Source organism: Podarcis tiliguerta (genome assembly GCF_965153285.1).
Source record: "Podarcis tiliguerta genome assembly, chromosome: 8".
In the NCBI taxonomy this organism is placed as follows: domain Eukaryota; kingdom Metazoa; phylum Chordata; class Lepidosauria; order Squamata; family Lacertidae; genus Podarcis; species Podarcis tiliguerta.
The window spans coordinates 65,989,911-66,105,707 of record NC_139541.1 but is presented as its reverse complement, the minus strand read 5'-3'; the positions used below and the strand labels follow the sequence as shown (position 1 = coordinate 66,105,707).

The following is a 115,797-nucleotide window of genomic DNA, read 5'->3' as shown; positions in this document are numbered from 1 at the left end:
CTTAACCACAACATTATGCAACCCTACATAAAGCAATATTTATCACAGCCAGGGCTGAAGAACCTGGCAGGTCCCACTACAAACACCTGCCACGCCCGTTTGCATTCCCCCCTCTTGCTGAGGACTCTAAGCAGCATTGACATTTTAATGCTTCCCAATGCCCCAGAGCAAGGAATTTTGGGAAAGTCAAAGGGTGGCTAGACCCAGCCCCTCATATCTGATCAGGGCCCTGCCAGCTCAGCCAAATAGGTCTTTCTTGATCCACAGAAGGCGGATGTCCACCAGAAGATACTTCAAGCCTACAGCTGGACATGACCACAGCTACCACCACCAATGGCCTAGGCTTGGGGAAATGGTGATGATCATAATGGCCAACTGCTGGCCAATAATTCCCCTGGTAAGCCATGTGGTTCCTACTCATCTTACATGGCGCATCATATCAAAAGGCAGCCCAACAGCCCTCCATCTCCCATGACAACATGTCTCCTCATGCAGCAATGACCAATGCCAACAGACACTACTAATGTCCAAATCCTTCACACTCAAATGACATCACAATGTTGGCAGTTGTTGCAAGCTTTGCACAGAGAATCACAATAAATACCAGCACATACTCCACCAGTGGTCATTCCACAGTGCAACTGTCAAAAGGGAGGGAGGGACAGACAGTTCCTCTTTGAGAACCTGGCTTGGTGCCTCCCTCCCAGAAGAGACACCAACCTTGGTGACAGCTGCCCAAGACAGTGGCTGAAAGGGGATGAACAAGAAGCCTGGCCCTCTCCATGAACCTGTCTGGGAACAACCACCACTGGGCTCTTCCCCACTAGAACATGTGCCATCAGTTATTGTTCCTCCTCGTGGCTATCCAAGGGGGATGAGACAAGAGATAGGTCTTCTCCATGAGGCTGTCCAGGAGCATCCAATTCAGAACTCCTTTGAGCAAGACTGGATCCCAACAGTGGTCATTCCTCCACGCAGATGTCAGAAGGGGATGGACAGACAGGTGGGTCCCCTCCATGAGTCTGTCTGGGAGCAACAACCATTGGACTCCTGCCCTATACAGACAATTCCACCAGTGGAATTGCCATTGAGGTCCTCCTACAGAGCACAAACTCCATCGGTTGCCACTGCACATGGAAGCCACCAGAAAGGAAGCGGGAGATACCCAGGCCCTCTCCACGAACCTGTTTGGGAGCAACCACCATTGGGCTATTCATCTCCAGAATCCATTACACAGTGCAATCATCAGACTGGGAGTGATAAGTTGCCTGACCCGCTGCATGAGTCTGCCTTGGACAAACAGGCATTGGGTTCTTCATTCAAAGCTCAGTCTCCATCAGTGGCTGTTGAACATGGAAGCTGTCAGAAGGTGAAGAGGAAGTATCCGGGTCCTCTCCACGAACCTGTCTGGGAGCAAACAGATGAAGGGTCCTCTTTCCTAGCGCAAGTTCCATTAGCAGCCACTCCACAAGGCAGTAAGGAGGAGAGACGGCTGGACCCTCTCCATAATCCCACCTTGCCCCAGCAGCCATTGCATCACTCCGTCCCAGAACATACTCGATCAGTGGCCGTTGCCCCTAGCACCTGTCAAAAGGGAGGAAAGACACACCTAGGCCCACTTCATGAGACTGTCTGGGAGGAGATACCATTGGGAGTCACTCCCTTATGGCAGAGTCCACTGGTGATCATTCCACCTGACAATTATCAGAAGGGGGTGGAGAAGCAGGCAGATGTTCTCCATAAGCCAAGCTCTTCCCGATCACAGAAGACTCCATCAGTGGCCACTGCACCCAACAACGGTCAGAAAGAGAAGGGGAGAAACTTCAACCCTCTCCAGGCACCTGTCTGGTTCCGACTAAACAGAAACCCAACCCCTCTTCATGAGCCTGTCTGGGATTAACTGCCATTGGGGTCCTCCTTCCAAGAATCAGCGGCCATTTTGGAAGTGTCCAGAATAGGAGGAAGAGACAACTGGACCTTCTCCATGAACTTTGCTGGGACCAAGTTCTGTGGGGTTCTTTTCTCCTACAGCCAATTCCATCTGTGAACATTCCATTTGGTCCTTTGAAAATATGAACATACCTGAGCTCTGTGTTGTCTTGTTTACTCCACCATGCCCCATACGTTAGATTTTTATAAGACCAGCAGTTTAAAAGTTTATCATTCTGTTAAGTGCCTTACAACATGTAGTAGAATTTTGAATGCAACAAGAGACATAAATAATGTGACCAAAGCAAAGCATCAGCAGTATCCCTGGTGCCCTCCCAAGAGAGGAGGGCATTGGTGGATACTGATAGTCTTTAGAATCCTGGTGGTCTCCTTCACTGCAAACCTCTTGGATACCATCTGCAGCATCAAGTCTCCAGAGGTAACCAAAATCTTCCCCCAAAGCAATCCCTGAAGTTTAGTGGTAGAGTTCATACTTTGCTTGCAAAAGGTCCCATATTCAGTCTCCAACATTTGCAGGTAGGAAAGAGAGAGATACTGCTAGCCTCACCACATATGAAGAAATGCTTCTTAAAATTGTTAAGGAATATTGGGAAATGATTTATAATGAAACGAAGAAGATGTTTAAAATAACCTTTGTTAAGAAACCAGAAGCTTTCCTACTAGGCATTATAGGAGTGGATTTACGAAGATCACAAAAGAATTTGTTTATGTACGCAACTATGGCCATACGAAGATTATTAGCACAACATTGGAAAGAAGAAAGTGTCCCAGCTAAAGAAGATTGGCAAGTTAAATTAACGGAATATGCTGAAATGGCAAAATTGACAATGAAATTAAGAGGAAGAGATGACAACGAATTTAAGGAAGAATGGAAGGACTTTATTGCATACATACAGAAGCAATGTAGACAGTTAATAAATTAGCAGGGTTTTAAGATTACTTGTAATTTTATTATGAATGGACAATAAGTAATTCAAATGGTTAAAATTTTACAATTGACATGTACTACATTGATATACAATGGAACCAAGGAAGGGAATAGTGGGAAGTCAAACTGTTTTGCTTTGATTTTTTGTTTGTTTTTGTTTTACTTTATTTTTGTTATTGCTGGAAAATTAATAAAATGTTATGGTGCAGGGGGAAAGAGAGTGTTGCTCCAAGCTCAGACTGTGTCACTTTCACAAGCCACTCTTGAGTTCCTATACCAATAATTTAGGAACTTTCAGCAATGTAACTAAGCCAAGTTTTACTGCCAAGTTTTACTTTACATTTCTGAATGCTGTATGGAAAAGCACATGAACCAGACCTTTGAACAGTTTGTAAGTAAAACAAATTTAAACATAAGAGAGAGAGAGAGAGAGAGAGAGAAGAGACTGCTAGTTGCTGCAGACAATTTTGCAAGGAGATAGTATCTCTTCTGTAAGGGACGCGGGTGGCGCTGTGGGTAAAACCTCAGTGCCTAGGACTTGCCGATCGCATGGTCGGCGGTTCGAATCCCCGCGGCGGGGTGCGCTCCCGTCGTTCGGTCCCAGTGCCTGCCAACCTAGCAGTTCGAAAGTACCTCCGGGTGCAAGTAGATAAATAGGGACCGCTTACCAGTGGGAAGGTAAACGGCATACAGTGTGCTGCGCTGGCTCGCCAGATGCACCTTGTCACGCTGGCCACGTGACCCAGAAGTGTCTGCGGACAGCGCTGGCTCCCGGCCTATAGAGTGAGATGAATGCACAACCCTAGAGTTTGGCAAGACTGGCCCGTACGGGCAGGGGTACCTTTACCTTTAGTATCTCTTCTGTACTTCCTTATCAGGGATGTTGCAATGCTCTTAAAGGACTTGGACAGGTTTGTGACACAAATGTCCATATATTGATTTATATGTATATATGCCTTTGACAAAATCAAGATAGCAGGCTCCTAGGGCCCCACTAGCACTTCACATTGCAGTGTGACAAACTGCCTGGTAAGGGAAATATATATTCTAATAATTTATTGAACTCTTCCCCTTCCCATTTTTATTCCCACAACTACCCCGTGAGGTAGGTTAGTTAGGCAGAGCAACATTGACTGGCCCAAGATCACCCAGTGAGTTTCATAGCTGAGTCGGGATTCAAACTGGCCCTGCATGGGCACTGGCATCAGGCAATGTCATCACTTACATATATCCTGGAGCATCTCCTGCATGCAAAATGTGTCTATGTGACTCTGTCCCAGCCAACATGGCCAACAGTGGGGAGTGAAGGGAGTTGTGGTCCAATGGCAACTGGGTGGCCACAGGTTCTCCTGCCCTGCTTGAAAGGTAATCACCAGCACTTAGCCAAATTATGCCTCCTCCATAGTGTTGTAAATGATCAGTTAAGGGGTCTGGGCTCCATCTGTAACATGAGGACTGCTCCCCAGCAAATGTAGATAGGATTGCAGCCTTGCCTGTTGGCTAACTGACTTTGAACCAATGCAGTGAGTAATTTAAACAAGTTCCACCTGTGGACTAGATGACCCTTGGGGTCTCTTCTGACTCTGCAATTCTTTGATCCTAAGGCCCTCAGAGAAGGAGGTCTGAGGATCCCAAAGAGACAGTTCTGAGCACAAAATAATGCACGGTTTAACAAAAAAGGCAAGTACTCTTTGCTAGAAGGAAATGTCATCTTTAATATTTTATTCTTCATCAAGTCTTGGCAACGTGGGATCTTCTCATTCATTGTAGTGTCTTCCTGCAGGGGCCGGCCCTACCATTTGGCAGAGTGCCTTAGGCAACAGATGCCAACTCTCCTGAATTCTGGGCTGCTGCTCTCCTCTGTTGGAGGAGCTGCTTGTGCCACGTGAGCCATCCTGTACTGGCTAAACTAGCTTATTGCTCTCAGATCTGTTGGAGGACACTATCCTTTTGCCATGCCTTTTGTATGTTTCAGTTACCAGTCCTTGCAGTCCATTCATGATAGGAAACATTTGGTTGTCTCATTTTTTAGCCTGTCTGGAAAACTCCAGTGAACCTGTAACCCTCAAAATGTTGCTAGACTACAGCTCCCATCATCATGCCTGCTGCAGCTGTTGGTTGTTGGGAGTCCCACACAATCTGGAGTCCCCGTTTTGACAGCATTTGGGATACAGTTTTGCTCGCCTCAACTCATATTGCAGAGTTGGAAAAAGGTTCAGGAAAGGGCAACCGAGATGATCAAAGGGAGTGGAGTGGAATTTTGGAAAAATCAGGGCAGGCAAAAGGAAACTTCTTCATGCAGCCCATAGTTAAATTACAGAGCTTGCTCCCGCAGAAGGGCAGTGATGGTCACCACTTTGGAGACCAATTTGGACTTTAGAATATCATCAGAAAAATCCATGGGAGGTAAGATTAGGTTACCAGATTTTTTTCAATGAATCTGGGGACACCTTTCAACTTCAGTGGATTTTGAATGGGGACTGATTTGTAAATCTGGGGACTGTCCCCGGGAAACGGGGACGTCTGGCAACCTTAAGGTAAGACTATCAGTGGCTACTAGCCCTGCCGGCTATGTTCTCCCTTCCATGGTCGGAGGCATTAATGCTTCTTAATACCAGTTTCTGGAAATCACAGAGGGGAGGGGCTGCCCTTGTCACCGGGTCCTCCTTGGGGGCTTCCAGCAGGCTTCTGGTTGGATGCTGGACTAGACGGGCCTTTGTCCTGACCCAGAGGGTCTGCTTACGTTCTTATGGCATATTGCAAACTAGTTTCTCGCCCTTGTGTTAGCGGTGTCCTTTCAAGGAGGTTTACAAACAAGGGGGGGGGGGGCGGGGAGCAAACTCGCCCCCACCTCCTGTAGCCTAAACGTGCGGAACACCACCACCTCCTCCTCCTTGCACATTGTTCACAACGAGCTCGATCCTTTTCCTTTCCAAACCCCTCCCCCTTCCCCCCTAACCTGCCTCCAAGTAAAGCGCGCTGGGAGTTGTGTGCGTCGGGGGGGCACATCCTGGCCACTAGCCGCTGACCCAGTCCTCCGCTAGAGGGCGCCACAGCCCCTCTCCCTCCTCCTCCTCCTTGTCCCCGCAGCCATTGAGCGAATGGACTGGGCTCCGGAGCGCACGTTTCCTGCAAGGGGGAAGAAGCCGCGGCGGAGCACGCTCTGATCGTTGCAGTCCGGCGCCGGCGGGGTGCGAGTGGGCTGGAGCCGGGGAGGCGTCGCCGTGGGCCCGGCGGACTGGCGAGCCCCGCAGCCCTGGCCTCCGCCCTCCTCCTGCCGCCTCCTCCTCGCAGCATCTCTCCAGCCCAGGAGAAGCAGCAGCAGCGTCGCCGCCGGCGCGCTCCTTGCCTTTCCTGCATCCTCGGGCTCGCTGCCGCCCTCCTCCACCTCCTCCGCCTCCTCCCCTGCCTCGTTGCTGTGGGTTTCTGGTTGCATCGGGAACAAAGGAAAGGCTTCCCCCCCTCGCCCTCCCTCCCTCCTTCTTCCCTCCCTCCCCCCTCCTTTCCTCCCGTCCCTCTGGACTCCCGACGGGCGTAGCAGCCGCAGCAGCCGCCGTGGGCGCCCCGATCGCCCCTTCCCAGCATGAAGGAGATGCCTCGGCTGCTGCCGTCGAGGCCCCGCCGACAGGGAGGGCTCCTGCTGCCGCTCTTGCTGCTCCTGCTCCTGGACGGCCACGTCGCCCGGGTAAGTGACATCTCTGACGCCCCCTCGACGGCACCCGGCCCTGCTTCCTTCCCTACAGGACGCGCACCCCCCTCCCATCAATGCTTCCAGGTTTACGTCGCTGCCTTCTCCCTCCTCCCCGCGGCTCGACGCCTTGCCTCTATCCTGGGCCTGCCGTGCCAAGTTCCCTTGACAGGGGGCTTCTTCGCCTTTCTGCCTCCACCCCCCAGCCTTTCCTCCCGGGGGATCCTTAGGCGCAATCCGCACGCCCCGCCCCACCCTTCCTGGCTGCCCCTCGGTGGGGGAGAGGAAGGAGCAGCTGCGGGTTTTTGCATTCGTGGGGAAACAAGTGGCTCCCTGGGTGGGCGTGTTGGCTCAAGGAGGCGGCCTCCCTCTCTCCGCTTGGGTCGCGTCTTGTGCGCTTTCTCCCCCCACTTCCTCGCTTAGCTCGACCTTTAGGCAGTTTTGGCTCAGCCACGAGTCCTCTCGCCCGGTGGGGCTTCCTTCCAGGTAAAACGTGCGCCTTGCTGCCAGAGCGCAGGCGAGTTTCTTTGGCATTTAAGGCCCAGTCGATTGTGTTCAGCGGGGCATATTTCTCTGGAAAAGCACGCCTTTAGCACCGCAGCCTTGCTTGAAAGTAAGAGCAGCGGCGCTTTACTCCTAGGTAAACGCGCGTAAGGACTGCAGCCTTATAGTGTCTCTCTCCCCCTTTCTTGGATTTATTTTATGAATGGGGCCTCCAGTGCCTTCTCTCTGGGAGAAATGTTGGTGTTTCAGCCTTGTTTGGGAATAAGCCCCCTTAGTCCATGGAAGGGGGGCGGGGTCAGCCTCCCACATAACTGGCCAGGAACGCAGCTGGAGTTGCAAAGGGCTTTGTTGGGGGGTGGGGAAAGAGGTGGGACCCCCGTCTCCCGTTAATCTTCTCGGTGATTGCAAAGCTTCCCTCGGAGGAATCGTTCAGCCACGTCAGATGGTGGTAATAAATAAAGGCACTTCTCGCTCTTCCTGGTCCCAGATTTCCATTCTTGGGGGGGCTTCCAGGCACTTGGGGCGGGGTGGGTGAAAGCCATATCTAGATGTCATTTGAAGGTCAGCTGGGAAGTAGGGTTACAAATAAAGAGGGCATTCTCTTTTTCGTTGTTGCTCCTTCTGCATGCTTTATTTTGGGTGGGATTTTTCCATAGGGTGGGTGAAGGTTTATCGCCCCCCTCGCCCCTCTTCTCTCTGGTCTGACTTGCTGGAACTGCAGTGAAATGTTGGGAGGAGGCCGGTTTCTGTGGGAGTTGCTGTCCCTGCCTTTCCTCACTAAGCTGATTCCCTGCCATTCTGTTCTCTGTGTGGGAGGGAGTCTGGCTGGCTAGTCCTATTTGTGTGTGTGTGTGTGCGCTCGCGTGTGCCAAGGGATGTGCCCCTGTGGACAGCATATCAATGCCCCGGACCAGTTCTCTTGCCATTGCTTTCCCCCTCAATTGTCAAGCCTCCTGCCTGAAGAAAATGCTGGCTGTCATTCCAGCAAATGATGGAGATGATGCTTGCTGATTGCCTAAAAGGGAAGGAGCGGGGTGAGGTTGACCCATTGAGATTCTCTGCACGCAGTTTGGCCTCTGTGGCGCTCAAGCTCTTGCTAGTTTCTCTTTACCCGCAGGGCCTTGTCATTATTGCCTGTGGCACAAGCCGGGTCCCTTGCGTGGATGGGGGGGAAGGTTGCTTAAGGCAGCCTGCCTACAACCTGGCCACCCTCTTGTGAGGACTACAGCTCCCATCATCCCTGACCACTGGCCGTGCCAGCTGTGGTTGAAGGGAGTCAGAGTCCCAACAGCACCAGCTGGGGGAAAGTTTAAGGCAGCTTACATACCTTGTTTCCTCCAAGTTACCATGTAATATGGAATATTATAGGGGAAAGGTTATATTGCCAAGAGGGTTGAGGAGCTAACAGTTTCTCGGTTTGTAGGATGGTTGGTGTTTTTCCTGTCCTGCCCCCTGCCACTCATAGAATCATACAATTGTAGAGTTGGAAGGGACCTCAGGAGTCATCTAGTCCAACCCCCCTGCAATGCAGGAATCTCTACTAAAGCATCCATGACAGATGGCCATCCAACCTCTGCTTGGAAACTTCCAAGGAAGGCGAGTCCACAACCTCCCAAGGGAGACTCTTCCATTGTCAAACAGCTCTTACTCTGGGGATCAGTGAAGATGATGCCTGGAATTTCCATGTGCTGCAGGCTTGGTAGGAGTAGGTAATGGTCCAAAATAAGACATTAATGCTCTAGAGACAAAGGCAATGGCGCATCTTCATAGGTACACAAGAAGAGCCTGCTGGATCAGGCCAGTGGCCCACCTGGTCCAGCATCCTGTTCTCATACTGCCCTTGGGAAACCTGCAAGTGAAATTTGAACACAAGAGCACTCTCCCCTTCTGTGGTTTGCAACAACTGGTGTTCAGAAGGAGGACTGCCTCCAACAGTGGAGAAAGAACATAGATATCATAGCTAATAGCCTTCAGCAGACTTCTCCTCCATGAATTTGTCTAATCCTCTCTGAAGGCATCTAGGTTGGTGACCTTCTGTGGGAAGGAGTTCCATTTTATGCACTGAACAGAGAAATTCATTTCTTCTATCTGTCCTGGGTCTTCCAATATTCAGCTTCCTTGGATGGCCCACAAGGGAAGAGACATGTGCACCATATATCTGAAGCACATTTAAGGAGCGTCCTTCCCATCACTCAAAGAGAATCCTGCAAACTGTACTGCTCACAGAGCTACAATTCCTAGCACCCTTAAACTACAGTTCCCAAGTGTGATTTAAATGCATGGTGTGTACACAGCCCATAACTCTGGCTGAGCGCATACTTCATATGAACAAGGTCCCTGGTGGAATCCCTGACACCGCTAGCTGCAAGGAGCAGGTAGCAGGTGTTGGAAATGACCCTTTACCTGAGACCCTGGAGAGTCACTGCCTATCAGAGGAGGGATTACTGAGATTGATGGACACATAGGTTGAAGATAACTTCCTGTGCACTTCTGCTTTGCCCCTGTGCCATGCCATCTGTTTTGGGCCAAGGTGGAGGGTCAGTGCCCTTTGTGGATGGCATCATGTTGAACACTTGAGTTTAGCTAGATGCTTCAAAAAGTAAGGGGGATCTCTAGCGGCAGACGCCCATGTGTCTCATCCCTAATGTCTACTTGAGCACTGCTGTTTAAAAGCCTGATTTATGCATTGTATTAAAATGTCGATGAGGTCACTCTGCAAAGCACTCTTATTTCCTTTAGCAAAAGTCAATGATGGGAAATGCCTAGATCATTTGTTTAAAAAAAGGAAAAAGAAAAGAAAAGGTCACTCTCCATATTTGGCTGCTGCATTTTCTGTGTGCCAGAACAAACATATGAACATAAGGAAAGTCTGCTGGATCAGGCCCATCTAGACCAGCATTCTGTTCCCACAGTGGCCAACCAGAAGCCTGTGGGAAACTCTCAGGAAGGACCTTGAGCACAAGACCACTCCTGTGGTTTCCAGCAAGTAGTATTCAGAGCAAAGCCATCATGGCTAGAAGCCATCGGTAGCCCTCTACTCTATGATTTTGTCCAATCCTCTTTTAAAACCATCTTGGTTGGTGGCCATCACTGCCTCCTGTGGCAATGAGTTCCACAGTTTAACTATGTGTTGTGTAAAGAAGTGCTTTCCTTTAATCGGTCCTGAATCTTCCAGTTGCTTTGCCATTGATTGGGGCCATTCCCAATTCACGAGAGAGTCCGTGCATCTTTCTGTCTTTCCCAAATCCAGTTCCTGGGTTGGGGTGGAGGCCATGTCTCTCCCATGCATTGTTAATCCCTAAACTATATCCAGGGTCCTGTTCCCTTTTTGTTCTCTAATGCCACCTTCCCAGGCCTGCTGCCTTCCAGCTTGTATCACCCCTGACCTTTAGCCATCCTGTCTGGGGCTGATGGGAGTTATGGTCCCAGCAGCTTTTGGAGGGTGGCAGGTTAAGGAAGGTGGGTTCTATAATGATGATAATAATAAATTTTTATTTATACTCAACCCTTCTCTGTTCAAAAACCAGGCTCAGGTTGGCTAACATCAAATTTAAAACACTTAATTGTAAAAGCAGCATAAAACAGTATTAAAACATGAATAACAATAAAATTCAAAGTTCAGAAATCAATTTAGGGGAAATCCATCTAATAAGCATTAGATAATCCCCAGGGCTAGCTGGCTGAATTGGTCCTACTTGGGCCAGCGAGGAGGCCAGGGGAGAATTAGCTGTGGGGTCTCAGAGCAGGTAATCTTCATAAAAGGGGAGGGGGAGGGAAGAGAATGGAAATAAAAGATCAGGCTGAATTCAAATTAAAGGCCAGGCAGAATAGCTCTGTCTTACAGGCCCGATGGAAGGAGGTTAAATCCTGAAGGGCCCTAGTCTCATGGGACAGAGCATTCCACCAGGTCGGAGCCATCACTGAAAAGGCCCTGGCCCTGGTGGAGGATAATCTGACTTCCTTAGGGCCTGGGACCTCTAAACTATGTTTATTCATGGGACTTAAGGTCCTCTGCGGGGCATACCAGGAGAGGCGGTCCCATAAATACGAGGGCCCTAGCATGATTGCTGCAGTGTAGGGATTGGGAACCTGTGGACCTCCATATTTTGTTGGACTCCCAACTCCCATCATCCCTCACCCTGCTGTCTGAGGCTGTTGGGAGCTGGAGTTCAACATTTGGAAAGCCGTAACCTCTCCCTCACAGCTGTAGTGAGACAAAGAAATAGTCGGCTTCCAATATTCTGTCATAAATCCATATGTTACCTGCCAGTAACTGAAATAATAAGCAGATGAGGTACTTCCTTTGGGTGAAGGCAACGATTCTGGGCTTGATGTTCTAGCCCCAGAGGCTTGTGGGAAAGCATCTTTCGTGAAGAACTGTCCATTCACAGGAAAGGAAAAGTCCCCAAACTCAGACTTGTCGACACTATGAAGTCTGCGCATGGCTTCAGAAAGAAGTAATGTACTCTAGGAACGGCTGCAATAGCTGTGGGGCCCCAGATAATGTGGCTTTCTGAGCCTGGATGACAGGAAAGCAGGGAGTTACTGGGAACAAAATCAGCCGAGCAGCTGGAAATACATAAAATATTTTTAGAGCAGAAATAACTTGTTTACCTCAGTGGTGGGACCAGTGTCTAAAAATTCCGCTGGATACACAATCCACTTCAGTCAAGTGCAGTTTAAAAACAAAAACTCAGATATCGATAGGGTTTAACTTGCCCTGTTTGTTGACTGTCGATTACCTCCCAAATCCGCCCCCAAAATCCACTTGCTCCTTTGGATATTTGCCCAAACACCCACAAATTAAAGCTTGTAATAATCTATTGATTGGAAGGGAGGGGGAGGGAATCTGTCTTGCAGTCACTTCCAAAAGCTTCTAACAAATGTCTCCACACACACCCTTCCTCACCCTGTGTGCATGAGAACAAAACATTGTAGGTGGCATAGAGAAGCAATGAGAAACATTGAGCAGCTGGAGACTGATACCAAGGGAGTCCAGCTTGAGTTAATGGGAAGACCGCTCTCCCCCCGCCCCCCACAGGGGCCGGCAGCTGTGAAGGGACTTGGTGCTGGCAAAGAGGTGGCTTTTCAAGCAATGCTGACAGCTGTGGAAAGTGGCTGGAGTTGTTTTATTCCTACCAGAGGGATGGAGATAAATTGTCTGCTGCACTGGGGTGGGGGGAAATGGGTGAATTTTGTTTTCTTTCAGATTCTCATTTTTCTCAGTCTTAAATTCAGTTCTGCACAATTCCAAATCACTTGGTGATTTATTTATTTTTTAAAGTCCTTGTGAAAATTCACCAGTATTTCAGGGCAAATTTCACCAAATAAGATACATTTCCCTGAATATAATGTCCATTTGTATGTCATTTTCATGGATATATGCAATAATAATAATAATATTAATAATAATAATTTATTTATTTATACATACATACACCGCCCATCTGGCTGGGCAGCTTAATAATTTATTTATTTATACATACATACATACACCGCCCATCTGGCTGGGCAGCTCCCAACAGAATATTAAAAACATGATAAAACATCAAACATTAAAAACTTCCCTAAACAGGCCTGCCTTCAGATGTCTTCTAAATGTCAGATAGTTGTTTACTATTTCCTTGACATCTGGTGGGAGGGTGTTCCACAGGGTGGGCACCACTACCGAGAAGGCCTTCTGTCTGGTTCCCTGTAACCTCACTTCTCACAGTGAGGGAACCGCCAGAAGGCCCTCGGTGATGGATCTCAGTGTTTGGGCTGAATGATGGGAGTGGAGACGCTCCTTCCTATACTGGGCTGAGGCTGTTTAGGGCTTTTAAGGTCAGCACTAGCACTCTGAATTGTGCTCAGAAACATACTGGGAGCCAATGTATGTCTTTATGCACACTCTACCTTTATGTACACTCTGTGTTTTTCTGGACACATTACTTGGCTGAAGAACTGCACGGCAGAATTTGGAGAACTGTTACTTTCAAGAACGGGCTATATTTTTTTTTGGTTTGCATATTGCTTTGGTTCAGGTGAAGATAAAGGAGACTGGTTTTTCTATGTGACTCAAAGTTCTCCTTAAGAGCAATTGGTGTGTTTGTGGAGGGAGTGGGGGAGGAAGGGAATGAGAGCGCCAAGTTAAACTGTGGAACTCTCTCCCTCAGGATGCAGTCATGGCCCCCAGCCTGGAGGCCTTAAAATAGGATTAGACAAATTCATGGAGAAGAAAACTATTGATGGCTATGAGCCATTATGGCTCGGCTCGGCTGTTTCTATGGATGGAGGAATGCTATTGAATACCCGTTGCTGAAGAGGAGAGTGCTTGGGTCTTGTTTGCAGGTTTCCTACAGGCAGTCAGGTTGGTCACTGTAAGAACAGGATGCTGGACTAGATGGGTCATTGGCCTCCTCTTACATCCTTTTAGAGATGCTGAAACCAGTTTGCCTTGAACAGCACATCCTGTACTCTTGGGGAGGTTTTCTCATGCCCTGACAGTTCTGTAACTCTGGGCTGGTGGGATGCCAAAGTATCTCCTTTGGTTGTTGTCAGGGAACTGCCATCGGAGCGGGAGGCAGAGAGGAGGCTCCCGGACGATGGTGGAGAGGGTCCTAGTAGGAGGAGGGATAGCCCATCCGCTGGGGAAGGTAATCAGCGTAATACCAGTGGGAAAGGGGAGGAGATGGAGGAATCGGAGAGGTGGCTCCAGGACTCTTCGCAGGAGACCAGCGGAGAGGGCACGAGCGCTCCGTTGCCCACACCCACCTTGCGCAGGAAACTTTCGCGCAGGCAACGGGGGAGGAGACTGGGCGTCAAACAGCTTCTATGTTGGAAGCGGTTTAAGAAACGCCCACTGACGGATTCTGCCAGTGACTGAGGCAGCCACGGATCTTGAGGCTGTCCTGACAGAAAGGGTTCAACCATGCAACCTAGCCAGGAGTAAAGGCAACTTACGCACGAGCAACCCCTAGAACCATTACAGTTGTGCTCCACTGCTTCAAGCTATGGCTCATTTTCTCATTGGGGAAGAGAAAAGTGTGTGTGTGTGTAGACACTGTAGTCATTAGTAAAAGAGTGAAGAACACTGGGGGAGTTCTGAGGCTTCCAGAATACAAATAAATAAATAAATAAATAAATAAATTATAAAATAAAATGACCGGGGGGGGGGGGAAATTGTGTCCAAAACAGCCCAATGAGGACTGAGGGGGCAGCTCACACCCGATAAATATGGACTTTTAAACAGGCCTAACATTGTCTGGTATTTTGTCATAGACATCCAATTGAAAAATAAATCTAAAACCAAATGGGCTACTCAATTATTTTTTTTAATGATCATCTCAAACGAGATAAGATGTAACTTTTAAAATTTTCCTAATGAGGCTGGTAAGCCAGATATCGAATCTGCAATTAGATGTGTAATTTTATTTTCAGGAGCAAATCTCTGTTTTATATGTGGCATTTCTCTTATAATAGATATCTAACTAGCTCTTGTTCGCTTCCTTCTTGTGCTAGTATTTAACGTACTGAGCAAAATATTGTATTTCTCCATCCAACCATGGGCAATGTTGTTAAGCTAATAGCAGGGGTTAAGCATTTTGCCTGGAGGTAAGTCGAAAACAAATTAAGTCTAGCTGCATACATTTTAAGCTGGAGTTGATTACTACCCCGCTTTCTGTCTGAGGTACATCAGGACTGGCTTCCTTGAGGCCAGGAATTTACTTCCTTCTCTAGTCTGCTGGGTTCCAAAAATTAGCTGGGTGCAAGCAGTGACTTGGAGCCTGATCTTCATTGTCAGGAGAATCAAGTAGATCAGTTCTTGCTGGACTGGACTGCTTTAGATCATGGCACAATCTTTTACCCATGGTTAATAGATTTTGAGTGGGCTGTGCTCTCTCATTTTCTGCAGCAGTAAGGTTTTCACTCTGTTACCTTTTAAGCCTTAGAGTTCAGGACTGTATCTTCTCAGTACTACTCATCATTACCATGTCAACTTGTGTTGAAACGTCTTTTCCATTTTTTATTAAGGGGGGCTGCAATAGGCAGATGTGGCTCTGTCTGCATTTGGCCATCACACTAAACCATGGTTTAGTGTTACAGGGGAAAAAACCATACATCCTCTCAGGTTTGCACATTCCTCCCTCTCTTCTCTTCTGGAGCAGTTGCAAATAGGAAATTGAAAGCCTCCTCTTCCATTTTAGAGCAACCATAGCTTAGTACATTGTCTGTTCTCTAAACTGGGTTTAATCTTAACTGTGGTTAGAGAAAACAAGTCAGGTTCATAACCCATGTTTTGAAACTGGCTTGTTTCTGCTAGCCACTAGTTAGCTACACTTCACCCTGGTTGGCACAATATGGCAAGCTGCAGTTAATCAAAAACAACAGCAAAAGCTTCCAAACTTCTCCTTGTGCTTTTGCTGATGTTCTGTTTTGCCAATGTTCTGTAATTCAGGCTGGCATCCAATTCTTGGGGGTATGTGTCTTTGAACATGTTTGTTTCTAAGTAAAAAACACCTACAGTTAAGGTGTGGGTGCCTAGGAATAGACAGGGGCTCGGTTGGGTCAGATCAAGGGCCCATCCGGCCCAGTCTCTTGTTTCAAACAGCGGCCAGCTAGATGGAGAGTTCAAAAGTGCTGTCTGCCCTTGGTTGGCACCCATCTGTCTCGGGAGACGATGGAGGTGAGGTCAAGCTGTTAGAAGGTTACAGTGTCTGTTGTGGCTGTAGAGACTGATATGGGAGAGAGATGGTTTGCTGCAGCTGGGGCAGATGAAGGCATCCAGTTGTGCTGCTGCAGATGCACCATGGCGTTTCTCCACTGTACGTTCCTCCCAGGGGTCATTCCTCCTCTGGTCATTGCTGTGGATACACAACCTGACTGTCCGTCTTCAGGCACTGCGGTCATCTGCAAGGGATGTTCACAAAGAGCTTTCGTGTTATGTTTGCAGACATCTTTGTAGCACAGAGTTGGTTCGCCAATGGGCCTGGTGCCTGAAGCCAGCTCCCCGTAGAGCATGTCTACCAGCCCCTAGTCCTGCAGATAGTGTTGTGTTTGCATATCTTCTGAGTAAAAAATATTAAAAATCTGAGTCCCTGACTTATCCTAGTTTTGCAGCAGAAGGGGCAACTTCAGAAGTTTTTAATATTTGTGTGAGATGCTTGGAGTTAGCTTCTGAAGGAGAATCTCATTTGCACACATTCTGTTCTAGGCGATGGAGCTGCATGCCATTTTGAACAATAAAATGTTTGTTTTCCATTGTCTGCTGAGCCAATTGTGTGTGGGCTTCAGAGGCTGGACTTTAGGGCTGCTGAGGAGGCAGCCATAAAAAACTTTTCTGAGAAGTTTGATGAGCTTGCAGGAAATGAATCTGAGTGACAGTATGTTGAAGTGTATGTATATATGTATGTATATATGTATATATCTATGTATATAATGAGTCTCTTGGAGATATAAAATGTAACTTCACCACATCCCTAGCCCAACCTCTTGTTGCCGTTCCCACCCATCCAACAAGTGCCATAGCTCAGAATATAGGAATATTGAAAGCTGCCTATGAATCAAACCACTGGTCCATCTAGTTCAGTATTGCCTACTCGGACTGGCAGTGTACCTCCAGGATTTCAGACAAGGAACATGCCCAATCCTACATGGAGATCCATGGAATTGAACTTGGGAACTATATTGTACCAAAGTGTAGTTGAGCAGTTAAAAATGGGTTGGTCAACTATTGTCAAGTGCTAAAGATGACTTTTATTAAAACAATAAAAAGATACAGTCGTACCTTGGTTCTCGAACAGAATGCATTCTGTGAGTCTGTTTAACTCCCGGAACTGTTCGATAACCAAGGCGTGGCTTCCAATTGGCTGCAGAAGCTGTGCCAGAGGTTTGGCTTCTGGAAATCGTTTGAAAACCAGAACACTCACTTCTGGGTTTCGATCGTTCAGAAGCCAATTTGTTTGGGAACCAAGGTGTTTGAGATCCAAGGTACAGCTGTACTTTATTCATCAACAGGTTGATACTTACAAAACAACAACAACACCAAGTCAATGTATTCTTATTGTGGAACAAATTATGGGAAGGGCCTTATCTTAATGGCACCTTATTTGCATGCAGAAGGTCCCATTTTAATCTCTGGCATCTCTAGGTAGAGTTGGGAAAGATACCTGCCTAAATTCTAGAGAGCTGCTATCAGTGGTTCTCCAACTTTTTTCTGTGGGCCATACTTTCAGAAGAAAAATTTACTTGCACCATACTGATTTTTTTTATTGATAAGAAATACATAGGAAAACAAGAGGAAACGACTCCTAGCAGTTCTTGAGTTGTAACATAGAACACCACTACTTTGTAATATGATCATGGGACGTCCAGAAAGTATGAAAGAATGCAGCTATATAAGAACAGGAATCTTTCCCAAATACAATGATAAATGAGCCTCTTACACATGTTGTATGTATACAAACTCCATGAGAGGCATGAGCTTGCTTTTGCCGGGTAATCTCGTTTATATTAGGTCTAATTTGAGACAGGCAAACACTAGTCTCCCCATCGACTCAAAGAAGTCTTTCCCTTTTCTGATCTTTCATATTTGTAAGAGAACTGTTGGCTTAGACAATACTGAACTAGATGAGCTTCTGGTTTGATATGGTATAATGTGATAACATTAGGCAAGTTTTCCGTCAGTGAGTGATGTTTCCCATGAATGTGGATGTGTGCTTTTGCTTTGCTTTTGGTATTGGTCGCTGAAAACCTGGATCAAGCCCTCAGAGTAGGTGGAATGTTGCAGGAGTGAGGATACTTTGTGTGGATTAAATGTTGCATTGAAATGAATTCAAAGCTTTACTAGGGAATTGTTTTTATTTGAAGGCTTGCAAATGTTTTAAGATGTGGCAACTCAGTAGCATACACTTCTCCTTTACTTGTATTTATATTTTAAGGGGAAAAACTGAAGAAGACCATGAAAATGGTTAATGTGCTAATTTTAGCATGCCTGGAGAAATGTGTTCATAAATATATGGACTTTTTAGGGATACTTCCCTGAAAGGAGTTAATTACAGCTAAGATTTAATTGGCACTGTATCCCTTCTGATTTCTTAATTGGATTTGTATTGTGTTGATTCATTATTATTATTATTATGGTGATGGTGATTGTTATTATTGAACAATGCATTTTTTACCATGGAAAATTGTCTGCCAAAGAAATAAAGCATTGGAAATATTTTTTTCTGTGTCACCTCACCGGTTGGGTGAGAACTAATCTAGACCCCATGCATTTTAGGGGCCCTTTCGACAAAGAATCAAAACAATATTGATTTGATCCTGAAAGAAAATTACAATCAAGCTTTCTTAGTTTAGTGTTATCTGCCCAGAGGATGCGCATGAGGGAAGCCTCAGGATTTCGACTGCCTAGGGGCCTCCACAGGGTTTGGTCTGGCACTGAGAGCAAGGGATTCAAATGGTGTCCTCCCCTCAGTTCCAGCCAGCATGTCTAATGGCCATAGTCTATCTAAAACTTCATTATACCCCTCTAGGCACCAGTGAGAGGGATGTGAGTGGTGCTGTGGGTTAAACCACAGAGCCTAGGACTTGCCGATCAGAAGGTTGGCGGTTCGAATCCCCGCAACGGGGTGAGTTCCCATTGCTCGGTCCCAGCTGCTGCCAACCTAACAGTTCGCAAGCACATCAAAGTGCAAGTAGATAAATAGGTACCGCTCCGGCGGGAAGGTAAACAGACAGCATTTCCGTGTGCTGCTCTGGATCGCCAGAAGCAGCTTAGTCCTGCTGGCCACATGACCCGGAAGCTGTACGCCGGCTCCCTTGGCCAATAAAGCGCGATGAGTGCCACAACCCCAAAGTTGGCCACAACTGGACCTGATGGTCAGGGGTCCCTTTACCTTTACCTTTAGGCACCAGTGAGAGAAATGTTTGCATTTTTTTCATGGACCTTGGTTGTTGGGGACAGGAGAGGATTTAGTGGAGGAGGTTACTGGAGGGCAGAGGGCATGCAGGTTGTATTAGGTTGAAGAAATCCTGAGTTCAAGGAAGCACGGAGGCAAAGGAAGCAATCTGCCGCTAGTCCTCAGTGCTGGCTCTGCGCCATTCTGACCTACTGCAAACATGTATTAATTGTCTGCAAGAAAGCCCTGGTTGAGTTTCTGGGCTGCACTTCTTTGCACAGTTTGTAGAATAAAGCAAGCTTTTGTAGCCATTCAGGACGAGGAAGGGAAGTGGGGTTTGCAAGTTTCACTTCCTTTTTCTTTTTTAATGGAGAGACAGGCAGTGATTTAGTGAAACCCCCTTGAGAAGCCTCCCTCCACCAAGACTGTTGGTGGAGATTACACAGTGTGGCTGCTAATTACAGCTTATTTCACTATTCTGGTCAGACATAACCCTTTCTGTCTATCTGGAGCAAGCGTTTTCAGCAGGGGGCTGGGGGTTCTTAAGTTTCTCTTCATGCATCTGGTGGAGCGGACTGTAAATCCACAAAAGCTTGTTCCATACGAAATTTGTTGCTCTCTGGGTTTGCCACACAGGGTACTTGGTTGACTGGTAATACAGTGGTACCTTTGTTCTCGAACGGCTTAGTTGTCGAACAAATCAACTCTTGAACACCGCAAACCCGGAAGCAAGTGTTCCGGTTTGCGAACATTTTTCAGAAGCCGAACGTCCGACGCGGCTTCTGCTTGAGTGCAGGAAGCTCCTGCAGCCAATCAGAAGCTGAGCCTTGGTTTTCGGATGGTTTCGGGAGTCGAATGGACTCCTTGAATGGATTAAGCTCAAGAACCCAAGGTACCACTGTAGTCCTCTTTCAGTTCGAATCTTGCAGCTCGTGCTTCTTCACTTCATAGCTAGCAGGAGGAGCAAAAGAGGAAAGGCAGCAGTTCAGCGGTAGAACATGCAGAAGGTTTCAGGTTCAATCCTCAGCATTTCCAGGTATGGAATGTCACATGTCTGAAATTCTGGAGAGGCACTGCCGGTCAGAGTAGGCAATGCTGAAGTAGATGAAACAGTGTTCTGACTCAGTAGATGGCAGTTTCCTGTTCCTGAAAGCAGAACTCTCCATGAACCACCAGTTCTCAATCCTGACTGACTACAACAGGTTTCTGACTCCAGTTGTGCTGGCTACTTTTTAAAATTTGCTTACATTGGTCAGACACAAAGAGGTTGTTGCGGGACAATTTTGAGTGACAAGGGTGCAGATATTGCTTAATGCTTTGACCCACACAGACCCTCTGTGACAAAGACAGTTATCCATGTTCCACTTAATGCACTTGAATTACTGTCATGTGTTGCATACAGGGGCTGTCCTTGAAGACAATTCAGAAACTGTAGTTGGTTCAGCATATGGCAGCAAGCCTTGACTGAATGGGAAATGTCATGGCAGCTTTGAGATAATGACACTGGGTTCTGGTCGATTTCTAAGTACAACTGGAATGCTGGAATGGGCTTTTAATGGCTCCCCCAGGTTTCCATACTGTCTGGTCAAACAGTCCTTCGCTTACAGGGGGATATTATAATTGTTTACTAATAAGTAAAGGTAAAGGTCAAGGTACCCCTGCCCGTACGGGCCATTCTTGACAGACTCTAGGGTTGTGCGCCCATCTCACTCAAGAGGACGGGGGCCAGCGCTGTCCGGAGACACTTCCGGGTCACGTGGCCAGCATGACATCACTGCTCTGGCAAGCCAGAGCCGCACACGGAAACGCCGTTTACCTTCCCGCTAGAAGGTCCCTATTTATCTACTTGCACCCGGGAGTGCTTTCGAACTGCTAGGTTGGCAGGCGCTGGGACCGAACAACGGGAGCGCACCCCGCCGCAGGGATTCGAACCGCCGACCTTTCGATCGGCAAGCCCTAGGCGCTGAGGCTTTTACCCACAGCGCCACCCGCGTCCCACTAATAAGTATGTTCCATTAAATGGAATGCTTACTCTTAGGTTAGATTACTGCAGTGCATTATACGTAGTTGTGTCTCTGAAGACAGTTCAGAAACTTCAGCTAGTGCAGAATTCAGTGGCCAGGTTGCTCTCTGGAGTAAGATGGTTTGAACATATTACATAGATCCTGGTCTGACTGCACTGGCTACCAATTAGTTTTTGGGTCTAATTCCAAGTGCTGGTTTTGACCTATAAAGCCTTAAACGGCTCAGGACCACAATGGCTCAAGGACTGCTTCTCTCCATATGAATCTATCCGGACCCTGAGATCATCTTCTGAGGCCCTCTTTCGTATGCTTCTTCCTTGAGAGGTCCGGAGGGTGGCAACACGAGAACGGGCCTTCTCTGCAGTGACTCCCCATCTGTGCAATGCTCTCCCTGACGCCTTCATTATACACCTTTAGGCACCAGGCAAAAACATTCCTTTTTAACCAGGCCTTTGGCTGACCTAATCAACATCCTATGCCCTTTAAAATGTGGCTCTTTTTTGGGTGTGTGTGTGTTATTGGATTATTGTTTTTATTTTTATTTAATATATTGTGACCTTTTTTGTGAACCGCCCTGAGACGTCCAGGTATAGAGCGGTATTTAAATTTAATAATAATAATAATAATAATAATAATAATAATAGGATTGCTACTTTAGGCTGTAATCCTATAACCACTTATCTGGGAGTATGCTTTGATGAACTCAGGAGGCCTTAGTTTTGAGCAAACTTTCTTGGAGTTGCACTTTTAGTTTGGAAAAAAAAATAGGGGAAATTTCCAACCTTAGTGATCCCAGAGCTTGCAGGCTTGAATATATAAAACTCTTTGAGCCTTGTGTAAGTGAAGGTAGCAGTTTCTTTCAGCTGTGAAACATATGAGTCACCCTCCTAACCCGAACCTTGAATTCCTTTTTCATCTTGTCATGATCTATTTGTTCAAAAAACTTTTACCCACCTTTTCAATAGCCTAAATTTCTGAAGGGGCTACAACTCAAATATCACATTTTTTCCCCTGCTACAAAACAATGATTCAATAACTGATCTGCAGAAAGGACTTTATCATCTGAAAATAGAGACAATGTACGTATGTTTGAAACGCAAGAAAACCTTTAATAAAAACAATATTAAAAAAAGCAGTGGAACAGGTAAAATTAAAGCCACTTCTACACTCTTTTGCTGGAGGGATTCCGTTGCAAACCAGCAAACTTAGGCTGTCACAATTAATTAATTGCTTCATTAGTTTAAGAGCATTTCTAAACCTCTTAATATATTTTTTAAAAAAATTCTAAGTGAGATACACGATGTACACTATTAAAAACAATATCCATTAAGCCCCAAATACAACCTAAAGCCAATAAAACTATATAAAAGCATATAAAGTAAAACAGAAATTCAGGGGATTCATACACCATAAATCATGGTCTAATCTCATGAATCAATGAAGGCCTGGGCAAAAAGATAAATCTTTACAAGACCTGTGAAGCCACTGGAGGTTGCTGCTTCACATATGGCCGAAGGAAGACCATTCTACAGAAAAAGAGCAACAACAAAGAAGAAGAAGAAGAAGAAGAAGAAGAAGAAGAAGAAGAAGCCTGTTTTCAGGTCCACTGCCCTATGGGACCACTGCCCACTCTAGGGAGCGGTGCCCTGAGTAGAATTTCTGTATATGATCTAAATGATTGCATGGACCTGTATGTGGGCAGGCAGCCTTTTAAGTTAGGTTAGACTGTGGGCTCTTGTGAATCAAAGTCATTTTAGAAGAAGAAGAAGAAGAAGAAGAAGAAGAAGAAGAAGAAGAAGAAGAGGAGGAGTTTGGATTTGATATCCCGCCTTTCACTCCCCTTCAGGAGTCTCAAAGCGGCTAACATTCTCCTTTCCCTTCCTCCCCCACAACAAACACTCTGTGAGGTAAGTGGGGCTGAGAGACTTCAAAGAAGTGTGACTGGCCCAAGGTCACCCAGCAGCTGCATGTGGAGGAGCGGGGAAGCGAACCCAGTTCACCAGATTACGAGTCTACTGCTCCTAACCACTACACCACACTGGCTAGTGTGAGCTAATGTTTGATTGATGGGAAGTTGTATGCAAGCAAATCAGGATAGATGCCCAATCAACAGGTCGTCTGAAAGTGATAGCACATTTTAAAAAGACCTGGGTTAAAAAAAGGGTGGGGATTGCCTGGTGTCAAAACAGTAATTATATTTGGTTCATGCAGAGTATTTTTTTTTGATGGGGTGGAGAGTGTTCCATATACAAGGCTTCACATCTGAAAAGCATGTTTTTCCCATTTACAGCTAGCTTAATCTCTGAATAGGAATACCCAGAGAAGGGCCTCTGATGAGCTGAGCTGACAGCTCAGTTGGTTGGAGCATGGTGCTGATAATGCCAGGTTCAATCCTGTGAGAAGCGAAGTTACAGGGAACCAGGCAGAAGGGCCTTCTCAGTAGTGGCGCCCGCCCAGTGGAATGCCCTCCCATCAGATGTCAAAGAAATAAAGAACTATCTGACGTTTAGAAGACATCTGAAGGCAGCCCTGTTTAGGGGAGTTTTGAATGACTGATGTTTTAATGTACTTTTAATCTTTTGTTGGAAGCTGCCCAGAGTGGCTGGGAAAACCCAGTCAGATGGGCGGGGTATAAATATATTACTACAGTGGAACCTCATGTTACGGACAAGATCCGTTCTGGAGGCTCGTCCGTAACACGGAACTGACGCAAGCTGAAGCACCATGTGTGCACACACGCGCGGTGCGATTTAGTGCTTCTGCGCATGCGTGAGCGGTGAAATCTAGAAGTAACCCATTCTGGTACTTCTGGGTTGCCGCAGGACGCAACACAAAAACACGTAACCTGAAGCGGACACAACATGAGGTATGACTGCATTATTATTATTATTATTTCCCTGTAGATGATCCTCAAGGTCCCTTCTAACTCTAACCTTCTATGATCTTAATCACAGACCCTCCAAGTGCCCCTATTTTCCAGGGGCATCCCTGATTTAGAGAAGTCATCCCAGTTTCTGATTTGATCCCTGAAATATCCCGCTTTTCCTTAGGATGCCCCTATTTTCATTGGAGAAACGTTGGCGGGTATGGAGTTATCCAACCCCTGAGCCGTCTGAAGGCAATCCTGTATATAGGGAAGTTTTTTTAAATTTTTTAAAATGTTTTATTATGTTTCTATATATTTTGGAAGCTGCCCAGAGAGCTGGGGCAACCCCAGTAAGATGTGTGGGGTATAAATAGTACGATTATCATTATGGAATGGGATGTCTGTATTTTCATTGGAGAAATGTTGGAGGGTATGGAATCATCAGGGAGGTTTCTGGCCTTGAGTGCTTTTTGCAAGGCTGAAAGGTGTTCGTGAACTCTGATAACGCCACTCGCTTGTCTTTCTTGGTGGATAAAGAGGGGTGTGTGAGCATGTGTAGAAACGAGTATTGTATACAAAGGTTGTATAGTTGGGGAACTGTTTAGGGGTTTTTGTTGTGTTTGTCATAGTTTTTTGTACCTTTATTTTAGATCTTAAATATATGATCTATGTGGAAATGGTCCAATATGCTTGTGTACTTTTTCTGTTGATTGTTTACGACTACTTTTGTTATACAGTGGTACCTCGGGTTACATACGCTTCAGGTTACAGACTCCGCTAGCCCAGAAATAGTACCTCAGATTAAGAACTTTGCTTCAGGATGAGAACAGAAATCATGCAGCGGTGGTGCGGCGGCAGCAGGATCCCCTATTAGCTAATGTGGTACCTCAGGTTAAGAACAGTTTCAGGTTAAGAATGGACCTCCACAACCAATTAAGTTCTTAACCCAAGATACCACTGTATTTGCAATTGTGCAGTTTTTTCAAGTTGTGAGCCACCTTGAGCATGGTTTCAACTACAGAAAGGCAGCATGGCAATAAAATTATGCATGCATGCATATGTATATAAAATTTACATTTCTTGCTCCTCTCACTTTTCGCTCTGGACCTGCCCACCATTGTTGTGCAGCCCCTGAAATGTTGCTCAGAAGGGATTGTGACCCTTGGGAAGAAAATGGTTCCCCACCCCTCCTGATTTAAACCGGCAAAATCTTGGGGGAGTTGCAGCCTTTCCCACCAGGAAACAAAGTGAAAAATGGTCCATTAAAAAAAATGCTTATGGAAGCATAAGCCTGGCATCGCATACTGAGGATTAAATGGCCCATTTTTAAACAAAGAGGGAGATGAGAATGTCTCCTGCCACTCCCCCCTTTCAATAAACAATAAAAAATATGCACACACACCAGACAATTTAAAGCATCTGGGAACATGGTGCTGCTTTCAAATGCTGGCAATTAAATCTGGATCCAAACAAACAAGAGATGCTGAATGCCTCTCTCCCTTGGCACGCTCTTTCTCCTAAATAAAAAATATTAAGGACCGAAATGGTTTCTGGTAACATGACGGCAAAGGATCATAGATATTTATTTTAAAAATTACGTTGCCAGCAGTATCTCCTACGCACATCTGCGTTCCATGTAGCCTACTAGATTCTGGCACCTTCTCCTTCCCCCACCCCTGAAAGAGGGTGACATTGAATTGCAAATGACTTCTTGACAGGCTTTGCTCTCCTTTTGCTCCACATCGGAAGGAATTTAGAGCATTGGGCAACACAGATCACACCCTTTGGTGAAGCTAAGCAGGTCTTGGCAGTGCCAGAATGAGTGGCTGCAAGAAATGACCTGTGTTCAGTGATGGGGAGAGGGGAGGGAGATGCATATAAGAAAAAAACTGAATAAATATTCCATACCTGGTTGGCGCTGAGCTGTGGCAGGGCCTTTTCAGGGTGGCTCCCCAGTTATGGAATGCCCTCCCTGGTGAGATGCACCCGTTCCCATCATTATTAACTTTCAGGAAGAATGTGAAAACATTCCTGTTTGCGTTGGGTGGCTGAAAAATACTGTTCCTGGCAACCCCGCCATCAATGGGTAGAAGAATGTTTCTCACTGCAGCTGCTTTTAGATGTTTCCAATCACAATTCATTTTGGAATGTTTCAACTGCTTTAGAAAGTTTTTCCTTCATTTTAAAATTCTGCCTGCTGCCTGGGGCTTCTTTGGGAGGAAGGGTGGGATATAAATCAGGTAAATAATAATAATAGTAATAGTAATAATAGTAGTAGTAGTAATAATAATAATAATAATAATAATAATAAAATGTACTGTGTCAGAACACTGGTCCATTTAGCTCTGTGCTGCTGATGCTGACATCCAGCGTCTTTCCAGGTCTGAGACAGAGATTTCCCCCCAGCCATCTCTGCGGATCGAACCTGAAACCTTTGCATGCCAAGCACATGTCATATCCAAGAAGCTTTCCTCCCTCCCATTGGCTCAGAATCTCTTGACACCTTTTCCAAACAGGGAAGGAGAGGCCACTGGAGGACGGATGCCAAGCGTGTTGCTCCATTATGGATGGGACTGTTCCTGCCTAGCGCTGAGCATGTTGATATTTCTGTTTTGTCTGGCTGCCAGTGCAGCGCGAGCTGAGTGTTCTTGTAATTTCCAAAAGCATTACTCTTTCTAAGCAGCTTTGCAAGCCCTCTCCTTAAATGGTTATTTAGAATTGAAATAATCCCACAGGCTTCAAAATGCAACTAGAAAGGAGAGGGGGGAAAGCAAAGCTGAACCCACACACGTGGCATGAATCGCTTCCTGACAAGAGTGTGCCTTTGCCCAGTCCTGCACATTTGTTTATAGCTTTTAAAATGCCAACTCCAGATACTCAAGGTGGCAAAGAAGCAACAGTGAAAGCAGTGTAAAGTGAAAATAATTCCTGTGACCAACATACCACAATACAGTGGTACAGTCGTACCTCAGGTTACAGACACTTCAGGTTACAGACTCCGCTAACCCAGAAATAGTACCTCGGGTTAAGAACTTTGCTTCAGGATGAGAACAGAAATCGTGCTCCGGCGGCGCGGCAGCAGCAGGAGGGCCCATTAGCTAAAGTGGTACCTCAGGTTAAGAATGGTTTCAGGTTAAGAACAGACCTCCAGAACGAATTAAGTTCTTAACCCGAGGTACCACTGTATCTCAGTTTTTCAGCATCTTGGAAGCCGAACGTTTTGGAAGCCGAACGCTGAAAACCCAGAAGTAATTGCTTCCGTTTTCGAATGTGCCTCGTTTTCTTTTTTCTCCATTGACTTTGCTGACTTCCCTTTGCACCTCAGTTGTTGAATGTTTCAGAAGTCGAATGGTCCTCCGGAACGAATTGCTTTAGGCAACAGAGGTAGCACTGTATACATTCAAATCAACACGTTAACAACTTCCAACCAACAGCTAACCTTACAGAACTTCTCGGGTGTTAAGACTGGCGGAAACAGACTCTCTTGGTAGTTCCAATACCCTCAGAAGTTCAGGCGGTGGTGGTCTAGGAGAGGGCTTTCTGGCCAGTCCCTAAGTTCCCTTCCCAGAAAGGTGTGTCTGGCACCTACAAAGTATAGATTTTGTTGCATCCTGCAAGGTTGAATTGTATTGTAGAGTTGGAAGGGACCTTGAGGGTTATCTAGTTAAACCCCTTGCAATGCAGGAATATGCAGCTGTCCTGTATGGGGATCAAACCTGCCACCTTGGCATTGTCAACACCACACTCTAACCAGCTGAGCTCTCCAGGCTGTAACCTCTGTGGGAAGGTTGCCCATCTCAGAGATGGAAAACTCTGATCCTACACCCCTCTGCCTTGCAGGAATCTTTGGGAGAAGACAAGGCTAAGGACTAAATCCTACACAAATGTGGAGTCCCTAAAATGGTTGGATGATGCCTTGTATCAGTGTCGGATTTACATATAAGCTAAACAAGCTGTAGCTTAGGGCCCCACTCTCTTGGGGGCCCCCAAAAAAATTTAAAGGAAAAAAACACCTGGATGTACATTTCCAAAATATAAGATAAAAAACAAATAAAATAAAACCTACATACAGCAACAATGTTCTAAATGGCTTTCGATACGTATTAGGTCCATAAGTTACCATATAGCATATATTCAACACAAAAAACAGTGACAATTTGTTGTTGACAAAGGACAGCTGGGCATATAAAGGGCCCCATTACCTTCAGTAGCTTACGGCCTCATCAAACCTAAATCCGGCCCTTCCTTGTACAGCTCCTTTTGGCAGTTCCTGCAGCCAAGCTTGTGCCAAACATACTGTTCTGCTTTCCTTTGGACTGCAGGATCAAGTCCAAGGGGTTGTGTGTGTGTGTGTGTGTGTGTGTGGTCATCTAGGCAGCCCAGGACCTTCACACACACACTGCCCAGGCTTGCGCCCCAGAGAGGTCAATGCAGTGTTTTCACCCCCCCCCCGAGGTCCACTCCATTGTCACCCTCAGAGGCACACTCCATTGTCTCTCAAGACAGGCGGATGCCGACAATGAAGAGGGATGTATAGAAACTGGGTAAAATGTTCACCTATTGCTACATCCACTTCCGCCTCTGCACCTGCAGCTCACCACCTGGAATGTGGCCCACAGAAGGGAATACGAGCCTGAAAAAGTTCTCCAGCCCTTGGTTTAAACTCTCCCTTCCACCCACCCACCCACCCACCACGCTTCGGTCTTGAACTTGCTTGGCACCCTCCCCCAGCAGACACCATTTCAATTTTAAAAGAACCATGCATGTTAATTGCTTGCCGTGCATGTTAATTGTCCACACACAATTAATGCCGTGTCTTGCTTGGCCCACCAGCACCTAGATATCAGCCTGTTCCTTTAGAGCTAAGACACTGAGCCGCTGCTGCCACCCCCCTCAAGCGAGGATCCCACTGGATAGATGCTTTTTTACGCTATGCTGGGCTGGAGGGAGTCCCATTCAGCGTGCTCAGCAGGAGGCGTGTCTGTCATTTCTCAGATCTTTGCCCAGGAGGCATAGTTTGTGCAGCCTTTTAAATCTGCAGATTGCCCATTATGAAACGTAATGCTTCCTGTCAGATGAGCCTTCGGGTAAATTTGATGGGGAAGGTCACCACTTTGCAACCTGGCTGCCCTTGGCTGGTGCAGTCCCCTTGGGGCATATTCCCCAGGAATGGTTATCTCTTTAATAGCTTACGGTCATAGCATGCTTACTCTCTAGGAGAAAATTTAATTAAACACATCAAATTAGTGTTTCCCTTGAACAAGCTAGCTGAATTTCCAGGAGGGTTGGTAGAGGATCCAGAAGTGAGGGCAAACCCCTCTTTAGCATATACAGCTGTTTGCACCATCCAAAAGCACATTCTTTCAATATGATTGTCTCCACTCATTTTGAACTAGCTATTTAGAACGTTAGTTATTTATTTTGATTTATTCTTCCACAGTTTCTCCCTAAGCACACCTGCAAAACTCCTACAAGCAACAGTGGCATCCTAGCTTTATTAGATACGGGCTTTCCGGAAGATTTTGCATAGGAAAATTTTCTGAAATCTGGTATTTGAAAACAAGGGCAATTTGCATAGGAAGTCCCCCCTCCCCTGTGAGCATCAGAATAATTTCTGATGCCCTAGAGCAGGCGTCAGCAGCCTTTTTCATCTGTGGGATGGTCCACCGTCCCTCAGACCATGTGGTGGGCTGGACTATATTTTGGAAAAAATAATAATGAATGAATTCCCATGCACTTCGTGCTTTTGAACTGCTAGGTTGGCAGGAGCAGGGACCGAGCAATGGGAGCTCACCCTGTCGTGGGGATTCGAACCGCCAACCTTCTGATCGGCAAGCCCTAGGCTCAGTGGTTTAACTCACAGCGGCACCTGCGTCCCACACCAATTATAGATGACTCTGAATTAACAGGTATGCAAACTGTTGGAAATAAAGTAATAAACATAATTATGACCTCACTCACTCTGAACAGATTCATCTACATGCAAAAGCCATATGACCTACAAGGCCAGATATTTTTAAAATAGTGCTTGCTTTAATTCATTTTGCAAACAGATTTGATTTAACTGCAGCAGCAACCAAATTCACATGCATCCACGTTCAGGAAAACTATGAATTGCAAAGCGGGGGAACTTAATTTATATCAGTGATTTAAATTGGCCTTTTGTGATTTTAAATCAATACGCCCTGCAGCAAGAAAAATAAACGGATAATTCAGTCTCTGTTGGAGCTTACCAATCACTGCTTGATAGCTTTTGGCTAGGTAAGCAAATGCTGGCAGAAAGTGGAGTCTCTTTAACTGCCATTACATCATCTGTCGGGTTCGCAACAAGTGAATGGAGACATCACTGCCTAGGTAGATTCTCTGATGTTTAGCCAAACCCTTTATTCTTAGACTGAAGTCAATTTCAGAGTTAGCTCAGTGTGCTAAACAGCAGACAACGTTTGCTACATCTTCCCCCTCTGAACATTTTTTAAAGCCAAGAGGTAACCAAACCTCACTTTTTATACCCCACTTTCCCCCCTGATGGGACTCCAGGAGGCTTACAGATAAAAACAACAGCCAAGATGGGTGTCTTCCAGATGTTGTTGGACTACAGCTCCCATCACCCTTCACCATCGGCTATCCTGAGGGGAACTGATGGGAGTTGCAGTCCACTAACATCTGGAGGGACATCACAGTGGTCATCTCTTGGATAGCCACCCCTGGGCTTAGATGGGTCAATAATCAGTTCCCTGTATCCCTCCGATAAATGCTTATCAATCCATGAAAGGATCAGCGAGACCAGCCTTTCTCAACCTTCAGTCCCCAGATGTTTTTGGCTTCCAACTCCCATCATCCCTAGCTAGCAAGGCCAGAGCTCAGGGATGATGGGAGTTGTAGTCCAACAACATCTGGGGACCCAAGGTTGAGAAACACTGAGCTAGACATATTGATTAATTGATGCTAAGTCAGAGACCTGAGGAGGTGCCCTGTTGGGAGAGGGGGGTGGGAAATCCTTCATTGGTTCCTTGTTGTGTTTGTGCCACTGACCGTACCTGGTTTCTGGGCTACCAAGTACTCCTTGCGTCCTTTTCCTTTATTCCTGTCATGTCTTCAGGTTCCTCCTTGCTAATGTGCAGTTGCATTTCTCGAAAGGTATGCGTCTCGTTCAGGCTCAAGGTGACCGGGAGGAGTGTTTTTGCACAGCTCTTCTCCTTCAAAGGACTTCCTTCAGGAATAGAAGGTGCCTTGAATTAGTGATGAGGAGGCTGTGAGAGCCTTTGGCGAGACGTGGAGTCAGAAGTGACGGCAGCCCTTGGACCCGTTTCTCTCCCCACCAAAATGCACTCGGGGCTGTAGCTCGGTTGGTAGAGCAACCTGTTTTGCACGCAGAAGGCCTCCGGTTCAGTCCCTGGCATCTCCAGGTGGAGACAGACGAGACCCCTGCTGTAAGCGACTACCAATCCGTGTAGACAATATTAAGTGAGATGAATCAGTGGGAGATGTTTCCTCCTTCACACTTGGATTTTCCTGGAAACCTTCCCTCAGAGTGAAATGCAGAAGGAGAGGACAATGCCCCTGAACATTTCTTTCTTTCTTTTTTTAAGATTCTCAAAAAGTTCACTGTAGTTGAAAACCAAGTAGGAGGGTGTTGAGTTTTGTTTAGTCAAAGATTTGCCTGTTCTTGGGTGGGTGGCGGGAAGCAAATTCCAGATGGCTGCTGTGCTCTTTCTCCTCCCCACCTTGTTCATTGCTGCAGCACTGAGCCAACAAGCTTTAAGTCTGTGATCATGGCCACTTGGGGACTGGTGGGAGATTGGACTCAAAGGGCTGACCGAGGGCAGCAGCTGCAAACTGCGCCTGATGCCAGCATCACACATTTCTGGGACCCAAAGCTTAGCTCAGCGGTGGAGCATCTGCCTGGCATACAGAGGCCCCAGGTTGAATATCCTGACCAAAGACCAGTGACTTCTTAAAATAAAAGACTATCTCGAACTTGCTGCTATGACGGCTAAAATAAGAAATACAGATAGAAAGATAGTGATAAGCGAATGGGAACAACTAGAGTTAAGAATAGAGGAGAAAAGAGGGGGGAATCCAATGAGTTGTGGCAAGCCAAAGAGGGTAAGATAAGATATCAAGGAAAGATAGGTTGGGAAGTCCATGAATAACCAGATAGGAGAAGATGAATGCATAAAAACAAGTGTAATAAAAAACTGCATTAAAAAAATGAATATCCAGCTTCTCTTGGTAGGGCTGGGACCCTGGGAAAGACCCCTGCCTCGAATCCGGGAGAGCTGCTGCCAGCCAATGTAGGTAGTATTGAGCTAGACGGACCGATGGCTTGACTAAGCACAACTAGCTGCGATAGTCACAGGTTTAATCTGCGAAATCTTCATTTTATAAAAGAGATCAGAGAACAGAGAAGACCGTCCTCTGCCCATGAACTTGTAGAGCTGCTGCCAGTCAGTGTACGCAGTACTAAGCTGAATGGAGCGGAGCCCTTTCCTGGTACAGAGCAGCTTCCTGTGTTTGTCTGCTTGCTTCTTCTTCCAAACTGCTTCAATCCAGAGCTTAAGGATCAGCCTGTCACTTTAACTCTTAAGAGAGATTAGCTGTAACCTCTTGGCAGGTCTCTAAAATTTGCTTACACGTGTCCTTCAGGGACTATTCGGCTGAGGATGAGCAAGCATATGCTTCCCCTTCCAGGAGTGATGCAATTACTTTATGGCAAAATACAGAAACGAAGGAGTATGTGTGTGTATCTGTGCAATAGACTTCCGCAATCTCCGCGGCGACTATTTATCTCCTTTTTCCTAGGTGTCTGGCTCAGTCTGTCTTCAATCCGGCACAGATGGAAGGGACCGCTTTCTTATCACATAAGCTGCAGCTAGCTCATTTTCCCCAATAAGAAAAAGAACACAGGTCATTTTCTGTTCGCTCTCTTGAATACGCCAGCTCTCTCTCCCTGCCTACTGCCTGCCACAACACAATCAGGTGGCTTAAGGTCAGGAGTCACTATTCCGTTTCATGGAAACAACTTGCCTTGAGCTGAGAGCTTTTGTACGGTTCTGCCCTGGTGCAAAGTGCAAGCCATGGTGTATTGTTTAGTCCCGGGCTTGATTTGAACTCCTTATCTGTTACCTGTAACTAATGTCATTGCCCAAGTTCACGATGTTCTGCCTTGCACTATTTAAAGCACTTTAAACAGGCATGGCTGCTTCCCCTCCCCCCAAGAATTATGGGAGCTGTGGTTTTTTTTAAAGGGTGCTGAGAACTGTTAGGAGACCCCTATCCCCCTTCCTCCCGAGCTACAATTCCCAGAGTGGTTTAATAGTCAATCTCCCTTCACACAGAACTCTGAGAATTATAGCTCTTGGAAGGAAATAAGGGGTCGCCTAACAACTCTCAGCGGGACGTGGGTGGCGCTATGGGTTAAACCACAGAGCCTAGGACTTGCCGGTCAGAAGGTAGGCGGTTCGAATCCCCACGATGGGGTGAGCTCCCATTGCTCGGTCCCATCTCCTGCCAACCTAGCAGTTTGAAAGCACATCAAAGTGCAAGTAGATAAATAGGTACCGCTCCGGCAGGAAGGGAAATGGCGTTTCCGTGCACTGCTCTGGTTCTCCAGAAGCTGCTTAGTCATGCTGGCCACATGACCCGGAAGCTATACGCTGGCTCCGTCGGCCAATAAAGCGAGATGAGCACTGCAACCCCAGAGTCGTCCTTGACTGGACCTAATGGTCAGGGGTCCCTTTACCTTTAACAACTCTTAGCAGCTTTAATAAACTGTAGCTCCCAGGATACTTTGGTGGAAGACACAACTGTTTAAAGTGGTATCATAGTACTTTAACTGCACAGTGAGAATGTGGCCTAGGAGTTCTCCTGCTTGGAACACAGTGGGCTGATGTTAGCACTCATGGGAAACTCCTGCAGTAAAATGTCTTGTAGCCACTGACTCCTTTTTGGTCCTCCTACCTGCTTGCTCTTGTGGAAGTGGGCTTCTCTGCAGGCAGCAGCTGGAAGATTTATGTAGTGTCAAATTTTCCATAATGCCCCGGAATTCCTGATGTACCAGCTCACTTCCCAGTGCCAGCCACTGCCTTAAGGCAAGTCCAGAGGGAGGATCACCCGGGGTTGAGGGCTGCTGCTGCTAAACTTTGAGCCCAGCCCTTCTTGGATTTATCACATTTGAAGTGCAGTTCCTCCAAGAATTCCCCCCCCCCCGGCTTAGAATGCAAAACAAGGTTCTGCACTTGAAGATAAAACTGGGGTGTGGTGAGGAGAGACATGTAAACCTGGAGTGGCTGAACTCCGGGTCAATGTTCTCTGTGGGTTTCTTGGCAGATCTTTGTTTGCCAACATCCAGATCTGAAACCCAACTTTATGAGCCAGCAGAGAACTCTTGGGAAACTGACAAACCTTTCCCAAGAAAGCCCTGGGAGCGCTCATAAATAATGAGCACTTTCTGAGCTGAGCCCAGAGGAAATTGCCCATTGCAACTTATTATATGGTTTTTGACAAGCTCAGGGAAAGTTATGCTGATTTTTTTTTGTTCATGTCATAGCAGTCACCTAATAGGGCTGTCTGGCAATGAGGGTGCACCAGCTCGTCTGCTTTCTTCTTCCATTGTCCACCTGTCATGTTTGGTGACAATCTTAACTTTCCACGTTGTACCATATTCCTGGAACGGAGGCCGCTCGTTCCTTCATCTCTGCTTGCCAACTTAGCTGCGGCCAGGGAGACGGTTCTTTGCTCTAGAATTCTTTGCTGCGTGTAGGGTTGTTAAGAATCCCACCTGCCCTGCCAAGTAGGGTTTTGGAAATTTGCAAAACTTTCAAGGGCACCACAGGACACCCATTTCACAGAAGAGAAACTGGCAATGCCAGAGATGCCAATAAGCAACAGTAAAGAAAACACAGCCTCCCCCCACAAAACAAAACACAGGCAAAAAAACAGGCACCCCCCCTCCATTTTAAAAATAAATAAAATTAGGAGTTGCAAGTATCCTTGGTTTGGTGCCAAGGTGAGTGTCTGTGGGCACAAGGTTGGTGACTCCGTTGGTGAAGGATTGACAGGTTTTTTTTGGGAGCTCTGTACTACATAGGGACTCGGGTGGCACTGTGGTCTAAACCACTGAGCCTAGGGCTTGCCGATCAGAAGGTCAGCAGCTTGAATCCCCACGACGGGGTGAGCTCTCGTTGCTCGGTCCCTGCTCCTGCGCACCAAGTAGTTCGAAAGCGCATCTAAGTAGAATAGAATAGAATAGAATAGAATAGAATAGAATCATAGAGTTGGAAGAGACCACAAGGGCCATCGAGTCCAACCTCCTGCCAAGCAGGAAACACCAAATGCAAGTAGATAAATAGGTACTGTTCCGGCGGGAAGGTAAACAACGTTTCCGTGCACTGCTCTGGTTTCACCAGAAGCGGCTTAGTCATGCTGGCCACATGACCAGGAAAAACCATCTGCAGACAAACGTTGGCTCCCTCGGCCAGTAAAGCGAGATGAGCACCCCAACCCCAGAGTCCCACACCCTTCTGAGTAATACCCTTCCCCACCCTCCCACTATATATAAGGGTCTGGTGACTTCTGTTTCAGTGTATCTGAAGAAGTGTGCATGTACACGAAAGCTCATACCAATGACAAACTTGGTTGGTCTCCAAGGTGCTACTGGAAGGAATTTTTTTATTTTGTTTCAACCCCGGAGTCCTTCGCAACTGGACTTAACTGTCAGGGGTCCTTTACCTTTCTTTACCTGTACTACGTGGAGCAGTGTGCTTGTGTGTGTGTTTGTTTGTTTGTTTGTGTGTCTGTCAGTACCGTCTTTTGAAATTTTTAGTCATTTTGATAATTAACAATGGTGTTAAAAGCTGCTGCCACCGCCCGCAAATTTGCTACAACTAGTGAATCATTCCCCACCCCAGATTTGCAACAGGGGGTGAGCGGGGGCCCTTTCGACCCAGCTTTAAGGCAAAAGTTCTCATACGAGAACCACTGATTCAGAAAGAATGCTTCTTCCCATTGGTCCAATTACGAGGGGGCGGGAGGCTCAGCCCCTTCCTTTAGTTTTTGCAGATGCTTTGGCACAAAGGGAGGGCGAAGCGATGTGGCAAAAGAGGAGATTGGCTAGCCAGAGAGGCAGATTCCTTGGCACGATGCCTTGGCATTTGGGGAGAAAGGAAGCAGACAATAGGTTTCCAGTTACTTCTCTATTACAGTCATTACAGTTCATCTTGGAGGCAAGCCAGGTGGGGGATTGGTTGAATTGTTGCCATATGTGGTTTTGTGTAGGTATATATCTTCGAGTGTGGTGCAGAGCATGGGCTCATATGTCAGCAGCTGGGGTGGAAACCGGGGCCAGTGTCTGGATGCGGCCCTGCAGGCCTCCCTGACTGGCCTTCCCGAGGCCACACCTTCACCAGCCTGCTCTGTGCTGCTCTCAACTAGTTTTGCATGGCTGGGAGACATCCCTGAACTGTGTGTGAGAATACCTTTTCCTTGCCTGGACGGAAGATGGGTCTCTCTCTCTCCCCCTCCCACCCTCCCCCTCCCTCCCCCTCCCTCTGGTGGAATTTTGAAGCCTTTGCCTTTTTTAAAGTCTAGAACATAGTCTAGGCAAACTAAGGCCTGGGGGCTGGATCCGGCCCAATTGCCTTCTAAATCCGGCCCATGGATTCAGCGTGTTTTTACATGAGTAGAATGTGTCCTTTTATTTAAAATGCATCTCTGGGTTATTTGTGGGGCATAGGAATTTGTTCATTATTTTTTTCAAAATATAGTCCGCCCCCCCCCCCCCAAGGTTTGAGGGACAGTAGACCGGCCTCCTGCTGAAAAAGTTTGCTCTGGTCTAGAATATACAAAGTAAGAGTCATATCTGCCTCACCCATCACTGGCACGCGCCCCCCCCCAGAAAGTTCCTCATGAGGAAATGCATCCCATGGCTGGTTTACAAGGAGGCGATTATCCCTTACAATGAAGCAGAGCCAGAGACTTAAAATTCACCAAAGTTGACACGCTGACACCAGTAGACCTAATTTAATTAACTTCATTCCAGTGGGCCTGTTCCAGCTGGATCTATCCCGGAAAGTGCAATAGAATTATATGGGTACCAATTTTCCTGTTATGTACTGAGAGTGAATGGAAGGGCAGTGAAAGAGATGGGCTGTGGACCTTTATTTCATTGGGTGCTTCATTCCCCCTGGTCCCCAAGTGGGTCATTCAAGAGCAAGGAAGTGGCATTTACTGGATGCAAAAAAAAAGAAGGTTTCAGACCTGGAGAGTAATGGTCAAAGGAAGTTTCTTTCCAACCTGGGGTAGGCAGAAAGTAGATAGGGATCTTCGGGTACACCACAGGACCAGATTTGCACTAGATCAGGAGGAGTGTTTTGTTCCCCAGTTGCTTTTAATGACAAAAATGCTTCCCTGCTCCCTGATCTTTAGTAAGGTAAAGGTAAAAGGACCCCTGACCATTAGGTCCAGTCGTGACCGACTCGGGTTGCGGCGCTCATCTCACTTTATTGGCCGAGGGAGCCGGCGTTTGTCCGCAGACAGCTTCCGGGTCATGTGGCCAGCATGACTAAGCCGCTTCTGGCGAACCAGAGCAGCGCACGGAAACGCCGTTTACCTTCCCGCTGGAGCGGTACCTATTTATCTACTTGCACTTTGTGCTTTCAAACTGCTAGGTTGGCAGGAGCAGGGACCGAACAACGGGAGTTCACCCCATCGCGGGGATTTGAACCGCTGACTTTCTGATCAGCAAGTCCCAGGCTCTGTGGTTTAACCCACAGCGCCACCCGTGTCCCTGATCTTTAGTAAGTCAAATGTAAATTTGTGCTTAAGGTGCTCATCCCAGTATGTGGTTTATGGGGTGCAGTAAGGCGCTGCCTCTGGGCTGCCATTTTGCATATGGCTCTGCCTCCCCTGGGTCCCACTATTTGGCACCTAGCTGTCAGTTCTACTTGTCCACCTAGATCAGTATTTGTCTACATTGACTGGCACCAGTTCTCCAGGGTTGTCTCCCAGCCCTCACTGGAGATCAAACAGGGAACCTTATATATCAGGGGTCAGCAAACTTTTCTCAGCAGGGGGCCGGTCCACTGTCCCTCAGACCTTGTGGGGGGCCGGACTATATTTTGAAAAAAATATATGAATGAATTCCTATGCCCCACAAATAACCCAGAGATGCATTTTAAATAAAAGGACACAGTCTACTCATGTAAAAACACGCTGATTCCTGGACCATCCGTGGGGGGGATTGAGAAGGCGATTGGGCCAGATCCAGCCCCCGGGCCTTAATTTGCCTACCCATGTTATATATGCACAGCAGACGCTCTACCTCTGAGCTATGGCCCTCCCTGCTAGTTAGTAACCTCAGGGTTTCTAATCCAAAACGAAGCCTATCCATCAAGCCTGACACTTGTCCACCCCTGCTCTACATCATTGTGGTTGGGGATGGTGCATTTCAGAGCTTCTCCAGGAAAGTGCCTGAAGCATCCTTAGCAGTGGAATACGGGTGGGTTTTTTTGTCTATTGGGAATCAAGGATGATTAAGATGTCATCTCTTTGTCAACGGAAGTAGACCTGCAAATTTGCTTCAGGACAGAATAGGCAGCAGCTCTCCCTGAACTGGTCCATTGTCAAGGGGAGCAAGTGTGTGCGTCTTTTGCCTCCAGCATCTCTGCACGATCACACGTGGTAACATTTAGCCAAATTTGGGACAAGGTACATTTGATGAAATCCACAAAATGACTGGACAAAGAGTAGTTAAATGCCCAGAATTGGCTTTGTTAATTTATGTGTGTGTGTGTGTGTGTGTGTGTGTGTGTGTGTGTAAAATGCAGATGTGCATTATAAGCTGCCAGCTGGGTATCTATTATTTGCAGCAAGACTTATTGTAACTGGGTATTGGAAAGTTATGGAAGGAGCCTCTCCGATGAATTGGTTTAATAAGGTCTGGAAACTGGCAGTTGTTGAGAAACTCGCCCATAAACTTAGAATGGCACAAAGTATAAAATGAAATGACTCATTTACGGTAGAATGGTACAGTTTTATTATGCATACGGTGAAGAATGGATTTCACATAAGCATTTTTTATTGGTTTGACTATTTTTTTGCATTACCTTTTCTAGAATCTGGATATAGGTTGTGAGCTAGAACGGACTTCAGATTTGGGTGCAGACTTCACCTGCCAGGGAGGGTGGGTGGAGTATTTTTTTTTCCATTTCTGGATTTATTTAATTTTTTGTAATATATTAATCAAATCAGTTTCATTAAAATAATAACGAAGAACCCCTCCCCCAATGTGGTAACCTTTAAATAAGACACTGACATACAAAACCCCAAATGCATAGCATATTTGACTAGAGTTTACATTGAGAAACCAGCTGCCTGCATTTGCCCTATTGGATTTTGGATGCATTATTAGTCTGTGTTTGAATGTTATGTTCCTGTGGGGACATTGAAGACAGAGCTGGTACACTTGGTGGATAAGGAGTGAAGACACTCCCAGGCTGGGCACCGATTGCCTGTTTGGAACACAGCTGACTCATTCTTTTCCTTAATTCAGATTGAAGCTGGCCTTGGCGGAAATGCATCAAAATCATTTCATAAGAAACAAGAAGATAGATAATGTGGATTGTGGCTTATGTCATGTGTACACCTCTTGCCAAACCAGTGTTTGGGAGCACACGGGATGCAGAGCAAATGAGAGTTTTGTGAGCAGCCTCTCGTTCCACTTCTGTGCAATGGATTGGGGAGATGTATTGCCTGATGTTGCCTTTTGTGTGTCCATCTCAGATATTTCACTTTCCTAGCACAATCTTCCGAGCCAGATAATCAGGTGCAAAAGAAGGTTTGTCGGCGATTGAATCTCAGTCGGCTGAGCTCAGAAACAGATAAGCGGGACATGTGTTGCGTCCTTATGAGATTCCTGTGATGTCTTCATCTTGGCAGCTGTCTGTGTAAATAAAAGAATGGTTCTAACACAGATTTCACAAACAACCACCCGTTTTTGTATGTGTTCCAAGGACATGGCTTGTTGTTTTTTTCAACTCAGGGAAATGCTGAACAGCACGCGTAACATGGGAAGCAGGCATTTTGAATGGTAGTTTATGGGAACATCTGCCAGGTTTCAGTTAAGTGGTGTTTTCCTGTTCCCATGAAGAAATTGTGATTATGAAGATGGTTATACTTCTCAGTGATCTCTGTCTGTCTCTGTCTTGTCTGTCTGTCTCTCCCACCCATACTTACCATATAGTGGTCTTCTCCAAACTGATATACTCCAGATGTTTTTTGACTGCAACTCCCACCAGCCCCTGCCACTGTAGCCAATCATCAGTGTTGATGGGAGTTGTAGTTCAGCACATCTGGAAGACATCAGGTTAGAGAAGGCTGTCGTATGTAAAGGGAGCCTCCAGGCTCTCTTTCAGCACCCACCTCTGTCATCCAAAATCAGACTAATTTGTTCAACTACAGCATTGTCCACTCTGTCTGGCAGTACTTTCCAGCGTCTCAGGCCCAAGGTATTTCCTGTTGCCTGCTACCTGATCCTTTTAAGTTGGAAATGTCAGAAATCGAACCTGGAACCTTCTGCATGCAAACCATGTGGGAAACTGTTGGAAGCCATTCAGCTTGCTTAGAAAGGTTTGTGTGGGAATTAAAACAGAATAGGAGACCTCCAGATTCCTACCTGTGTCTGTCACTTTTTATCTCTGTGCTGACCTGTCATTCAGAGTTTCGAAAGCTATTTCTTAGGCTGCATCCTCTCTTACTTCTGCCTCTCTCTCTCATCCTTCTTTTTTGGACCATGAGTTCTGAGATCATCTTGGAACCTTCTCTCTCTGAGGACAAAGGGGCAGGTTAGTCAGCTAGGACTATAGAAGCCTTTCCTGTCCAAGAATGCATTTTCAGTAAGCAAAGGCTTTCTTATTTCATACTAAGTCTCTGTTTGCTGGGATAGCTTAGTGGGTAGAGCACAAGACTCTTGATCTTAGGGTTATAGGTTTGAGTCCTACGTTGGGCAAAACATTCCTGCCTTGCAGGTGGGTTGGACTCTGTTTACTGACAGAAACATGACGCTGGAAGTGATAGTCATTTGGAGTGATTTAGCAAGGCTTTCTCTGTGTTCTTGCAACTCCACGACTTGTTTGGCCCTTCCAGAGTGAGGCTGAGTGTTGGGAAATGCAGGACAGTCAGTTAAAAAGACTTTTTTCCTCACAGTGCCTAGTTCTACTGTGGAACTCTCTTCCACAGTACATGACAGTAGCCACCAACTTGGGCAGCTTTAAAAGGGGATTGGCTGGAAAACAGTCTCCTGTTGTCAGAGATGGGCCATCTTTAGAGCTGAGCCAGTGTCTTGCAGTGACTGTTTCTCAGACATGTCGATTCAGTGTTTTGCAAACTGTCCTGGCAAGTCAGGTTGGTCTGCAAGTACCGTTCTTTCCCAGGCTTTCCATTTTAACAGGCGATAATAGGATGGCTTATAGCTTGATCTTGCGGATCGATAAGAGAAAATGAGTTTTCATTCTTTCTTTCTTTTGCCTCCAGCTGCCTCCTTCAAGTCATATTGGAACCCAAGGGCAGCATTGCCGTTAAAACCTTGCCTGTTGTGATTCCCATTATGTAAAGTAGGAGGAAGGTCCATTTCCAGAGCTGTCCGTTGTTTCTCTTCGATGGCAGCCCTGTGTTATTTTTTAAAAAAACAGGAACCCACTAATTTAATGGCAGAATCATCAAGAGGATATGGTGAAGCCAGTTGAGATATGCCAGCTCCCTTTTAAAACCGCAATCCATCCATTCGTATCGACATCAGCATCCCATCTCAACATCTGTTCACAGCGTGGATTAAGAGTTATTTAGTTTTTCGGCCTTTCTATTCTTTTAAGTGTGCCCTGTTGCAAGCTCCAGGCAAAAGTGGGCTTTAGGAGTGTAATCTAGCTTTAAACATTTCATCCTGCATTGACGTAGGAAAACGGGATTTAAAGGGGAAATCTTGGCTAGATTCCTTTCAAAAAGCAAGAAAAAAGCAGCACTCCTGTTGGTGAAAAAAGTCTAGGGCTCCGGTAATGTAGTGGCAAATTCCGAAGGGCAAGGTCCCTTCGGGATAGTCGCAGCCACGGCTCCTCACAACCACACCCATCACAGCTATTCCCCTTCTGAGATTATACAGTAACCATACAATTAATATCAATAACAATAACCAAGGATACATTGCCATGATCAGTGCAGAACTTCATGTGTTATGCCTTTCAGTTAGATCTACTATTTTCTCTGCAGGTACATGGGCAAATGATTCTGAGTGCTCCCGTATATTCTCTCGGAATGAGTTAAGTTGTGCTTTCCTCAAAATTCCATTGTACGAAACAGAAATGGTGCAGTCTTTTCTTGAAACTGAAGAACCTTGTGTTCTCAGTGTTCCCTCAATACTTGCCTTTGGCGCATACAGTACAACTCCACCAACTTTCCACTTGCCTTCTCCAGAGTGACCCTAGGAGTCGACCCTCCATGGTGGATTCTTCTCCTTTCACTCAGATTGAATCCAATCAAGAGGCAAGAAGACCCCTTCTTAGGAGCTAAGAAGCTCCTCATTAATGCTGATTGGGTGGCTCTAAGACAGGGGTCAGCAAACTTTTTCAGCAGGGGGCTGGTCCACTGTCCCTCAGACCTTGTGGAGGGCCAGACTATATTTTGAAAAAAGATAAAGAACGAATTTCTTTGCTCCACAAATAACCCAGAGATGCATTTTAAATAAATGGACACATTCTACTCATGTAAAAACATGATGATTCCCAGACTGTCCACGGGCCGAATTTAGAAGGCAATTGGGCTGGATCTGGCCCCTGGGCCTTAGTTTGTCTACCCATGCTCTAAGATGTTGGAGACAGGGACCCTGCTGCAGAAATAGTCATGAGTCTTCAGCTCCCCACAGCCTTGGACCACCCTGGAGGGTTCTGACGCAAACTCCTCTTCTTCTGCACTGCAACGTTTTGTTGCAGATCTCACTTCTGCACTCTATTTCTCTATTTCTGGCATCTTCCTGTTCTCCTTCCAAACAAAAATAGCTGCTGTTGTTTTGACAAACTTTCCCCCCAAATTACATTTAACACTCCCACCCCTAACTGCAAATAATGAATTTGTCCTGGCTTTCTGTCTCTGCTTCCCATCAATCCCATTACAAACATTTTATTAAAGCTACCACAAACTTTGGGAAGAGGCAAGAGAATGAACTCTTTTTTTCCCCTTTTAAAGTGTGTTATTTAATAGCACACCTATTTTTCCTGGAGGGCTCTATGCGGAGGTTGCTGTCATGGGTCCCCAGTGCTGCCGCTGGTCCTGTGGTTGTTTTTCATGACCTTCTGCCCCTTTCCCTGCTGCATGACTTTGTGCACTTCTGACACCTTTCCCGCACAACCTCAGCAATTAAGAACCCCATTCTCCTCCAAAGGTGCGGCTGGGAGCGGGTGCAGAGGGGCAGTGAGAGGCAGCTGTGTGGTTTTGACTGTGCCAATAAGTACTTGACAGTGTTCGGCTAATTGAAGGAATGTTAGCAAGCCTTGCAACCTCCCCACGGTGCTGCCAGGGGTGTCTGGCCCTATGGCTATAATGAGCCCGCCACAGGAAACCTGCCCCAATTCCATCCAATAACGATTAATCTGAAGAAACCAAGGGGAGAGAGAAGAGTGGCGGTGAGGGAGGTGACTAGGAATCATTCGGCTTAGGGCAGGGGTTTGGAAGATCTTGCTTATAAGCAAAGCAAGAAATAAGCAAAGCAAGTACGTTTCCAAGCGCAATTCAAAGTGTTGGTGCTGATGTTTAAAGCCCTAAACGGCCTCGGCCCTGTGTACCTGAAGGAGCGTCTCCACCCCCATCATTCTGCCTGGACACTGAGGTCCAGTGCCGAGGGCCTTCTGGCGGTTCCCTCCCTGCGAGAAGCCAAGTTGCAGGAAACCTGGCAGAGGGCCTTCTCAGTAGTGGCACCTGCCCTGTGGAACGCCCTCCCATCAGATGTCAAGGAAATGAACAACTATCTGACTTTTAGAAGACATCTGAAGGCAACCCTGTTTAGGGAAGTTTTTAATGTTTAATAGACTTTTGTATTTTAATATTCTGTTGGAAGCTGCCCAGAGTGGCTGGTGAAACCCAGCCAGATGGGTGGGGTATAAATAATAAATTATTATTATTATTATTATTAGTAGTATCATCATCATCATCATCCTCATCATCAAAGCCTTGAATATCATGTGCTGGCTGGGCTTGTGCTTGTGAGACACTGTGAGGAAGAGGGCACAAAACCCTTGCCAACCGATTGCCATTCGAAAGTGGATAGGCCTGTCCTAAGGTTCTTTTAGATACAGAATTGTTTTGTGTTTTAAGAGTTCTGCACACATAGAGGACTGGATGTCACACCCACTGAATCCAATGGGTCTCAGTGGCAGGACATGGGGAAGCTACGGAATGCCGACACTGACTTGCAGCAGCTCTCTTTCAGAGGGGACTCTTTCCCAGACATAGTTGGAGGCGCCAGGGGTTTAACCTGGATCTTTCAGTGTGTAAAGCAAAGGCTTTACTGCTGAGCATCAGCCTTCCCCAGGACATAGAATATGTCCTGATGTCAGAGCTCCCAGGGAAGTTCATGCAGACCTGGTCCTAAATGCTCCAGGGCTTTGAAGATCAAATCCAGTACTTTAACCTGAGCCTAGAAAGAGCTCAGCACTGTGTCCAGTTCTGGATATTGCACATATAAACACCGTTAACTGGGAAACACTGGCCTGCAAGCACTCCAATTGGAGAACAGCCTTTACCAAAGGTTTTAAGGGCTTTGAAGACACTCGAACTCAGGACGAAAGGGAGAAATGTGCTAAGAGGAAGGCATGCTTGGCAAACCCACACCATGACCCACTTCTGTCTGGAAACCTAGGTCCCCACTGTGGAAGGACATGTGGATCTAGAATTGGCCTCCACAGTCACTTACGGACCCACTGTTAAAATCGTGTTTGTGGAAGACAATCTTACTCAACTACGAGTGATCACCAAAGAAGAAGAAGAAGAATGCACATTTACGAAGGATTTAGGTCTAGATAAATTGGAATAGGATCAAAAAATATCAAGCTAAGTTTGCTTTCCTGTTTTGTAGGGAATCTATCACATCCTTTGAAATGGACAAGTGAGAGAGGACTGTGAGGTTGTGTGTGTTAAAAGTACTCTAATGTGCAAAGGCAATAATAATAAATGCATTTATTTGCTGCTCCACACACTTTTGAATGTGGAGACTTGCTCAGGAGAGTGAGGTTCTTCATTCCTAACCCTTGATAAAGGTAAAGGTAAAGGTACCCCTGCCCGTACGGGCCAGTCTTGCCAGACTCTAGGGTTGTGCGCTCATCTCACTCTAAAGGCCGGGAGCCAGCGGTGTCCACAGACACTTCCGGGTCACGTGGCCAGTGTGACAAGCTGCATCTGGCGAGCCAGCGCAGCACACGGAACGCTGTTTACCTTCCCGCTGGTAAGCGGTCCCTATTTATCTACTTGCACCCAGAGGTGCTTTTGAACTGCTAGGTTGGCAGGCGCTGGGGCCGAATGACGGGAGCGCATCCCGCCGTGGGGATTCGAACCGCCGACCATGTGATCGGCAAGTCCTAGGCGCTGATGGTTTACCCACAGCGCCACCCGCATCCCAACCCTTGATTCTTGGTGCTAAATTCCAGCTACTGGGGAGCAATAAGGCGAGAGGGTTGATTGCCTCCATGTCCTGCTTCTGTTCATCTCAGAGGTGGTCTTGTTTGCCAAGGTGGGTAGATAAGATAGGTCTTTGATTTTAATGCAGCTGGGGCAGTTCTTATGTTTTCAAACTTCAAGTGGCAAATTCACCAACTAATGGGAAAAGACTCTTAGGTTAAAGTTCCAAACGTGAAGAGAATTAAAAGTGAAATGGCAGCTGCCTCTTTAGGAATCTTTTATTTATGTCTGTATTTATTTAGAGCATTTGCACCCTGTTCTTCAGCCAAAAAGACTCCCAGAGCAGTTTCATACAATCAATTAAGCAAGAAAGTGCCTTCCCACAGGCTCACAATCTGAAAAATCTACTGTCAGTATATGTTCTGAGCCTTATTCCCCACCCCGCCTTCCCTCAAATAGCCTTGGAAAATTCAGAATATGTGTATAATCAGAAGTTAGGATAAACATGAGTGCCGTTGACATATGGTTACATTGGCACTGTGCGATGTGAGGAATAGGCAATGAATTCAGATAACAGTGCGTTATGCAATACAGCTTTTCACAGCCTTTTTAGCTTAATACAAGCAAAAGTAGAGATTTTAGCTTAGCGAAATATATCATTGTGTTGGAGCTTTATTGTGGTCGCAGAAGCATGAACAGCAATGGGGCAATTTCTCATCTGTATTAACCCTGTCTTATTTTGAACTCTTTTTTTAAACCAACCAACCAACCCAGTAGCAGCAACAAAAACAAAACCTCCAGTTTTATATCTTGGAAACTGCCCAGAAAAATCTGTGTTATGGTGTACTACAGAAACATTGTAAACGAAGAAAGAAACATGCAGGATCCATGCAAAAAGCAGAGAGCATAAGAGCACAATGTACAAAGAGCCTGTTGATCAGGCCAGTGGGCCATCTTAGTTCATTATCCTGTTCTCACATTGGCCAGCCAGATACATATGGGAAGTTCAATAACACTCTCCCCACCTGGGATTCCCAGGAACTTTTATTCAGAGGCAGGCTGCCTTCCACAATGTGGAGGTAGAACATAGCCATAATGGCCAGCAGCCACTGATAGGCCAAGCCACAATGAATTGGCCTCATTCTCTTTTAAAGCCACCAAGTTATTCACCAGAGCTCCATTGTGCCGTTTGAAGAACTGCTTCTTTCTTTCGTCTGCCTTGAATGTTCCAAACATTCAGTTTCCTTGGAAGTCTACAAATTCTAGCTTTAAGGGAGAGGGAGAAAAACTGTTCTGTATGAACTTTGTCGATGCTGTGCATAATTTTATAAACTTTAGTTGTGTCTATAACATTTTGAATTATGGTGCTGGAGGAGACTCTTGAGGAACCATGGACTGCAAGAAGATCAAACGTATCCATCCTGAAGGAAATCAGCCCTGAGTGCTCACTGGAAGGACAGATCCTGAAGCTGAGGCTCCAATACTTTGGCCACCTCATTAGAAGAGAAGACTCCCTGGAAAAGACCCTGATGTTGGGGAAGATGGAGGGCACAAGGAGAAGGGGACGACAGAGGACGAGATGGTTGGACAGTGTTCTCGAAGCTACCAGCATGAGTTTGACCACTGCGGGAGGCAGTGGAAGACAGGAGTGCCTGGCGTGCTCTTGTCCATGGGGTCATGAAGAGTCGGACACAACTAAACGACTAAACAACAACAACAACAATAACATGTCACCTCTTCTCTAAACTAAAAAACCCGAAATTCCTCATCTTTTCCTCATGCAAGGGCCGCTCCATCCCCTTGATGATTTTTGGTGGCCCTTTCCAAGAGAAGGTGTTTTTTTCAGGCAATCCATAGCACTCTTCAAAAATAATACTGTCAGAGCTGGCTCCGGGTCCCAGCTCACCAAGGACCCACGCTAGCCGGTAGTACAGTATCAAAGTCTTTATTGAAGAATAGTCTCCATTTCCAAGTCTCAGCGTCCCAGCTCTACGTCTGGACTTTAGACCGGCGAAGCTCTGTCTGAGTCTCCGCCCCCTGTGCACCAGTTTAAGACTCTAATCTTACTCCACCTCTTCCTTCTCTCTCTCTTCCTCTGGGTCTTACTACCCCCCGGGGTCTCTTCCCTCCTGGACTCTTCTGACGCAGACGTTGACCCCTCTGACTCCTCCCCCTCTCTTCGGCGGGCTTTAGGACCTGGCTCCCTACCCGGGCTGCCCACCTTGCCGCCCTCCTGTACATTTGAACTTGGCGCGCGCGCGCGTTTAACTTTCCTGATGACCGTTTCCTCACTCCCTGACGAGGGTGTGGCCACTCCTGCCTCACGTTCTCCCTCTGCCTGCGCGCTCCCTGATCCCGATGCCTTGGACTCCTCCCCCCTACTGCCCTCTGGGGGGGACGCTGGTCCGGATTTCCAGCTGCTACTCTCTGAGTCCCCTCTGGCCCCTTCTTCCCGAGGTGTCCCCCTGGGCACTCCCCTTGCCCTGACTATGGGGGCCCCTTTCTGTGAATCCTCCGAGTCACTGGAGAGACTCAGAGACCTCGGACTACTGTCGTAGCTGACATTTCCTTCGGACTCCTCCCCCTCGCTCTCCGTTTCCTCCCTCTCCTGTGACTCTGCTCCTGAACCCCTGACAAATACGCAAAGTACCGTATGTCTACAAACACGTTGCTTTTTATTTTTGAGATGGCATAAAGATATTAACTGCACTTAGTAAAATCAATCAACAAAGTAAAAGAAACTTTGAGATTAGGACCATTGAGTACCAGTGGTTTCAAAGGCTAGATTAAATGTAGTTTTTTCTTAATGGCAATGGTATCCGATGCGTTTACTGAATCGTTGCCCTCCATTTGCAATGTTCCAGCTAGGTGTGCCATTCTGTACTTAGCCAAAATGATGTCATCTGGAAGCCCAAGACCAGAAGTATCAATAGGCTTGGCGGAGGGAAACTGCTCCATTGAAAGCAGTTTGCTGCTTGAGGCAAAATGGGGAGTGCAGCCTTACTGTGTTGCTGCCTCCATTGCTGCCGCCACCACCTACCTGCCCTGATGCTGCCTGCTCTGTTGTCACCATGCGCCCTGCCGCATTTGCCACTGGCAGAGAAGCGCCACCACAATTGACAGTGACTTGAGGCAAGATCTTGCTCAAAATCGTGTGAGATCTTGCATGCTCCGCAAGATCTCGTGTGATTTCAGGCAAGATCTTGTCCCAGACGGATATGATCTTGCCCCAAATTGGTGCTGATAGTGGCAGCGCTTCTACACTCCTGGCAGAAGTGGCGGCACTTATGGGTGGGGTGAAAGCCACACCAAGCTGGCTTCACCTCCTGTGACTCCCTTGTCTCTGCCTTCACTTAAATGCCCGGCCACCCCACCAGGTCCTGGGCTTGTCAGCTGTGATGTTGGCTGACTGCCTGAGAACAACAGGCATGCTGCTGTGGTTTTCATGATGGGATATGAATGTAAGAAAATGCATGATAATAATAAAAAATCAGAATCTGGGCCCTTTGAAAGCAGACTAGCTTGTTGCCCACAGAGCTAATCTTCTTATAGAGCAACACCACCCGGCCGAAAAGGCCTGTGTGTTGTTGATTGCCTCTCTCTTCCAGTGTGTGAACAGATGGGTCCAACATGCAGTTGGCTCCAAAGGACCTGTGCTGAGCTCATCTGCCCCATTGGGAATATGCCGTCAGCTTTCTAACCCTTAGAGGTGCTTCTAACCTGAAATTACCTTTACGATGCACAGCTGAATTTTTTTGGGTGTGTGTGTGTGTAGCCTAGTCATTCATTTTTCCTGTGTTTTGGGACATTGGGAGAGATAATGGCAATACATATGCAGAGGGTTATCTTTCTTCCTGCACTATAATACAGGTAACAGACATGCTTTCCTTCTGCCATCTCAAAATCTCGGAACTTTCTTCAATGTTTCGGCCACTCCTAGCTGCACACCACCGAAGCAGAAGAGATGGGGACTGAGCTGGCTTCGGAGAGATGGGTCGCATTTTTCCTGCCGTTGTATTAGAGTTACAGAAATTGGGTTAGTAGAGCATCTGCAGCCAACTCCCTGGAGAATCCGTCAAAGGGATTAGTGCTAACTGGCAGTGGCATTTCCCAACCATCGTAGAGGCCCAATTACTGATGACTTGCGGCTTCTAGTGGCAGGCTCCCCTATACGTGGATTCTTCTCTCCCTGACCCTTCAACTCAGTTGCTTTCTCCCCTTTTGTCAGATCCCACACGGTGCCTCCAAGATTACTGGGCTTCCTCCTTTAGGTTGCTTGAATTTTTATTTTTCTGTTGCCAGTTCATTTGCAAGTGGACTATATTTATTTTTTATCATTTAATTGAAACTGGGCATGCAGGTTGAGTGGATGTTTATGAGATGTGTGAAACTCGTTGTTGCATCCAAGTGAGCTGGAGCATGGAGTTGGAACGTCCCCCACCCCTGCAAGCCCTGTAGGGCCAACATGGAATGGCTGTGGGCCATGGCGCTTGTGTTTGACATCATCAGCAGGTGACGGTGATACTGAGAGGGCAAGAAAATTGTGGTGGCTGGCAGGAAGTGTGGTAGGAGCAGCCCAGGCAGGCAGCTTGAAAGGAGAAGTGTTTTTTTTTTAAAAAAAACCAAACAGTTAAGCAGTATATGAATTGTATTAAATAAATAAAAATAAGGCATCTGAGGGGAATAAATTGCTGAGGGAGGGCACAAGAAGGATAAGTAGTGGCAGTAGCATCCGGAGGCAGTTATGCAGTTTCTCTCATTTTTCCTGCCATTTCTGAGGATCTGTGGGTCTCTGAGGACAGAGCAACAGCCCAAGCCAAGGTTTATTGGCTAAAAGAAGGAACGGTACCTCAGATTAAGAACTTAATTCGTTCTGGAGGTCCGTTCCTAACCTGAAACTGTTCTTAACCTGAGGTACCACTTTAGCTAAAGGGGCCTCCTGCTGCCACCTCACAATTTCTATTCTCATCCTGAAGCAAAGATCTTAACCCGAGGTACTATTTCTGGGTTAGCGGAGTCTGTAACCTGAAGCGTCTGTAACCTGAAGCGTCTGTAACCCGAGGTACCACTGTACTTCACACAGCACATAGTTAAACTTTGAAGCTTGCACAGGAGGCAGTGATGGCTACCAACTTTGATTGCTTTAAGTCTTGTCCTCCATGACTTTTTCTATCAGTGGCCACTAGCCACAGTGGGTAGCCACATCATGGGTAGGCAAACTAAGTCCCGGGGGCTGGATCTGGCCCAGTCACCTTCTAAATCCAGCCCAGGGACGGTCTGGGAATCAGTATGTTTTTACATGAGTAGAATGTGTCCTTTTATTTAAAATGCAACTCTGGGTTATTTGTGGGGCATAGGAATTCGTTCATTATTTTTTTCAAAATATAGTCTGGCCCCCCACAAGATCTGAGGGACAGTGGACCAGCCCATGGCTGAAAAAGGTTGCTGACCCCTGTATCTGCATTCACTGCCAGAGGCAGCTCACCTCTGAATACCACTTGCTGGAAACCACAGAAGGAGAGAGCACAGATCCTGCTGTGTGCTTCCCCCAGGCATCTAGTTTACGAAAGTGAGAACCAGATCCTGGAGTCGTTGGGCTATTGGCCTGATCCAGCAGGCTCATCTTTTGTCCTTAAACCAGGGTTCCCTAAACTTGGATCTCCAGTTGTTTTTGGACTACAATTCTTATAATTCCTGACACTGCTCCTCTTGGCTAGGGATGATGGGAGTTGTAGTCCAAAAACAGCAGGAGTCCCACATTTGGGAAACCCTGTCTTAAACTGTGCTATGTCATCATGTTTGAATCAACACCATGGCTGCATGTGTGTCTGAATACAAGTTGCAGGGAAGCACAATTGGCAGGAGTTCTGTTGCATTCAGGTCCTGCTTCCGAGCTTCCTTGCGAGGTATCTTGTTGGCCAGTGTGAGAACAGGGTGCAGGAATAGATGGTTCTATAGTCTGATGCAACAGAACTGCTCTTACATTCTTAGCCTTTTAATTGTGTGTTTTAGCAACCAAGCCAGTAGGCCGGGTTTGATTTGGTTTTGGATCTTCAGACAGCTCCAGCCTTTCATTCATCTTTGGTCACAGTTAGGTGGTTTGGAACCTGAAGCCCTGCTGCGGTCAGGTGGATGTGGTTGACCCAGCGGCTGTGTGAGGATAAATTTGGCCTTTGTCTTTGAGGAAGCTATAAAGACTCTGTCTCCCTTTTCTCCTTCCTTTCTTCCGTCCAGTGGAATTTATGCCAACTGAGGTTCCTGATCTCCTCGGTGTTCTCAATAACAGCCTGCATCCCTGCCCCATCTCCCTTTAATTGGTTGTTTTTGTTTTTTGCCCTGCGACTGAAAGGAGCTCCTGCTTTCCATTTATCTGAAGATAATTGTTTTGGGTTCAAAGTAGTAATTCAGTTGCTTGCTAAGCAGCAATTAGGAGGCTGGGAGAGGGCTGTACGGAGGCTGGCGATGCAGTCATTATCAGTCTCGCTGGCTGCCTAGCATCTCCTGCTAAACTGGCAATGTGCCAGCCATTCTCCCTGCCCCCTCTTAAATTTACCATTACATGTTGGCAGCAGAGATGCTCTGCCTAGGCCAGTGATATCTAGGGAGGGGGAAAAAGAAGAAGTTATAAAGGCAGGGATGTGTTGCGTGCATGGAATCTGGATGCTGAGTGCATCAGTTGGCACTGGTAGCGCATCAGTTTCATGCCCAGTTATCCATGATCTGGTCACCTCCAGTTTGGATCACTGCAACGTGTTTGGAACTGATCTGAAATCTCTTCTTAGGTGCAAGGGACTGAGTGATTTTTTATCACATTGTACTGGTACTTCTTCATCATGTGTACTGGTTTCCAGTCCATTTCTGGGCCTGATACAGAGCATTAGGTAAGACCAATGAAGCCTTAAGCAGTTTAGACCAGGATACCTGTAGGATCACCTCCTCCCAATTGTACACAGGAACTGAACACAAGAACATTTGAAGCTGCCTTATACTGAATCAGAAACATTGGTCCATGAGTAGATCATTACTATCTGCACTGACAGGCAGGGCTTCAGGTATGGTCCTCTCCCTGTTTGTACATGGAGGTGGTGGAGATGGAACGTGGGAACTTATATATCAGGCATAGGCAAACTCGGCCCTCCAGATGTTTTGGGACTACAACTCCCATCATCCCTAGCTAACAGGACCAGTGGTTAGGGATGATGGGAGTTGTAGTCCCAAAACATCTGGAGCGCTGAGTTTGCCTGTGCCTGTTCTGTATGCAGGGCAGATGCTCTATCACAGAGCCATGGCCCTTCCCTTTACGGAAACCATCTTCAGAAGCCCTTCTCTTGCTGTCCTTGCCAGGTGAGATGTGGTGGGTGGCTGCTGGAGAAAGAAATTGGTGATAGTACTGAGCTGTGAAAATCGCTCCCGAGAGAGTCTTGCTTGGTACCTGCCTTGCGGTATTTTTGACATCAGGTGGAAACCTTTAAATACACCCACCCACCCTTTTAAGCTTTTAAATGTTAAAACCTGCTTAAAATATGAAGTGGTATCTCGGGTTAAGAACTTAATTTGTTCTGGAGATCCGTTCTTAACCTGAAGCACCATTTTAGCTAATGGGGCTTCCTATTGCCGCCTCGCTGCTGGCGCGCGATTTCTATTCTCACCCTGAGCTAAAGTTCTTAACCCAAGGTACTATTTCTGGGTTAGCGGAATCTGTAACCTGAAGCATCTGTAACCTGAAGCGTATGTAACCCGAGGTACCACTGTATTCATACTTAAATGTAAAATGCATTCACATTCAAATTACACCCCCCCAAAAAAGAGAAATACTCATTTTATATGCCCTTTCTAGACATCTTTTTTTTAAAAAATAAAAAAATCGGAACTCTGTAGCAAAATTCGGAGAACTGCAGTTGGAACACAGTGATCACTCTGTGTATGTAAGCTCGGGAACTGTGAATGAAATTCTCCACCACCACTAATGAAGGCTCATTTGCAGTTCTGGGATATGATTCCCTGCCTGCTTTCTCCCTTATGGAGCAAAACCAAACCTGTGTACTCCTTGTCTATGGGCCTCAGCAGGCTTTCATTGCCAAGCATCAATTCCCCACCAATTTGGGCGCTGAGGCTACGACTTCCATTGTCTTCCCCTTCCGCTCCCCCCACCCCAAATCCTGCTTTCTTAGAATGCGGCAGGTTGGTTGCCATGGGAACCGTTTCCTTGAGAATGGACGATGATGCGCTGTGGATGCTTGCAAGTGTTGCATGAAATAGGTGCCTTGAAAAGGGTGGTGCAAGATGGGTGTTTGTAGCAGCACATGGGGAGAACCGTTTCTCACTACTGAGACGGCTAAACTGAGAGCACTTTTGCCTCCTGGTAAACTGGAGCACAGCTCATGAATGCAGTCTTGGTTGGGGAAGTCTGCCCTCATGAGTCCTGCTTTCCAGAGTTTCTGAGTCTCTTGGAAGGGAGGGTGGGTCAGAGGGTCATGGAGATTAGCTAAACATTTCCATGGCTTTGCATTTATGCTTGCTGAGAGGCTTGCTTATCTATGGCATTGTTATAACATCCCTTCTCCCCCTTTTTTGACCTGTACCCAGATAGAATTTTATTTTAGGGATGATTGAAATAGGGACATAGGAAGTGGAACATAGGAACTTATGCCAAGTCCGACAATTGGTCCAAATAGGCCAGCACTGAGTGATGGTGGGGCGTCAGAGACACTGTCCTACATCTCCCATCATGGCTGACCATTCACCATGCTGGCTGGGGCTGATGGGATCTGGAGTTCAACAACATCTTTCCCATCCCTACCTGGAGATGTCAGGGGTTGGACCAGGGACCTTTCAACATACAAAACATTTGCTCTTCCACTGAGCTACAGTTGGATTTCAGGACAGGACATATCTTGATCATGCACTATTCCCATTTCTTCTTCTTCTTCTTCTTCTTCTTCTTCTTCTTCTTCTTCTTCTTCTTCTTCTTCTTCTTCAAAAAGCATATTAAAGAAATCCAGTTTACCATTTCACCTTTTCAAGTATGTCCTCACCACTTTCGGCAAGTAGACAGAACTTGATTTCCTTCCAAGCCACTGCTTTAGGGGCTGCAGTTTTGTTTTGCCTGAAGACCTTTTGTGAGTGAAGGTATTCAATGGTGACAGACATTTTAGGGGTTGCTGTGTCTTTAAGCATCCCTGTTGAGCTAATTAGGGATTCCCACTGTATCACTGTGCAGTTTTGCAATTCAGTTTTCCTGGGGGAAAATTCTAAAGCATGCCTCCAGAATCTGAGAGGCAGTGTGACATAACAGTTAGAGTGTTGGACTAGGACCTGGGAGGCCAAGGTTCAAATCCCCACTCAGCCATGAAGCTCACTTGGGCTGTTTGCTACCTCTCAGACTAGCCTACCTTGCAAGGTTATTGCGGGGATGAAATGAAGTGGGGAGAACCATCTAAGTCACCTGGAGCTCCTTGGAGGAAATGGTGGGATATTAGTGCAATCAGTCAGTCAGTCAGTCAGTCAGTCAAGATGCTTCAAAAATGGAATCCAAGAGAACCAGTGTGGTGTAGTGGTTAAGAGCGGTAGTCTCGTAATCTGGGGAACCGGGTTTGCGTCTCCGCTCCTCCACATGCAGCTGCTGGGTGACCTTGGGCCAGTCACACTTCTTTGAAGTCTCTCAGCCCCACTCACCTCACAGAGTGTTTGTTGTGGGGGAGGAAGGGAAAGGAGAATGTTAGCTGCTTTGAGACTCCTTCGGGTAGTGATAAAGCAGGATATCAAATCCAAACTCTTCTTCTTCTTCTGTCTGTAAACCATGATAGAAATGCAGTCCTGCAAAATTCAGGTTGGGCATCCTATTGAGACAGTTTTCTGTATACACACTCTTCCTTTGTTTATTCATTTGCCAAAATCTGTGTACTTCACGTTTCTTTCCTGTCATGGGACAACCCACCTCACCGCATAGCTAACAACTGAATCTAAAATTTGATGCGGTCAAAATACATCAAAACTAACATGGCATGGCTGATCAGCAGTTCAATTAGAAGCTGCCGGAAAAGGGAGAGTAATCAAATTTCCATGCTGAAACAAGGGCCTCATCTGCACCATAAATTTAAAGCACTGTGGTGCCATTTTAAACAGTCGTGGCTTTCCCCCAAAGAATCCTAAGAGCTGTAGTTTGTTAAGGGTGCTAAGAGTTCTGAGGAGACCCCTATTCCCCTCAGAGCGGTATAATTATCAGGGTGGTGATAATTGCCTGTTTCTTGTCTGTTGCAAAAACAAAACAGAAACACCCGGAAAATGAGTGAGCTTTTTAAAATCTGCACCAGCTTCTCTCAACCTGGTGGCCTCCAGATTCCTTCAGCCCCTTTTCAGCATGGCAATAGTCAATGATTAGTGGGGTTGTAGTCCAATGCTGTAGGGGAGACACTGCGTCCGAGAAAGCTTGATCCACACTTTCAAATAACATTTCAAGGTTGAAGTCTTCCTGTGGGCTGTTCCTGTTGTGCCAACTCTGCCCACAGGGTATTTAGTTAGTGCATACGTGGCTGGCTGTGTTGGCAGACTGTAGCATCATTGTGGTACCTACTGGCTGCTGATGACTCGTTCTTATGTACCCTATTGGTCGACACGGAGGGAGGGTTGATGCTGTGTTTATTCCGCTTCTATTCCAACCGACATTCAGGGCAGGCAGGTTGTACAAATAAAAGTTTCTGTAAACAAAAATGGGAAGACAAGAAGGGTCTTGTCCATCAAGGAGTCATAAATGATCATGCAAATGAAGGAAGGTGATCTCCAAAAGTGGGGAAACTGTATATCTGTGGAAGAAATATGACTCCCCCAATGGAGAGATTCTTGAAACTTCAGTCTTTATTCCTGAGTGCATTTTTATTCCCAAGAGAGTTTTGCAGCCTGGGCAGGTAACCTAGTTCCAGAGATCCAGGTTTTGCCATCTTTCCCCTGCTATGCACACTCTGCATCTACTTTTGGGTAAAACTGGGTCTTATCCTGCTCATTGGAAATGGCATTCCACTTACCTAGTTTCCATTTGTAAGTTGGGATATGTTGTTGTTGTTGTTGTTTCTCTAGAAAATTGAATATTCATTTGGAGATTCTCCCTCTGCGAATTAGGGTAATTTACATGGGGTGATTCACATTGGGGAAATGTTCAGTTTGCATTGGAAAATTTCCTGACGCCTTAGAGGGTGATCTAATTTAGTGTGTTTATTGTACTTGTCTGCAGTAAACAAAGTGGAAGCTGCCAAGCTTGCTTGGTATTTATTGTATTTGCAATTGGCATCCAATCATTGTTACTAATGAACTTATGAAAGGGAAAAAATAGCTGTGGGTAAAGGGGGGGGGGCTGGAAAATGTTCTGCCACACACCACTGATTCTAAACCAGATTTGGTGTGTGTGTGTGCATTACTCTAGCACAGATTGTAGCCCTCCATTGAAATTTAGGGAGGGGCCATAGCTCAGTGGTAGGGCATCTGCTCTGCATGCAAAAGGTCCCAGGTTCAAACTCCTGGATCTCCAAGGTAGGACTGGAAGAGATACTCCTGTCTGAAACCCTGGAGAGCTGCTGTGAATCAGTGGAGACCAGGGTTTCCCAACCTTGGGTTTCTAGCTGTTTTGGACTACAATTCCCATCATCCCTGACCATTGGTCCTGCTAGCGAGGGGTGATGGGAGTTGTAGTCCAAAAACACCTGGAGACAAAACCTGAGACAAAAGAATAGGTGTGGGGAGGACAGCAAAAGCTTTGACAATGGCTTTTAATACACTGTGCAACTGAAGCAATGAGGAGATTAGCGTTGGCTGCTAATTAGATAAAGGGTATTTTGTGTGTGTTAAATATAGGAATGGTTGGCAAGTGGAAAGTATAGATGCAGATACCTTGGCTTGCCTCCTGGGAATTTGGCATGCAGGTTCTAATGCTGTCACTTGGGTGGGTGGGTGTTTCATTTACTGGGGGAGGTGTTCAACTAGGTTTTGCTCAAAAGTAGACCCATTGAAATTAATGGTTAGGTTCCAGCATGATTCGTGGGTCTACTATGTGTAAAGCTTTGTTGAATACCACCCAAGAGGAGGTGTTCCCCTCTGCCCAGGGCTTTTAGTAATGCATAGTACTGGTTCAGTGAGACCGTAGTAGAGTGAATCACATTTTTTGGTTTTTAAATTTTGTAACTTGCTAGGAGTTAAAACTGGATTGCATATCACACCTTCCACATTTGGGGGGACTGTTCATCTCCTGTGAACATGGGGGGTGGAGAGGATTTGGAGACTTTGAGGGGGTGAGCACATTTTAAGAATTTGGGGTGTATGTGTTACCTTAAAACAGAAGGAACCTCCCCACATAAGGGAATGATATATTAAATTATGGGCGTTGGCCACCTTTAGCAGGAGAGCTTGGATTCTTAAAGTAAATTGATTGGAGTAATAATGGGCTGTGTTTTAAGAACTGTGGAATAGCCGGAAGAAGGGGTATTAGTTATTATCAATTTTTTCTATTTTATGAGGAAATAGGACTATGGTACAAAGCTAGTGTGGCATAGTGATTAGAGTGTCAGAATAGAGCCTGGGAGATGAAGGTCGAAATTTTCACTTGGCCATGACCTTGGGGCAGTCTCTGCTTCTTGGCCTGGCCTACCTCACAGGGTTGTTGTGGAAGAACCACACACACCACATCTGAGCTCATTGGAGTAAAAGGTGGGATATAAATGCACTGAATAAATAAATGAAAACAATGTTTTCCCTAATTCTCAATCATAAATTACAAACTAAAAAGCATTCTCCAAATAACTCCCTCCTACTAACTACAACTATAATTATGTTTGTTATTTAAATCATCATGATTTATTTTTTTTGTCTAATTATTAGCTGTTCAATTAGCAATCACATAATTGTTTAATTATCTACTCTTTTGTTACCAGTTTGTCATTATCATTTTTTTTCCTCCACTTGGTTCTTCATTTATTTGCACTCTGATTTCTTAATATGCCTGTTATGCTTCAGGTATAATAAGGAGAGGAAGCTCTTTGTTCGGAAAATATGAAGAAACTGCTGCTTTTAATGGACTATATTATATTCAGAACACCTGGGCTTCTTGAAACCTCTGTGAGCACTGACATACAAGAAGCTGCCTTATATAACTCAGACTCTTAGGTCCTTCTAGCCCAGTATTGCATCTTCTTCTTCTTCTTTGGTGATCACTCATAGCTGAGTAAGATTGACTTCCATGAACACGATTTTAACAATGAGTCCGTAAGTGACCGTGGAGGCCAATTTTGGATCCACACGTCCTTCCACAGTGGGGACATAGATTTCCGGGCGGGAGTTGATTACGGTGAGGGTTTACCAAGTGTGCCTTCCTCTTAGCTCATTTCTCCCTTTCGTCTTGAGTTTGAGCATCTTCAAAGCAGCTTTGGTAAAGGCTGTTCTCCAACTGGAGCTCTCGAAGGCCATTGTTTCCTGGTTGTCGATATTTATACTCCATTTTTAAATATTTGCCTTGAGACAGTCTTTGAATGTCTTTTGTTGACCACCAGCACTACGTTTTCAATTTTTAAGCTCGGAATAGAGTAGTTGCTTTGGAAGACGACAATCAGGCATCTGCACAACATGACCAGTCCAACGAAGTTGCTGTTGAAAAATCATTGCTTCAACACTGGTGATCTTTGCTCCTTCCAGTACACTGGCATTAGTTCACCTGTCTTTCCAAGTGATGTGTAGAAATTTTAAGAGACACCTTTGATGGACTCTTTTGAGGAGTTGAAGATGGTGTTTATAAGTGGTCACATTTCACAAGCATACGGTAAGGTTGGTAGTACAATAGCTTTGTAAACAAGCATTTTGGTTTCCCTGCAAATGTCCTGGTCCTCAAACACTCTGCACTTCAGTCAGGAGAAAGCTGACATACAGGAAGCTGCCTTATAAGCCTTAGACTCATTGGTCCTTCTAGCTCAGTATTGTGTACACTTACAGTCAGGCATTCCAGGGTTTCAAGCTGGTTTGGCTCCCTGCTCTACCTGGAAATGCTGAGGATACAGCCTGCAACCTTCTGCATGCTGTATCACTGTTCTACGGTCCTTACTTGAAAAGAGTGGCAAGAGAGGAAGAGAGGAGTGGCAACCAGTTTGTGCTTCCTGTCCACATGATCACAAGTTTCATCTAAGGATGATCATTTAACACAGTGGTGGCCAAACTCGGCCCTCCAGCTGTTTTGGGACTACATTTCCCACCATCCCTGACCACTGGTCCTGTTAGCTAGGGATGATGGGAGTTGTAGTCCCCAAACAGCTGGAGGGCCAAGTTTGGCCACCACTGCTTTAAGTGATGCATGTTCAGTGCCCAGCCTCCTTTAGCAAAGACCTCTGGGGAGAAGGAAAAGCAAGCCTTCCATGGAAGCTATGAGTGCATTTTCAATGTGGGGAAACTGAGAGCATGTGTTGGGCTTGTGCACATCTTTGACTTGTGCTTGGTTGGTTTGCACCGTGCAGGGCAAGCGGTTGGGTGGCAGCCCTTCGCTGATTGGAGGAGACAGTCAAAATGGCACTTTCTAGTTTGGAATTAATGCAGGGCTTCCACCCCCCCCCCAGCTAGTACTCACCATAACTCACTTCTGGCACCTCTCAGGTAGGTGCCATTGCCATTATAAGAGAACAAGGGAGGTGTTCGTGGTGAGTTCCAGCACCTCTTTTTCTAGAAAAATAGCACTGAATAAATGCATTCTGCTTAAACAGTGCATGCATAAGGTTTTCCGTTTGGGGTATGTGTGCAAAACAGCTTGTAGAGTATGGACTCAGGCAGCTTTAACACCTCTGCAACTTGCTATTGTGTAAAATGTTAAGCACAATGGGACTAGATAAAGTTGGTGCCTCAGAGAGAAAGTAAGTCGGATAATGGTTATTATGACTGGTGTCCTCTCGTAATGTCCCTGCTAGATGGGGTAAGCCCATCTTTGTAAGACACAAGCACCCTTCACCCTAAATAAGGTTTGTAATGTCCTAAGATAGGTCAAAGTGTAGAGACTTGTGTAAGATCTCCCATGGGGGGAACAGTTGCCAGTTGCCTGTTCCCCTTTGTGTAGCCTCTGAATACCAAAGTTGCTTTTATTAGAGTTTGCAACAGCCTTGGAGGATGAGTGTTGCGTGATCTGTGGTGACAGTAATGATTAAAAGGTGGAGATTTGCCCGAGGGAGGATGGCTTTGAATCCTCCTCGTTACAAAAGCCAAATCTGAAGTTGATTCTCCCACACCCCTGCATTTCACAGCTCTTTCTCTCCTAAGCTGGTCGCATCAGCCTGGCTTCATTAGAGCTGGATTCATTGTGTATGTTTTAATTTGGGGGGGGGGGAATTGACAAGGTGGAGAGATAATTTACCCTCTGCAAAGATGTTCACACCTTGGGTAGTGACAGAATGGGGAATGACTTAAGGACTCTAATTATTGGGAAGCTGATCTGAGAAGCAGGCATCAAACAAGTTTTATATCAGTGCACAGAATTATGTCATATGGACACAGATTAAAAATCCAGCCCTGGAAAAAACAGTAAGTATTTGGTATGTGAACACAGCTTCACACCCAGCTGAGTATAGGACTGCAGCTTTAATCACCTCTAGGCAAACTCTCTACCTTGCTACATCCTTTAAGAACAGTTGAAGGAGGAGGAGAATGAAAAATCAAAAAAACTTTTAGCCCCACTTGCAATCTGCTTATCTGCATTAGTTTTGAGGCTGCAGTGTAATCTTTCCCACTATCAATTAATCCTTGCTTAGCCCTCTGTCTATTTGGGCCTGTGCTGGGCAAAGCAAGCAGAAGAAGGTTTTATATATTTAGGCTGATTTGTCTAAACTTGAGTTACATTTGATTTTAGGAGGTCAATCCTTTGGAACAGAGCTTCTCTCAGAAGGGCTTGGCTGTTGGTTCTGTGGTTTTCCTGGCTCTAAAAGCACCGGGCTTTGTGTCAACTGCATCTGACACAGTGGCGTCAATTATTTCTTTATACCAAGTGTAAATTCTGGCAGCGAAAGCAGCACCCAGAGGAGAACTGGAGCCTCTGGTCTGCTACTGTAGTGTAAAATCCAAATTAATGGCCAAGGATTTCACTGTCTGTCCCTGTCCTGGACTTCCCAAGGGACTAGGACAGTCATTCACTGACCAAGTGTTGCTGCGGAATATGTTAGCATTCAAGCTCAATATTTGACCTGTCTCTTACTACTGGCTTGATGAGCAGTTTTTCCTCACAGGTAGTTTGACCATATGCAAAAGAGGACAGGGCGGTTGCAACTTTAATAATTCTGCCGGAGACTTTCCATCAGCTGTATCAAATGGATAATCTCTCTTCAGTGTAAATATTAAAGGTGGCAGAGACCTGGTCCTCTTTTCAGGGTGGCTGTCAGCACATTTACCAAAAAGGAGGACGAACGAGGGCACCAGTTTGCAAAACATTTCTGTATGCTGATTGTTATGGGTAGACACTAATTTAGAAATGATTACTGTGATTTCAGCAGAAATACAGAGCTTCTTGAAAGACTGGAAGAAATTTACGAACTATTTGAAAGACAATTAACAGCTGAGTACGTATGTAGGAATACAAGAAGTTTTGTACGGAGACTTGTAAGAAATATTGTAGAAAAGACTAAGGAAGAGAGTATTTAGGATAATAATGTTTAAAAGCAATTGATATAATAACAAAATACACGTTTAGATAGGATGTTGGAAAATCATTAGATGTGGTTGATGGAAGTCTCAGGCTAAAGCAGCCAAAAAGATGTAGAAGATGAGATGAGATGTTTTGTCTGGAAATTCTATTCAAAAACTAATAAATATTAACTTAAAAAGAAAAGAAAAGAGCAAAATACAGCACCTCTCACCACAGTGGGGAATCTGGACCAGGGCTTTCTCAGCCTGCTCTTGGGGAGGGGTATTGTCTGTAGGGCGAATCTGCCAGTTTCAATTACTCTACTTTTCTCGTTTTCCCAACTCAGATTCCATTCTGCACATTGGTTTGTGAATTTATTTATTTTTAAAGTCATCATGAAAGTTTGTCAGCATCTTAGTGCAAATTTCTCCTAACTGACCTGGGGCACTGTTTCTCATCCACTGGCCAGGGGAATCAGGGTTGCAGGTGTGCATGTGCTGCTACAGCCTCTTGCAGGGATTACTCACACAGTGCCCACTGATGCACATGCAATCATCAAGGCCATCCCTGGTGCCCATAAGGCCCCCTCCCTCCATCTCCCCACCCTGTTGAATAAGGCTTGAAAGAAGCAGTCTGTTATAGCCAGCAGAACAGGTGTTCTGTGTGTGCCTGTGTTGTGCCCACAACAGTTCCTCCAGTCTGCAAATGTGCCTCATGGCCCTCAGATCTAGTTCATATTGTAAGATTCCTTGAGGATTTGCTCTGATCAAAAGTTGGGATATAAACCTAATCTGAGAGTAACCAAAGTGGTGCCTTTGGATTTCCTTTCACAACGCCTCCCATCTTCCTTGACCATGCTTAGCTGGGACTGATAGGAGTTGGAGTCCCACATAGAATCATAGAGTTGGAAGAGACCCCAAGGGTCATCTAGTCCAACCCCCTGCAATGCAGGAATCTTGGCTAAAGCATCCATGATATCACTGGGAACGCATCATGTTGTCTTCCCCAATCGGACCAAAAATATCTGGTTGGGATGCAGGATCCAGAACGAAATAGATCTTTGTCCTCACACTGCAGGGATCTTCTTATTTTCCTTTGTTTATCTTCCTGCTCCCTGAGATCTGTGGAGGTGTGGGAAATTGAACCTTGGATTTTCTACATCAGGGGTTGGCAAACTTTTTCAGCAGGGGGCTGGTCCACTGTCCCTCAGCCCTTATGGAGGGGCTGGACTATATTTTTTGGGGTATGTGTGTGGAAATGAACAATTTTCGCCCACCCGCAAAGAGGCCTGAAGATGCTTCACTTTACCTGTCCCAGTTGTCATCCCAATAGCTGCAGCTGGGCTTCTCCAGACAGCCAGGTGCTGTGGCGGGGTAGGAGGCTGCGTTGGCTGGCGAAGACAGAAGCAGCAGCCCCGGCGGAGGAGCTGCAGACTGAGGTGGGGGAACTGGGGCATCGCTGGAGATTTTACCCACCACCACTTGCTGCTGCTGCTTCCTGAGAGGCACCGCAGAGAAGAAGACCTTAGAGCCACTGCAATAACCCACCTGAACACCATGGGAAGAATGAAGGAGGGAGGGAGGCAGGTGTGAGGAAGCGGCGTGGAAAAGGGGTGTGGAGAAGGAAGGAAGGGCCGACTGAGGGAGAAGGAGGAGGAGCAGGAGGAAAATGCAGCAGCAGTTGGCAGCTGGCGTCCCACACACCCTTCACAGTGCCACCCTGCTGAGGCGGGCAGGTGAGCGAGCTGACTCCTGCCGTCGACGGCCCCTGGCGTGGGACAAGATTGCTGCGTCCCTGAGGAGAAAAGTACCGCAATGTGAGGAAGAGAACACGCGTGCTGGCGATCCACGCGGTGGGCCGGATCTAGAAGGCAATTGGCCCTGATCTGGCCCGCAGACCTTAGTTTTCTGACCCATGTTCTACATGCTAAGCATGTGGTCCCTTCTGCATATAGCTGCCTATGCAGCCAGCTCTTTATTTAAATGCAGAGTGGCTTTGAGGGAGTTCGGCGTGCAGCTTTGTTCTCTCACAATCTGTTATTTGCTCTTTCAAGCTAAACATGTGGGCTGGCAGTGCTATGAACAGGCAACCGCACCCTTCTTACATCTCCCCCCCAGTTCAATAGCGAAAGTTCCTCCATCTGTACATACATTCTTGGGACCCAGGTGGCGCTGTGGTCTAAACCACTGAGCCTCTTGGGCTTGCCAATCAGAAGGTTGGCGGTTCAAATCCCCGAGGTAGGGTGAGCTCTTATTGATCTGTCCCAGCTCCTGCCAGCCTAGAAGTTCAAAAGCATGCCAGTGCAAGTAGATAAATAGGTACCGCTGTGGCGGGAAAGTAAACGGCATTTCCGTGCACTCTGGTTTCCATCATGGTGTTCTGTAGTGCCATAAGTGGTTTAGTCTTGCTGGCCACATGACCTGGAAAGCTGTCTGTGGACAAACGCTGGCTCCCTCGGCCTGAAAGCGAGATGAGCGCCGCAACCCCACAGTTGCCTTTGACTGAACTTAACCATCCAGGGGTCTTTTACATTCTTAAAACGGAGCTCATCAGTCATGTTTCCAGTTCATTGTAACAAAAGCTATGATGTTGCAGAACAATGTTAATGGTGGTGTCGGGATCAGTGCAAGAGTCTGGGTGCTACAGTTGAACCTTTCAGCTGTCATCTTGGACTGGAGAGCTTTCCCCACTCTTTGGCATTTAATTTTTTTTTAGAAGTCTCTAGGAAAAGCAGCTTTTTACCTATTCAAGGACGCAACTGCTTGACATGCTTTTGGAGTGGTTTTCTTACATGGAGCACTTGAAACAGCATACAAGCATCCATAGAATTTTTTCTTTCTCTCTGGAGTTGGATCTAGAGCTTGAAACCGATACTGGGAGAAATAAAGAAATACCTGTATTCCTTAACAGTGACAGAAAAATAAATAAATACTGCAGCCATAGGACCCTTGATGAAATGCCCCATCTGCACTATGCATTTAAAGCAGCATCATTGCACTCTGAACAGCCACGGCTTCCCGCAAAGAATCCTGCGAATTGTGGCTTGTTAAGCGTGCTGGGAATTGTTAGGAGATCCCCTATTTCCCTCACAGAGCTACAATTTTAACTGAGAGTTGCAAAGAAAATCATTTTTGGAAGGTGTCAGTCTGGAAGTGATAAAGAAAGAATGTGAATATTTCAAGGGGTGCTCGTATAAGTGATGCATCTTAGCAAAAACTTATGATCACTGCCAACCCAGAAGCTTAGAAACTGAGGCTTAGTTGCATTTGTTTTAAACGTTTTATTGATTTTTACCTTTATTTCTAGTGATGGCTTAATGTATAGTTGTTTATAATGGTCAGTGTATTTAAAGTCATGTTTTATATATAGTTGAATCAGTGTATCACCCAGGAGAATTTGTTTTTAAATATTCTTAAATAGATAAAGTAAGCTTAAACACAATTAAACTGAATGTATTTCCTCTAGGGCAGATGTGGGGAACCCATGGCCCCCTATTTTTATTGTGCTTTGTTTATTTATTCACTAAATTTGTATACCGTCCTTCACCCAAAGATCACAGGGCAGTTCACAACATAAAAAAACAAAATGAGAACACAAAAGACATGATTAAAAACAAGAACAAAAGGAAATAAATAAGCTTCCTCCCCCAAACTCTCTCTCTCTCTTTCTTTCTTTCTTTCTTTCTTTCTTTCTTTCTTTCTTTCTTTCTTTCTTTCTTTCTTGTTGCTGAAATACAACTCCCATCATCCCAGGCCATTGGCCATGCTTGCTGGGGGTGGTGATGGGAAGCATAGTACAGCAACACTCAGAGAACCAAAGATTCCCCATGTTTGCTCCAGATCTGTCAGACAAAGCTCTGGAATCAGTTCTGTCATGTGAGGGGGAAGGGATCAGCTCAACCTGGGTTCAAATAAACAGAAGTGGGTGAGATATGAAATGAGATGAGATGGAGGGAAAGATGGCAGGTCTGCGATATAAGAGCAGTGACAGCAATTTAGCACACTGGCTGCTCATTCCAGAGAGCCAGTTTATACCCCATGCTTTAGATACTGGGAAGAACGGGGCCACTCCCCAGACAGCATATAGTATGAGTTCAACCTGGAATGAGTAAAACAATGAAACAATATGCAACGCAACAAAAGAAAGCAACACAAATTCTATGAAATGCAATAAATGAACAATGGGAAAGCAACATCTTAGTAAAAACAAGAGTTCAGTCAAAGCATGCAGGGCATCATGAAATGGAGATGTGTGCAGGACCTGGAAGCAGATGATGACAAGCCAAACACACTCTATGTGCTGTGATTGTGGCTTAACCACGTGACCTGCCCCAGTTTGTTCCAGTATCACATAGGACCTTTTGCTTGTAAGGCAGACACTTTACCACTGACCTATGGTCATTTTTGTTAGTTTCATGCTCCAGGTGGCAATGAAGGTCCACCATAAACTCAAGTTGTTGCACCCAAGCAGACGTTAGGCTCTCCTCCTCTGCCAGCAACCTGGCCTGCTCCATCTTGGCCAACGTCTCCTGCTCAGGCTGTTCTTTGGACTCCTGTTTCTGGGAAAGCAGTTCCCTTGTGCCCTGTAGCCATGTCATTTCTGAAATCGAGAGTTTCAAAAGCTGCTTGAGATGTGGCAAGTGGACGTAGTGTCGAAAGGCTGCAAGAACTCAAAGATTGCACTGGGCATGTGTGAGCCCTGAGGTGTTCCGTAAAGTAGTTCATTGGATCCAGGCCATCTCACTGTTGCGGAGGGTTACCGAGCCTGCCAATCACCAGTAATGCTAAAGTCTCTATTTACAATGGTTTAATTAAGCTGCACTGCCTTAATTGGATTGCAGCTGTCACCACCAGTTAACACCATAGCATTCATTTCTGAATCCATAACTTAGATCGACAGCTACCAGCTTGTTTCTCCCTGCAGCACCCAAGACTTCTTCATGGGGTCTGAGGGGCTGATATTCTCAGGTGCTAGATTGTTTTAATGCACAAGACCCTAAGCAACTAGATCTGTTAGAAGTTAGAAAAAACGTGGCCCACATTCACACATGCAGATTCTTAAAACAACAACAAGAAGATGCAGCCCTGCTTTTAGCTTGTTTCATTTAAAAATGTGTTTCTGCAGCCTTAGAGGAAGTAATAAATGTACTGATGTGACCCTCTTGCTTCCTGATAACTAATAGGAGTGTTGCCACCTTGAATTAAAGAAAGGGGGAAGGAGGCTATTGTACGTGGCTCATCCATGTGGCTGTAATGGAAAAGATCACTTTGCCTGGAGAAGTACTGGGCCCAAGTTCTGTAACAATCAGTAGATGCTTTCTGAATCACAGAGGGTATCTATTATAAATATAATCTGAACAGATGGTGCTCTTCAAGCTGAAGAACATTGCAGTGCGTCCCCAGCAGGGAAGAAAATAGGTTCTAACAATGCAGTCCTGTGTGTGTTTACTTTGAAGTACCTTCTGCTGTGTTCAGTGGAGTTTACTTCTAGGTAAGCATGCATGGATTTGTACTCAAAAGGAGCAACGTGTCGTCCATAGTGAGGAGTGCCCTTTACCAGCTTAGGACTGCTGTTGCCAAACTAGCCTATCTAGGGAGAGCTTATGTAGAGATGCATGTCTTGGTTCCATGCAGGTTAGATTAATCCAGGTGCAGGTGTTTCTGGAGATGGTTTAGAAACTGAAATGGGTACAGAATGCAGCAGCTGGAAGAGAGGGCATGGCTGGCTAGAAGTTCGAGCAGGGGCGCTCCATCCACAGCGCAATATTTTGTTGCAGGTCAAATGATGCTTAGGTAAACCCCATATTTGAAGAAGAACCAAAGAATATTTAGGGAAAAGCAAGGAGCTGATAATAGTGAGGGCTGCAAAATGTTCTCTGGGCATGAAATTCTGACCAGTAGTTGGATGTGTGTAATGGTGTATCCCAGAAGAGGACTTGGCCAGCTGGTGGCAATTCTGGACAGGAGCACTTCATATTTTTTGAAAGTCCAACATGACTTTTCTGTCCGCTGAGAGTAACATTTCATGCATCTGCCTGAAGAGGATCTTCTTCCACCATAAATTGGTGCACCAGAACTTTTTATCATGTTTCTGTCACAGGTTAACGCAACTGGTCGGAAAGAAGGAGTGCAGGCTTTGAGTCAATGAAAATGTGAATCTGATTCTGTTCCTTTCAAGCAAAAAAAGCATGTCCCTTGGGGTTGGCAAACAAACAAACCCCACAAAACCCAGGCAACAGCTCTGACAAGTTGCTCACACCTAATAAATGTGTCCTACATTTCACTCCATTTGAAAACCAGAGAACACTCACCCTCCCCTGCTCTCATTCAGGCCGAAGCTGTTGAAAGATTTCCCTGAGCAGGGATGGCACATAACTCACAGCAGCATCTTTTAGAACATAACCTCCCTCCCTGCTCCTCAAGCAAATGTAAGGGAGGAGGGAATGGCTCCATTTGGAATCTGGTTTCAAGAAGAGGATGGAAAAGGCTTCTTGGGAGAGGATGATGGTCCAATCCAACGTGGACTAAAAGACCAATTAAAAACAAATAAACTCTCCTCACAATGGTTTTCTTTTTTTTTGGGGGGGGGGGGAGACCAATTGGAGAGCTTGACCATAGTGTACTGGATGGGATGCTGGGCATTTGCCACCACTCACTCATCTGACATAGGAAAGTAGGAAGCAGCCTCATACTGAGTTGGTTCATCTAGCTCAGTATTGAGTGGCAGCAGTTTTCCAGCAGGGTTCTCTCCCAGTCCTACTAGGAGATACTGGGGATTGAACTTGGGATCTTCTGGGTGCAAAGCAGATTCTCTACTACTGAGCTATAGCCCTTCCCTGCTTGCTTGGTGAAGTCCTCCTACCTTCAGGAGGACCAGGAATCAGAGGTGATGATGCAACCAGAAAGCTTCTGGTTTTCCCTTGCAAAGACCAAAGAGGAGTAAAGGAGGTACAGTGGTACCTCGGGTTAAGAACTGAATTTGTTCTGGAGGTCCATTCTTAACCTGAAACTGTTCTTAACCTGAAGCACCACTTTAGCTAATGGGGCCTCCCGCTGCTGCTGCACCGCTGCCACACGATTTCTGTTCTCATCCTGAAGCAAAGTTCTTAACCTGAGGTACTATTTCTGGGTGAGCGGAGTCTGTAACCTGAAGCGTCTGTAACCCGAGATACCACTGTACAGGGTAAAAAAGGCTTCATAAGTGAGCTTAGCTGGTTACAGGTAGGTAGCCGTGTTGGTCTGCCATAGTCAAAACAAAATAAAAAAACTCCTTCCAGTAGCACCTTAGAGACCAACTAAGTTTGTTATTGGTATGAGTGTATCTGAAGAAGTGTGCATGCACACGAAAGCTCATACCAATAACAAACTTAGTTGGTCTCGTGCTACTGGAAGGATTTTTTTAATTTTGTTTTGAAGCTTAGCTGGGTGAATGTGTCTTTGCTGGTTGTCCCACCCACATATATTTTGGCTTGGCAGGTCCTTTGTAAACCCAGACCCCTTCCCTTCCTGTTTATCTAGCTCCTCTTGTTCTGGGTTTCATCTCTGCAAGCTTTTTAGTATTATGTTCAAAGAAAATCTTATTGAATAACAGAGTTATGATTTCCAGAGAAGTTTAACAGTCAACCCCTCTCCCATATTGTAGCTCCGTGCTGGAAATAGTGGTCTCTTAACAACTCTCAGCTTCCTTAGTAAACTACAGTTCCCAGAATTCTTTGGAGGAAGCTATGATTAGTGAAAATGTAATGATACCCCTTTAAATATATAGTGCAGATGGGTCTCTGGCCTGGATCAAAGGGCTCAGAGGGAACCACAACAGTAGCATCCTAGCAGAAGGCTAGATCCTTAGAAGGAGGTGGTTTAGCATCCATTCTTAGACTTTGCTTTCATTGAGGCAAACTGCCTGAAATTTTCTGTCTGGTGTCATGCCAGTAGCTGAGCTTTCTTGTTGCCCCCCCCTTAAAAAAAAGATAAATAAATAAAAAGGAAGGAATTGGGACACAAGAAACAGGGTAATAGATGGTTTAGTGTTCTTTAGCGTGTCCCATCCCAGCTGAGCACAATGACCCCTATGTTTCCATGCAGAATAAATCAAGCGGGGTCTTGCCAATTTCCCCTTTCTTTCATGTACAAGATCTGTCCTGCAAGGCCCACCAGAGAGAAGGGACAGTTCCCTGTAGCTGTGCCCTGTTCTCATGGTGGCGTCGTCTCTGCTCTCATTCCCCAGACTACTCTGAACACGAAGCACTTGGGAGTGAGTCTTTGAGGAGTGTTAGTCTGCGGAGATGAACGGGTCATAAGTGCCATGGAAGTTGGAGCTTTGCCTGCCATTGAGTAATTCAATTTCTTTCTGGAAGGATGCCTTTGATTGTGCCAGGCTCTTGCCCACTAGCATAGCTGGCATAGCTCAACTGGTGTGTACAGTTCTGGTCAGTCCACTGAATAATAGGAAAGGTGCAAAAAAGGACAAGCTTAAATGAATGATGGGGCGAGGACACATTTTCCTTGGAGGAGTGGCTAAAGTATCTGGGTGTTTATAATTTGGGGGACGATGACTAAGAACTGGTGTGAAGAGAGTGGGTTTATACATTTATGCATGCCATGAAGTCAGTGTTCTTCCCCTTAATAGAGTAGATATGTATCCTTCTATGCAATCCACTATTTGAAGGGCTCTCAGGGGGCAGTCTTCTATTTGATGTTGCTCTCCATGGGAAGAGCTGTCCAGTTTAATGAAGGGCTGTGTGATCTGAGTCCAGTTTAAAGATGAAGCATCATAAGGGAGAGCAGCAGGGACCTTGAAGTTGCCCACGAACAACTAGCACCGGGGGAGCAGACTGAGCAAGCACAGAGGTCGCCAACTCATAGCCTTGCCTGCTATTTAAATGAAGAGCAATTGTTTCTAAATTTGCATCTGGGTGTGTGCAGTGCATTCCTGTATGCAAATCTCTGTCCTAATATTTCTGGTGTTGGGTTTCCCCTTCCTTGGCTCCTCTTCAGTTCTTATGCCCTGGTGGAGACTGCATCGCCCTGGATGAAGCACAAACAATTGTCTTGCTGTGTTAAAAACGCATATATAACTCCAGTTATGGAAAGGAAGCCTAGGAAGGTAGATGACACACCCAGGAGTCTGTGGCAGTGCCAGAAGCTGAGAGGTAGCATGGAAGTTCCAGGAGCCAAGAGAGGAATAGAAAGGTTGTTTTCTGCTGCTCCAGAGAAGCGGACACGGAGCAATGGATCCAAACTACAAGAAAGAAGATTCCACCTAAACATTAGGAAGAACTTCCTGACAGTAAGAGCTGTTCGACAGTGGAATTTGCTGCCAAGGAGTGTGGTGGAGTCTCCTTCTTTGGAGGTCTTTAAGCAGAGGCTTGACAACCATATGTCAGGAGTGCTCTGATGGTGTTTCCTGCTTGGCAGGGGGTTGGACTCGATGGCCCTTGTGGTCTCTTCCAACTCTATGATTCTATGAATAGGAAGCTGACTTCTAGTGAGTCATACCACTGGTCCATATAGCTCAGAAAAGTCTATATTGGCTGGCATCAGCTCTCCAGGTTTTCAGGTAGGACTTTTCCCAGCCTTACCTGGAGATGCCAGGAATTGAAACTGAGACCTTCTGTGTGCAAAGCAGATGCTCTACCACTAAGTTGTAGCCACAATACAATACAATACAATAATCAATGTCATCTTTTTTTGATAGAGTTACAAGCTTGTTGAATCAAGGGAATGCTGTGGATGTAGTTATCTTGATTTCAGGAAGGCCTTTGACAAAGTCCCCCATGATATTCTTTTGGAGAAGCTAGTAAAATGCCATGTAGTCAGCCTAGCTTCCAAATTTTCCACCAGTTATTATGGCTTCCAAAGCAGAGACATCACCTTGCCAACAAAGGTCCGTATAGTGAAAGCTATGGTTTTCCCAGTAGTGATGTATGGAAGTGAGAGCTAGACCATAAAGAAGGCTGATCGCCGAAAAATTGATGCTTTTGAATTATGGTGCTGGAGGAGACTTTTGAGAGTCCCATGGACTGCAAGAAGATCAAACCTATCCATTCTTAAGGAGATCAGCCCTGAGTGCTCACTGGAAGGACAGATCCTGAAGCTGAGGTTCCAATACTTTGGCCACCTCATGAGAAGAGAAGACTCCCTGGAAAAGACCCTGATGTTGGGAAAGATTGAGGGCACAAGGAGAAGGGGACGACAGAGGACGAGATGGTTGGACAGTGTTCTCGAAGCTACCAGCATGAGTTTGACCAAACTGCGGGAGGCAGTGGAAGACGGGAGTGCCTGGTGTGCTCTGGTCCATGGGGTCACGAAGAGTCGGACACAACTAAACGACTAAACAACAACAACATGGGTTCCAAATCCTTTCAATCACAGCTCCACGTAGAGCACACTGCGCCCATCATAACTGATGGTCTCCCCTTATGCTGGGCTCACCACATGGACCCACAGACCTTCATTCAGCTTATTTAGTCTGAACATTTCTAGCTGGGCAAGTTACATTTAACAAAGCTTGTGTTGAGGCTGAATTTCCTCCTTTGCACAAGCAACCTGCTCCAGAGATGAAGCCAGCAGAGGAAACTTTCCCAAATCTGTGACCTCCTTTTTTATTGTCTTGAAAATGCCATCTCTTTGCTGTGCAGAAAAAAAGAGAGGAAGAGGTGGGGGAGAGAGAGAAAAGCTGTAGATTTCCTCTTGGCAGGATTTTCTCTCATTGCAGAAAGGCTGTGTTTGCCTTGGGAGAATACTAATGGACTGTGCTTTGAAGGGAAACAGCATATGTTTAAAAGAATGGCAACTTTGTTGTCAAATGGAAAACGTTCCAATTTAAAACATGTGTGTGCATGAATGCACACTCTTACCACGCTTCAATTTTAATGAGGTGGCAGTTCCCACTGGCTGATAACACCTCCATTTATTGACAGTTGTCTTCTGGGAAGATTTTATTTTGCTCTGTTTTAGGTATGCATCTTAACGTGAGTAGCTATTGCACTCAAAGCATCCAGATTACAGCTTCAAATGATTCCATTTCTTCTCTTTATGAAGCACGGCTTGCATGCCAACTTGGGTGAGTGCAGGCTGTAGGCTCAGCCACCTGCAGGTAGGACTGGGGAGAAGCCTGCCAGAAATACTGGAGAGCTCCTGCCATTAAGTGTTTACCAGGGTTTCCCAAACTTGGTGTCCAGCCATTTCTGGACTGCAACTCACATCATCCTTAGCGAGCAGAACCAGTCGTCAGGGTTGATGGGAACTGTAGTCCCAAAAAGGCTGGAGACCCAAGCTTGGGAAACCCTGGTGTAGACCAAATATGTAATAGGGGAAGAACTGTCACATGGAAGATGGAGCAAGTTTGTTTTCTGTTACTCTAGAGGGTAAGACTCGAACCAGTGGATTCACGTTGTAAGAATAATGATTCCAACTAAACATCAGGAAGAACTTTCTGACTCTAAGAGCTTTTTAACAGTGGAACAGAGTACCTCGGAAGGTGGTAGACTTTCCATTGGATGTTTTTAAAAAGAGGTTGGATGGCCATTTTCTTAGCTGTGATCTCTTCTAACCCCACAATTCAATGGTTCCATGAACAAGATGCACAACTGGTCTTACTCTGTATAAGGTTGTTCCCGTGTAGTAAAATACCTCCTGCAATCCTATAGCCCCTGAGCCATAGGAGACACAGAATCATCCTGTCCAATGTTTGTTTATTTATTTTATTACCATGTTTATACCCCACCTTCCCTCCTATGGAACCCAAGGAAGTATCAATCTTATTAGGGTCAAATGGAAAGACCCTGCTCTGTATACCATCTGTGATTGAGGCCACTGTTCATTGGAACTAGAGGCGGGGCCTTCTTGGTGGCTGCACCAATTCTATAGAACACCTTTCCTCAAGAAACTCCCTTATCCAGTTGACCTCTTTCAGCTGGTGAAGACATTTTCATCCCAGCAAGTTTTTTTGCCTTAAAAGGAAGATGTCTTCTCTGAAGAATGTGCTTTAAAAATAAATCTACCTTAACTATCAAATACAATTATAAAGCCATTGTTTTTGGTTTCTAGTTTTGAGTCTTTTAAATTACTGTAAGCTGTACAAAGAGAAACATAGAGATCAGAAGCGCAGGATGAGAACTGTGATTGATTGATTGATTTTATAAAAAGTTAGATTTCTTGTGGGAGCTTCACAACTGCAGTTTTTCTGTCCCACAACAAGCATCTACTTTAAGGTGGGTTTTCCCCCATGAACACTTTGGAGAGAAAAGGTTGTAACAATCTTCCACACATTCTCCATGGTCCCTATTCTGACTGGGCATGTATGCAACCTCACCCATGGTTTATTTTATTTTTTAAAAGGTCAAACCAGCCATATTTAGGCATCCATTTTCTACATGCAATCAAAATCACATGTGGCGGGAGGCTGATGGCGGCGGCACTGGCCCCTCTGGCACATTGTTGCTTTGACCACAATCCCCATTCTTAGTTGGAAGAACATGAGACTCTTAAGAGCCAGTGTGGTGTAGTGGTTAAGAGTGGTAGACTCGTAATCTGGTGAACTGGGTTCACGGCTCCGCTCCTCCACATGCAGCTGCTGGGTGACTTGGGCTAGTCACACTTCTTTGAAGTCTCTTAGCCCCACTCACCTCACAGAGTGTTTGTTGTGGGGGAGGAAGGGAAAGGAGAATGTTAGCCACTTTGAGACTCCTTAGGGTAGTGATAAAACGGGATATCAAATCCAAACTCCTCCTCCTCCTCCTCCTCCTCCTCCCCCTCCCCCTCTTCTTCTTCTTCTTCTTCTTCTTCTTCTTCTTCTTCTTCTTCTTATATTTCAGTTGTAGGTTCAAGCCCCATGTTGGGCAAAAGATTCCTGCATTGCAGGGGGATGGACCAGATAACCCTCATGGTCACTTGATAATTCTGTCATTCTTCTACATTACCATCCTATTGTTTACAGTCCCCCACGTTAAAAGTACAAAATTCCTGCAGTAGGCAGTGTCTTGTAATCAGAAGCTCCCAGTGCGGTTTAGAGCCCTGCATAACCAGGGATCTGTGAAGCTCTCCACAAGCACAGCATCCTTCAGGGATGTCCCGGGGTGGGGGGTAGGGCTGGCCAGTGACCCCCCCAAAAAACTCCTGTGACTTTAATTGCATGAGGTAAAAACACCTACATACATTAAAAGATAATGTCAGATGAAATCAGGCCTTTAATGCAATGCGTAGCTTGGTTCTTTAGTCAACCATTGTGAAATTAATCCTATACTGTTGCAATCAATTATGCATAACAAATAGTGTTACAGTCCATGGTGCAATGGAAATATAAATGCATGAACAATATTCAAAGGACCAAACCATTCTTCCTGACTTTCATTCGGGAACCCCAGGGTATATAGCCCAATAATTTACATGTGCCATTTAATACTAGGCTTTAATAAATAAGTTCCACCACATACAATAACTATAAAACAAATGCCAGCTTTTCTTTAAAATAAGGATTAGGTTAATTTAGGAGGACAGGGCGTGCCTGTTTCTAATGAACATTGTATTGCGTTGTGCAGGCATAAATTAGAGATCTGGTGAGGTGTAATGATATGTTGGCTGGACTAAATTTCCCCATGCAAATCTCCACTCAGCCCTGAAGCTCACTGGGTAACTTTGGACTGGTCATTTTCTCTTTCACAGCCTAACCCAGCAACCTCCCAGGGTTGTTGTGAGGATTTAAGGGTGGTGATGGTGAGCCATCTTCATCATCTAGAGCTGGATAAAAATGTAGTTAATCAAATAATAATTGAAGCATGCTACCTCCAAATATATGGGAAGCGGGTGGCGCTATGGGTTAAACCACAGAGCCTAGGACTTGCTGATCGGAAGGTCAGCGGTTCGAATCCCCACGACGGGGTGAGCTCCTGTTGCTCGGTCCCTGCTCCTGCCAACCTAGCAGTTCGAAAGCACGTCAAAGGGCAAGTATATAAATAGGTACCGCTCCGGCGGGAAGGTAAACGGCGTTTCCGTGCGCTGCTCTGGTTTGCCAGAAGTGGCTTAGTCATGCTAGCCACATGACCCAGAAGCTGTACGCTGGCTCCCTTGGCCAGTAAAGCGAGATGAGCGCCGCAACCCAAGAGTCGGTCACGACTGGACCTCATGGTCAGGGGTCCCTTTACCTTTACCTTACCTCCAAATATATACTCATGTCTGGCTGCTTATGGAAGGTCTGTAGCTCAGAGGCTGAGCATGCTTTGCTGGGCCCAGGTTCAGTTCCTAGCATATCCAGGTATGGCTGGAAAAGGATCTTGCATGGAACATTGGAGGGTAACTGCCAGCTAATATGGACCAGGCGTGGCTAACACCTGACCTGGGGACAACATCAGGTCCTCTCTCCCATCAAATGTCTCTTTCCTCACCTCCCCGATCTTACCGGTGTTGGCAAAAAGAAAACAAAAGTTGGCACAGCACTGCGGTGGGGAGCTTAAACTTATCCATGCAGCTCAGCACTCTGATGGCTGTGTGTGTGCAAATTGTCCCCTTTGGCCATCTGAGGAGTATGGCTCTTCTGAGGAGGGGTGGTTGTTGTTTCCTGCATCTGAGAGTGTGGCGTGGTCACATTGACTGGTGGCAGGTAGTTCCCAGAGTGAACTCAGCCTTCTGGCCAGAAAAGGTTGGCCGCTTAACGTTGTAGTCAACACTGAGCTAGATGGACCAGGGATCTTTATCAGAGGTCCTCCTTGCTAGGTCCAGCAAGGGTTTACTGACCTATCAACTTGCTTTGATAGGTCGCTGCTGCTTTAAATATGAGTCAGCCACTTACTGTGGCTTCAAAAACTGATGCTGTTGCTTCAAAAGTGGTAACTATATACTTAAAGAACCCTGCTTGAACAGACAAAATGCCTATTTAGTCCTGCATCCTTCTCTCTTATCGACCAACTAGATGTTTATGGGAACCCCACAAGAAGAAAGCAATGAAGTTGATTTCCAGCAACTGGCATTCAGAAGCACACGGTTTCCTCCAACCACGGAGGCAGAACAGAGCCATATCCTGCCAGAATTCTTTAAGTTCTTACCCTTGTTGTCATATTTATGCAAAGCTAGTTCCCCCTTATCTCATCTCCTAGTTAACTGACAGGAACTTGGAGAACCTCACTAGGAGTTTTTTGGCTGTCACTCACACCAGAATCCTCCTCTTAAGATTGCTGCCTTCCCCTTGGCAGACTTCCTTCAGCTTTCCACTGAAGTCTTCTTTCTGATCAGGTACTTGAAGACCATAACTCAGCCACAAAGATATCACAGTTGCCTCCTCTGAAGTCTTCCAGTGACCTAATGTCAGCTGCTTTCGCTCTGGCCAAAAGCTATCCTGGATAACTGCCTGTTGAGACTCCTCCTCCTGACTGGTTGTCTTTCCTCAGCTTGCCTTCCCTTTCTTTTCAACCCTCATCCCCAACTAACCTCCCAGAACTACCAGCAATCGGTCCTGTGCCCACCTTTATATTCATCCCAGTTAGAATCCTTTGACCAATCAGGATCTCCCTGGAGCTCTAAACCCTCATTGGCCTGTAACTGAGTACCAGTACATTTTGAATAGAATGTCCACTGAAGGACGAATCACCATTTAGTAAGCCCTTTTGAATTCTCCTGACCCATAAAAAAAGCTGGATTTTGCTGTTAACTCCTATAACTGTAAATAACTGGCAATAGCTGGCAAGTTATTAACCAAGAGACCTCCTTTGAAACTGTAACAGCCTCATCTGGTGGTTCTTGGCAGACTACCGGATAAACCCACATGAACTGTATATTTACTGGCTTTATCCTGGAGTAAAATACTAGCCCCTCCCCTTCTTCCCATAGTTAACCATTTTCATACCAGTTTTCATATCATAACAGCATTCCTGACATACCCATTTTACCTCATAAGAATCCAGTTCCTTCACACCATCACACCCTGCTCAAGTCTAGCGAATGTGAGCTGATAGCTTCTCGCTGATGTTATAATCGCCAGGTTAAAAGATGTACTCGCCAGTGGTGAACTGTCAGGTGTATTTGTCGACCTTTGGCTAAATATACGGAACAGTAAAGCAATGCGACCATGTTAGTCATGCTTTGTTATAAAAAAATGTCCTAATGGAAAAGCTAATTCTTTGCCTCTGCTTAGAACATTGGAGTCGCTCCAGCTTGCTGGGTATTACTCATACGTACATTAAAGAAATGGATCTCCCAGTATTTCTTTGTCTGAACGCTTTGATATGTTTCACTGAAGTGTGGTGAAATCTACAGCATTGTGCTGTCGGTTCAAAGGAGCCCTTTGTCCGCCATGTTGGTGGCTTACGGTGGCGGAAGCCGTCTCTTCTCTTGGACAAGGACTCCAATTGTCTGAGATGAGCACGCTCTGCCAAGAGCATCATATTGCCGGCTATGAGCAAACACATCATCCCAGAGTTCAATGCCTGCACAGTTAAGCGTTTGCCCTTGCAAGTTTTGTTTAACAGTCACGGCATAGGCTAATTTTGAGAGCAATTGGCAGCGTGAGATTGCAAGGGCTGATTTGCCCGACTTCCATCTGAAATGAATGCATGGGTGGGTAATGAATGCAATAATCAACACTATGTCGTTTCTGTCATTGCTCAGAAGTTTTGCATCAACCAGAAAGTGATGGAACGGGTTGCTAATGTGTTCAGTTCTCCAGTTTACTTTCAAACATGAGCTTTCACAAAATGAGCCCTGCTGGATGTGCAAAGGGTTCATGTAGCAAGGGGAACCTATGACCCTCCAGACATTGTTGGATTAGAACAGGCATAGGCAAACTCCGGCCCTCCAGATGTTTGGGACTACAATTCCCATCATCCCTAGCTAACAGGACCAGTGGTCAGGGATGATGGGAATTGTCGTCCCAAACATCTGGAGGGCCAGTTTGCCTATGCCTGGATTAGAAACACCTATTTACTGTACAAAGATTAAAGTCCCATAGGTTTCACCAACCACTTTTGCCTGCCTATCACTGGCATATGGCCCTCAGAAGGTTCCTATGAGGCAATGTGGCCCTTGCCCACCTCTGCCCTAGAGAGCCACAGCCTGCCAGAACAGACAGAATACTGAGCCAAGTGCAGCCTCAGGGGCTATAATGTTTGGGCATAGTTTTTTGTATGCTTTGGGCCCTAATAATGTTATTTACCAGAAATAAATAAAAAGGAAAGGTAAACCTTCAAATTAGAATGAATTCTACTATTTCTCTATGAATAAGTCCAAGTAGCAAAACTCTGTGTATTTGAAAGCTGCGACTTAACTCTAAAGAGTTGGGCAGGGAGATTTTTATTTTATTTTAAAAGACTCCCAGAGAACTAGATCCTTGGGGAAATGAATTGTTCGTGGCAATCTTATATTCCAACCTCGGAGCCGAGAATAAATCTCAGAGCCGGTCTGATGCAATTTGTGCCAACAGTCAGGCTGCTCATTTGTCATTCCTCATCTCACTTTAACGCCAGGGGGGCAGTGGATGACTTCTTCACATCTCCTCCCAGGAGAGAGAACAGAGCAAGTTTGGAAATAATGTGGTGTTAACAGGCATGTGACCAGCATTTTATAGGGTTGTGTGTGTGTGTATAAATCCTGATAAATTTGGAAGTGTATAAAGCCAATTTTATCTATTTATATCCATTGTATTATATACCAACTTAGGATTTGCCTAACTTTTTTTTTTTTAATTCAACATGCCATAGAAGATATATATTTTCCCCTAAAGCACACTCGTTGCAGACTAATTTTTACCATATGGACATTTCCCCCCAGCAGATTTTAATAGGATTTGTACCTGAAAATACTGCAAACAGCTTGTATAGTCCACAGTTATCTGCATGCCCTGTTCCAATTAGCTGGTTCTGGGTGTCTTGTAGTGAAAGTTATTACCTCATCAGAAAAGTGTTAAGATTAGCAGACATTTCTTTTTGTTGAATCTGTTGCCTTATGACTGTCCCACAGGAACAGCAGAGGAAACTGCTTTCAGCCCAGTTAGAGCATTGGTCCAGCTATATATTATCTTTACTGGTCTTCTTCAAGCTGATGTTTTGGACCACAGCTCCCATCAGCCCCAGCCAGCAAAGCCAGTGGTCAAGGATGAGGGGATTTGCAGTCTAAAACATATGGTTGGGGAAGGCTGGTCTGTAGCAGCAGCTTTCCAGAGTCTCGAACCAGAGCCTGTCCCAGCCTTTATCTGGAGCTGCCAGGATTTAGATGACTTGAACCAGGGAACTTTTTCATGGAAGTTTTACCACTGACTTCAACAAGCTTCCCTCTGCCCCTTAAATGGGTTTTGCTCTCAGGGGGACTTGAACCCTTGAACCCTTGCCCCAAGGAGGCCTTTGTGTGTGGTATTCAACCCTGCTACAAGCTGAGCTATACTGTAAGCTTACCAGATTTTTTTCAATGAATCCAGGGACATGTTAATTAGAGCCAGTGTGGTGTAGTGTTTAAGAGCAGTAGACTCGTAATCTGGTGAACTGGGTTCGCTTCTCCGCTCCTCCACATGCAGCTGCTGGGTGACCTTGGGCTAGTCACACTTCTTTGAAGTCTCTCAGCCCTGCTCACCTCACAGAGTGTTTGTTGTGGGGGAGGAAGGGAAAGGAGAATGTTAGCCGCTTTGAGACTCCTTAAAGGGAGTGAAAGGCGGGATATCAAATCCAAACTCCTCCTCCTCCTCCTCCTCCTCCTCCTCCTCCTCCTCTTCTTCTTCTTCTTCTTCTTCTTCTTCTTCTTCTTCTTCCTCTTCTTCTTCTTCTTCTTCTTCTTCTTCCTCTTCTTCTTCTTCTTCTTCTAAATACTACATGTTTGGGACGTTGATGCTGCAGCAATGGCAGGGGCAGAGGGGCAGAGGGGCGGCCACCGCCTTGACTTCAACCGCCACGTTTCCTCTTCCTCTGAGGCTTCTATCTCCTTTCTCCATGAGCCTGGGCAGCCCCTGAGTTGTTGGTTGTTCGGTGGTGGTGGGGAAGCAGTGCGTGGTGGGTCAGGCATGGAAGGCGGAGAAAGAGGGCCGAGAGCAGCGGTGGCAGCGAGGCTCGGGCAGCGCGATGCCTCCCTTCCCATCGGAACAGCCCCAATCCCATTCTTACTTGTGTGCAAGCAGGAGGGGCAGGGGTCCCTCAGCTGGGAAGTGAGGCTTCACACTGCCTTTTGGAGTAGCCCCATCCCAACTCCTACTTGCATGCAAGCAGGAGGGGGCAGGGATCTCTCAGGCAGCGTGATGCCTCCCTTCCCATTGGGAGGGGATGGGGATCCCTCAGCTGGGAAGGGAGGCTTCCCGTTGCCTAACTGAGAGATCCCTGCCCCCTCCTGCTTGCACGCAAGCTCTGATAGGCAGCGTGAAGCCTCCCTTCACAGCTGAGAGATCCCCACACCGTTCCTGCTTGCATGCAAGTAGGAGTTGGGAGGCTGCTCCAATAGGCAGCATGTAGCCACCCTTCACAGCTTAGTTGCTAGGGTCAGTGAAGGTGGAGGCAACCCAGAAGCTGCATCTTAGAGCCCCTGCACCACCATCATATGGGGACTTCCGAGCAGCTCCTGAAGCCAGCCAGAGCCAACTGCTCCAGGTTGCTGAGACTGCTGCTGTTGCATTTCCCAGGGACATTAGATGAAATCCGGGGACATTACGGGGATGGAATTTGTCCAGGGACTTATTTGCAATTCCGGGGACTCTCCCGGGAAATGGGGACGTCTGGTAACCCTACTATATGGGTAGTTCCACAGAACGTGATGCTAGACCCTTCCCCTGATTCACCCCAATGATTTATGCAACATTGGACTCTTGAGGGGCCCCAGACATTGCTTAACTACAACTCCTTTCATCCCTGAGCATTGACCATGCTGGCTGGGGCTGATGGGAGTTGGAGTCCAACAACATCTGGAAGGACCACAAGCAGCCCACCATGGTGGTAGATCCTATATTTTACTCTTTCTTGTTCAAAAGACAGCACCAATGCTATCGAGTGGCACTCTGCTGCCTGCATGTCTCGCAGAGGTGATGTTTCTCATTGTCTTGTTCTGTTCAGACCTAAGTTGCACAACTGTGCTGCCCAAATGTTAATTATTTTCATTCTATTCTAAGTTCATCCCGAGATGGTGTGAGATTCCCCTGTTCTCAGCGGAGGAGGGTGTGAGCGCCACTTGTGGCCATCATGTTACACCTATCTATTTGTGACGATATTTTTAGTAGCAGCCCTGCAGTGATCCAGAATAAGTTTGGGAGCCGGCAGTTGGTTTGCATCATTGAGCATCATCTGGTGCATCGCCAAGCTGTGTCCCGTTCCTCTAATAAAGAGCTACCTTTATACTGAGCCAGATCATTGCTCTGCTCAAAGCAGTACCATGCTCTGACTAGCACTGAATCAAACACGGCATTCTTAGCCGGGCTGTCTCAGAGCTTTCAACTGGAGAGATAATCAGGTTACCTGAAAGATCATCCCAGATATAACTGGCTGGACCTTGAGAGCGTCATTAGAGGTCCTCACACCTAAAGAGGCAAGGTGGGGGGTTGCAAAGGAGAGAACCTTTTTTGTAGTGACACAATACCCTCCCGCGCAAAGCTCAACTGGTGCCTACATTAAAATCCTTTCAGATGAATACCTTTCAATTTTCCTAAACCTTTTCCATTTTTGCCCTTGGAACAGATTATTTCTGCTGGGTTTTAAACCTTATTTTGCTACTTGTTCTGGGTTTTAGGCAGGAAATTGAACTGATTAGGAACTTTGTTGACTGGGTGGTCCAGACGTCTTTCTTGATTGGGGTGGTCAAAAAATGTTGTAGATAAATTAATAAAACGAAATACTTAGGGTTTAAACTGCTGCGTTTGTTTATGCAAAACATGTCTTCTGTCACTAAGCTCTTACCGCTCAGGGTCCCATAGTGAAAGACATGCTTTGCATGTTAAGAGATGCCTGTGTAGGAATTAGCATGCAGCCTGCATGTAGTTCATCATCACATGCAAATTTGATAAGAGCCCTTTGCTTCTATGGTGCAGCTTGTGGGGTAAAGGAGATTGCAGCAGTCCAGGGGGAGACCACCATCTCTTGTAACCACCATGGTTGAATGGAGTTGGGATCTGTCAGGAGGCCTGTTCTGCCCAATGTCAGAATCAGGCTTTTAGTGTGGTGACACCTACCCTTTGGAATTCCTTCCCACTGCATATCAGATAGGTGCCTTCTCCATTGCATTTTTGATGCCTGCTAAAGATGTTCCTTTTCCAACAAGCCTTCTAAGATATTTATCCCAGCTGGAATCTGTTTTGGATTTGAATTGATTTTGTCCCCATCTGCACTGTACATTCAATGCAATATCATACCAATACAGTATCATGCCATACAATATTAAACCGTCATGTCTTCCTGGGAACTGTAGTTTGTTGAGGATGCGTTGAGAGTTGTGAAGGGACCCCTATTACCCTCACAGGGCTACAAAGGGGTTTAACAGTTGATCTGACTTCCCAGTGAATTCTGGGAATTGTTGCTCCGAGGGGGATAGGGGGTATCCAAACAACTCCAGATTGGCAAAGGCTGCTCCAGTAACCTAGAAATTATTTGAATGCTAAGGGTGTTGTGGATTCCTTATTTTCTTAGTCATCCAGAAACCGAGAATGAATTGCAAACGAAGGCTACTCTGTGAGTGCTTTGTGCTGTTAAAATGTCTCAAAGTGTCTGAATGTGATTGCTGTCAAAAACTAATTGTTAGGCTATATAGGCTAACTGACTTAGAGGTTTCTCCCCCTCTTAATGTTGATTTGACTCTGCCATTGCACAATCCTCCGTGAAGCATTTATGGGTTTGCTTTCCATCAAACCAACTCAGCTTGAACTGACTTTCCTAGAGGAGCTAAGCAGGGATAGCCAAGGTCATCCTATTGGTACGTAGAAGCGGAGCTAGACATCAAAGTGTTCAAGAATATCTCTTGACTTCAAAATGATGTTCATTCTCCCTCGTCTTTCTCTGAAGTCTGAAAAGGAGATCAGTGCACAGCCATTAGGATGGAGGAATTGGTTTCTATGGTTACTGTTGTCATGTAAGTGACTATTAGGATGGTATCCCGGTGGGATTCCTCAGTCCATCTATCTGTATTTTAAAACCTGGCTTTATTGATATCCTCCCTCTCTGGATTTTCAGTGCTTTGCTACATCCGCACACTTATCCTTGCAGTGATGAGCTCCATCTCCCTCCGAGTTTGCGAGGGATAGATTGGCATCACACCCTTTTCTTCTTACAAATACACAGATAGATTTTTGGGGTGGGGTATTCATGCGAGGAGAGAAATTACAGCAGAGACAGAAGTCCAAGGAAGGACAATGGTTCAGCAGTGGAGCATCTGCTTGCATACAGAAAGTCCCAGGTTCATTCCCCAGCATGTCCAGGTAGGGCTGGGAGAGAATCATACCTGAATCCTGCCGAGTTAGTGTAGACAGTACTCAACTAGACGGACTGAGGATCTGCCTTAGTATAGGGCAGTTTCCTGTGTTCACACAGCACATGGTTAAAACTATGTTAATCACCTAACAATATGCAGTGATGGCCACCAACCTGGTCAGATTTAAAATAGGATCAGACTCATTCACGGAGGAGAAGGCTATTCATGACTACTAGCCATGATGGGGTGTGGGGAAGGGATGCGGGTGGCGCTGTGGGTTAAACCACAGAGCGTAGGACTTGCCGATCAGAAGGTCGGTGGTTCGAATCCCCACGATGGGGTGAGCTCCCATTGCTTGGTCCCAGCGCCTGCCAACCTAGCAGTTCGAAAGCACATCAAAGTGCAAGTAGATAAATAGGTACCGCTCCAGCGGGAAGGTAAACAGCGTTTCCGTGTGCTGCTCTGGTTCGCCAGAAGCGGCTTAGTCATGCTGGCCACATGACCCGGAAGCTGTACGTCAGCTCCCTCGGCCAATAAAGTGAGATGAGCGCCGCAACCCCAGATTTGGCCATGACTGGACCTAATGGTCAGGGGTCCCTTTACCTTTACCTAGCCATGATGGCTAGGTTCTGCCTCACATGCTAGGAACTGAAAGTGAGGAGAGCACTATTTTCCTCAAGTCCTGCTTCTGCAAGCTTCCCAGAGGCATCTGGTTGGCCACCAGGGGTGCCAACTTGACTAAAATATTGTGGGAGCCCAGGTAAGCCCCGCCCCGCATAATCGACTGCATGATGCAGTGCACACACACTATTTGAATGGGAATGCCCATCAACTTTGTGGGGGCCAGGCTCCCTCAAATATTTTATTGTGGGGCCAAAGCCCCCACAGCCCCTAGAAGTTGGCTCCTGTGTTGGCCACAGCAAGAACAGATTGCTGGGCTAGATGGACTTTGGATGTGATCTACCAGGGCTCTTATGTTCTGAATGTTTATGGTAAGGAATGGGAAACGGCTGGAGAAATGTTAAGATACCTCCCACCCAGAAATGTATTTTTGAGACTAAAAGGATTTGTTCCAAATGGAGTCTATAGGTCAGGCTGGACTTCAAGCTTGCAGAAGAGTACAGGGGCAGGAATCAAAGTTTAGACTTTCAAACAGCTCTGAATGGAGCAGGGGGAGAATTGCCTGCATATCTGCATCCAAGCAGAGAGCAAGCCTAAGGCCAGGCAAGATGGGAGATTTGCCACATTTGCCACCTGTCCTTACACAGTCGAGTTTGCTTTCACAGTCACCACAGGGGGGTGCAAATCAAACTGGGGGTGTCAAAGGGTGTAGGGTGGCTTTAATTCATGGGTACATGGTGTACATGGAGATGTCATTTAGTAGCACAAGGGGAAGGCACAAGGGTGCATCAGCAGAAGTAGTAGAGTGTGGAAAGAATCTAGGGGTCTTAGTGGATCACAAGCTAACATGACTCAACAGCGTGATGTGGCAGCAAAAAAAGGCTAATGGTATTTTATGCTGTATCAACAGAAGTTTAGGGTCCCAATCAAGAGAAGTAGTAGCACCACTGTATTCTGCCTTGGACAGACCACACCTGGAGTGTTGTGTCCAGCTCTGGGCGCCACAATTTAAGAAGGTTGTTGACAAGCTGGAATGTGTGCAGAAGAGGGCAACCAAGATGGCCAAGGATCTGGAAACCAAATCTTATGAGGAATGGTTGAAGGAGCTGGGTATGTTTAGCTTGGAAAAGAGGAGACTGAGAGCAGATATGACAGCCGTCTTCAAATATCTAAATGGATGTCATGTTGAAGATGGAGCAAGCTTGATTTCTCCTGTTCTGGATGGCAGGACTCGAACAAATGGATTCAAGTTATAAGAAAGGAGATTCTGACGAAACACCAGGAGAAGCTTCCTGACAGTAAGAGCTGTTCAACAGTAGAATGGACTCCCTCGGGAGGTGGTGGACTTTTCTTTCTTGGCATTTATGAAGCAGAGGTTGGATGGCCCTCTGTCCTGAATGCTTTAGCTCAGGGGTAGGCAAACTAAGGCCCAGGGGCCAGATGTGACCCAATCACCTTCTAAATCCGGCCCACGGACAGTCCGGGAATCAGCGTGTTTTTACATGAGTAGAACGTGTGCTTTTATTTAAAATGCATCTCTGGGTTATTTGTGGGGCATAGGAATTCGTTCATCCCCCCCCCCCCCCAAAAAAAACCCCATATAGTCTGGCCCACCACATGGTCTGAGGGACGGTGGACCAGTCCACGGCTGAAAAAGGTTGCTGGCCCTTGATTTAGCTGATATTTCTGCATTGCAAGAGGTTGAACTGGATGACCCTTGGGGTTCCTCCCAACTCTACAATTCTATAATTCTATGTTCCAATCCAAATCCCTCTCCCCATGCCTACTATTCATCATGGAAGAAAAGCTTTCCCATGTGTCACTAAATGACATCTCCATGTACCCTAGATAAGAGGAGAAGCTGTGTGTTCCACAGACTCCAGATCTTCTTTGAAAACTGCTGTCCTTCTCCTCCAGCAGATCATTTATTTCCTTCTCTGTGAGCATGCAAACAGCACATCTTCCAGTTCACATGCTTCTAGACCATGAATATTTTAGCACAACTGTAGTCTCTGCCAATCCCACTGGCTTTCCTGGTAGGTGGCTAGGTTAGAATGTTTGAAGGGAGTGCAATGGGCTGGTCTGTTGACATTCAAGCGGTTCATTTCCTCTCTTTGTTTTCAGTGGCGAAAACCCCCACAATGCTGTTAGGGTTTATGTAAGGTCAACTGCAATATCCCAAATCTTGCAATTCCTGTATTCGCTGGCTAGGATGATAAACTGAAAATGGATGCCTTTGTACTCATTAAATTGCTATTTTTTTATTTTTTTTTAGAAAGGTGAAATATTAATGAAAAAAGTGCACACTGTGTTTAGGTGGTAGAAGATCAGCCTACTCCCAACATGACCCCCCACCCAATTTATTTGCTGCACTACAGCTCCCATCACCCCTGACTATTGGTGATGCAGGCTAGGGTTGATGGGTGTTGGGGTCTAAAACACTTGGGAGAGCACCAGGTGAAGGAAAGGTGTTCTAAGGGATGCATACTGCTGATTTACCGTTTCTTCTGCATAGGAACATGATCTCTTTAGAAAGATGCTCTTCTGTTTGCACACACACACCCTTCTGCAATCTCTCTCCCTTTTCCTAACTACCTATGTGGACACAGTACAGTGGTTCCTTGGTTCCCAAACTTAATCTGTTCCAGAAGTCTGTTCCAAAACCAAAGCGTTCTAAAACCAAGGCATGCTTTCCCATAGAGAGTAATGCAAAATGGATTAATCTGTTCCAGACTTTTAAAAACAACCCCTAAAACATCAAATTAACATGAATTTTACTAACGAGGTCATTGATCCATAAAATGAAAGCAATAATCAATGTACTGTACTGCAAAATGAATAAGACAGTATTGTAGATGATGAAAATAAAATTATTTTTTTTTCTTACATGCAGTTATGATATCCATTGTTCTAAAAACCAAGGTACCACTGTAATGTGACTTGATTTTGTGCTTGACATCCTCGAGAAAGCAGAATTGTCTGTTGTCACATTTGCCTTTGTCGCTTCTAGGCTGAACTATTGGTATGCATCCCATGTGGGGCTACCATTGAAAAATGTTCAGGGGGCTTAATTCATGCAAAATAAGATTTCCAGCCTGATAAATAGTTGTATCTGGAGCCTATTTTGTGGAACATACAGTGCTAGTTTTGTTCTGTCTACACTGGTTACCATCATGTTTTCTGTCACAACCCAGGGACAATCGCCTGTCAAGCATTGGTCCGTTTATGTGCAGAATTCTTGAAAAACTGCCTCGTTCCACACTAATCAAATTTAGCCCTGTCTGTGTTTGTGTGTGTGGAACTTGCGCACTTTTCATCTGATTGATTGTTCTCAACCACCCTTCCAGCTGGAAGAGGTCACTCCATCCCACCTTTTGTTATCTTTGTCCTTGTAATTGACAATAATGCGTTTTGAATTGATTAAGAGCCTTCTCTTTCCTTCTCTCACACACATGCTCACCTTCTCTCATACATCCCCTCCCCTCTCTCTTACGCACATATGTACACACTTCTTCCCTCCTTTGCTCACCATCCTACACTCTTTCCATCTCTCTCTCACACACTCACACTCACAATTCTGCCTCTGCCCCTTTTCCTTCCTTTTCATTTCCATCAATTGGATTCAGAAGCATATTGCCTCCAACTGTGCATACAGACCAAAACCATTATGGCATAATAATAATAATAATAATAATAATAATAATAATAATAATAATTTATTCCTCACCCATCTGGGTGGGTTTCCCCAGCCACTCCCAACATGAGTTGAACATGATAAACACATGAAAACATGATAAAACACCAAACATTAAAACCTTCCCTAAACAAGGCTGCCTTCAGATGTCTTCTAAAAGTCAGGTGGTTGTTCATTTCCTTGACATCTGATGGAAGGGCGTTCCACAGGACAGGCGCCACTACTGAGAAGGCCCTCTGCCTGGTTCCCTGTAACCTCACTTTTCGCAGTGAGGGAACCACCAGAAGGCCCTCGGAGCTGGACCTCAGTGTCCGGGTTGAACGATGGGAGTGGAGACGCTCCTTCAGGTATACTGGGCCCAGGCTATTTAGGGCTTTAAAAGTTAGCACCAACACTTTGAATTGTGCTTGGAAACGTACTGGGAGCCAAAGTAGGTCTTTCAGGACCGGTGTTATATGGTCTTATATAGCCACTGATAGCTGTATTCTCCATGAATTTGTCCAAGCCATCTAAGTTGGTGGCCATCACTGCCTCTAGTGGGAGTAAATGTTCATAGTTTAACTGCACAGAGTGAAGAAATATTTCCTTTCATCTGTCCTGAAACTTTCCACATTCAACTTCATTGCATGGTCAAGAGTTCTAGTGTTAAGAGAGGGAGAAAAAGCATTTCTCTCCCCACTTTCTGTATGCCATGCATGATTTTATACACTTCTACCATCTCCTCTCTCACTCACCTTTTAACTAAGCTAAAATGTCCCAGACGCTGCAACCTTACCTCAAAGGGGAGTCCCTCCATCCCCTTGATCCTTTTTGTTAAGTTGTGGGTGAACATATCAGACGGCACAGCGATTCTTCAAACAGCTCTTGTTTATTCAGAGGCCAGAACAGAACTGCACTGAAGGGTTCAGCCAGCCTGCTTATATAGAGCTCCAGTAAAACGTAACTGTAACAATTTTCTAAAACTATCCAATCACTGAACGTCATTTTCGATCCCTTATTTGCATAACTATCTACAGTATCCCCCTGCTGGCCCAGGGTGAGAACTTCAGTACATAACACTTTTGGTTGCCCTTCTCTGAAGGAACCATTCAAGCCAAGCAGAAGCACTCAAGGGCCGTGTGAATAATGGCTGGCGAGGTGTGTGGCCTCAGGATAGGCTGTGTGACCTGGCAAGTGTCACGAGGGGCAGATAGAGAGATCCAGAGGGTTTCATTTGGCCCCCTGGCTTGAGGTTTTGCCTCCTCTGCACTAGTGCAAAGCCACCACTTTGTTGCAAACACAGTTCAAAAAATTCCAGCTGTAAAACTCAGCACCGTTCAACCAGCTGCAATTCAAAACAGCAGAAATCAATTATAAAAATCCTTCTGGAATTAAAAAAGGGAGAACACATTTTCAAGGCATGTCTACAAGCCACCACTGTGGTTTCTCCTCTCTGCTGGTTTCTCTCCCCCCAACTTTCTGCTTCCTCGGCATAAGCTGAGCATACTCTCCTCTGAGGAGGAAGTTGGGATCTCGTTGCCGCCATCCAGGTGGCTGACTGCTGATTTGACAATAGCGCTGACAGGACCCGGGAGGGGAACCTCGCTGCTTAAACATAGACTCCTTCCCACTTCCTCACAGCTCCATGTGCTAAATGGGTGACAGCTGGACTGCCCAGGCTTCTGCTTCTTCTGCAATCTCAGCAAAGCTACAGCTGGAAGCCACATGGCTGAATTTCACAGTACAGTGTTTAAAAGGGCATTATCCCCTGTTTTACGGTAAAACCCAAGCAGTGGTTTTTGCTGAAAGATTAGTGGCCATGCTATAAGCTCGATCCAGGGCGAGGAAGGGGAGCAGAAAGCCAGAGTGCTTTGTTTGGACATACTGTAGGACTTAAGATGGAGGCAATGATGCTTCTGAATACCAGTTGCTGGAAGCCACAGGAGGGGAGAATGTTCTTGTGCTTGAGTCCTGCTTGCTGGTTTCCCACATTGGCCATTGTGAGAACAAGATTCTGGACTAGATGGGCCATTGGCTAGATCCAACAGGGTTCTCCTTATGTTCTGAAGGCTCACTTCTTTTGATGCTTGAGATGTGCGTTTTCAGGGCCTTCCTTATTTCTGTGGCTCTGTTTAAACCGTTTTCAATTTTTAATTGTTGTAACTGACCTGGACTCTGCTGATGAAGGGCAAGTAATAAATGTAATTATTAACAACAACAAGTGTTCTTAAGTACTGTTTTTCTGCTGTGACATTTTTCTTCTTTCTACAAACTCTGTGGTTTTACCTGCCTCCTGTTTTGTAATATACTAAAATGCAGTGTTAGAAACTGAGATATGAACACTAGGAGCTAAATGGCACCTTAAACCTAGGTAATAGGAGCAACAACAGAATGTATAGGCTCACTTTTTAAATAACAAGAATACGAAGCTGGAAATGAATGAACAACAGCTAAAATATCATGTTCATTTTTCACATGGTCTAGTCCTTCAACTACCGCCCCGCTAATATTCTTAAGAAGGTCTTTTCTCCAATCGTCAGAGAGTGGTTGGAAGTGGGGAGGCAGAAAAAGGCCTTCCTTTCCTTCCACTCTGCCATTTTAATCTGAAATCTTAGGCACAGCATTGTGCCCAGAGCTCAGAAACTGCTTGTGCTAATGAAATTCCTTGTTGCAAAATGCTCCTAGAACAATGGGAGCTTCGTATGCTGCTAACATGGAATTTGTAAACCACCAACTGACTGTCAAGACCAGGGGGGTGGGATCTGTGGCTCCCTAGAGGTTAGAGCCCTCCAGTTCCCACCATCCTTAACCATTAATCATGCTGGCAGGGGGCTGATGGAAGTCAGGAGTCCTACAGCATCTGAAGGACAACAGGTTTCCACCCTTTTGGTAAGGCATGATGGCAGCTCCTGTGTATGTTTTCTCTCTTGCTAAGTGGTGGAGACTCTGCTTCTCCCCAGAGTCATTCATTGGCATCTCCAGGTAGGTCTGGGAGTGAGCCCCAGTCTGAAACCATGGAGAGCCACTGCCAGTCTGTGTAGACAGTGCTTAACTAGATGGACCAATGGTCTAGCTCAATATAAGACAGCTTGCCTGCGCCCCTGGGCTCCAAAATTACTGCCTATGCTGACTCTTATTCTATGCGCATGTTGCTGCACTGGAAAGTATTAAGTACGTTTTTCTTGATGTTTGAACCCAGGCCCAGCACTGGCGGAATGAAAATTATGAGCGGCCCATTGACCTGGAAGGCTCTGGAGATGATGACTCCTTTGAGGATGAAGAAATTGATGAAATCGAGGAACTCTACTCAGGCTCTGGCTCAGGATGTGAGTACATATTTAAGACCCTTAAAAGGAGGGACGTCGACCTACTGAGTGTGGCTGGATAGAATACATCACTCTTCCTCTCCATTTATATTGGTGGCAGAGTTATTACGGAAAACTTGTGGGGTGTTTTGGTGATGGTGGTAGGGAGAAAAAAGCCCAGATGTTGAATGTAATTTTTTTGGAATTCAGAAGCAGACAGCTGGTTAGCCTTCCAGAAGCAAACATTGGAAAGAACATTAAATGCATTTATTCTCCTCATCCTACTAAATGTCTGGTTCATTTATTTAAAATGCTTATAGGCTTACTTTTAAAGGCCAAAAACCCTATTAAGGTAGCTTGCAAATAAAACAGTGGCGGGAAGCCTCAAGCACAGTGTGGATAAAATTATTAATGGGGAGGACCATTAGTTCAGTGGTAGGACACATGCTTTGCATCCAGAAGGTCCCAGGTTCAATCCTTGGCACCTCCAGGTAGGGCTGAAAAAGACTCCAGCCTGGATCCCTGGAGATTCAGTCAGTGTAGGAAACACTCAGCTAGATGGCTGACTTTGTAGACAGCAGCTTCCTGTGTCCCTACAGTGACTCTGAGCAGTCAGATCCTAACCTTTGCTTCCCTTACAGATTTTGAGCAGGACTCTGGGATCAAGACCATTGTGCGGCTCAACACAGATGCACCCCTCACCCTACCTACAACTTCCCCTGTGTTGCCCGCCACCTCTGTGCAGCCAGTAGCCACCCCCTTTGCGCCATTCCCTGCGGAGGAAGCCACCTCTGATCCAGTAACGAGCAGCCTCTACATCCCCAGGGTGACCGAAGCACCGGCTGTCACCATCCGGAAAGCGCTTGGTACCACTGCTAGCACCACAGCCCTTGATGCCTCTGCTACCGCTAGTACTATTGCAACCACCACCGCCACAACTGCTGCCACCACCACCACCACCTCTGCTACGATGCCCATGTCCAAGCCAACGACTGTCCTGAGAGTCCTGCCCCCCTTTATCACCATTGTAGCCACGACGCAGTCGATCACACTTGAAACGCCAACCACGGCCACCGAAGTTGCCAGGACGGAACTGAACACAGCTCCGCTGGTGACCACCAGTGTGACGAAGAGCAGGGCTGTGCCAAAGCCAAGCACTTCTCGGGAGCCAGACCGCAGTGAGAGGACTACCACACTGCCCCAACCCTCAAGTTCTACAGCACCTACAGAACCAGTCCAGGTATGGCTTGCTGTTCTTGTGATTTATTAACTTAAGTAAAGGGATGTCCCATGGAAGAGGGAGCAAGCTCCAAATTACAAGAAAGGGATTCCGACTGAACATCAGGAATAACTTTCTGATGGTAAGAGTTGTTTGACAGTGGAACGGACTCCCTCAGAAAGTGGTGGAATCTCCTTCCTTGAAGGTTTTTAAGCAGAGGTTGGGTAGCCCTCTATCATGGATGCTGTAGTTGATATTCCTTTGGATTAGATGACCCTCAGGATCCCTTCCAACTCTACTGTTCTATGTTTCTATGAACATAAATACAAAATACAAACAAAGCAACAAAAATACATACTATATATATATATATATATATATATATATATGCAGGTTTTGGTGTCCTCGGGTGTCTTCCCGTGTAAAAGTTGGGGTGTCTAGGCGACGTTTCGACGAGGTCTCACTCGTCATCTTCAGGCTGGTGCTTTCGGCTTCTTGTTACTGGAACAGAGCAGGATCTCAGTGTTTGAGTTCCTATAAATACTGTTGAGGAGGTGTGGTGTATAGCCTCCAATGTTCTGGGCAGAGAGGAGGTTCCCAGGCTAGTGTGCCTTTTCTTCTTTTGTTCCTTAATTACTTGAGGGATATCTTGAGTGATTTCTTGAGTGATTTCCTGAATCCCACTTAGGTGGGTCATTAGGTGTGGATTAGTTGCTAAAGCCTTCGTGTCTTGAACTCTTGAACTTTGTGAAGAGTTTTTCTGAGAAGATGGCTGTACTGCACTTGGTTGTGCTCTGGCTTGGCTTCGTGTATAGGGGCGAGCTGTGGTTTTGTGGCCTGTGCCAGCCACAAAACCACAGCTCGCCCCTATACACGAAGCCAAGCCAGAGCACAACCAAGTGCAGTACAGCCATCTTCTCAGAAAAACTCTTCACAAAGTTCAAGAGTTCAAGACACGAAGGCTTTAGCAACTAATCCACACCTAATGACCCACCTAAGTGGGATTCAGGAAATCACTCAAGAAATCACTCAAGATATCCCTCAAGTAATTAAGGAACAAAAGAAGAAAAGGCACACTAGCCTGGGAACCTCCTCTCTGCCCAGAACATTGGAGGCTATACACCACACCTCCTCAACAGTATTTATAGGAACTCAAACACTGAGATCCTGCTCTGTTCCAGTAACAAGAAGCCGAAAGCACCAGCCTGAAGATGACGAGTGAGACCTCGTCGAAACGTCGCCTAGACACCCCAACTTTTACACGGGAAGACACCCGAGGACACCAAAACCTGCATTCCTGTACCCGTGAAAATCTACGAAAGCATATATATATATATATATATATAAAATCACCAAAGTTACAAAACATAGGAGCAGCACAGGGATATTTTCCCAAAGAAATAGAGAACGAATAATGCAGAAAAATAAAAGCAGTAGAACATATCATGGAAGTCAAACTGCACAATTTGGTGGGGGAAGAGTTTTCTGAATTTATCACACACCAAACAACACAGAAAGGTTTTGGGTCTTCCTTACGCTTAGAAATATGTAATTTGTGAGTTATTTTCTTGACAGTAGCCAGAGTCCACATATTCTCATGCCAAGATGAGAGGCTTAAGCTCTTTGATTTATGGGCCAAAGAAGTTATTGCTGCAGTCAGCATCCACAGGAGGAGTTCCTTAGATCAGAAACTTGCCGTTTGATCCCCCCTCAGGTTCAAAAGGGCAAGTTGCAAGGAGGCAATAGATGGGGGCGTTTAATTTCCCCCCCTGAAACTTTGTCAAAGTGCACAAGCAGAGTAAAAATTTCCACATTTAATCACAAAAAGATCTAAAAATAAAGATACAAAAATTTAATATCAATAACAGCAACCATTCCCCCCGCCCCCAAAGCCCTTAAGCAATACTCCATCCCAGGAGTCTGTTCAGCAGCCTTGGTGTTTAGCTGGAGTCAGTCAGGGCCCCACCCTCCCAGGCCAGGTGGAAAAAGGCATTCAGGACAGGGAGAAGGGCTAAACAGCGCAAGGCGCAGACAGTCTGTAATTGGTTCTTCTTGTCTTATGTTTATTTAAATGTTAAGTTAAAGGAAGTTGCAGGATGGTGGGGGCAAATGGGTTCAGGGCAGCAGTCCTGGTAAATGACTTTTCCCCCTGCATGTCATTTTCCTGATGAAATCTCTTCCCTAAAAATGATCCTAGCCTTGTTGGGGAGGGAAGATGGGCACTGCGCACTGCCTTTTAAAATTTCAATCCAGAAGAGCTTGGGGTTGTAATATTAACCAGGAAAATGGCATGGTGTTCAGCAAACACTCCACACGTGTATTAGGGCTACCACCTGAATTGTAAACCAGTTGACTAAATTTGCAGAGAAATATAAATAACGGTTCTTGAAAGTGCAGGGGGAGAAGTAGCACACTTATTTGTTTTAAGAACAAGCCGGCATTCTTAATTTCAAATATCATCTTTTGTTGCACATCAGACTTTAACCCTGGTTGATGTAAATTGTGGGAGTAAATTGACGGATTTGGGGGCGGAATAATGTTTGCGATTCTTTCCTGCCCTTTTCGTGGGGGAACAGAAGCGCACATGTGCAGAAGGGATGGGGGAGTAGCGATGCCCAAAGATGTTCATTGTTGTGTCACACCACGCCCACTGGTGCGAATGAAACTTAGTGTGTCATGCCGGTATGCCAGTCAAAAAGCCACAGTTCCATAGCTCAACAGGTCCTGAAGTGTGTAAAGAACATTAGAAAACAGGCAGAAGCCCTAGCATTATAATCAGGAAAACTAATGTAACATTCCTCCTATTTGAACATATCCTTAGTCATGCTCATTCATTTCAGTGGGTCTAACATTGGATACAACCCAAGGTTCTTTTTCTGAAGGGTTGTGGATGATGCCGTTTTCCCTACCTTCCACTGAGAGCACAGCACCTTTTTACTCCAGTTGATTTGGTTTCTTAACACCTTCTCTGTGCCCTCTACACTCTTGAGGGCCAAGTTTGAGGCTCAACCGTGGAGGTAGAAATAGCAGTGGGAGAATGGCAGAGTAAGTGCTTAGGTTAATTTGATTTTTTTAAAAAATACAGACATATAGTGTGAGATCTGCTGTCACCATCAAATAGTTTTTAATTAATCCAACCAAAAATTTTTTTAGGTGGGGAATTTGCATTGGGCACCAAGGAGGCTTCCAGCAGAAATCAAAAGCAGTACTGGTGGAACACAAGCCAATTTAGTTAGATCACAAAAAAACCCAACAGCTCCAGCATTAGAAACCAACCAACCGGCCAACCCCAAAACAACAGATCCCGGTTAAATGGTGCTGAAGCTTGAAAAGAATAAAACCTTTGTCACCTGGAATCTTGAAGTAGGTGCTAGATAAGGATGTCTGGTGAGGAAATTCGAAAATGGAGGGGTGGCACAATTGAAAAGGCCGATCCTATGCCTAGATGGAAGTGCACAGAATCCAATAAGTGACTCCTAGGAACAGAAACAGGGCTAGCCCAATACATTTTCCTCTCTGAAGCAAAGGGCAGGAGAAGAAAACAAGAGCTTGCCAGATAAGGTCTGTGGCCCATATAAGCACATTCCTGTTCTCACAGTGGCCAACAAGATGCCCATGGGAAGCCAGCAAGTTCAACATCACTCGCCTCACCTGCAATTCCCAGCAAGTGGTATTCAGAGGTCTACTGCCTCCATCCATGGAGCAGAATATAGACATCACAACTAGTAGCCTTCTCATCCATGATTTTCACTAATACCCTTTTAAAGTGGCCATCTTGTGGGAGTGAATTCTATAGCTGACCTACAAAGGACTTCCTTTTGCTTGTCCCGAATCTTCCATCATTCATTTCTTTGGATGACCATGAGTTTAGATTTGTAACCTGCTCTGGGGCCTGGTAGTGAAGTGCAGTTAATACTAATAACAGACCTGGGTTTGCCAAACTTTTTTGACTGCTGCTCCCTATTCTATGAGTGGCAATAGAATGCCTCTCTTAAGCCTTATTTCACTGGCTGAAATGAACCTCGTAGGCATCAGGGAACGTTGCTTTAGCCACATCTGCACTCACAGGCACCATGCTGGTGTGTGTCCTGCTTCTAATATGTAAGGGATGCGGGTGGCGCTGTGGTCTAAACCACTGAGCCTCTTGGGCTTGCTGATCAGAAGGCCAGCGGTTTGAATCCCCACGATGGGTTGAGCTCCCGTTGCTCTATCCCAGCTCCTGCCAACCTAGCAGTTTGAAAGCACGCCAGTGAAAGTAGATAAAAAGGTACCGCTGTGGTGGGAAGGTAAATGGCATTTCCGTGCGTTCTGGTTTCCGTCACGGTGTCCCGTTGTGCCAGAAGCGGTTTCGTCCTGCTGGCCACATGACCTAGAAAGCTGTCTATGGACAAACACCAGCTCCCTCGGCCTGAAAGCGAGATGAGCGCCACAACCCCATAGTCACCTTTGACTAGGCTTAACCATCTAGGGGTCATTCACCTTTACCTTTACCTCAATAGTAATGTGTATTACTTGACTTGTTTGTGGTAAGCCAGCTCTGCTGTGCTTGGGGACATCCTTCTTATTCTTCTTTTCAGGCAGTCAGGCTGGACTTCTTCCCCAAAGTCATGCCACCAGTTGACTGTTGGACTGTAGCTGTGATTCCAGCATTGTGACTGTAACATTTAGAGGAGGGCGGCAGGGGAGAAATCACCCTGATCTATGGCTAGAGGGCTGTGACTCAGGAGTAGAGCAACTGCTCTTCATCTACTGAGATTCCTGCATTGCAGTGGGTGGGACTAGATGACCCTGGGGGTCTCTTCCAGCTCTATGATTCATATACTATCTGAAGCTCTGGAGAGCTGCTGCCAGTCAGTGTAGGCAATGCTGAGGTAGATGGACCAGTGGCCTGACTCAGCGCATGGCAGCTTTGTTTGCTGTGCTGGTTTTTGGGTGGATCTTCTGGGTTTCAAAGCCCTCCTGGTGCACAGCACATTATCCTCTTTCTAACAATCTGGCAAGTTAGAGACACAACAGGTGCCGCAGAGAAATCTAATCCTTCTCTTTGTCTGGGCTCCCAATCTGCAAAATAGGGATGATGGCATTTGTTTGCTCTTGTTAAATATGAAGAAAGAGGCTATTTTGGTTGGTCGTGGCTGGGATGTATTGTGGGAAAGCACAAAGAATCCCAGGAGCCGGATTGAAAGTGCTGGGTGTGGTTTTGTTATTTCGCTGATTATCATTTTGTCCAGACTTTGCTCCTGAGAAGCTCACAGAGGTTCATATGGCGCTGCGGTTTCATCCTCACAGCAGCCCTGTGAGGTAGGCTATGTGGTCCAAGGCTACACAGTCTGCTTTATGAATCAGTGGGGATTTCAGCCTGGCTCTCTCCACTCCTAGTTTTAGCCCTCTTGCCACTACATCCGTGGTAGGGATGTTGCTGGACTTCCAAGTCTTATCAGCCCCAACCAGAAAGACGAATGGTCCAGGATCATGGGAGTTGTTGTCCAACAACATTTGGAGGGTCGGTTTTCCCCCACCCTCTACACTACAACATCCTAGCTTACACACATGTACTTGACACAAAAGGGTGTGGATTTTACACCCACACACCCACACACACCACCATAGATTCTTTGGGGACAGCTGTAGAAAGCTCTCCTAGTGCTTTCTTTACTAAACTTTATAATTTTTTTTAAAAAACAATAACAACAACAAACTTGAAACATTGTTCCTGGCAAATGGAGGCAATTTGCAGAAGGGATGAGCAGGCTGCACTCTGTTTTTCCTGAAAACGAGAAGGAATCATTGCTCTTAAGCACAATTCATTTTGAAGGCTGGCCTGCCTTTCCAAAAAAGGAGTGGATCCACAACAGATGTGGCACATGACTCACACGAGCCTTATCTTAACCCTTAGTGACATTTCCCATGCATACATGCATAATATTATTATTAATTGTTGTTAGACTCCATTTCCCATCAGCCCCGGTCAGCATGGCTGTTGGCCACGGATGATGGGAGTTGTAGTCCAGCAATATCTGGAGGGCTTCCTTCCCCACTCTTACACGGAGGCAGGCGTGCCTACTCTAGGGGGCAGGGGCATCTTCAGCCCCCTCAATATTCCTTAGCAGGGGGCTCCACCCCACCCCCCATATATTGAGGGGGTGGAAGAGGCCAAACTGCTGAGCCAAGCGCAGCATCGAATACAGGTGCTCCCTTAGTGTGCATGAGAAGGAGCTATATCCATTGAAGCTGTGTGGGACTGGGCAAGGCCTCCTCCCGACAACATGCCTCCTCCCAGTGATAAGTGCATTGCTTGTGTGAAGTCACAGGTGTGCAATGCGTGTCGTGCGTGCAATGTCGCAGCTGTGCACTGCACGCCACGCGTGTGACATTACACACGCCACTGAGACCCCAGTCTTTGGCTCAAGGTGATTCCTCTGCATGGAGGCATCTTCCTTCCTTCCTTCCTTCCTTCCTTCCTTCCTTCCTTCCTTCTTCATTTTTCCAAAAACCTATTTGTTAAAATGCCACTCTTGCTTTCTAATATCCTGTCTCCTTCACCTGAGACAGCTGATTCCTTCAGGGTTCACTTTTCTTGGGTCATTATTTTCACAGGACAACTTCTCTCTCTCTCTCTCTCTCTCTCTCTCTCTCTCTCTCTCTCTCACACACACACACACACACACACACACACACCAGATGCCCTGGATTCCTGACATGCAAAGCCTTATTTCAGGGTGGGTGTGTCCAGAAGTCATTAGTCTCTGCCTCCCCCTGCCGGCCAATGTCTGTAACAGGCAGTTCCACACCATTCAAAAAATGCTCCCTGTGAAGATCCCTCACTTTGCCTCTTCTTATTTGCCCAGGATAATAATAAATCAGAAGAGCATGAGAGCGGCTTTGAGAGAGGGATTCCAACCAGTTTTCTCATAAAAGTGCAGAGTCTGACTCAGAAAAGCAGTGTGGGTGGTAGAATCTTCTTATGTTAAAGAACCACTGAATGATGAGGGCTGAAGGTGAAGTTATTATTTCAAAAAAAGTTTTCTAATTCATTCTCTGTCGTTTTTGGGGTTGTTCCCACATAGAGATGCCTATTGAATTGGCCTCTGCTAGATCCTGCCCTAGATTTTGCGGTTTCATGTAAGAGGAACGCAAAACAGGAAGCCTGCTTCTTCTGAGTCATACCATGGTGGCTGTCCAGGATTTCTGACAGGGTCTTTCCTAGCCCAAGCTGGAGATGCCAGGGACTGAGCTTGAGACCCTCTGCATTCAAAGCAGATTCTTCCCCACAGAGCTATGGTCCTTTCCCTATTACTGCTGCCTCAGCAGAGAGCCAGTGTGGTGTAGTGGTTAAGAGCAGTAGTCTTGTAATCTGGTGAACCAGGTTCGCGTCTCCGCTCCTCCACATGCAGCTGCTGGGTGATCTTGGGCTAGTCACACTTCTCTGAAGTCTCTCAGCCCCACTCACCTCACAGAGTGTTTGTTGTGGGGGAGGAAGGGGAAGGAGAATGTTAGCCACTTTGAGAGCCCTTCGGGTAGTGATAAAGCGGGATATCAAATCCAAACTCCTCTTCTTCTCTTCTTCTTATGAAGGCCTCTTTTGACCCAGACTTTCCCTGATTGCACCAGATTGCAACCTGTTCTATGTGCATGGATCCTTCCTATCTCATTTTATTTGCTTTTGTATGTTTTTATACCATGGCTTTTATGCTCTTAGGTTCTTTTAACAGATATTGTGCTTCTGTTTTACATAGTGTACACTGCTTAGACATCATTAAACGAAATATTTAGTGGTTTGGAAACGCTTCTAAATAATCAATTAGCAAACAAATTTCAGATTTATTAATAAGGCAACCAAGTACAGGTTGTAGCCAAACAGAAACATATTAGCATAAGCCAGGCATAGGCAAACATCTGGCTGGGTTTCCCCAGACACTCTGGGCGGCTTCCAACAAAATATTAAAATACAATAATCTATTGAACATTAAAAGGTTCCTTAAACAGGGCTGCCTTCAGGTGTCTTCTAAAAGTCAGATAGTTGCTTATTTCTTTGACATCTGGTGGGAGGGCGTTCCACAGGGCGGGTGCCACTACTGAGAAGGCCCTCTGCCTGGTTCCCTGTAACTTGGCTTCTCGCAGGAAGGGAACCACCAGAAGGCCCTCGGCGCTGGACCTCAGTGTCCGGGCAGAACGATGGGATTGGAGATGCTCCTTCAAGTACACAGGGCCGAGGCCATTTAGGGCTTTAAAGGTCAACACCAACACTTTGAAATGTGCCTCGGAAACGTACTGGGAGCCAATGTAGGTTTTTCAAGACTGGTGTTATGTGGTCTCGGCGGCCACGCCCAGTCACCAGTCTAGCTGCCGCATTCTGGATTAGTTGTAGTTTCCAGGTCACCTTGAAAGGCAGCTCCACATAGAGCTCATTGCAGTATCCAAGCGAGAGATAACTCATGGGAGATGGAGTCCAGCAGCAACTGGAGGACCTTTGTCTCCCCATTCCTGCCATAGATGCGTCTTCTTTCTTGCTCCATGAAGGCAACGGAGCATCCCTTCTTTCCTCTCTCAGTCGTCTCTGTTCTCTCTCGCAGGGAGAGCCTCTGGATGTGACCCCTTCCACGTCAATGAATAACGAACTGGAAGTTCCCGTCAGCGGGGACTTTGAAATCCGTGAGGAGGAGGAGGTGGCAGCTCAGACGGAGCTCAGCAATGAAGTGGTTGCCCTGGTTACCCCAGCAGCCGGGCCCGTGCTGAGGAAGAATGCTGAGCCGGGGCTTGTAGACAATACAATAGAATCCGGGAACTCGGCTGCACAGCTCCCCCAGAAAAACATCCTGGAAAGGAAAGAGGTCCTCATAGGTAGGTACTTATTTTGAGGTGAAATGGGTGTTTTAAATCAGGCCTGGGAAACTTTTGGCCCTCCAGATGTTGCTGAACTTCAGCTCCCATCATCCCCAACAAGCATGATCAATGGGCATGGATGATGGATGTTATAATCCAGCAAAATCTGGAGGACCAAAGGTTCCCCATACCTGTTTAAAATGGCTTTATAATTACATTTTACTGATTCTGTCTTGTAGGAATGGGTTTCCCAAGATTTGTGTCAGGATATTTACAACACACAAGATAAGATAAGTCCCAGCTCTGCCATCCTGTCTCCACTTTGGAACTGGCAAGGCCATTCATTAAGCGTCACGTACTGATAAAGGAGAGGGCTGTTTATACAGCTGGGTTCTTGTCATACATTGAGCTCAAGTGCTCAAGTTAATGCATTTTAGCTAATGGAGAAGGAAAAATGGGGATTTTGGGGCCTGTTTCAGACTGACTGCACAGTCAGATTTTAGATTTGGGAAACCCATTCCTACAGTCTTGGTATGCATTTTGCATCTATCTATATCTATCTATCTATCTATCTATCTATCTATCTATCTATCTATCTATCTATCATCTATCTATCTATCTATCATCTATCTATCTATCTATCATCTATCTATCTATCATCTATCTATCTATTTATCTATCTATCTAGTCTTTGAGCAGAGGTGTTTTTTTTTTTAAAAAAAGCAGGTTAGTTGTCTTTTGATGTTTTCCATCCCACCTTTATGCCATGGTGGAACCCAAGACAATGTAGATGTGGTTTCCTGGTGGTCAGTCAAATAAGTACTGAGCAGACCCAGACCTGTTTAGCTTTAGCAAGGTGGTGGCCCCACGTTCCTTCAGGCCATATGTCTGACCACATGCCCACCACGTGTCCCCAATTGCTTGCTTGCTTACCAATTCATTATTCGGCTTATTTCAATTCGGTCTTTTGGATGACAAAATGAAGAACGTTAAGAAGAGCCTTGCTGGGTGAGTTCACATGGCCTTTCCAGTCTAGCATTATGTTCCCTGCAGCAGCCAATCAGATTATTCTAGGAAGCCCAGAAGCAGGGCATAAAGGCAATAGCCCTTCCTCACAGTTTGCAATCCCCTGACTGCTTCCAATTGCATTTTGTGTGTGTGTGTCTGCAATTGGAATGAAGGGGTTGTCATGCTGCCACTGGACTTGAAGGTTCCATTTAGCAGCCACAGCTAAAAGCAGGTAATAGGTATCTTCCCCTCCATAGGTTTCTTTACAATCTAGTCTATGACTGCATTCATAGGACAGTTTATTTTGTTTCCCTGACATTTCCTGAACTGTTAATTTTTGCATTGTCGTTGAGCTTTCCAGAGACATAAAAACTGCTTCTGGAAATATAGTGGAATATAGCAAAAGTTTAGCACTCATTTCCAGGTTAATAACTTCCAGGGGGAAAAACAAACCAAACATTCATCCAGAAAAATCACAGGAGTAAAGGGACAGAATTTGGGGTGGTATACTGGTCTATAGTTCTTTTCTGTTTTTTTCACGGGGGAACAAAAAACACGCATATGTGGAAAAGGAGGGTGAGTGGCAAATGAAATTTAGTGTGACATGCTGGTATATCAATAAAAAAACCACCGTTCAATAACAGGTACTGCAGTGGAAAAGGAACACTGGAAGTCTCAGCATTAAGATCAGCAAAACCAAAGCAATATTTCCCACATCTGAATATAACTTACAAATGCAGTAGAGAAGGCTTTGACATGCTAGAATGGATTGTACCACTACTGATTGCAGTGTGTGTGTGTGTGTGTGTGTGTGTGTGTGTTGCCATTTTGAATGCTCCTCCCCTGCCCACTTTTTTTAAAAAAACAAAAAAACAAAACACTCTCCATGTAAATAGAAAATAGCATGCAGGAGGTGGTCTCGAATTCACTGAGAATCAAGGTATACCAGGGGAGCATTCTGGAATAGGACCCCCACTTTTTTTTCTGAAATGGTGCTGCCTCAGATAGCGAGGGACCAAAAAGCTCGGTGTGTGAATATTCACACAGAAGGTTCCCCATTCAATCCCAGCCAGTTTTGAACAAGGACTGTAAATGTTACCTTTGTAGTTTCTACACCCATCTCCATCCTGCTATCCAGGCAAGCGAGTAATGGTCCAAGTTCAAGGACGCATTTCATTTCAACCTGACAAAGGGGCCCAAGGAGGGTGCAAAACAAGGCTGGTGAGGAGTGTAGCCCTGGGGGAGGAAGGGCATGGCCTCAGGAGAGCCTGAACTTCCTGGACCTCAGCTGCTCCACCCCTGTCCTGGAGGAGGGGCACATCCTAATAATAATAATAATAATAATAATAATAATAATAATAATAATAATAATAATAATAATTTTATTTATATCCCGCCCTCCCCAGCCGAAGCTCAGAGCGGCTAACAATAGTAAAAGTAACACAGTTTACATAAAATCACAATCAATTACCGTATTTTTTGCTCTACAAGACTCACTTTTTCCCTCCTAAAAAGTAAGGGGAAATGTGTTTGCGTCTTATGGAGCGAATGCAGGCTGCACAGCTATCACAGAAGCCAGAACAGCAAGAGGGATTGCTGCTTTTACTGCACAGCGATCCCTCTTGCTGTTCTGGCTTCTGAGATTCAGAATATATTTTTTCTTGTTTTCCTCCTCCAAAAACTAGGTGCGTCTTGTGGTCTGGTGCGTCTTATAGAGCGAAAAATACGGTACCGGTAGTTGAAATATATACTAAAATCAATTCATTCTAAAATCAATTCAGCATCAAATTAATGGCAACCATTGGGCTACCTTTCTGACTCTGCATCTTTTGCTGTCTTCTTTACAGCTGTGATTGTGGGCGGGGTTGTTGGCGCTCTCTTTGCTGCCTTCCTGGTGATGCTGCTAATCTACCGGATGAAAAAGAAGGACGAGGGGAGCTATACCTTGGAGGAGCCAAAGCAGGCGAGTGTCACATACCAAAAACCCGACAAGCAGGAGGAGTTCTATGCATAAATCAGTGCCTCGCCACCTCTTTTTCTGTCCCGATGCCGTCCTTTTTTTAAGAAACAGAAACAAAAAAGAAAAAAAAATCTCTCTTATTATTCACCCAGCCTCTTTTCTCTCTCTTTCTAATCAAGTCTGTGAATTTTAACAAAGAAGCCTAGAAGAAACCGACAGTTTTTTAAAAAAAAGTATCATGTATGTTATTTGCTTTTAAAAAGGAAAGGGGAAGGTTGAATCAGAAAGCATCAGAGTGTGGCGCAAACAGTGAACTCCTGGCTGGATGAACGCTTGAGTTAGCACCTCTGCCAGGAACGGTCTCGATTCACACCTCCCTCAGGTCTAGAGCCTTGACTTCTTTTGTTTGAAATGAGGCGGTCCGTTTTGGTGTCTGGCACTTTGCAGCACTCTTCAAGGCGAGATCTTTTTTGACTTGACTGACTCCACTCGACTACAAGTGCAAGGAGATGCAACATCTGATCGTCTGGGCTGCTCACAGCTCCCTCCTGCAATCGGTCAGTTGTGATGGACATTTTAATTGCTTCATTGAAGATCTCACATGGTCCACAGAGAGCACCTTTTCCCAGCTGTGCATTGTTTCCTTGCGGAGAGCACCTCCCTTCCTCCCATTCCTACTCACAACCACCACTTTGAAACTATCTCCCTACAGAAGGACCATCCTAGGCTTGCAGAGGTTTCCGGTTAAACCTTATGCCCAGATTCATTCAGCTGGCTTTCACTGTGACCTTGAAGACTCAACTTGCATGGCATTGCAAGCTCAGGCAGATGACCAAGAAACACTTTTCTAAGACATTATTTGTGGGAAAACAGGGATACGTGTGGAAAAGGCAAGCTTTTTCTGAAGTCTGTAGGAAATAGATAATGTGTCACACTTCTCAACCAGTGGTGTGGGTCATTTCCTTCTTTATAAGGGTATGGGGGAATATGGGGGAAGGGAGAAGGACAACATGAGTCCATGATCTGCTGCAGCAGATCTTTGGTTCCATATAACTCTGTAAATAAATGGAAGTGGTAAAAAGTTAATAAACACCAGTGCTCAACTGTTGGGGTGAAACCTGCATCTCCAAAGCAGGAATTTGTAGGTCAGCATCAAGCTGGGGAGTGTGACATTTCACCCAAACCTTCCCTGTTTAAGCAGATGTCACATTTTCACTGGCAACGTAGGCGAGGGAATAGTGCCGACCCACAGATTGGCAGATGACCTATGGCCCAAATGCCACGGAGGGACCAAATGGATAAATTGGCGATTGAACTGTATGCAATAAAAAGGAAGGCAAGTAAAGACAAATGTTCACTCTTACATATCAGAAAGCCAAGGGTACTAAAAAAAACCCCCAATATGGGTGGGGGAAATGCAACTGGAAACCACCAATGGATGATAAGGGTGTTTTATGCATCACTATTGCAAGATGCCAATATGTATTGGCAAATGCCCATTCAAATTGCATTGACTGAATGCTGTACACACACCTTGGCTGGAGCAGCAGGCCAGATGGTCACAGTTCAGAGATATGTAAGTAAACAGGGGAAGATTCAGAGTTGAGCCACAAAGTTGCTACTGAGCTTGGCACATTGGATATACAAAGGAAAGCTGGGAACTCTGTTTAACTTTTCGAAAAGCAGGCTGGCAAAACCAGTAAAGGAAGTAGCAGAATGAACCTATGGCAGCCTTTGCTAACCTGGTGCCCTCCAGGTGTTTTGGACAACAATTCCCATTGGCTGGGTGGGGATGATGGGAGCTGTTGTTTAAGACAGCCGACTTATAGCAGCAAAATACATTTAACTTAGGCTGTGATCATATCAACACTTCCCCGGGGGTATGCCCCCTTTAAGCCAATGGGACCTACTTCTGAGTTCATATGGATAGGGTTTGGGATTAGAGTGGGGCATGCATGCAGGTCCTGCCCACAATGTTCCCATGAGTGTTGGATATACCTCTGATTTTTACACATTTAGTGCAATCAGGATACCCCACTGAGATGTGTGTAGGGGATTCTAACCTTTGAGGATTCTAACTATTGGGGAAGGGCCATGGCTTTGTGGTAGAGCACCTTACTTGCATGCAGAAAGAAAGTCCCAGGTTCAGTCCCTGTCATTTCTGGGTAGCGATGAGGAGGACTCCCATCTGAAACCCCTGAAAGCTGCTGCCTGCCACCATAGGCAATACTGAACTGGATGTACCAACCGTCCAACTCCATGTAAGGTATGTTCAAGCAAAACCTCATGCTCAGTGTGCAAAAGCTGGGAGAGGAGGGTGTGGGAGCAGGGCACACTGGGGATGTGCGGTGTGGTACCTGCCATTTGCTGCATCGGTTAAGCCAGGCATAGGCAAACTCGGCCCTCCAGATGTTTTGGGACTACAACTCCCATGATCCCTAGCTAACAGGACCAGTGGTCAGGGATGATGGGAATTGTAGTCAGAAAACAGCTGGAGGGCTGAAGGTTTAAGCCTTCAGGTGCTATTTTGAATATCTGAAGAGAACTGCTGCAATCTTAAGAATGCCTACTCAGTTCAGCGGGACCAATTCCCAGGTAAGTATGCAGGATGATAGATGCCAAGGAGAAAAAAAAATTGTTCTAGAAACAATTGGGGGGGGGGGTGTTTCAGGATGGGAAGCTGTGTAGCTGTCTGTTTCTGGAGGTTTTGATGGAGAAAGTGCATCTATGAACAACAGCAAACAGATCATACCCCCCCCCCACAGCAAACCACAGTGAGAGCAAAGTTGACCCAACAATATTTTTGTTCTCTGTGTTAAGGCAAAAAGGGGGGGGCAAGGGGGGGGAGCAAGAGTACATTGGAATCCCTCCCTCGATTTTGAAATTAAAGGTAACCCAAGGTGGTAATGCTAAACAAATGCAGATATGTCAACCCCAACCCACCATCAATATTGCCATTACACTAATCAACAATGGGAGGGGAATGAGGTTGGCAGTTTGCCTTCATGTAGGAATTGGTTCCAAAGAGTCAAGTTGCCTGTCTTGCTTACTCGTAGCGAGCACTGTGCTGCCTTGGTGCGTGTGAATAAGGGGGGCTGGTCTCCCATTCAGAAAACTTTGAAAATGTCGCCCATGTGCTGAAGGAACTGGCTTCATGGTAGATTCTCAGGTTGTGCAATGAATAACCATAATTCATTCCAGCCTAGCTGAATCAGCAGATCTTGGCAATAACCTTCCGATCCTATTATTCTATTACAGCTACAAATCTCATTGTTCATGTTTCTTCTGGTCAGCTTAGCACTAGCCAATACAGTGCTCTCCAAATGCTGCCTGACTATAACTCCCATTGGCCCCAGTCGGCATAGCCAATGGTCAGGGATGATGGGTGTTGTAGTCCAACAGCATTGGTTACCTGTAGGTTATATTTCCTGCTGAATGTTAATATCTCAAAGCAAATGAAAACAGCATCATTGAGCTTTTGTGATTGAAACTACTAAATCAGTTTAGCCCAGCGGTAGCCAATTTGGTACATTCCAGATATTATTGGACTCCAGCTCCCATCATCACAAACCATTGTTGATGTTGGCAGAGGCCGATGGGAGTTGGAATTCAGCATTTGGTGGGAACCACATTGGCTACTGTTGAGTTAGTTCCAACCCCCCATTAATTTCAGTGGTTGTATCCAATGTCAATCATTCTTAGGGTAGACCCACTGAAATTAATGGGTATGACAAATTTCAGTCCATTAATTTCATTGGATGTACTCTGAGTAGAAGTGAGTTGGCTCCAACCCAACGCTTCCATGACTATTAATCTTGTCACTTTTCCTTTGAACTCCTGGGTGTCTTTAAAATTCTTCCAGCTTTACACCAATTATCCTCATGCATGCAGATTAGAAACTCTTGAGAAGCATCTTTGTGTCTGGTTTCTAATGGTTTTTACACTGATTTCCGGTGTAATTCCATGCAAGCTGACTCAGAAATAAGCCTCACTACATTCAAATGGGGCTCACTCCCAGATAATTGTGCCTAAAGACTTCAGCCTTTGTAATGTATCCAAAGCACTGCAAGGTCCTACTGGTTTGCGTGCAGAAAAGGAGACAAAGACTAAGTAACTGGCAGTAAAAGCCTGAAATCTCATGCGTGGGAAAAAAAAAGATTTTTAAAATTCTCTTTAATATCTTGATTTTATTATGGAGTTCTCTTTTTATAAATGCAGAAACTAGGCAATGCTTTTGCTGTATCTGTGACACTTTGGGACTCTGGGTGAGTTTATGCATTGATGGATCTGAGTTTAACTTTGCTCCATGTGAGTTTTGATTATTGGTACTCACACTCATGAAAAGGGCATATTGCCATAACTCTGGAGTAGCAATTCTCACCAGTAGACACTTTCAGTCTGATGCAGCTATTTCTGTAGTTGTTTCTCTTTGTAAAAAATCTAGTGGCTCTTGGAAAACTGGAGAGGTTTATTAGGTCCTCCTAAAAGCCAATGAAGCAGCAGCTGTTTCCAAGGTATTGTCCTTCTTTCTAAGAGTATGCACATTCTATTAGGTGCCACTGTAGTGTTGTTTCCATAAGCTAAGGCTGAACACAGCTGCACTTTAGTGACACCTAGTGACAGAAGGTGAGCATTACAACAGTTACTTTTTAAGGGGGCAGGGGAGATGCCCATATGTGTTTAATCCCAGAGAAACAGTGCATGTTTAAAAATAAGGATGCCTCTTAACGCAGGTAGCAATCAAAGACACATTTTGGTCATGGACACCAAACTTTGCTATTGCCACTGTTGTCCGACAACACAACAGGCCTATTTCCTGTGGTAGAGTTAATGGAAATGATCCAACACAAAGTTCCAAAAATAATTTTCTACAGGTGTTGACTCCCTTACTACATTAGAAAAGGGGCTTCTTTGTAAATATAGAAACATGGCTGATTAGATTGGAGGAAGGAACTTCATCAATCTCTATGACTGACTGACTGACTGACTGACTGATTGATTCTCTCTGTGTGTTTACACCACAACACCATTAAAACTCAGCTCAGTGAAATGAGGAAATTGAAACAAAAGTGATATGTTACCCAAAGATGTCCTTTTTCTGAGTGTGCCACTGTGCCAGCATGGCCAATGGTCAGGGAGGATATTAGCTTGAAAGGTACCTGGTTGGGAGAAGGCATTAAAAGATAAAGGAATGCAATCCAAATAAAGCATACTGTGAAGCATGACATTCTGCCTAGAGATCCACACAGTAGTCCTCATTCATTCCAATATACTCATTCAAACAGGAATGACTTCCTTCCCTGAAATGAAGAATGCAGATCTCAAGTGCTTTGTACATTGACGAGGACCTTCCTCCTTGAACAAAGGAGGGTGTATATTGTAATCAGTTCCTTGAGCAGCTAGAGCTTGCACTCCCTGGCTCATCAAAGACAAAAAGCGTATACCAGGAAATGTCTTCTTCACAAACATTCTACTGTAGGGGTAGGCAACAGGGTGTCATGCCAATATTGTTGGACTCCATCTCCCATCATTCCTGAGCATTGGCTGGAGCTAATGGAAGTTGGGAGTCCAACAACAACTGGAGATGCACCACTTTGCCTACCTTAGTTCTACGTGATCCTGATAGGTCCATTAGAAATGGAATAAACATCAGCAGAAGCAACTCACAAATACTTGGAAGTGCTTCTCAAAAGTTGTTTATATAACATCTGAGCAGTTTTAATGACCAAAGCATACACAGCTCATTGAACACTTGTCTGTCCTGGGACTACTGATTATGCTGTTAGCCTTTTTCTAAGGGCCAAAGTGAACAGGCAAAGGGAAACTGGAATTAAACCAGTCCAACATCCTGAATTCTTCCTGAGATTCTTCTGGCTTTGAAATAGTGGTCTGCAGTGTTCTGGTGCCTTTGCAATGTGGAGAAAAACGGATCCGTTCTCCACAATTTAGATGCTCTTTCTCAAAGCATGCATCTATTGCAAAGACTGGGAACCTGGTTCCTTCCATGTGTTGTTAAACTATAAGCCACATCAGCTCCAGACAGCATGGTTAAGAGTCAAGGATAATGGGAGTTGTAGTCTAGCAACATCTGGAGGGCCAAAACTTACCCACCTCTGTTTTATTGCAAAGCAGTTATATTTCCCTAGCAATCAAATATCTAAATAATGTTCTTACTGGAAACGTAAAATATTCTTCTCCTGCAAATCCATTGACTTTCTATGATGAAGGTTGGTGGTTGCACGACAGCCAGTGTTGCCAGCTCTTGTGTGCTTTCTGCCTTCTCCCCTCTTGATCCTTTATCTTGATCCTCTAGATACTGGCTGAAATTTTCCACTCAAAAATGATCTCTGCAACAAAGCATGATCTCCTTTCATCCCACCAACCAAAGTTAATTGGCAATTTTGCTCCACTTAAAGATTAATGGGATGCTCTCTTCTCCTAGTTTGAAGACTTCAAAAGGCCTTCAGTTTCTTGGGAAAGGTCACTGCACTCCTATTACATAATGTTTTGCTTGAGTCTTACCAAGGGGCTTTGCTACAACCCAACCGAATGGCTACAAACCACCTCCAGTTGGCAGAGGTTTGACTGTGGGGATGATGTGAATATGTTACGGTGTGTGTATGCATATGTGTGTATGTATATGTATGTAGTTAATGTATATATGTACATGTTTTTTGTATGTACATATAGATACACACACAATATTAATTTAAAATGTGTACATAAGCAAGGAAGAACCCTGTTTATATTGGTGGGCACCAGGACATCTAAATTTTTCACAGACGCCCAGCTGAGTAGATGACTAAAAAGGGTAGATGAAGCTCCAGTTCCTTTTCCAGGAGGTCAAAATCACTATTAAGATGCACAAGGACCTGTAACAAAATGTTGCAGTGTGGAGTGCTTCTGTTCAGGGTTCTGGCCAGACAGCTATGCCCACTTCTTCACTACTCCCATTTTTTTCCTTTTCCAGCTCTCTGACTGTTAGCCAGCAATGTTCAGTCTTTCTTGCTCATATCATTTCTCCATTTGTGTTCCCCTTCCCTAAATATTTCTTTGTACTTCTTCAAACTTGGGGATCCCCCACCTCACCTGGTGGCTCAGTTAAAGTTCATCTTGTGTTCCTATATCTAAATCAATAAAGTTTGGAACATGAAGCATTTTTTTAAAAATGGTACCCCAACTTCCTTAAAGTGCAATCCTACACATGTCTATTGGGAAATAAATCCCACTGAGTTTAATGTAGGAGCAGACAGAATCCTAAATATGCCTCATGGCCAGGCCACACAATGAACACTATATAGGAGCCAAATCTCTGGCCCTTCAGATGTTGCTGGACTACAAATTCCATCATCCATGGATGGAGCTGGTATGGGTTGGAATCTAATGGAAGGTGAAAGGTTCTCCACTCCTGATACATCTGATTAAAGAAGCCTTCCTCATTCTGATGACCTCAAGGTGTTATTGGACTCCCATCATCTCTGATCATAGGGCATTTTGGCTGGAGCTCATGAGAGTTGAAGTCCACCAAGCTTATCCAGAAGGTCATAACAGGTGCAAGCCCTTAGCGTTCAACTTTGAATACATTGTCATTGCCCCAAGATTTAGTGATGTCTGTGGGAGTTTCCTCGATTCTTTCCCCAAGGCCTCCAGAGCTGGAGTGCCACAGATGCAGCGTTGGTAGATGTGTTTGTGGCTGGGATCGAATATAATATCTTTACAATTGACAATCAAATCAGACTAAAAGCAAAAAAAGAGAGGGTGGTATCTGACTAAGTTACACCCAGAGTAGAGCTACCGAAATGAATGGACTTCAGCTAGTCGTGTCCATTCATTTTAATGGGCCTGCTTTGAGTATGACAAGCTGCAATCCTAGCGTCACTTAACCTGGGTGTAAGTCACTGAATTCGATAAGACTTACTTCTGGGTAGACTTGGCTAGGATTGCATCCTGAAGTCAGCTACAACTCCTTTTCTGTACACTGTTTTATAAAACTGCTTTTTTAAAATAATTGCCAGTGCAGCAGCCTGCTTGCTAGAACAACCTCATTGTTTTCTGTGTCTTCAAAGACAAAATCCGCCCCACTTGTCTTGTAAATAGGAACCCAATGTGTATAAAATTTCAATAAATAGATAAAAACAAAGCATTGATATCCACCCCCACCCCCCAAAAAATTGCCTCCTGGAGTGTTTTGACAAGCAAATAGATACCTCCGCAAGCCTCTTATGGGAGCTACAAATCATGGGATAATGGTAAACTTTTAACATTAGGCAAAATACCAAGTTGTGTACTATTCTGCTAACACGGGGGAGCAATGCATGTAAATATTTTTAAAGGTAAAACATGTCTTAAAATCTTTTTTTTTTTTTTTGTATGTACATAACTCTTCTAGAGTTTAGTACTGAAATTGCTATTTAGTGTCTGTTTTATGAATGGAGGGTGGGGAAACAAATAATAATAAAAATAATAAAAATGTTTAATTGTTTTTGTCCAGAGTCGATGGCCAAAACCTTAAAAAAACTATTAAAAAATAATCTTTGCCAATGTAGCACTGTAATGGTAATGTCTATTTTTTTTATTACTCATGTGTTGTGCCCATTTATAAAAAGGAACAAAATAAACACAAATGTTCACATTGGAGTCTTTCCTTGAGTGTTTGTGTAATGATTTGGGGAGCAAGACAAAAGATGTGTGGTTTCTCCATTGTAGAGTGGACCGCTATTCTGGGCAGTGGTGCCTTTATGATGGGATTTCAGGCCATATGTCTAAGAATGGACAGATCGGTCTATTTTTCATGGTTTCTCATCCCTCCTCACCTTAAGCTGAATTCTCCACATTTCTCCACCACTCTGCCATTTTTATTTTTATTTAAATAAAAAGTCCTCAGCAAAGCTTGTAGGTATTTTAGTGCAATTTTCTCCTAATATAAACGCTTTTGTATGCAATTTTTGCCTTGTGTACACATTTGGGCAAGCCATTTCTCCTAACATAAAGCCTCTTTCCATGCCATTTTCACAAATATATGCATTTATATGCACAATATACCCTAACACATGCACTGTTGTATCCATTACTTGGCTGGAGAACTGCTTTGCAAAATTCAGAGAAGGGTAGATTTCAATGAACGGCTGTGTTTTTGTTTGTGAACAGTTCGGAAAAGTGTGAATTGGGGAGGTTCACCTTTAAATGCAATCTGAATTATATTTCTCTCCTGTGTCTATCCAAGGACAATGGATAGTTGACTTCATATACTGTGATGTATGTCATTTCCAACAATGTATATTGCATAATCTTTTTGGCACACTTTCCCCCACTAAACACTTCTGAATGCATGCATGCATTATTTGGCAGGAGGATGGCTTCACTAAATCTGAGAGGTACTGAAGGACAGCTGTGTTTCAGTTTGCATATTGTTTTTGAAAGTCCAACCTAGGTAGGTTCATGTTAAAATCCAAATTCAACCAACTTCTTCCCCCATCCCACTCAGGGTGAGCAGGAGGTCTCCCAAAACACAGCAGGGCTGGCTTATCAAGTTTTGTTGTGAGTTGAAGTAATCCCTTCTAAAAGGTCCTCCCCACCCCGCAAAAATGCAGCTCTAAGATGACCTAACTGTACCAATGATATCAGTTCCGGTCCCCTGAAACCAGATTGTTATAGCAGCTACACCTGGAAACTGAAGAAACAGGCCACTTTAGGACTTGGTGGTTCTGGTGTGCTGTCATTTCCAATTTCCAACATTTAATAGCCTCGCAGCAACCAGAAGCTACACTATGGGGCACATTAAAGGACACGCTTTGGAAATATTGGCTAGCATTGCTTTTGGTAGAAGGGGCAAGTGACCCTGGGCTCTTTCAGGATGCAGGACTGAGGAATGTGGGAACCAAAGTTGGCTCTTCCATCTCATCCAATGCCCTTTTGGACTCTCATTGACTGTGGCTTGCACTCTTCCATCTTTTCCTGGGCTCGGCCTTCTTCCTCTTCTTCCTTTTCATCTCCTGCTTCTTCCCCCCTCCTGTTGGAAACAATGAGACGGAATTAAAAGGCGCCAGCTCAAAGGCTGCTGTGGTTTAATTTCCAGTTTGAGGGTTTGTCATGGTACTGGGAAGGTACTGCATCCTTTGCATTCTCTGCCCACCCCTAATTCACTCACAGAACACACATGCTTTTTGATGCTGGTGAAGTTGGAGCTCTGATGTCATTGAGAAGGACCGCTGGTGATTCTGTTGCAACTGGAGTAGGCGTGTAGGGATGGATGAATCCATCTGCTTCTGTTTCTGTTTTTCATCTTTCTCATCTTAATTTCAATGTCACATCCTTTCCACAATAGTCTGCATTGGAAAAAAACAAGTCATCACAGAAATCCATCAGTTTCTCCCAGCAATACACATTTTTCTATGCAATTTTTTGCCTAATAAACACATTTTAACAAGCAGTTTCCCCCAATATATACATTTTCTGTACACATTCAGGAGAAGTGAGAATTTTGAAGGGTGGCTATATTTTGACTTGCATGTTCTTACAGGATGTGCAAATTAGGTAGGTTTGCATTACTACTACTAAGCAACGTACAGTGATACCTCGAGTTACAGATGCTTCAGGTTACAGACACTTCAGGTTACAGTACCTCGTGTTAAGAACTTTGCTTCAGGATGAGAACAGAAATCGTGCGGCGGCGGCGTGGCGGCAGCGGGAGGCTCCATTAGCTAAAATAGTATCTCAGGT

General features: G+C 45.6%; 1 protein-coding gene and 1 long non-coding RNA gene across 2 annotated transcripts; one reads left to right on the top strand and one right to left on the bottom strand.

Annotated features, from left to right (window-relative positions):
• The first annotated feature begins 5,938 nt into the window (after positions 1–5,938).
• Positions 5,939–113,710, top strand: SDC3 (syndecan 3). The gene is made up of 5 exons (XM_083455652.1): positions 5,939–6,563; positions 91,963–92,089; positions 92,710–93,308; positions 101,861–102,128; positions 104,966–113,710. Exons 1-5 carry the CDS (start codon positions 6,462–6,464, stop codon positions 105,130–105,132), a joined length of 1,263 nt encoding a protein of 420 aa, XP_083311778.1. The 5' UTR covers positions 5,939–6,461; the 3' UTR covers positions 105,133–113,710.
• LOC310684881 lies at positions 75,284–78,382 on the bottom strand. Its single transcript, XR_014514924.1, has 2 exons — positions 76,272–78,382; positions 75,284–75,901 (listed from the first exon to the last, which is right to left on the bottom strand). It is a non-coding gene; the product is annotated as an uncharacterized lncRNA (long non-coding RNA).
• Positions 113,711–115,797: the final 2,087 nt, after the last annotated feature.

Bases quoted from the DNA above. Each gene is read 5' to 3' on its own strand.
- SDC3 (XM_083455652.1), top strand. From the start codon at position 6,462: ATGAAGGAGATGCCTCGGCTGCTGCCGTCGAGGCCCCGCCGACAGGGA. The intron at 92,090-92,709 runs GTGAGTACATAT...CTTCCCTTACAG, and splicing joins CTCAGGCTCTGGCTCAGGAT to ATTTTGAGCAGGACTCTGGG. The intron at 102,129-104,965 runs GTAGGTACTTAT...TCTTCTTTACAG, and splicing joins AAGGAAAGAGGTCCTCATAG to CTGTGATTGTGGGCGGGGTT.